This window comes from Pogona vitticeps, chromosome 5 (genome assembly GCF_051106095.1).
Source record: "Pogona vitticeps strain Pit_001003342236 chromosome 5, PviZW2.1, whole genome shotgun sequence".
In the NCBI taxonomy this organism is placed as follows: domain Eukaryota; kingdom Metazoa; phylum Chordata; class Lepidosauria; order Squamata; family Agamidae; genus Pogona; species Pogona vitticeps.
Window position 1 is genome coordinate 39,015,189 of NC_135787.1, and position 144,179 is coordinate 39,159,367.

Here is a 144,179-nt window from a genome sequence, read left to right on the forward strand (position 1 = left end):
ATAATTTTGTTTTTGTTCTGTTCATGTAGCTGTGAATGTGATGACTGTGGATACACTGCTTGAACAACATGTGCTCATTTGAGTGCTCTGTAAGATTTGTGCTTCCTAACAGCTAGTTCAAAATTCATGATTATTGCACTGCTATAGTTATGTGACTGTTATCATTATCTTGCATGTATGTTTATAACACAACAGGCTATGCTATGATTTGAAAACCATGCAGATAATTAGACTCCATTCACTGTTCATGTAAGATGTTACACACCTTTCATTGTGGAGGACTGATGATACAAATGACTGCTTTCAAACTGTATTATTTTTCTAGCAAAAAGAAAGGTCTATTAGCATGGAGAAGAAAAGACTGAGATGTGGTATGATAGACATCTCCAGATTTCTAAAAGGCTGTAACATGGGGGGGGGGGCAAGATTGGCTTCTGCTGCTCCAGAAGACAAGACCTGAATCAATGGATTCAAATTACAAGAAAGAAGATTCCGACTAAGAATTTTGATAACAAGAGCTGTTTAACACAGGAATCAATTACCCCAGAAGTGATGGACTCTCCTTTTTAAAATGTTTTAAACAGAGGTTAGGTGGCCATCTATCAAGCATGATTTAGCTGTGTAATCCAACATTGACAAGGGATTGGACTATAAGAACATTTGGGTTCCTTCCAACTCCACAATTCTGTGATTTAGTGAAGGTATGGATAGTTTTATTATAAATGGTGTCATGCTCAGTTACTTTCTCCGGATATTTCATATTTACGGTTTCTTGAGGTACATTTGACCACCAAAACTATATTGATATAGTAAATTTATCTATCAGCTAAAGGTTAAGCCTTCCCTAAGGTCAATGAAGTTTGAGAAATCTAATTGGCCATACAGCCACTGTCAGTATTATCAAGTCAGTAAGGTTACAGTAAAACAACAATAGAATGCTGGAATAAAAAGCTACTTATTATGTTAACACAAGATTACTAAACTAGATGATGTAGCTGTACTTAAAATACTTGACTGTAACAGGCAAACTATCTACAATTATCTATTTGTTTGGTTGATGTTGACATTAATTTAAAACTTGTGGTAACTTAAGGTGTTATCCCTAGAACTATAATAACATACAGCACATGTAAAGATTTTATTATTGTTACAATCTTTTAGAGGAGCAGGAAATTGGAGATAGTTCTTTGTCTCAGTTTAAATTGTATGGTTGTAATTTTTCAGGTAGGAAATGGATGGACTTGTATGAGGCTCCATAGACTAGACAACAAACTGTGTTATGTTGATATAACATTTGAAGTAATTGAAGTAATTTTTGTAAAACTGGTACTCTTCCATTGTAGAAATGTCCAATCCATTAGAAAATGCAAGCATACAACTTCCTAGAACAACTCATTAACAAAGAAGGGATGTTCTACATGATTTCCACATTTCCTGATTTATACCACTGTTTATAAAGGAAGAGACAAGGTCTTATGCTGTTGTGAGTGGCACAGAATCCTTGTTTTCAAGATAAAAATAGAACAAGCATACTTATACCATGTCCACCTTATATAATTAAAGATAAATGATAATGATGACATACTGAGTAAGGCAACAATAAAAATGGGACAGCAGCCCTGAACTACATACTTTGAATAATTAAATTTAGGGGTAACAATAACCCACCAGTTGTACTAATTCAGTGCACCAAAAAAGTGGTGTTTAAAAGTAACATTGTTTCTTTCACTGCTCACAAAAGGCAAACGTAATGAAAACAATTATGATTTTTAATGAGATACCTCCAGCTTTAGAGATGTTCACTTGACTGATGAGGTCTATTGGAATTCAAAGTGCATTTGCTGCATTCCATAAGCTTATTTCCAGTCATGTGAATCAGCCCTTCCGGCCAGAGAAATTGAGGAGTTTAGATAAAAAATATTTCAAGGAGGGTTCTGGACTGGCTGCCATCATAAAATGGATATAGTTGTAAATAAATTATGTATATGCATATGTACATTTTAAAACACTGACTTTTGCAGTCACAGCAAGGTCTTGCTTTCCTTGTTCAGCCCTTCTTTATGTCCAGAAGTTTGAAGGGCAGCACTTGCATCTCAGTAGCTTCCCATCACATAGTCATTTTTATGGCTTTTGCTCAGGTTCTGTAAGATCATTTCCGTTCTGTAGATGGCTACGAGCAAGTTATTGTGCAGTTGGAAAGGTTAAGCAACTAGCCATGCAGGAAACGGAGCTGCTTAGATTATTTGCCTATTTGTGTGGGTTATTCCCTGCAAAAGATTCTCCATCTCATGACCTACCTCCTGACTTCCCTCAGTCCTGTTAAAAAAGGGCAATAGCCTGTAACACAGCATGAAATAGACTGAGCTCTGTGCTTCAGTACCTGACCTTGGCTACGTGAACAGAGTGAAATAAGCTGTACGGAAATGTGGCAGCATCCACAGATTCAAAGAAGCTGAATCTAGTTAATAAAAATTCACCCACTGGATAGGTAAATTTGGGCACATCTCTGTAAATCAAAGATATTTTTACATTTGTGTGTAACATTCACATGTGGTAAGGTAATGTAGATAGACGATAGGATTGAGAGATAAACGGATTTTGTAAACAAGTCTCATTCCTCCATTGATACTACCTGAGACTAACAATTCAGTTTAACTATATTAAACTAAACCCATTGCCTTAGTTGTGTACTTCTGACCTTGAGTGCAGTTTTCAGGGTGGAGAGAGTAAGAAAATCCCAATGTGGAGCCACTAATCTGGATTGGAAATCTGGCATGGGGATATGGGGCTTTAAATATTCTCTCCCCTGCTGTGATCCAGTCCAAATCAGGATGCCCATGATTTCAACATGCGTTGACAAAAGCCAATCCTATTGGTTTCAGTGGAACCCTATCTAACAATACAAGTTGCAGGCACACAGGGTGCAGAAGTTATAATCTGTTTCAAGACTACAGCACAGGGAATAGGTTAAACACTCCTTACCACTTGTGGGATGTGGTGGCGCTGTGGGTTAAACCGCAAAAGTCTCTGTGCTGCAAGGTCAGAAGACCAGCAGTCCTAAGATCGAATCCACTTGATGGAATGAGCTCCCATCGCTTGTCCCAGCTCCCGCCAACCTAGCAGTTAAAAAGCATCTAAAAATGCAAGTAGATAAACAGGTAACACCTCGGTGGGAAGGTAACGGCATTCCATGTCTAGTTGCGCTGGCCACATGAACACGGAAACTGTCTTCAGACAAACATTGGCTCTATGGCTTGGAAATGGGAATGAGCACCATGCCCTAGAGTTGGACATGACTGGACTAAATGTCAAGGGGAACCTTTACATTTACCTTACCACTCGCATTGTGGTTTTGATCTGGATTCATCCACACTGACAATGTTGGCAGATGAAGAGCTATACTCAAGGCCAGAGGTGTATAGTGGCCTAAATCCAACAGCATGGGAACACACACCATATGGTAGCAAGGTGTTTAAAAAATAAAAAAGCCCACTGCAGCCTGATAAATATTTGAACCATCTTGTGTTCTTAGGCATGAGGGAGGCACCTAGAAAACACGAAGTCAGGGGCCAATGTCAGTCCCCAACACAATATGGAAAATATCAGGACCCAGTATTGCAGGCTCTGGCCACATTAACCCACAATGATAAGCCATAATTTTGGTGAATCTCCCCTTACAGTGAATGAATTGCATGTTGGTCAATTCAACCAGCTCATTCTTCTGGCTCTTGCAAGTGGCTACATTTAAAAGAAAACAAAGAAAATTGGGGGGGGGGGTACCTTATAATGTTCAAGTCCAGTGTTGTGGTTTGTTGATCTTAAAGAAGCCATAATGTAAAAAACTGAGAGCAAATTCTGGTTTATGAGATGTCTTATAGGAAAAGGGTTTATCCACCAGTGATATATGTATCAATGGTGGAACACAGGAATAGTCTAAGTGTATATCCCACTAACAGTTAAAATGTGCTCTCCTTTAATCCTTATGTTCTCCTTCAAGCATAGTATGCCATATCCTAGTAGCCTTACCTGCTACTTGTTGTACATAATCCTGTTAGAAAATAATGAGTGTAACGGCTCTGTGGGTACAGCATTGCACACAATCACTATGTTGTACTTATGCAAACCAGAGATCACCCTGTGGAACGCAATGGGGCTTCCATAGGTACAACAGGGTGATGCATACCCCCTTGTGCAAGTTCCAAAAGGAACAGTGGGCTCTTGCACTTATGGTAAAAATAAGAATTTTATCATTGTTGCTAGTAGTAATTTGTATTCTCTGTGTTTCTCCTAAGCTCCTTTTCTCCTGCCCACCAGCAAGAGCCTCTGATGTGCCCCTTCCTGTCAGGGGTTACCCACTCTATTTCGACCCTCCTCCCCAGCAATACACACACAATTGTCAACGGCTTAAAACATACCATAAATAGTAATTAAGTCTGTTACTCCCACATTTAGCTTGTAATAACATAAACAGATCATTTTTGAGATAAGTGAGTTTTTATTCTCAGCAAACTTAAATTCTTTGACAGACGAAACACATGAAAAATTGGGAATTATTATAAGGCTCAACAAACCAGGATTCCCAAGTTTAAATGTCACGGTAAGCCTTCATTTTCAGGCACAATACTTTTAGCCACTAATGACGGCAGGAGGAGCCAAGCATGAGTACGCCATCTCTGGGCACCAGCACACAGTTCATTCATAGTAAGTCAAGATTCATTAGAACCTTGGTCTATTACTGTGTGTGAAGAAAACCACACAGTATCAAGTGCATGTCCTGTTGAATCTTCTTGACAAGTGATGAGCCACAGCATTTGACTCTGGGGCCAAAGGTGGGATTGCACATATCTCGAAGAGAAATAGTCTTCAGCTTTGCACTCCTCAAACTTCCATCACAAACTCCAATTCCATTGTACACAAAGGTTTGTTGCTACAGAGAAAGCGGGGGGAGGTAATGAAATTGTTTGCCAGAACATCCTGTATAGTTTGAGAACAAATTGGGTGTCAGATTCAGAAAGGTGCTAAAGCACCCATCAGTTGTAATATCGGGTAGCAGAAAAATTGGTGTCACACATACTGGAAGGCCTGCAGCAATGTGGGTGGGTGTTATTCCACAATGTATAGTATCACCAATTAGAGGAAAGGGTCAATAAATATGTGCCAGAAATACACATAACAAATAGAAGAAGTCACAACTAATAATTCAGCCATAAAATACTTCTGGGCTGCAAAAATCCAATGTACTTATTAGGCTCTGGAGAAATGTAGAATCAGTACTATATGATGAAACAGGAAGACAGGCTAGAAACATTATCAGGCAGCAAAAGAAGGAGAAAGAGTTCAGAAGGGTGGCTTTATATTTCAAACGGAAATAAGGCAAGGGAGTAAGTCGGAAGTTATCATTGGTTCACTGATTTGTATTCCCCTCCCCTGCTTTCTTCAAATGAGTCTAACGCAGCATACATGGTTCACCTTCTCCCCAATGTATAATCACATTTACAATAACCCAGAATGGTAGGTCAAGCTGGGTGAAAATGACCTATCTAGGGTCACCCAGTGAGTTCACAGTGCAGTGAGGAGAGCCTGTATCTCCCTAGCAGGCATTCAGCTCTTTAACCTCTACATCACACTGACTTTCTCTCATTCATGGTGTACATTCTAAAGAGATTAGCACTTTCTGCTAAACTTAAAGCAACACCTTGCTTGAAAATAACAGAGGACACATGCTGGCTGAATGTTTCTGGGAATTGTAGTCCTAAAAAAAGTAACTTTTCTCGCTCTTGTTAGAGGTCAACAAGAAGAAATAGCAACTCCCATGTAAAGTAACACAATTGAAAATACAAAGGAAGTTTGGGGGTGGGGGGAGGAATTAAGACAGGTTACTATACAATGTATACTATACAATGAGCCCTCCTGAATTTTTCAATATATACAGCGAACCATTCTTAACATCTACCATCCTAAGCCTTACATGGCTCATTGACCAAGGAAGGAAAAGTGCACACACACACACACCCCTTCAAATAAGACACTCTCCCTTGCTCAGTCCCTAAGCTTCTAGGGCTCTAATCCAGAACTACTCCATGTTCTTCTAATGGGTCTTGCATTGAAAGTCTGAACTCAACATTCATCTGAGCTGCCTTCCTACAGATTCCACATTGCCATTAGGCACAATAGGGGAGCTGTCTCAAGCAGCTAATTCTAGGTATTATGAAAGCCAACAAATCCTTCATTATTATTGTATTTCATTGTACTTTTCAGTGCTAGGAAGGATTTTCCTCTTGAGCTGCCAGAATATCTTGGCTGGCCTTTGGCTAGGCATCTTGAATAGAGTTGGGTATCATTGGGTATCCCTCAAGCAGTGACATGTCTTGAGTCAGCCCTGAATTCCAGACCACTGTCCCTCCTGGAGAAGACCAATGCATGACTCATAGAAAAAGAAGCAGGAAGAACTGTTTACAGCTATGTGTTATAAAAGGCTCTCACTACCTCCATTACTGTTCATTGCTCGCTCGCTCTCGTTCTACTATCATGCGAATAAAATGTATGAAAGAAAGACAGGACAAAAGTTCTCCTGCCATAATTTTACTTCTAAAATCCTTCTATACACTGCAGGCAGTTACATGACAAGCCTTGTCCTTTAATTCTTCATTCAAGCCTTCACAAATTAAGACCTATCTTTGGCAGGATCATGTTTCTGATCTTGACACTATACAACAGGAAATGGATACATTCAGTACACATCTTCCTTTCTTTGGTGTAAAATATTTCATGTTCTTTAGTCAGAACACCAAGACTTCAACATATACATTTCTAATCCCCTGTTCTGCAATTGTTGACTTCATACAGATATTTGAATCTGTACCCATAAAAGTCTTAACTTTTTCACATATTTGAGCGGAAATGTAACAGGGAGTACACTAGATACGAATGAATATCCTCTTCTATTGAAAGTGAACTTTTCTCGTTGAAGGGGGCTAGAAAGAGAGTGAAAGCGAGAGCTATGCAACATCCTCCTCAGTAGGATGCTTTATGAAACTGTTCATGCATGTGGGATTTATGGTCAAGGTCTTTCTGTTCCTCAAAGCTCCCTAAGCAACAAGCACCTTCAGAGAGATATTTTAAAAAAAAAATCTTTGTGAAGAGTGTTTGCAAAAGCCTTTTGTGCCATCTAGTGACCGTTCTTCAGAAAATCTTCAAAATAAGAGCGTAAACAATAGACAGCACTAGTATGGCCCATTGCATGAGAGACTTTTCCACACAGTCATCAGAATGATATCCCATTATTTTTACATCATGAATTTTCGTTAACACACAGTATTTTCACAAGTGATTCCTCAGTGCCAATAGCTTGGTAGCCTCTCTCTGTGCAGTAACTGGAAGACTGCTTTGCTGTGGAGGAACAGTGGTAGTGCTTATAATAACGTAACTAGGTGCCATCAAGTCATTTCTGATTGATGTTCTCTGAAGGACCATATCTCCCCATACAGAATCTTCCCAATCCTTAAGATCCTCAAAGGAAGCCCTACTCTTGGTCTCAATTACATCACAGGCATGTTTGTTGAGGACACAAGAGAAGGCCTCCTCTGTGGCTGCTCCCAGGTTGTGGTATGCTATCACTCAAGAGGTTGAGTTGTGCCCTCTTTCTTTTATCCTTCTACCAACAGCTGAAGATTCACCTCTTCAAGCAAGCTTTTAATAATTATAACTGTGTCCCTCAATGTTGGATTCTAACTGAATATTTTCGAAGCAATGGTGTCCACCTGTCTGATGCAGGTTTGGACATATTTTTGGAAGACATCAAAGGGGTCTGCTTGTCGAGCTCAAAGGGCTCTGTGGCAGGCATGGGACATAGCTAGGCTAGTCCCTATGCTGTGGCAGGAAGTACGGAAAAACAAGTGTTTTCGGTGTGTCCCATTTATAATTTCAGGTAAGCCAACAGCGCATCTGATCTCCCGGCTCTGTGGATCATGCGATTACAGGGCCAGTGGTGGTAAGATTCACTGGGCCACTTCTGGACCAATAGTCATCAATTAAAAATGTCTTGTGGTCTGGGGGTGTGTATTAGCGGCCAGCCAGGTTCCTGCTGTCTTCAAGACCACTGAAACCTTGGGCCAGGGACTTGCCCATTTACTGCTCAAGGGGTATTTGGATACCCCTACCTTTCACCTGTTTCTGCTCTACATCAGGCCCCCTCCATTGCCAATGTTGGCGAATACAATTTGATGTTGATTTAATAAAGTGTGGCCCATATTTAATCCATATCACTGTCTCGCGTCTTTATTCCAGGATTGGGTGGGCAAGGTTTCAGCTGCTGGATGGTCTACTGACCTGGAACAGTGTGGCTGGATGATGCGAGACTGTCCCAGGTCACGTGATTGGTGTTTGCTTGGGGGAGCACAATTATTTAAAGGAGCCCTCCCCCTTGTTTCGCCCTCTTTCCTGTTTTGGGCAAAGCCCTATTTCTAGTGTGATTTTTTTAATGGTCGCTTTTAGGGGCCAGATAGGAATTTTTGACCTTCATCCTAATTGGCCTCTGGGTGGGGGGATTTTTTGCCTATCCCACACTGGAGAAGGGTTGTTGTCATTTTTTGTGGCAATTTTTGGTCACACTGGCAGGTAGTACAGAAAAACAGGTATTTTCGGTGTGTTCCATTTGTAATTTCAGGTAAGCCAACAGCGCATCCGACCTCCCGGCTCTGTGGATCGTGCGATTACAGGGCCAGTGGGGGGAAGATGCACTGGGCCACTTCTGGACCAACAGTCATCAATTAAAGATGTCTTGAGGGCTGGGGCTGTGAATTAGCAGCTGGCCAGATTCCTGCTATCTTCAAGACCGCTGGAACCTGGGGCCGGGGACTCGCCCATTTACTGCTCAAGGGGTATTTGGATACCCCTACCTTTCATCTCTTTCCACACTGCAGTAGGCCCCCTCCTTGGCCAATGTTGGGGGATACAATTTGATGTTGATTTAATAAAGTGTGGCCCATATTTAATCCATATCACTGTCTCGCGTCTTTATTCCAGGATTGGGTGGGCAAGGTTTCAGCTGCTGGATGGTCTACTGACCTGGAACAGTGTGGCTGGATGATGCGAGACTGTCCCAGGTCACGTGATTGGTGTTTGCTTGGGGGAGCACAATTATTTAAAGGAGCCCTCCCCCTTGTTTCGCCCTCTTTCCTGTTTTGGGCAAAGCCCTATTTCTAGTGTGATTTTTTTAATGGTCGCTTTTAGGGGCCAGATAGGAATTTTTGACCTTCATCCTAATTGGCCTCTGGGTGGGGGGATTTTTTGCCTATCCCACACTGGAGAAGGGTTGTTGTCATTTTTTGTGGCAATTTTTGGTCACACTGGCAGGTAGTACAGAAAAACAGGTATTTTCGGTGTGTTCCATTTGTAATTTCAGGTAAGCCAACAGCGCATCCGACCTCCCGGCTCTGTGGATCGTGCGATTACAGGGCCAGTGGGGGGAAGATGCACTGGGCCACTTCTGGACCAACAGTCATCAATTAAAGATGTCTTGAGGGCTGGGGCTGTGAATTAGCAGCTGGCCAGATTCCTGCTATCTTCAAGACCGCTGGAACCTGGGGCCGGGGACTCGCCCATTTACTGCTCAAGGGGTATTTGGATACCCCTACCTTTCATCTCTTTCCACACTGCAGTAGGCCCCCTCCTTGGCCAATGTTGGGGGATACAATTTGATGCCGATTTAATAAAATGTGGCCCATATTTAATCCATATCACTGTCTCGCATCTTTATTCCGGGATTGGGTGGGCAAAATTCCTTTCTAATTAATTGTCCAACGTGTGAGGCTCACAATGCATCAGGGCAGTGGCAGCACTTGCTCTTGCTTGGGACTGTGCCTAAGTAAGCAGAAACAGATACGATAACCAAAGCTCATCTGATTTTATGAGACATACTCTAGTGCAGAATTTTCTAGTCAGACATTTCTCTTTGCAGTTGGCATGCACAGGTCCCAAGGTCTTGCCTCTTCATATTTCATAGTTAGACAGACTTAACAAGACAGATTTTTATTTTCACATAAAAAGACAACTTACTATAGAAGCTGTTAAAATGGAGCTGCCCATAGAAGAAGAAATTTATGTACAAGACTACATTTGAGAAGAAGAGCAAAGGAACAGGAAGACAGAGATACATTCAAGCATCCATAGATCTGCTTTTCAGTTCACCACAGGTGAATGCCACCTGTCCTCTGCCCAACAAGACACCTGGCACCACACAGATCTTGTAACACTTGTTCCTACTGCATTTTTCAAGGATTAAAAACAGTACAGTCCCTTCTAAGCAGCAAGATAGACTCACACTACTTCTTACCTTCTCCCTCTCTTGCACATTTGGAAATTAAAGCCCCAGTGAATCCAAAGCTGGATATTTAGATGGGCCTAGTCATCTTTCCATTTAACTTTTCTACATAGCCCTTAGGATTTACTTTCTCTTTCCTCTCCTCTCTAGTTCTTGTACTGCTTTCTAAGAGACCAGTAAGATAAGGGATCTCCTCCATAACATGTCTTCATTCAGGGAAGCCATCGGTAAGGGCCTCATAACCAGAGTTATGGTTTCTTTCTATGGTATCTCTGAGTGGACTTTCATTAGCCTGCTTCACTCTACTATCATAAATCCCAAATATTTTTACATGTACAAATCAAATAAGGACCTTTTTTATTTCCAGACCTTTTGTACATGCTAGAAGAGAGGTGATTAGTGGCTGCTACAAATTAAATCTGGCTAGAAAGCTAATGATAGTCAGTAATGCCCAGTGTAGTATAGTGCACAGAGTGATGGACTAAGACTCTGGAGACCTGGGTTTGAATCCCTGCTCAACCAAGGAAACTCACTGGGAGACATGGTGGCACTCTTAAAATCAATCCTTAAATATCTCACTTATCTTGAAAGCCGTATTAGGGTTACTATAAGTTGATTCCAACTTGACAGCATATAATATATACAGTAAGCTAAACAAACATTCTTGGACCCCAAATATACTTCAAATGTTGCTTAACTGTACAGAACAATTACCGTACAGACCTTGCATCATCCTAAACATGGTTGGTTTTAAAGGACAATTCTTATGCACCTTTGCCCAAAAGCAAGCTCCACTGTGTTCTCTGCAAATTGGTTTTTGGTAAGGTCACAGAGTGACGTTGGTGGACTCATGGTCCTCCCATACAGCAATGCCTTAGCATGGTTAAGGCTGGAGAGCTGAAGTCCAATAATATCTAGAAGGGCACATCCTATCCATGCCAGTGTATGGAGCTGAAGCCTTAATTTGACAGTCATTGTTTGTCAATGGATTTATGCTGATAGGAACTCTAATCATTTCTGTCCTCTCTGCTACATGTGCCTTTTATATATACCAGCTCCACCCATATTACTACTTTAGGAAAGTATATTGTGACAACGCATTTCAAATGCTACATGATTCCTCCTCCCACATTCATGTGTCCATTAATTAAAGACTGGATTACTACAAGACATAAGTACTTGCTTATTCTCTCCTTAAAGAGTCATCTTCTTTGTTTCACCAATGTGACTCTTTTCCATGAGGAATACAGATAATTTATTAGGCGTTATCTCCCAGAAATTCCCTCTGCCTCCATTATTTAATTACACACTCAGCTCCAAACAACAAATCTGTCTCCTTCTAACTTCTTTGAAATATCATTTAACCCCTCTCTGTCTTAGATCAAGAGAAAGATTACAGCAATTGCATTCAAAAACTTGGTTAATATAGTGGGTCTTGGTTCCTGCTTTTAACATAAATACATACATGCAAGCCATACAAAAAGCAAAATTACAATTCACCCTTGGAAGCTGCAAAAAAAACACAGCCTCTCATTTAAAAAAAAAAGTCCTCATATACAGCTATTGGTGTGAGAAGTAAATTGACCCCTCGAGCAGTTACAGTCCCCTCCCACTCCTGCCTGCCATCTCTTATTGTTTTTCTTCATTTTTAAAAATTCCTCATTGGCACCGGGTTATTAGTTCCCACATAGTAAACAATGGCTTGCAGATTCTGACAAAACAAACTGCCGAGATGATTATTCATCCCTCCACAAGATTGCTCTGAGAGCGGAAGGCTTCGCATTCTGCATTCCATGATACAGTCCCGTGTGTTTTCTCAGCTCAATCAAGTGTGCTACAAACTGTCACAATGGTCTTTGACACCGAGAAAATAAAATTTAGGCTAGAGTGGCAAACCTGAGTTGCATTTTAATAACCTGCTATTTGCATCAGTACTTTCTCAGTTCTTCCTCCGTGTTAATTATTTTAAAGAACTAGATAGGTTCCTCATTCAAAATTTAATCACTTCTCCTGACAGAAGATTTTTATTTATTTATTTTTACAAAACATAGCAAATACCTGTTTAGATAATCATTGGTGAAATATGAAAGATTTATTTCATATAAAAGCAATGAGCCCTGTGGAGAGAGAAAAATACATCTATATTTAGTTGGACTCTTGTTTTGTCTTGTCTTTTGCCTTGCCACTTCTCTTCTGAAGACACGTGAAGAAGAATAAAGTCAGTGTGATAAATTATGATGGAAAGAGTGTCAACATGCAAACCACAAGTGCTTAAGGAAGATTCTGTTCATGTCAGCAACATGCCATTCTGAAAGTTATTTAAAGCTGTGAAACCACCCCCAGCCACCCACCCCAGTATCTACAATCCCAGAGTCATTTCCCTTTGGAAAAGCTGTTTTCAAAAGCTCCAATTAACCTTGATTGAATTCTGCCTTCATAATATCAGGAATTTTAATTGACTAGGAAGGGGATCATAAATCTCTGCTCATAATACAGCTTGGCCATTAGCAAATCCCCTGTTGCCAATGCTAAGTGTCACAGAGAGGGGCTTTATCCCCTCCCTCTTCTGCTTTCAGAACATATATATATATATATTCAGAAGAAATTTCCTCCTGTAGCTGAGGGAAAGAAGGCTACTCCACAAGAAATTTCTACCTACCCACCCACCCCCCAAGGTTATTTAACCACCTGACTTAACAAGAAATGAGTGATGTAGGGATAAAGCTTGGAAAAGTTCCTTTTTTGGACCACCACTCTCAAAGTCTTCCAGCCAGCATAGCCACTGGAATTCTGGGTCATTTATTTAAATAATAATAATCTTTTCCAAGGGGACGTTTCAAAGGAGACTTGTACATGCTAAAGTTTGATCTGCCAGTAAAACTAACAAAAGAACACACACTGTGCATCATTTTTAACTGTGCATTGTTAGATGTCTTTCCCTTTGAAATACATACAAGGCCAGGCTTTCCTTTCCCAGTCACAGTTTGTGAGAATTTTTAAGCACCTGTATTCTGTACTTACACCTAGGGATTGTACCCAAGCACAAAAAGAAAGACTAGTTTGAAGCAGCCCTCAGATCAGCTCCAGGCAAGCACACCACTGTATTCCTAACCAGAATAGTTTCGTCCTTAAGAAAACCTATTTTGATTTTTAATCATATTCTCTTCTTACCTTCATATTCTCTTCTTACCTTAATTTTAATACATCTGACATACGTAAAATAATCCACAAAGGCCAGGATTCCACAATAGCCAGATTGACATACTCCCAGCTGGATTCCAGTGAGATTTAGTCATGTAATTCCTCAAGAATTGAAATTCCTAGCTTTAATTATTTTCTGTAAGAGCAAGACTTTAGGCTTTGCAGTGTTACTGTCTGTGAGTTGACAACAGTTCTCTTGAGGTTGTGTTGCACGCCTGTACAACTATAGTTTTCAAAGCATTCTTTAACTGTTTGCTTAGGTAGCAGAAATAAAAACTTTAGGCCAAAAGACTTGTAGCAGCTCATATCCCTACCCCCACTACTGGGCCTTGTTCTTCTCCCAGCATTTCTGCTGGTCCTCAAACCAGTCAGGTAGGTTGGGGAACCTCTTCTCTGTTTCCCTCCCCAGTCTGCCCCCATGTCCCACCAAGCAGCACCATCACCCAGATGGAGGGAAGAGTGAGAATTTTAAGTTCCCAGTTTATTCACGTCATTAAAACAGAGAAGATTTCTCTTCTACTTGCCCTCACTAAAATAGTAGGCAAGTTATATTTTATGTGTCTGCAAAGAACCATAGTCAGGCTAACATGTGAACCAAGCTGGGGGGGGGGGAGTTCCCCCACCCTCTGGCCCTGCCCTTGGCAATAGTTCAGTCAGCAATGAAAACTCTCCTATTTCCTAGGATTAGAACCAACTGAGTCCAAAATAAAGAATCTTAAACACAAGATTTCCTTACAATTCAAGAATAGCTTGCCTGGAGCATTTGATGATCTCTATCAAGGTACTGGGCATGGATGAAATAAAGGATAGCCATATGATAACAAGATGTTCTTTTTCCTCTTAGGAAGAAAGACTGCTTGGGTAAAACAAAGATCTGATACAGACATACAGATTAACTGCATCTGCACGAACAGTACTCCATGATGTGCTGTTTTAAAAAATACTGTTTTATACTGGCTCAAACATGCATTCATCCAGAGATGATGTCAGTCTCTGCAGATATTCCCTACATACGGCATCAGCTCTCCAGGATTTAAGGCAGGGATCTTTTCTTGGAAGATACTAGGGATTGAAGTGTGGATCTTTCCCATGCAAAGCACTGTTTCCATGACTGAGCTACAAGCCTTCCCCCCAAAAGGAAAGGAAAATATAATTTAGAGCAATAGAACTTGCATCAAAGAAGGCTGTGCACAGAAATATCTTCAGATCATTTGTTTTCCATGTATTTTTCTTAACCATCACCTTTTTAATCCTCAGAACAGCTGGAGAACATCCAATTTAAATTGATGGTGAAAATTAAAGAGATCAAAAAAAGTGCCCACTTCTCTCGAAAGCAAGAACTGAGAAGCAAGAATTTTGCACCAAATAGTGAGGGCATTTATGTCAAGGGCATTATCCCTTATGGCCTAATATACTGTAGTTAGAAGTGAAAGCTGAACAGCTTACATCGGAGGTGGCTCTATAAAACAGGCCATTAGAGTGAAGAGTTTCATGTGTTTTAGAAAATGATCAAATGAATTACCTTTCCTGCCATGCACATATTCCACACTGACAGTCTTAAAAGTGCCCTTAGGTAGAAAGGGAAAGCGACATTCATGATAGGCAGTTTGTGGTTCAGCCAAGCACTTGGGCCCAGAGCTCTTGCAATTTTGTTACTTATTGATTTTGAGAGATTCTTCCTTCATCCAGCCCATCTAATGCCAGTACCCACTGCAAATATCCTTTTTTCCTCTGAATTGGACATTGGCTTCAGTGAAATTGATTTATGCTGCTACTATGTGAGTCTAAGATGGATCTAAGTTTAAATCACCTTCAGTATAAGTATTTCTGTTCAAATGGGCTATAGATTAAGTTGTATATCATATACTGTAATTATTTTTCCTGTAATATTATTAGATGCACATCAAAACACCTTCCAATTCAGTTTTCATTCATTATTTCAATAGGACTTTATTATAGGTGTATTATAGCTTCTTTAACCAAGTAGGTGACACTGTTCTTGTATGTGTGCATGCACATGTACATACATACAATACATACATGCATGAGATGTTTTCCCCATTGCATGTATAGTTGATTCTATGGTTATTGATTACTTGTATTTTAAATCGGATACATCTGTAATCAGGTACATCATTGTAGCACAGTTTATTACTGAATTATCTCATAAGCTCAAAAAATCCATATATGTATTAATAGTATATTTCTGCTTGTTTCATTATCTCTCTGGGTAAAGCACAGTGCACTATATTTGACAGATCACAGATCATCTATAAATACAGTTTTTACAAGTTGTGGGAATGTTAAATATCCCACCTTTAATATGGCTTGTGAAATGCAGAGAAACTAAGAATTCACTTGGAAACCCCTGGTTCTTATCTTTCTGCAATGTTTGTACTAGTTCATGGACATGGGGCATTCACATCTACTTTTACTGGATTACTGAAGAATGGAAGTTCATAATTTCTTTTAAAATACTGAAGTCAATGGAAGCTGACATTTTAATTGGCAGTATTTGAAATTCACAATAAAGTAATGACCCTCTTTGATGGAAATAACCCTTCCATTTCTGCCGTTCATTAATCACATTTAGTGTTGCATCTGATCCATAAACTATGGTTAGTCTTAACTGTGCTTGGGCAAAACAAGTTAGCTTATTTCACGCAAAACATAGTTATGATGACTTATCGTTCGTTGGGTTTAGATGAAAGCACCATATGTGGTTAACTAGAACTTGAACAAACAATTTCCAAAATTCTCTTCATGGCTGTGCCAGAAGAGCAGAAAGTGTTTAGTGAGTAAGTGGAAAGATACATTCATAGGCAAAATCCATTTTTTTTTCTAACTAAAGTTAAACTTTACTTTTACTTTACTTTATTTGGACTCATACCCCACCCCTCTAGACAAAGTCTACTTGGGACGGCTTACAGGAGTAATAAAATACAATAAAATAAAATACAATACATTAAGATACATAATAATAAAACCAACTAACAGATGCATATATAGATTATCAAGATGAGATAATTGAGAAAGAAAGATCAATTAATTGACTGGAGGGAAGGCCTGCCTAAAGAGCCAAGTTTTTAAACCTATTGAAACAAATTGTACTCAGTGAACACTAATGTCCTATTGATTTAAATGGATTTATTCTTCTTTGGGAGAAAATTTGTATTTAGTCTGTTGCCCCTAGTAGAGGGAAGTGTATTTATTTATTTTCAAACTGTCTTATATGACACCATTATATCTGGAAGACGTCCTGCTCATTCTGCTGAGCAGAGCCCTGGACATCTGTCCAAACAGCACCACTGGGAACCAAATTATTTGGCGCCTATTATTTATTGATGCCTGCTGCTGTTATCACCATCTTTCTTTGTTTATTTTAAACGTAGTGGCTGGATAGCTCAGTGGTTTAAATATGCAGCTGTGGAGCCAGAGTTTGGGAGTCTGATTCTGCACTGCGCCTCCTTGTGAGTAGAGCCAGCCTTTGTGACTTTGGGCAAGTTGCACAGTCCCGGGGTGACCCCAAAAGAAGGGAATACAGTAGTAGCCCACTTCTAAGTTTGCTGTACCTGGAAAACCCTGAAAGGGTCACCATAAGTCAGAATTGACTTGACAACACCTTACTGTATTATTTTTACTATATAGTAAACATATAGTAAACATACTATATAGTAAAGTCAGGTTTAGGGGATGGAGACATTACATTGTTAGACAACAAGTCCCAGAAACAAGTCCGTGTTGCTGGAGGGAATTCTGGGAGCTGTAGTTCAAGAAAGCAACCTCTACTGAGGTTCTAGCAGTTTCCTTTTAAAAAGGATGCACCTGTGTCAAAGAGAAAGCACAGTTAACAGAAGAAGATGAATCCAATTTGTCACTTAACACAAAGCATGGACACCTTGGCAGGCTAGAATCACACTAGAATTGATTAGAAATAAAGTTTTGCCCTCCTCCCACCTTCCTATTCCCAATTTGGTGCATTAAAAAAAATCTGATTCATTTTGGATCCTGCTGTAATGCAGAGGACAAATTATACCACAGAGCCTAAAGGGGACATTAAATATAATGTCCCTTCTCAGCCAACAAATGAGTTTTGTCTTGTATAATACAGTTTCATAAACAAGATAAGGGAACATAAGAGAGAGAGAGAGTGAGTGATCAGCAGAGAGCTTGACTGCTATTAAGGAATTATTCCCATGAAAGATATGTTCACAGTTTCAGTCTGTCTTTATTATAGGCATCATGAGGGAGAACAGCAGCTGTGTAAAACTCATGTTTGCCCAATGAAGGTGAGAAAGCCCCAGAGGGAAAGTTTAATACTAAGCAGCACCATTCTATAAATGGTATCACTGTATCAGAATTTTGTTTCCAAGATAATTTTCAAACATCTAATATTTTTGTCCTGCGGCTGTCCCAGTTTGTCTTTAAAAGGAATCAATACTTTCAAAGCATGTGCAAATCGGAGTTGTTTAGAAGTAAAATGGTAGGGTTAACTTTGAATTGCTTTCCTTTACTCAGCCTTCTTGAAAAATAGGATGTAATACCTGTGCCCTCTTGTGAGCAAGGATACCTTTCAATTTAATGTAGGTCTGATTCTGCAGAAAGGAAAGTTGTAAATCACTTATTAAAACACAATTCTCTTTTTTCCTTTTATGTGTTTGTAAATTTCTAACAAGTGGATCAATTCAAAACTATTATAATCCAGAGTCCCTAGTCATTATTTTTATTTCATTTTACCATACCTTGCCTCCTAGATGTTGCTCAAAGAAGTGGCTTCTTTTTATTTTTCCACACCTTGTATGTGCCTCATGATGACCTTGTGATAGAAGCTAGGTTGGGAGCTGAGCATGGATTTGGTGTCTTCTAACCAATATTCACCTTAGCACTTAAATAATAAATCTAAGTCTTTCCATAAGCAACACCTTTATTTTCATGGGCCAACTGAAATATGACACACTACAAAATGGGAAGAATTCGATTAAGTTTAGTCAAAATAAGAAGTAATACTTCAAACACATTGATGAAAAATGTCATGAGTTCAATATGCTCATTGTTATCTAGCCATGCAAGTCAATGATTTTGTAGCTCAAAAAAAGTAACTTTCCCCGTCTCTCATGTGCATTCTTGTGTGTCAGCTCTGGCTTTTTGAAAATACCTCAGGAGGCAAAAAAGGAAGGAAGTCAATTTGAGCCTCACTAAAAATATCACTCAGAGCAACAAATCAGAAGAGGATTAACATTTTGAAAGGAGCAAATGGAACTCCTAATCCCTAATGAAAAGGTAGCTGTAGGACAGCAGCCCTTTGGGTCATCTGTGTTACTGATCCTAAACAGCAGCAGAAGAAAAGCCAGCATCCCCTTCTTTGGCAAGCTATCATGGTGGAACAGAGTGCAAGGCACTACAACCATCAGCTGGAACCCTCAGTTTGACACCTTTGACCCCAGGGAGGCTGGAAGTACTATTTGATGGTCAGACTCAAGCTGCTCACAGTCACTCATACACACACACCTAACACAACTCAGACAAAATATTCAGGCATATTAAATGACCTAATATAGTAAGCAGAGGGTAAATTTTCTTAACAAACTAATGCTTCATGAATGTGTGAACAATTCATCAAAAAGGGTCCTTAAGAAACCACAGCCAACACCCCCCATAGCCTACTTAATTTTTGTCTTTTTTCATCATTACAGAACTTTGAGTCCATATACCCATGCATCTGAAGAACAGAAACAAAATAGATGAAAACCTAAAGAACAATCAGATGAAGCAAGCAGGAATAGGCACTCTGCACAAACATGACACATGTTTATCTTGCCGCATCTGTCTTGTCTATTGCTTAGCAAGGAGCCTTCAACGTACTTTTAGTTCTCTTCATGGAAAAGAAATAGATAGGGCCTGTCAAAAGGTTCATTTTTTGTATTAGGTGGTTGACTCATGTAGGCAGGGAATGAAGTCTTCTGAATTTGTGAAAAGGAATCATTTTTATTAACATTTAACATAGGTGTATCAATCACAACTTCGGTAGGCATCAACGTATCCCACACATTGAACTTTCTATCTATTTGTCCATTCTCATTAACAACATAACTCTGCTTCAAAACAGGGGAGCCGGTCCAAAACGCTCCTTGTCGGTAGGTTTCTGTAAGGGGGCACTCCTTACCGCGCAAATTGTCCCACAACAGGGATGGCGAGCCTAGTCCCCCTCGAGTGGCGGTTTGTTGAATGTCGAGTCCGGGTGAACCACCTTCCTCCAGCGACCACGTCCTTGCGGGAAGACCACCACGGTTCATTCTAAAGTTTCTTGGACCACCACGCCTTCAGGTTTTATTGTCAGATCCGGCAACAGTCCTCCCACTCTCAGGTTAGGGAAATCATCGATTAGGCTTTTTACTCCTCTCGCCTTTTCCTCTTCCTTCCCTCTCTCTTTCTGGCCCGTTACCACTTGAAAATCCCACACACTTTCCTCACCTTTTATGTCCTCCTCCCACACATCCAACCATTGCTCCTCCCCTTTATTCTTCCCTTCTTCAGATAGACACACCTCAGTTTTAACCCCTTCTTGTCTTTCAACCTGCTGTTCCTCACAGGGTCACATCCACAGATTCCCTTCTTCTCAGAAAGAGCTTTCTCCAAAGGGAGAAAATTGGGGTGTTGGGGTGGCAATCATAGTCTTGTATTCAGATCTAGTTTTCTGCAGTTGGGGTGGAGAAAACAGACTTTCTGGACCTTCCTCTGCATGCCCCCCTGTTGGAAGAGAGACCTGCTCCCAATTAGATGGAAGCATCTTCCATTAAGAAACCCTTAAGGATGTACCCAGTTACACAAGAATAATTAATAATTGTGTGCTATAAGTCAATTCTGACTTATGGCAACCTTTTCCAGGGTTTTCTAGGCAGAGAGGACTCCGGTGTGTGGGGGGGCCCTGGGACTGCACCTTTCTCCCAAGAGGCACAGTGGAGAATCAAGCTCCTAGCTTCCACAGCAAGATAACTCATTGAGCTATCCAGCCAGCTACCCAGTTACACGAGGTATGTATGTATTTATTTATTTGTAATCTTGTGAGATATCTCTGACACAGTTTTTCTGTTTATTCTCAAATTGTTTTAAAACGATGCAAACACTCTGTAAAATACAGAGGTCTGAAAACGCAACATCAAGCAAACATGATAAAAAATACAAACGCGAAGGGAAAAGCCACCATGATAGAAAAATGCATAAAGCTAACTCAATAAAAAAAAACACTAAGGAATAAAAATAAAACCGAGGAGCTAAAACTAGCCAAGAAATAATACAAGTGTTAAAGCACTAAAATGTTCTACAGATTAAAATAGCAAGGATTTAAAATGCCTGTGAGAGAGAGAGAAATTAACTTGGCAACAAAAAGAAAACTGTCTCCAGATATACAAAGAAAAAGTATAAGCTATAAAGATAAAAACATAAAATATGAGAATACATACTACTACTACTACTACTACTACTACTACTACTACTACTACTACTACTACTACTACTACTATTACTACTACTACTACTACTACTACAATCATCAGGATAGCTCTCTTTCTTGTTTTCATTTCATTTATTTTCATACAGTAGCCATAGAATAGAACATGCTAACATGAAAATGACATATAGCTTAAACTAAACATGTGTTGTTGGTTTACCACCAAGAAAGACCATAGGGAACCTTATTACCACTGCAGGACTCATTTTCAACCAGCGCTAATTATTCTTGGAATATCAAGCAGTGCTTCCACTTGCAGGAGCTCTAGCCAAATCTGGCAATAAAATTTCGTATGAACTGTTGTCCTGAGTGATGGAACATATGGTTGGTGGCACTTCATTTTAAAAATTCATCAGTCTCAAAGGAACTATAAAACACAATCTCTTTATAGCAAAAGTGCAGCCTCCAAAATATTCCCAAGAGTCAATCTTCTTTTAATACTTGTGGCAACACAAAGGAGACTTAGGACCAAGCTCTCTATTCATATATATATGAATAAATAGATATGTGGGTCAATTTATATATTGCCCTCTAGTTACTGAGCCTTACAGCTTCTTGTTGGACTCACTGGAAAAGTTAAGTGCAGCAGGAAAAGAGAAACATCAAATATGAGATGGATTGATTTCATAAAGGAAGACACAGACTTGGGTTTTCCAGGACTGAGCAGGGCTGACCATTATAAGACATTTTGGAGGTCATTTATTGGGTTGCCATAAGTTGAAGAGGACTTGATCGCACAACAACAAAGTGGTTAGGGTGCTATCTGCATTTCTGGAAGAAACTTCCTGTGTCTTAATGTGAACTGCTGAAAAGGTAAACCCAGCCTAAAACTATACAGCAACCCAAATGGTCTCCCTGCCTTGAAGGTGGTTTTGTGAGTTATTCATTGGCTCCTGAGAAATGTAGTTAGCAAATGACTTTTTTAAAAAATCTTTCTATAAAATAAGCTGGATGTTTCTGAACTTCTTGAATCTTCATTCCATAAATGCATTGATAAAAGAACTAATGTAGATTTGACTTTGAGGTTTTGTATTATCTGTATGTTGATCATGTCAAGCTGGTTGTTTAGGACTTCAAGGAAATTGTTTTCAAAAGAGACCATTTTATTTCTTGGTAAGCACACAAACCTATACTTTTGTATATACATGACCATAGACATCCTATAACCATAGCAGAGTGAATATGTTCTACTGTGAAATGGTGAGGTGAGCCTCCCACAACTATGGGCTAGCACTATCCAGGACACAGAAATTATGAAAAAGGTGAGTGGCAGAGATGTTACCTCGGAAAAAAAGATAAAATATGCCTTTTAGCTCCTCCTACCTCACAAGTTACAAAGTGCAGAACCATCAGTTCATCACATTTTCTGAGGGATTCATTCTCCAATAATTTTGGTGGCTCCCACATTTTCCAGTTAAATACCAGTATTTTGAATATAGCCATGTTTTGTTAACCTTAGTAGTTTTCCTCTTTACATAGGCCTTGGTCACATGAGGGAAATGTTGTCTTATTCTTCCATTATTTTCCATACCGCTGTTGTACTGATTCCTGTTCACATGGTGTATGTACCAGGTTGAACGTCCCGAGAACATATTGTATTGATACATCAATATTTTGGGAAGGGATTTCTGTTTGAGAATAAGTCTTCTGTTTCACTGGCTTCTCCTGTAGAATCACATTGGTCTACTTCCCCCACCATCTCCTCTGCCTTTCACCTTAATCTGCCATTTCCTTTTCTTGCCTGAAAACCACCACCACCCATAACTGTCTCCTCACAATGACTGGTGAAAAGCAGTATGTCAAAACGCTGGTATTGCAGCAATGGCTCAAATTGCTCTGTGACATACTTTTACCAACCTATCGCTGTACAGGCCTCCAATAATAATAATAATAATAATAATAATAATAATAATAATAATAATAATAATAATAATAATAATAATAATAATAATAATAATAATAATAATAATAATAATAATAATAATAACAACAACAATAACAACAACAATAACAACAACAATAACAATAACAATGACAACGACAACGACAACGACGACAACGACAACGACAACGACAACGATAATAATAATAATAATAATAATAATAATAATAATAATAATAATAATAATAATAATAATAATAATAATAATAATAATAATAATAATAATAATAATAATAATAATAATAATAATAATAATAATAATAATAATAAAGTGTAGCCTTTATAATTAAAATTGTAAACCGCCCGGAGAGTGCTTGTAGCGCTATGGGGCGGTATATAAGTCCAATAAATAAATAAATAAATAAATAAATAAATAAATTAATAATAATAATAATAATAATAATAATAATAATAATAATAATAATGTAGTAGTAGTAGTAGTAGTAGTAGTAGTAGTAGTAGTAGTAGTAGTAGTGTGCACTCCACAATAATGATAACCACCTTCCTGGCATTGATTCTGGGGGAAAACAAGGCAGGTCATGCACAAAGGCAATTCCAGTAAGGAATGCACCAATACAAGAGAGGTAGAAAATAACACAACCCTCCCAGGGAGCGGAAAATAAACCGCAGTTACACTGCTAACTGGGAAAATGTTTTGATCTTGATTGTGTGCCATGTGATCAGGAAAAAACAATGACCTAACTGGGGGATAAATAGAGAACATTTCCATCTCGTGACCAGGGTCATAGCAGAGTATCAATGTGAGGCAGGTCTACTTTTATTTTCCTTGGAAGGCAGGCAGGCAGGCAGGCAGGCAGGCAGGAAGGAAGGAAGGAAGGAAGGAAGGAAGGAAGGAAGACAACCAATACACATTATATTTAGTCAGCTTTTCAAACAAACTGAGGTTGATTCTCCTAAATTCCTATGTGTTTTTAAATGCAAGCCAGAAGCAACTACAAAGGGCACCTGTAACAATAAACCGGTGCAAAGGTAGAGAAAACAAAAAGATAGATGTGCCTTCCTTTCAGGTACTGTTGTGTTACAGAAAGCCACCTGCCAGTCACGTTAAGAGTGATTAAAAACATCTTGGCGCCATGAAGTAAACCCTCATTGCTTCAGTTATTACAAAGTAAGAGCTTCGCGGATTGCTGCCTTGCCATGGCAAAGGGGCTTGAGTAATTCAGAGAAGCTATGGGCTATGCCATGCAGGGACACCCAAGACAGACAGATCATAGTGGAGAGTTCTGGCTAAACACGATCCACCTGGAGTAGGAACTGGCGAGCTACTCCAGTATATTTGCCAAGAAAACTCCATGGACAGAAACAAAAGGCTAAAAGATATGATGCTGAAAAATGAGCCCCTCAGGTTGGAAGGCATCCAACAGGTTACTGAGGTCAAGAACAAGTAGCTCCAGAGCTAATGAAGTGGTTGGGTCAAAGCCAAAAGAAAACTCAGCTGAGGACATGCCTGGAAGTGAAAGGAAAGTCTGATGCTGCAAAGAAAAATACTGCAAAGGAACCTGGAATGTAAGATCTATGAACCTTGGGAAGCTTGATGTGGTCAAACAGGACATGGCAAGAATAAACATTGACATCCTGGGCATCAGTGAGCTAAAATGGACAGGAATGATGGATTCAATTAAGACGATTATATCTACTATTGTGGGCAAGAAGCCCGTAGAAGGAATGGAGTAGCCCTCATAGTCAACAAAAGAGTGGGGAAAACTGTACTGGGATATAATCTCAAAAATGAGAGAATGATTTCAATATGAATCCAAGGCAGATCTTTCAACATCACAGTCATCCAAGTTTACGCACCAATCAGCCTCTTCACCAATGCTGAAGAGGCTGAAATTGGCAAATTCTATGAAGACTTACAACACCTTCTAGAACTGACACCAAAGAAAGATGTTCTTCTCATTATAGGGGACTGAAATGCTAAAGCAGAGAGTCAAGACATAAAAGGAATAACCGGTAAGTTTGCCCTTGGAGTTCAAAATGAAGCAGGGCAAAGGCTAATAGAGCTTTCTCAAGAGAACGAGCTGGTCATCACAAACATCCTTTTCCAACAACACAGGAGGCAACTCTACACATGGACATCACCAGATGGGCAATACCGAAATCAGATTGATTATGTTCTCTACAGCCAAAGATGGAGAAGCTCTATACAGTCAGCAAAAACAAGAGACCTGGAGCTGATTGTGTCTCTGATCATCAGCTTCTTACAGCAAAATTCAAACTTAAACTGAAGAAAGTAGGAAAATCCACTGGGCTAGTCAGGTATAAACTAAACCAAATCACTTATGAATGCACAATGGAAGTGAAGAACAGGTTTAAGGAACTAGATTTGGTAGACAAAGTGCTTGAAGAACTATGGATGGAGGTTCGTAACATCGTACAGGAGGCAACAACAAAAAACCATCCCAAAGAATAGGAAATGCAAGAAAGCAAAGTGGCTGTCCAACAAGGCCTTACAAATAGCAGAGAAGAGAAGGGAAACAAAATGCAAGGGAGATAGGGAAAGTTACAGAAAACTGAATGCTGACTTCCAAAGAATAGAAAGGAGAGACAAGAGAGCCTTCTTAAATGAACAGTACAAAGAAACAGAGGAAAATAATAGAAAGGGAAAAACCAGAGATCTGTTCAAGAAAATTGGAGATGTTAAAGGAACATTTTGTGCAACAATGGACATGATAAAGGACAAAAATGGTAGGGACCTAACAGAAGCAGAAGACATCAAGAAGAGGTGGGAAGCATACACAGAGGAATTATACCAGAAAGATCTGGATATCTTGGACAACCCAGATAGTGTGGTTGCTGACCTTGAGCCAGACATCCTGGAGAGTGAAGTCAAGTGGGCCTTAGAAAGCAGGGCTAACAACAAGGCCAGTGGAGGTGATGGTATTCCAGTTGAACTATTTAAAATCTTAAAAGATGCTGCTGCTAAGGTGCTACATTCAATATGCCAGCAAGTTTGAAAAACTCAGCAGTGGCCAGAGGACTGGAAAAGATCAGTTTACATCCCAATCCCAAAGAAGGGCAGCGCCAAAGAATGCTCCAACTACTGTACAATTGCACTCATTTTCCACACTAGCAAGGTTATGCTCAAAATCCTACATGATAAGCTTCAGCAGTATGTGGACTGAGAACACCCAGAAGTACAAGCTGGATTCCTAAGGAGCAGAGGAACTAGAAACCAAATTGCTAACATGCGCTGGATTATGAAGAAAGCCAGAGAATTCCAGAAAAACATCTCCTTCTGCTTCATTGACTATGCAAAAGCCTTTGACTGTGTAGACCACAGCAAACTATGGCAAGTTCCTAAAGAAATGGGAGTGCCTGACCACCTTATCTATCTCCTGAGAAACCTATATGTGGGACAGGAAGCAACAGTTAGAACTGGATATGGAACAACTGATTGGTTCAAAATTGGGAAAGGAGTACGACAAGGCTGTGTATTGTCCCCCAGCTTATTAAACTTATATGCAGAATACATGATGCAAAAAGCCAGACTGGAGGAATCCCAAACCGGAATTAAGATTGCCAGAAGAAACAGCAACAACCTCAGATGTGCAGGTGATACCACTCTGATGGCAGAAAGTGAGGAGGAATTAAGGAACCTCTTAATGAGGATGAAAGAGGGGAGCGCAAAAAATGGTATGAAGCTCAACCATCAACTCCTGTCAAATAGAAGGCGAAGATATGGAGGCAGTGACAGATTTTACCTTCTTGGTCTCCGTGGTCACTGCAGATGGTGACAGCAGCCACGAAATTAAAAGACACCTGCTTCTTGGGAGGAAAGCGATGACAAACCTAGACAGCATCTTAAAAAGCAGAGACATCACCATGCCGACAAAGGTCCACATAGTCAAAGCTATGGTTTTTCCAGTAGCGATGTATGGAAGTGAGAGCTGGACCATAAAGAAGGCTGACTGCCAAAGAATTGATGCTTTTGAATTGTGGTGCTGGAGGAGACTCTTGAGAGTCCCCTGGACTGCAAAGAGAACAACCCTATCCATTTTGAAGGAAATCAACCCTGAGTGCTCACTGGAAGGACATATCCTGAAACTGAGGCTCCAATACTTTGGCCATCTCATGAGAAGAGAAGACTCCCTGGAAAAGATGCTGATGTCGGGAAAGTGTGAAGGCAAGAGGAGAAGGGGACAACGGAGGATGAGATGGGTGGACAGTGTCATCGAAGCTACCAACATGAATTTGACCAAATTCTGGGAGGCGGTGGAAGACAGGAGGGCATGGTGTGCTCTGGTCCATGGGGTCACAAAGAGTCAGACACAATAACTAAACAGCAACAACTACAAGAGCAAAAAATCTGGCTGTGATTCCTTTCAGCAGACACTCTGTGCACAAGCCTTGTGGCTCCAAGAGAAGCCTCAGCTCAGCATTCTTCCCAATTTATATTTTGATCGCATGCTCACCTTAATTAAACAATCCATAGAAATTCCTCACTGTGAGAGTAGGAGGAGCAGATCACAATCAAGAGAAGAGATGGAAATTGTGTCAATATTTTTCACACAGTTAGGCAGCTTTGTTTTGGTCTCAGGCTCTAGAGGAAAAAGATTAAAATACAATCAGTCCCACCACCTGCACACTGCAGACGCGAAAAGAAGATAACCAGCACTGATGTTTTGAAATCCAGCAGTAGACACCTGTCTTATTCAAGATTGCCAAGGGGTTGGGACAAAGAAAGGCTCCCTCTCTTTGTTATTCTTCTTCCCAACAGTCTTCAAAGGGTTTCAATTTACCAAAGCAAAAACTAACATATCTCACAAACTGGAGAGAGGAAAAGACTGCCTCCGTGGGAAGTAATTGAAAATATGTGTGTGGGGGGGAGTTTGCAACCATTACTACTCTTTTTCCAAATAAGGTTCTTTGCTAAGGAGGAAAAAAAACACTCATTCACATAGACATTTCATGTGCAAACAGTGACATCTAGTGATGAAAACCTGAATGTATGGTCAATGAAAAATTAATAAAACGAACACAGCACTGCATGATTCCACATGGCCCCTGATTGTTTCACCAACCAAAGAGCTCACGCTACGTGCCCCTTAGCTGCCACCAGATTTCATCAACAATACCTAATATTAATAATAGATGTCCAGTCCACATGTAATTTTAAAAGAACCAAATAGAAATTATTTATTGATACAGGTGTTGACAGAACAAGCAATGTCGTTAACTCTTAAACAAACATTTTTCTTTATCCACCCTCAGACACCACTCTCCCGCCCAAACTCCAAAACTCTCTCAACTTTCTAATTCTCTCTGTCTCAAAACCCTATCCATGTCTATATTCCTCCTGCTGAGTCTCTTATACCTCGTGACTCCGACCCTCCAGCACTCCCATTGGTCTGTGCAAATAGCCTATGAATATTCATGACCTGGGCAAAACACCACAAGCACTATTAGACAGAATTGAATAATCTTACAAAATACATTTTGAAATTAGAAGTTTTATGCTTAAAACTCTGTGTGCTTTTTTTAAGGGTAAAAATTAGCATGGGCTACAGACCTTGCTTACTCAGGAAAAAAAAATCTTAAAACATATGTATTGGCCTGGATCCAGAGACTGTGCAGATAATCTAACTTCAAGCATAGTCTCTGCTCTGGCACCTGTGACACACAACAAACCACTCTCCCAAACTCAGAGAGCTTTCAAATGCCATTTAATTTCATCTGCCCGGCCCACAAGGTCATCCTAGTCGAGGCTCCTCCAGGTGGCCACCTCAAGGGAGGCTCATAAATTCTCTACAAGAGGTAGGGCCTTCTTTGCAGTGGCTCCAACCTTATGGAACCAGCTTCTGGAGGAGCTCCACCTAGCCCCCTCCCTGTGGACTTTTAAGAAGCAATGAAAGACATTGCTTTCCAAGGAGGCTTTCCACACCAACCCCAGCTGACCACTTTCATCCCCCTTCCCCCCCCTTCCTTTGTTCTCTTCCTTCCATCCACTCTGAGATTAGGTTTTAGGCTTTTGTTATCAGTTTTAATATTTTTATTTTCATTTGTGTTTTCTATTTTATGAGATTGTAACCCACCCAGAGTAGTGCTACGACACTGGGTTAATTAATTAATTAATTTGTGATCTAGCATATTGCATTACTGTTCAAAAAGAATATGGGGTTATTTCTTTGGATCCATTTGATCTAATTCTGTAACTCATTAAAGGTGTGATCAGATGGTTGCAAAGGAATATACCTGACTGCACAAGAAAGTACTGCATCTTGTTTCGCAAGATGAATTTTTCGCAAGACAACATTAACTGCAAAACGAATTAAATTTGTCTTGCGAGACACCACTGTACAACAGTCTTTAAGGTGCCACCACATTTTTGTCTCCTTTTTTTTTGGTTCTTTTATTTTTATTTTTTTAACTTTGTTTTTAACTATAAGGAGGCTACCTTTACAGCTACCTCTTCTACTACTCCAATCTACTAGTTGAGAAAACTCCTCCAAACTGATTGGCTGGCCCTCCCAGTGCCCTAATAAACATGATCACCTCACTTTAGAAAAGGGTGCTCCTTTCATCACGAGATGCTTCCAAATGGACAACTCCTAGCAGCAATTTCTTCTTTCACTTCCCATTTTCTGGCAGAAAAAAACAAAGAAAGAGTGGCAAATTATGAAAGAGCTACAGCTAAAAGAAATAACAGAAACAATAGTCCATAAATGAGGTAGACCAACCACAAAAGCCTCATCTGGAAGTGCTCTTCATCTGAAACTCGAACTATATGAGATCTTTATCACAGTTTTTATAGAGGTGCTCCCTCACCTATGTATCTTACATGTAGTTTGCTTTGTTCTGTAATTGGTCACTGAAAGGTAAAAATGAGATTAGGTTGCAAGTCTAATTGCTAAGGCATGTATCTCTGGGGAAGTTCATTGTAGGAGCAGAAATGGGTTAGGCACAGAGAATATAAATTTGCCCTTAACCTCCTTAATATCTAGTTTGATTCTCAGACTTTCAAAATGTCCAAATGACCGCTTATTTAAACACAATGGGAATTTAGCATTGACTGAGTACCCACCAGGGCCACAGCTCCAAGGTCAGCTCTTTGCCAGGTCATTGCTGGGCGCAGGCAAATGAGTCCACTCTACTTTACTTAATACCTTCACATCTTTAAGGTCCCCCCCCCACTTTTTTTCTTTCATCACGCAACAACTGGGGGTCTATTGTATTCTGAACAGCAGCACCAATGTTTTAGCAAGAAGCCAAAAGAAAATTAAGCTTTGTCCTATTCAGTTGCTTTTTACTGGTGAGTTTTACACAACAGTGCCAGAGTATGTCCTGCATGCTAGCTTTGGCCACCTTGTGGCATTCTTCAGGAATAGATCTTAAGATAAATCCTACTTTAATTTACAATACTTTGGACCCTCTACTTACGGAATTAATCTGTATTGGAACAGTGGCTGCAGGTCTAAAAGTCTGTAGGTCAAGTCTCCATTGACCTACAATGCATTGAAAACCGATTAATCCCATAACCAGGCATTTTTCTTCCATTTTTGTTCCATTTGGGTTTTTTCTGGTCTGTAGGTTGATTCTCTGACTGCAAGTCGAACCTAAATTTTGCGGCCAGAGAAGTCTGTAACTCAAAAAGTCTGTAAGTCGAGCCGTCTGTAAGTCGAGGGTCCACTGTAGTCCATAGAGCTGGCTTTCATAAGTGCCGCTGTGGTTGCACATGAATCTCTTGGAGAAGAAGCAGGAAGAAACTAGAGCCTAAGAACAGCAATCCATATTTCAATAAGTGGCTAGAAAGACAGGAAGGGAAAGACACCTAAGTCTAATGTGGCTTAATTTCTGACTGCCAGCCCCTACTGCTTCAAATTACTGTACTTGTTGTAGTGTTGGTATTCAACTGCCAACACATTCCCATTCTTCATCCTTGAATATAAAGCTTGTGTATTCTTTACTTCATTCTTTCTTAACAAAAACCAGCACTCCAGTTGTTTTCTCTACTTCCAGGAGTAAAAAAGGGGGATTTCTTTGTACCGAGAAGAGTAAAGAGGAAATGACCAATGCTGAAGCAATTGCTCCATCATTTGGCACATCTGCATTAAGTAATATGAAGAGAGAAAGAGAGAGAGCAATGAAGAAGTTCTAACAGATGAAATGTTTTCAGAATGTAATCTGAAATTCTTGTATACATATCACTACCAAATGTGAAGGAAAGGCTTTGAACAATAAACAGAGAAATAAAGTACATAGAAAGGACTAGATATAATCACACATGGGGATTTGATACCTTTAAAGTCAATACCAAAATACAAGATTTTCACACTGTGGTGCTCCTAGGGTATGGTCTCTGCCCTTTCTGCTTTTGTGGTAGATTTTTCTTTGATCTGAACACAAAAAAAAAGGAGAAGGCAGAAATCTTCTTAAAGCAATGTGAAATCCCCACATATCCAAGGGATCAAAAGAAATGGTAACATTTTCCTCTTCTGTGGAGAACCTGGGACCAGATTTTCCCAGCTCTGGATGGACTTAGAGAAATGAAAAGAAAAAGGGCAATGATTGGGATTGTTTCTGAAAAGCCTTTATTATCTTCTTATCTTCAAACAGAAAAAGAAAATAAATGAGACGAAAAAGGCCTGGTCTCTTGGAAAGGCAAAGGATTTTCGGTAGCCCTCAAATGATCTGCCGAGGTCAGTTTTAAAAGTAAGTGAAAAATCATAAATGCAAGTCAGAAAATGAGCGCCTTACTAAGAAAAATCAAAGTATGATATGTGGGTAGGTCTCAGCGGGTGTCTCATGAATCTATTTGAGAACCAGTGGTTTATGCCTAAAATATTTTTCAGTTATCTTCATCCATTCAGCTCTCATGTATAAAATATATTGTCTTCTCCCTCCATTTTGTGAAGTATTAAGCTTCTAAAAAGTAGAGCAAAGGTTAGTCACACTCACCTTAGTTCGAAAGAGTTAAAAGAAAGGCAGGTGAGAAGTGGGTGTGTTAGAGATGTGCAAAATTATACACTGGGTGGGAACAGAGAAGAGCTTCTCCTACTGGATTTTGACAGACAGTTCTAGATAAGTGCCAATGTAATACACAGCTGGTGTGAAAAGCATAAAGTCCAGGCTGGGGATCAGTAGTAGGCATCCTTCAGTCTCGAAAGACTATGGTATCGTGCTCTGTATGGAGGACTTGGAACAGCGTCTAGTGTGGCTGAGGAGGCCAATTCGAGAGTGACAATCCCTTCCACACTGGAGACAAATCCAATCTGTCCCCTGTCCAGCTCCCTGGTTTTGCTTCATTTGTGACTTCCTCTTTGCCTCAGCCTGCTGGACAAGGGTCTCTTCAAATTGGGAGAGGCCGTGATGTACTGCCTGCCTCCAGGCTGAACGATCAGATGTCAGAGTTTCCCATCTGTTGAGGTCTATTCCTAAGGCCTTCAGATCCCGCTTGCAGATATCCTTGTATCGCAGCTGTGGTCTCCCTCTGGGGCAATTTCCCTGCACTAATTCTCCATATAGGAGATCCTTTGGAATCCGACCATCAGCCATTCTCACAACGTGCCCAAGCCAGCGTAGACGTCGCTGTTTCAGTAATGTATGCATGCTGAAAATTCCAGCTCGTTCTAGGACTACTCTATTTGGAACTCTGTCCTGCCAGGTGATACCAAAAATCCGTCGTAGGCAACGCATATGGAAGGTGTTCAGCTTCCTCTCCTGCCGGGCACAAAGGGTCCAGGACTCGCTGCAGTACAGGAGTGTGCTCAGGACACAGGCTCTATAGACCTGGATCTTGGTATGTGTTGTCAGTTTCTTATTGAGCCATACTCTCTTTGTGAGTCTAGAGAACATGGTGGCTGCTTTCCCAATGCGTTTATCCAGCTCGACATCTAGAGAGAGGGTGTCAGAGATGGTTGAGCCAAGGTACACAAAGTCATGAACAACCTCCAATTCTTGTGTGGAGATGGTAATAGAGGGAGGTGAGTCCACACCCTGGCCCATGACTTGTGTTTTCTTCAGGCTGATTGTTAGTCCAAAGTCTTGGCAGGCCTTGCTGAAACGGTTCATGAGTTGTTGGAGGTCTTCAGCAGAGTGGGCAACAATGGCTGCATCATCTGCGAAGAGGAAGTCCCGCATGCATTTCAGTTGGACTTTGGTCTTCACTGAGTCAAAAAATATATCAATGTCCTAATGCCTTTATACTACTCTATGTTGTATTCTCAGGATATCAGGCATGGAGACTCAGGAGTTGTGAGTCACTCTCAAGTCCAACTCAAGTTGCACCAGCGACTTGACTCAGATGCGACTCAGAGGGTTCTGGGGGGACTCATGACTCGGACCCGTTTGAGTTACACTGTTGGGTTCCTATGAGCCCATCACTGTAGCCCTCACCCGCCATGGTCATTGGCCTACCTACCTTCAAAGCAAATAGGTTTGGCTTCCCCTCCAGGAGCCAAGGGCCAGCTGCCTCCCCATAGACACATGCTGGCCAGATAATAGGCTGGCAGAGGCAGACACCCTGAAACAGGAGGAACATTCTAGCATGCACGGAGTCCAAGGGCCTTTCATTGTGATGCTCTAGCCTGCCATATTCGGAGTCCCCCATGCACGGAGTCCAAGGGCAGGTCCTCTGGCCCACTTCTTCCTACATGGGGGAAGGCAACAGGTCCGTGGGTCTTGGAAAGGAAGCTGTGCCTGCTTGCTTGGAAGATGGCAGTGGTGGGTGACAGCCACAGCAGGCAGCGGCAGGTAGGTTGATGGTGGAGGGGGACGTGAGCAGGGGGAGGGGTGGTGGACTCATAGGCCCACTTTCTCTGTGTCTGCCCTGGCCTTATCAGCTGGGTGATACATATACAATCAAAGTCCCAAACTTCAGGAGCAGGACCAAAGACTCAGAGATTCAGACTTGAGACTCAGTCCTGAAGAACTACCCTTGGACTTGGAACTTGGTCCCAAAGACTTACCAACATCCCTGTGGAATATTATGTATAGTTGTAGTCATTGTACTTTCAAAAAAAGAAGACACTGTAGAGCTCAGTGGTCAAAAAAATCCACAGTGCATTAAAACTAGTGTGTCAGTGTGTTTCCATCAAGTGAGTAAAGTGCAACAACTAGTTCTATAGAAGTGATTCCCAGCCTGAGCACTTCAGGTTTTTCTGGACTAGAAACCCTAACCAATTGACAGTGCTTCTGGAAGCTATATCCCAACAATATCAGGAGTAACAGGTGGGAATATCTGATTTATAAATAACTGATGGTTTGGTGGGGCACTTTCAAATGCATTAATTTAGCAGAACACTTCAGAAGCTTTTCCTGAAAGTATAATCTTAACCAAACAAAAACAAAAAACAAAAAAAAAAACCACCCTGCTTGGCTTCCTGAGCCTTACACTCACACAGGCTATATAGGTCACAGCAATCAATTCCTGCCACACACATCACTTGGTGAGGAAGTCCATGAGACATTCATATAACTGAAAGCAACTGGTTTCCCTTCTCCCATGGATAATGTAGTTTGAGAAATGCTTTTGGAATTTCAATGTGGAACAAAAGTAGCTCAGATCTGCATTTGTTTTGCTCCCAATGCAAACTGTAAAAGGATTCTCAAACTCTGTTATACGAAGTCAGCAGTTTGCAGACATGTGAATGCCCCATGTAAGTGATGGATGTAGGAAGAATTACTGTGGCCTATATAGCTTGTAAATGAGTAATGCGAGTTGCTTCCAGGAAAAGCTTCCACAGTGTTCTGCTGAATAAGTACATTTGAAAGTGGTCAAAGGAATCATTGTCTAGGTCACTGGTTCTTAACCTTGGGTTTTGGACTACAACTCCCAGAAGCCTTCACCACCAGCTATGCTGACTGGGGTTTCTGGGAGTTGCAGTTCAAAAGCATCAGAGTAACAAAGATTAAGAACCACTGGTCTAGGTCAATAGTTCCCAACCCAGATGTTCTTGGACTGCAATTCTCAAAAGCCTTCAACACCAGCTGTGCTGGTTGGGGTTGCTGGGAGTCTTCTGCTAGAGAGTTCTAGTGCTGAAGTTCAGGGGAATATGCTGAAAGAGCTCTTTAGCACAGAGTTCTTAGTACAGTATGTCACCAAAATTTATATCACAGTGTTCCAGACAATAGTGTAATGACAGTTAAAAGTTGAATGAAACTACTACGTTTGATGCAAAGAACAGACTCTCATGGTTCCATTTTGAAATATCAAACATTTAATTTGAAATCAAACCTCCTTCATCAGCAGTATCCTTCATCAGCCTAGCATAGTAAGTTGCACTAGAACAGGCTCATTGAATTAGTGTGGATTTGGTGATTCAAATGGGTCTACTTTAATTGTGATTTATTTTAGCATAGTAACTCACAAATAAAGTAGTCATATTTGAGTCAAAAGAACATATGGAAGAGTTGACTCACCAAATCCTCACTGATTCAATGGGCGTACTCTAATGGACAAAAAAAATGCCCTGAAATTTTAAAAAAAACTAGCTCCCCAAATTCTGGTGGATTGCTATCTAGTCCATAGAACTGGTTAAATTAATTAAATGTGCTTGTCAAAGAGAAGGGATCATGAAAAGCTGAGCAAAATTGTAAGGTACAGTGAACAACAAATCAAGCCAAAACCAAACAGAAAATAATAGTATAAGTTGCAGTTGGGTGTCTTTAGGTAAAGGTAAAGGTTCCCCTTTAGCCCAGTCGTGTCTGACTCTAGGGGGCACTGCTCATCCCCCTTTCCAAGCCGTAGAGCCAATGTTTTCTCCGAAGACAATCTTCCGTGGTCACATGGCCAGTGCGACTTAGACACGGAAAGCTGCTACCTTCCCACCGAGGTGGTCCCTATTAATCTACTCGTATTTGCATGCTTTCGAACTGCTAGGTTGGTGGGAGCTGGGACAAGCGACGGGAGCTCACTCTGTCACGTGGATTTGATCTTACGACTGCTTGGTCTTCTGACACTGCAGCACAGGTGTCTGCAGTTTAGCCCGCAGCGCCACCACGTCCCTAGTACTGCTGCAAACAGCCACAATTCAAATGGGGCACTCCTATGTGGCAATACAAGTCAGAAAATTATAGAACAGCTGTTTATGAAGCTTTGAATCAAATGGTTGATGGTGTGATACAGAGCAGTAATGAAACTGTATGCTAGATGTTATTCCAGTAGGCACTTAGCTGGCAAATGACAGCACCTTTTGGTATATCAAGATAGTTAAGTAGAGGTGGGTTTCCAGACAAATAGGCCAAATAAATGTTTTTTTCATATTAGACATAAATCTATTTAAAACACTGTTAAAATAATTACTTCTTTTACACTAACTAGGCACAAGGACGTGTCTCCCAATATTGGGGGGAAATACACAAATCAAATCACCAAATATCATTTTTAAAATAACAAAACCTTGTTCAGTGTACAAAATTTCAACCTTAATGTTAATTAATTAATTAATCACATGCCATCTAGTCAATTCGAAACTACAACAACCCTTTCCAGAGTTCTTAGTTAGAGAATACATAGAAGGATTCTTTGCTTCTAAAATGTCGAAACTAGAACTATTAAGAAACCCTGTTACTTACCAAGTATAATTGCTGCCACATATTTTGGATATATATATGCCCTGTAATCTTTTAACATAGTGACAGGCTGGCTCCATTCATCACGTATATGGAAACATTAAATGTACATCTGTATTGAATATGAAGCACACTTGAATAAGTGTGAAGCAAAGACTTTTAAAAGAAGAAGGAAACTGGAACTAGTGGAATAAAAAAAAATTTCAACTGGTTTCTCTTTACAGCCAAATCTCAACGCATTCTAGAATATAGTGCCATGATGTATGCAGTGCTGAAAATATATTTTGGGGGAGTGAATGGCCCAAATCCTATTGGTGATCCATAGGGCCCCTTCCAGCTGTTCAATTAATGTCACAAATTAAAAGCCAGTGGAAAAATACAATAATGTTTTTTCCAAGATAGTGAGCAAGGGATTAATGTGTATGTAGGTCCTGTTTCTTCTCCCAAACAACTTTAGGTGATGTGCAGTACAGATATCATGCCATATTGAAAATAAGCTTATTTAGAGCTGCCATAGCAAGATACCCTTTTTAACTGGCATATGTCACTCAGAGCAACACTTCCTTTTTCCTAAGCATTGTACCCATGTGAACGCTGATCTACATGGAAAGTCTACATCAAAATTAAACAGAAATCACATAATGCAATATGCAGAAAACTAAAAATAAGAGCCATGATCTTCATTATTTCCCAGCATTGTTTTCACAATGCTTTCTCTGTGTGACTCATTTTTTCAGCTTCCCACTCAGCCTGGAGTTGCACCCTTTTGTTTTTTAGATAGATCTCGCAGGGAGTGAATGGCTGTTTCTTTTTTCCTTCCGGAAACTAAATTGGCACCACTGCTCAACAGATTAGTCATCAAGTGCTGAACATTGCAATGGTAATACCACATGAATAGAATAGTCTAAACTTATGCATGTTTACCCGGAAATTAAGTTCCAGTAAATTCAATGGGATTAATCACTTATTAATATTTGTACTACAGTCTCATTTTACTGCATTGACTTTAAAGGAAAAAAATCTTCTTAAGAGGTTGCAATAAAAGGCCTGGGGAAATTGTATGCAGCCTAGGGGTCACAAGGCTTGTGCATGCACACACTTAGGTAGGAGTATGACCTATTGAATGCAGTGGGGCTCACAAATCAATAGGCTTCTCCCATCGTTTTCCCCTGTGATAGACAGCACTGGCATCTTGGGCTCAGGGTTCAGTTGTGTGCTACCAAGGTAAAAATAACATTGGGAGACTTCAGAGAAAGATTAGAAGAGTCGTGGTTGTACCAGAAACTAAATGTTTGACAGTTAACCAGCTGAGCAATGGTATTGTATTCAAGACTTGAAAATAGCGCTTGACTGTTTTATGCTTTAATGACTACCTGAGACTATTTGGCAGAAGAGTTAATGGATTCTAGCCACACACCAACACAACATAAAAAATATACAACCTTATCCTATCCAACAATCTTACTGCTTTAGCACACTGTGACATGTGTAGGATGAAACTAGCTGGCTGGATGTGAGTTAGGTATCTGGCTGCAGAGTCAGAGGTTAGGAATTTGATCCCCTACTGTGAGTCCCAGAAGAACCAGCCTTTGTATCCTTGGACAAGCCGCATAATGCCAGGATGCCCCCAGAAAAGGGAAAATCCTGAAAAGGATCACTGTTGGATAGCTCAGTGGTTTGTGGTTGGAAATTCGATTCCCCACCATGCCTCCTTGACAGGAGCAGGACTCAATGATCCATAAATCCCATTCCAGTTCTACAGTTCTAAGATTGTTATAGATCATTATTATAAGTCAGAATTGGCTTGCAAGCACATCATGATGATGATGATGATGATGATGATGATGATGATGACGACGACGACGACGACGACGACGATGACGACGACGACACTATACATTCCCCTTCTCTTATAAATGTAAGTGTGGATTTAAACATCAAATACATCTGGATTGGCATCTTCCTTTTTATCTCTCATATTACAAATGAATACTTTGAGTATTGACTAACTAATACTGTATGTATATGAATCCATTTTACAGTTACTGCTTTTTCTCTCTTAATGTGAACTTCACATTTTGGGTAAAATATCTGTGAAGATTCTCAGTCATCCAGGTGTGGTTATCTGGAAGCTGAGTCATGGCAACTGAATGTCTTTCTTGTTAGGTTGAAACATTTCCCTACTCATACAAGTAGCATCTTCAGTCTGAGGAGAGTTGGTAGGAGATCCATGTTATATCCTCTATGTTGGTTTCTCTTCCCCCATGTCTGAACAGACTTCTTAGAAAGACAAAGGACTGGGGGTGAGGGATAATCCTACTTCTGCAGTCCTTCTCCATCCATTGTCATGGGTCATTAATGGTAGTTTCTGGTGTGTGTGGTCCTAATCTTTCTGACAGATGTGTCTGAAAATCTCAAAAGGGGTTTTGGTAAACACCACATACCTGTGCACTTCAAACCTACAAACACACTAAGGCTCATCCACCCAAAAGACCAGACACCAAAACACAACAGGAACAATATAGTATATGCAGTCCAATGCAAACAGGAGTGTTTGAAGCTCTACATTGGAGAAACCAGACAGTCACTAAACAGGAGAATAGCCCAGCACAGGAGGGGCAATGGCGCAGGACCACAATCAGCAGTGTTCCTTCATTTGAAGGCACTCATTCGATGACCAAGATGTACTCATTTTGGACTGAGAAGATACGTGGTTTGAGAGAGGGGTCGGGGAGGCCATACGTGTGGATATGGAAAATCCCTCACGGGGGTGGAAGCCTTAGATACAATCTGTCCCCTATTTATCATGTATTTTAAAATACTTCCCAAGATTGGATGTCCACCTTGACTCCTTAACATTGTCAGGTTTTTTTCATGAGGAAATGGAGGGCATTGTAGTTTCTAATGGCTCAGCATCAGATCCCTTTGTCATTCGAAGTGGAATGAAATAGGGCTGTGTCCTCGCAACGACCCTGTTTGGGATCCTTTTTTGCTGTCATGCTGAAGCATGCCTTTGGAATTGCAACAGAAGGTGTCTATCTCCGGACTTTAATCTCTCTAGATTGAAAGCAAAGACCAAAGTCCAGCTGAAATGCATGTGGGACTTCCTCTTCGCCAATGATGCAGCTGTTGTTGCCCATACTGGTGAAGACCTCCAACAACTCATGAATCGTTTTAGCAAGGCCTGCCGAGACTTTGGATTAACAATCAGCCTGAAAAAAAAGTCATGGCCAGGGCATGGACTCATCTCCCTCTATTAACATCTCTACACAAGAATTGGAGGTTGTTCATGATTTTGTGTACCTTGGCTCAATGATCTCTGACACTCTCTCCCTAGATGTCGAGCTGGATAAAGGCATTGGCAAAGCAGCTACCGTGTTCTCTAGACTCACAAAGACAGTATGGCTTAATAAGAAGCTGACAGCATATACCAAGATCCAGGTCTATAGAGCCTGTGTCCTGAGTACTGGACTCCTGTACTGCAGTAAGTCCTGGACCCTATGTGCATGGTAGGAGAGGAAGATGAACGTGTTCCATATGTGTTGTCTCCTATGCATTTTTGGTATCACGTGGCAGGACAAAGTTCCAAATAGAGTAGTCCTAGAAAAAGCTGGAATGTTTAGCATGTATACATTAGTGAACCAGCAACATCTACGTTGGCTTGGGCATGTCGTGAGAATGGCTGATGGTTGGATAACAAAAGATCTCCTGTATGGAGAATTAGTGCAGGGAAATCACCCCAGAGGGAGACCACAGCTGTGATACTAGGATTATGTGCAAGTGGGATCTGAAGGCTTGAGGAATGGACCTCAACAGATGGGAAACTTTGACATCTGAGTGTTCAGCCTGGAGGCAGACAGTGCATCATGCCCTCTCCCATTTTGATGAGACATTTGTTCAGCAGGCCGAGGCAAAGAGGCAGTCCCGAAACCAGCAAAATCAGGGAGCTCGACAGGGGACAGATTGTGTTTATCTTCAGTGTGAAAGGGATTCTCAGTCTCAAATTGGCCTTCTCAGCCACACTAGGTGCTGTTCGAAGTCCTCTGTTCAGAGCATGTTACCATAGTCTCTCGAGACTGAAGGATGTCTAATCAAGTGAAGTCCCAAGCCTCAAAATCGCTAGTTACAGCTCTAGACTTAACTCTCTATAACTAGAACATACTTGAGTTAAGATTGCTTTGCAAATCCCACTTGAATCTTTCAATTAACTTTTGAAAAAACATGGTGTGGACTACATCTGTTCTTGTGTCTTTTTAGCAATTTAAAAATATGACTGTGCAGTGAACAAGAAGCACTTTTAAACCTCGTAATTTATTAATAAGTGCCAGAGAGTTAAACTGAATAAGCACTTAATAAAGTGAATGATGAGGTACCTGATTGCCGTTCTAGCTTGTGGTTAGTTACATACATTTGGAACACTTTATTTCAACAGACAAAAGATTTGATAAACAAAGATACTGTTCATACAGAGTTCTGTAGAAAAAACAGAGTAACATCTGGTAATCAGCAAATGCAAATAACCAGTGTTCAGATCACAATGATTCTACCCATGTTATTTTCTTGCTTTTCAAATGGGTGTTGGGATTGTCTTGTTTCGAGGGTGGAGGTTTGGTGTTCTTGGGTTTTGTAAACTGCCCAGAGTAGTGGCTCACCAGTAGATGATGATATTGTTGCTATAGTGACGCTAACAGGGCTTGCCAGGAAAGTGAAATACAGTGGTGCCTCAACTTATGAACATCCTGACATAAGACCATTTCAAGTTACAACCAGCTCTGAGCGCATAATTTTGCTTCGACTTGCGGCCGGAGCTTTGAGTGACAACCAGAAAAAGGCAGGGGAAAAAGGCAGAAATTCAAATTGCCAACTTCTGGTAGGCGAAGAGACTGCTTCTTTGTAGCTCTTTCTCCCCAGCGGTTAGAGAGTGTGCGGTCCAAGGAGGCTTCAGAGTGCCTGGGAAGGTAAGGTGCTGCTTTCTACCTTTTAAAAACTGTTCTGGGTGGGTTTTGCAGCGTGGTTTTGGGCTGGGTGGTGGGATTATGTTTCTATGCTGTGCTGGGTCTTGCAGGGTTTGTTTGTTTTTTGGGGTGTTCCCACTTCCAATGGGTCTTGTATGGTTTGCTTGCTTTCTGCTTTGCTTTTTTTGCATTTCCGAAGGGTCTTGCACAGTTTGTTTGCTTTTCCCCTTTCCCCCCCTTAGGCCAGAACGGATTAATCGCGTTTCCAATGGGTCTTGCAGTGTTGGGGTGTGGTTTTTTTGGGGGGTTGGGTTTTTTGGTGATTTTTTTTCTTCGGTCAGAATGGATTAATTGCATTTCAGTGAGAAATGGTGCTTCGACTTCTGACCACTTTGAGTTACGACCGGAGTTCTGGAACCAATTAAGTTTGTAAGTTGAGGCACCACTGTACTCCACTGTTTAACCAGTCCCACTCCCTCTCTGAGTTTCCATGGCAAAGTGGGAATTCAAACCCTGGTTTCTAGAATCCTAGTCCATCACTCTATGCTTTAGCTGTGGATTTCCTGCTGTGTCAGGGGTCAGGGGGTGCACTCTACAAATCTCTGATTCTATGAAAAAACAATTCCCAGATGAGAAATAACAAATGTATAGGTGGCATGTTTACGCTAGAAAGGTACAGACACGCCAGAATATTCAGCCGGCACAGCAACAGATCTTAGAAAGAATACTTTTTTGAAGGGCAGGTCCCAGAACTCCCTACCCAGCACGAGTTTTTCCAAGCTCTGCCCTGCAGGCAAGAATCTGTCTCGCCTCAATAAGTAGCAGAAGCAGACCATTTTTGGTCTGATCGAAAGAATCCTCATAAACTTTTAACTCGTCTGGCTGGGTGGTCAGATGCCTTTTCCGGCCTCGCTTTGAAGCGAGACATGAACTAGACGGAAAGGGCAAGACCCAGCCAGTGTACTCCAGAAAGAGGTGGTTCCCGGCAACGCCCCCACACTAAGAGACCGCGTTCGTTGTGACGTCAGGGAGAGGGCTTTTTGGGAACCCTTAGGTTCAGAACAAAATTGGAATGTACCACGTCCTCTGGAAAGCAGGGGGAGCGTGAGCCAGCATTCAACCCCAAATCTGCTTCTCCTGCTTTCCTTCTCCAGAGGAAGGGCCACGTGTCTGCGCGGCCCTTGATACGCAAGCTTTCTTCTACATGTATCCTTTGTGTGAAAAACTGGAGGGAGGAAAGCGCCTTAGCTCCCGGGCCCTTCCTTCTTCCCCCCCCCCCGCTTGCACTTGGTAGCTGCCGATGGCGTCAGTGCCGGCTGGAGGTGTGTGCTCCGTTTCAAGGGACTGGACCTCCGGCAGCGGCGATTAGCGTATTAAGGAGAGGCGGGAGCGGCGATTATTCTCCTGGGATTCCCTTTCAAACGGGTACCTCCGGCTCTTTCTTCTCCCAAAGGAGCGTTTACTCTGGCTCGGAAAGGCAGACAGCCGCCGGTGTAGCAGGTGCAGAGTAGGCCGGCTTCCATTGGCTCAGGCGGCTTCTCCCCCTTGCCCGGCACCTTCCAGTTGTCTTCTTCCCGGCTTGCCGCAGGTAGCGTTATTATGTATCAGAGTCCCGCTAGGTCCCTGTGTTCGGCCCTCGCTAACCTCTGCTGCCCGCCTTGTTCCGCCACGTCCTCGACCCGGCTGCTCCGGTCCCCTGGTTCGGTGAAGAGAGCCCTCTCCCCGCCAGCCCTCCTGGCCTCCTCCGCCTCGACTGCCGCCGGCCTCCCTACTCGCTGCGGCTGTTCTCCCGCAGCAAGCTCAGGTGCGGCGAGTTCGCCACCAGGTGAGTGCTTGGAACCCTGGGGAGCGAGCGTTCCGCGGATGGAACGTTCAAGTTCGGGCGTTCTAATTGAAACCCTTCACTCTCGCCCAGAAAGGGGAGTGGTGGATTATTGTTAGAGCGGGGAAATGTCAAAGTCTTTCAGTTATATAAACCGCCTTGAGGCTTTTTTAAGGAGAAAGGCCGGCTAAAACTATGTTAAATGAATAGATATGAATTGTCAGTTAAGAAAATGCCCAGCCTGTGGAGTCGAAAGCTATTTTAGAGGTCTAAATAAACGTATCATCCACTGTTGTTTTCAGATTTGGTGTTTATGAATTCCTATTTTATAAGGCTTAAGGGAAATCATTACACAATGCTCCTGTAAAGACTTAATAGTTCTTATTACTGTATTTGTCCTTGGTCGATTTGTTTCACCAAAAAGATATCACGTGCTTTGAAAATCAGGAAGAAATCACTGATCTAGTTTGGCAGCCTTTACTGTATAGCACCCTGATATGGACTGGGATGTGTTGGGTTAAGTGAGTATCAATAATATTCCCACTGTAGTCATTCCTGGCAGACTACAGTTGGTTAGATGAATTTCTGCCCCTTGAAAATTCGAAAAGCCAAAAATGTATTTAAAATAACTGCTAAGATGCAGTTTGACATATATCTACTCAGAAGTAAATCTCACAGAGTTGATTGTGTGAGTGTGTGTGCGTGTTAACAGCCTCAGTATATATATGTAGAAACTTATCTTTTGAAAATCTTAAATTTGGAATACTTTATTATTCCATCCTTCTAAAGTCTGACTCAGAAATGAGAAGCTATTAGTAGTGAAGGCTTCTTGCCTGCAGTTGCTCACCCTCATTGCAGCACAAATAGCAAGGGAACAAATTGTTCTTAGGAATCTTTTTCACTTTTCCCTGAATCACGTAAGAGAAAAGGGCTGAAGCATCTGCCTTGTAATCTTAGCTGCAGAAGAATCCTGTCCATATCCACTGGAATGTCTTTGGAGTCCATGGTTCAAGACTTGTATCTCAAATGTACTTCTTATCTCTTGCCTTTATCTGTCTCCATTATAAATTACTTACGCGATGACTGTATATCATCGTATTGTTATGAGGCCTTGATCACAGCTCAGTGTTAGAGAACATGCTTTGCAGACAGAAGCTATCCAGGTCCACTTCCTGGTATGCCATATAAAGAAGATAAGGAAGGAGCTGTGCCTGACCAATATTGGAGACTGGTCTTGGGAAATGTAAGTTCCTCATTGTGAAACCACAAAAGGGGTAGGAGAGAGACAAGTGACATTTGAACTTCAAGCTCATCATCATCATTTTTTAAAATAAAACAAGCAAGTAGGAAATCCAATAAATAAAAAAATAATTTTTCCCCTCCTGGTGCGCAGCCTTTTCAGAATGGGGGCTATGTTTGATGTCACCTTAATGGTTTGGGATCAGTACTCCAGGTACACACATACCAGCAAACTCTTGTTGGAGGGTATAATCTTCTTTCCCTGCCTTGTCCCAGTGTAGAAAGAGCCATCTGTATGGGGATCTGTGGAGGAAGAAAATGAAAATGTTCTCACTATCTGCCATAGTGATATCCTCATTCAAATTGCTCTTTTCTTGGTGCAGTAAAATTCCCGGGGGGGGGGGGGGGGAGAGATAAGAGACAGTAAAGACAGCAACACAATCTGTTTAGACCAGTGGTTCCCAACCTTGGGTCCCCAGATGTTCTTGAACTACAACTCCCAGAAACCCTGGCCAGCACAGCTAATGGTGAAGGCTTGTGGGAATTTTAATCCAATAACATCTGGAGTCCCAAGGTTGGAAACCACTGGTTTAGACCCATGGCCCAGCACTGTGATGTTATGAATTTCTGTACAGTGATATTATTTGGACGTAATCCCAACTAAGTGTTCAATACCACTTTCTCACATCTCTGTTCCAAGAAGTGAAGCCACAAGAAGTAAGATCCTGAAAATAACCACTTTTTCTTAGAGCTGTGAATCTGGCATGTTTTGATGACTGCATTGTTCTGTTGCAGTGAATTTGATTGACTTTGGATTAATTATGGCATGTGAGATCTGTGGATTCAGGGACCCTGGTCGTGGTCCCCTGTTTGTCCATCCTTGGAACTTCTGTCTTGCTGAAGCACTATGTGCTGAGACAACACTTTCAGGCTTTGAGTAGCACAGGTCAGGAAGACCAATTAAACATTTTAAAGCTGGGGATTGTGTGGGTTATTGATTTCCAAATCACATTCTCTGTGGTGATGCCTGAGAATCCACTGCATGCTTTTTAGGGAGTAAGCCCTGTTCAGCTCACTGGCTTTATGCCTGAGTAAATATGCTGTTTAACCTACAGTGTGTGAAGTGACTCTGTCAGTTGCTAGAGTGGATGAATTCTTGCAGATTCTGTGGATGGATTCTGCAGGTATCAGCAGTCTTCGATTGACGGTCTGTTGCATAAGTATGAATGAGTAACCTGCTGTAAATTACAGTGTGATGACTCAGCAACTTGTCAGACCTGTTGGAGGCAGCCGCACTCTGCACCATGCTGGACAGAAGAAGCTGGTAGACTTTCATACTTCATTTCTGAGGCTCTGCAGGGATCTCACCCCACCCACCTACTCTCCCCAACCATTACAACACCTTGATGGCTCTGACAAGCCAAGTGTAAAGTCGTAACAGTACAATTCTTAAAAGCCTGTTTGATGAAGAGGCAGCAGAATGTGTGAAAAAAGATACACACACCAGTTCCCAACCTGTCATCTTCCCGTTGTGTTGGGCTGCCACTCCCATGATCCCCCAGCCATTGCTAGCTGGAGCATTATGGGACTAGAGTCCAACACAGCTGGAAGACTGAACACTGTGAACCTCTGCCCGAGGCTACAGCTCTTTAAGGTGGAGCAAAGCATCTTTCTTATGGAGTAAGTTGATAAAAGGCTAGGACTGCAAAGGTTCCCATAGGGTGTCTGCCTTTCAGCTATTAGGAGGTGAGCTGGTTTTATGTTCTTAGAAAGAAAGCTGTGCTGTACTTATTGGGGATAGGATACTACATTAGATTCTTTGTTTCAGTGGAGCCCCAGAAGTTTTATCTGACCGGCTAGGACACTGGCCTGCTGTGCAGTGCAGAAAGCAGAATTAATTGCAAGCTATGCAGTTACCTCAGCTCAGGAAAAAAATATAGGATATTGCAAGATCAGCTCAGGGCAATGCAGACATGACACAGTAACTTGGTTGCGCATGAAGATCTTGAGGTGGGGAGAAGGGAAGGAACACCTGTGCATGCAATTGGATGCTTGCTGATGGTTTTGAGAACCCATTCGGCCAATAAAGGTCAATATTGCAAATATTGATTCCAAACACTGCAGAGAAGGGTGGTGACGGGGAATCACAGATTAAAATGACCATGCAATATGTATGTGTTAAGTGGGCTTCAGCTTTTCTGGTGTCCTTTTCTTCTTGGTTTATTTGTGGTTCAGTCTATCCTCCCCTTCTCCAAAGTGTATTATTTAGTGCTGTTCAGGTTCACTTCAAAATTGCAAACAAGCTGAAACAGTTTTGCATCGCAATTACTTATCTCCATAGGCTGTGTCAGTTGTGTCTCAGATACATTTGTATCCTGGAATACATTTTTTAATTCATGGTAAGGAAATTGTATCCCTAGCCTTTCTCTAGATCTGTTTTGTATCCACGTGTTGGTACAGTGCCTCAGATAACAAAGGCAATGATGGCTTGTGTGTTTTTACAAAGGAAAAAGAATGGTTTTGCACCAGGTTTTAATGCTCAGTTGGCTTCCTATATATAGCATTGCCATGAATACTGGACCTGCTTGATTGGCAGATGCACCACTGCATTGTGCAATAAGGGAAACCTGGATTTCTGTTAATCAAGGATGGATCTGAATTGTGTTACGACATAAATGGAGTATTCAGTTGTCGGGATGCTTGATAAGCTGTCTAAATTAATCCATCAATTTCCTTGCTCTTGAATAAAGGCAGTTTGCCATTACTGGCCTTCAGTAATTCAGATTAGGGCTGCCATAGGGATATTCTACCCATCTAGAGCCAACCAGGTGTACTGATTGAAATATCAGGCAAAGTCTTGTGAGTCTTGAGATCGAATCCCTATTCAGCCGTGAAACTCACTGGGCAGGTGACCTTGGACTAGTTACCTTCTCTCAGATTACCTTACAGGGTCATTGTGGTAAAATAGTATTTTAAAATGGTAAAGAGACATCTACAGTTTTTTCAGGTCATTGGAGAAAAGGTAGGATGTGGTTTAAAAAAAAAAAAAGATTTCATACTCATCTAAATCCGGTTGTACCAGGGCATTCCTTGCCTTAGTTCGGTTTGGTTCAGTATTTCTTCACTAGTTCCTTTTAGGGAAAGGAAAGGAATGTGGTGGGGGCAGGGAGGGAGAAGTAAAAGGAGAGACCCACAGTGTAAACAAGTTAGAAATATGTTCCCAGTCTGCTCAAAGGTAGATCACACTCTCTGGAAAGTTTGAAGATAACTTGAAACAAGCATGTTCATCCAAAGTACACATGCCAGTGGTGGGTGTATTGCTTAAATCTTACTTTCTACTCTGCCTTGTGTACAATTGCCATATCAGTTTGGATATGATGACCTCCTAAGAATTTGGCTAGAAGGATGTTTATGAGAGAATCTCTCCTTATTCATGGAAGCAATTAAGGTGGCAAAGCAGGCCAGGTGGTAGCGTAGTTTGTTCAGGCATTTGGATAAGAATTTGTGTCAATATAAAAGTTAGATTTTTTCGGTTTTCGGGGACTCACAATGAGTGAGCAGAAGTGTATTTGTCAAAGGGGGCAGCAACAAACTGAAGCCTGTGTCTGTTCTCTCCCAGTGGGCCAGCATTCAGCTTCTGGAGTAAGGGATGGGTGAAGCCAGCTTTTAAAAAGTACAGTACAATAAATCCATCAACATCTACATTTTAACATCAGAGCTTAGAAATGTTACATTCCTGGACAATAGCTTCCAGAATCCCATATTGCCTGAAGATTGTAGGAATTGTAGTCGGAAAAAAATATTTTTTCCAAGGTCTACTATATAAGGCATGGAATTGCTTTAATAATAGAATCATGAAGTTGGAAGGGGTCCTATAAGGCCATCGGGTCCAATGCCCTGTTCAGTGCAGGAATACAAATCAAAGAATATCGGCCAGGTGGTTGTCTAAATTTCTCTTGAATGTATCCATTGTTGGAACACTCACCACCTCTAGAGGCAATTGGTTCCATTGCCATATTGCTCTAACAGTTAGGGAGTTTTTCCTGTTATTCAACCAAAATCTGGCTTCCTGTAATTTGAGCCCATTGTTGTGTGTCCTGCACTCTGGGATGATCGAGAACAGATCCTGCCCCTTCTCTGTATGACAGCCTTTCAAGTATTTGAAAAATGTTATCATATTATTCCTCTGCCTTCTTTTCTCAAGGCTAAACATGCCCAATACTTTCAGTCATTGCTCAGAAGGCTTGGTTTCCAGCCCCCTGATCCTCCTTGTTGCCCTCCTCTGTACTCCAGTTTGTCAGCATCCTTCTTGAAATGTGGTGTCCAGAAATGATCACACTACTCAAGATGAGGCCAAACCAGTGTTGAATAAAGGGGAACTAGTACCTCATGGGATGTGGAGATTATACTTCTATTAAAAGGTAAAGGTTCCCCTTGACAATTTTTTTTGTCCAGTCGTGTTTGACTCTAGGGGGTGGTGCTCATCCCATTTTTCAAGCCGTAGAGCCAGCGCTTGTCCGAAGACAGTTTCCGTTGTCACGTAGCCAGTGTGACTAGGGAACACCATTTTACCTTCCCACCAAGGCGGTACCTATTTATCTACTCGCATTTGCATGCTTTCGAACTGCTAGGTTGGCGAGGAGCTGGGACAAAGCGACGGGAGCTCACTCCGTCATGTGGATTCGATCTTGTGACTGCTGGTCCTCTGACCCTGCAGCACAGGCTTCTGCGGTTTAGCCCGCAGCGGCACCACATCTATTAATGCAGCCTAAAATAGCATTTGCAATTTTTTTTTTAGCACATCGCACTGTTGGTGATATTCAGCTTGTGATCTACAATGAGTTGAAGATCTTTCTCGCTCATAGTAATGTGTGAGGGCATCCTGGCTTATTGTACATGAGCAGATTCAATGTTAGAATTTTCTAGAGCTGCTAGCTAATTATGACTGGGAATTTTTTTTAAAAGACTCTTCCATTTGTAAAGGTTCCACACAAGCCCAATAGGTGTCACCAGTGAGCTAATGTAACTAGAATAAAATGCTCACATGACATTGGAAGCTGGCAGTTCTGTATGAGATTCACCATTATACTTGTTTACTGCTCACGCGGATGCACTCATCCAGTTTATCAGGTGTGTATTCTAGATGAAATGTCTTCGTTCAGTGCTCTGGGTTTTTTACTTGGTATACTGCAAAGCCGACTTCGTGGAATAGACGGAAGCTTAACAGTCCTGGAAACTTATTTGAGTTTGTACAGATGAGGTATGATGATTCATTTTCATACAGATTTTAACCTGTACCATCTTAACAGTTGGGCAGAAATAAGAGTTACAAAGGAGAGTCATCTCCTGGTGCGGTGGAAAGCAAGGTTTTGAATGAGCAGGTTGTGGACATTTTTAAAGAGGGTGGGATTGTTGTGCTTTTAAAGCCTTAAAAACCTTGTGGGATTTAATTCAAAATGTGCTGCTATTTGGACATTGTTTGTATGTTTGACACTTGGAAACTATCAGAAATAAATTTGTCTTTGTACGAAAATGTAACCACCCCAGCCAGCTTGGCAAGTGAACAGAGTACTGTACATACTTAACTGTAATAGCGGTGCTCAATGTGTTAAAGGCAGCACTTAGCAGCCTGCAGGAGGCTAATTAAACAGTACCCCACAGACTGTTCCGTACAACCTCTAGGGCAGTGAGAGCTTTTTTTTGACAAAGTAGGTGAATCTTTAGCAGTCATGGCACGTTCTGCATTTGCTGGGAAAATGAAATTGTTGAGAAATCGGAAGCAGTACTGCCTGTTTTCAGAGGACAAAGTAAACCACAGGCTCAGACCTGCTCTTAATAATTTGCACAGTCAAAGCTTCCGCCATTCCACACAGCATTTCAGAGATCTGTAGCAATAATAGCTTGTGAGCCAATTTTTTTATTTAAGATCATACAGAAATATTTCCCTTGGTTGCCTTTAATGGGTAAAAGGCAACAGGTGCTGCTGCCGTGGCCTCTTCTTTGCAAAATGCCAGGGGTACACAAACGGACAGGACGTTCGTGACCGCTTTGGCCTTCCTTCGATAGTGGGAAGTAAACTGTGACGTTTGTGTCACTTGGCAGATGTGGGAGATTACATAAGAAGCCAGACTGTGCAATGAGAAGCAGCCCTGTTTGGTTTATTCTGTCGTTTTTTAGTCGCTGCTATTATTGGCATGAAGTTTCATGGTATAGTCTGGTGGAAAATGTCTGGCATGGACTCAGTCACCTTGGGATTTGAGTCAAAATGAAAGGCTTAACAGACAAGTGGAAGAAAGCTGCTGTCCTCGCCACTAGTCGGGTCCTATGTGCCTTAAACTGATTCGTCACAGAAGCTTTCATCATGGAATGCTCTTGTGCCAAAAGTTGTTAAGTATTGGTAAGTGACATTCCATACCAGAGGGAGCCTTCATCTAGAAGATTTAAGAGGAAAATTGCACATAGCCTTCATGACAAAGAAATGGGACCTGTACTTTATCTGCATATATCCCTTTAGGAATGAGTATTGATTTCTCTATTCATAGACTGATGGTTTCTAGTTCAAGAGACATTTACCCTTGTGGGGAACCAGTAAAAATGTGCATTAATTTATATCAAATCCAAGCATGCAGAAACCTTGGACAATATGTACTCTGCACAAATTGTCAATCACACAGCTAAATGACAGCTGGCTGATTGGTTGATAATTACAGTCCTTCCCATTATCTGCTCCCCCCCCCCCTTTGCCCATTCTGAGTTCCTTCCAGTGTGGCTTCAAAACCAAGCAGATTATATCCTTAATTATAAGGGCTGGGTGAGTTTAGAGCCACATTTGGTGATTTGTTGTTGTTGTTGTTGTTGTTGTTGTTGCTTTCAGAGTCTTGCAGCTAACATGGCCAATGGCCTCATCCTGTCCAAGCTGCATAGGAAAGGGGATTTCTCATACTTGGATCAGATGCTGAATGTTTTTCTTTACCTCTTTTGCAGTGTATCCCATGGGCAACAGTACAAGCAGGCTGTATAGCGCGCTTGCAAAGACTTTAAGCAGTGGTGCTTCTTCCAAACATCAAGAGTATCTGGAGCAGACCAATCCTGACCTTTTGGATCCTATAGATCCTAAGGATCTGCTTGAAGAATGCCAGATTGTTCTTCAGAAACGTCCTGCCCGACTCCAGAGAGATTTTGTTGACCTGAGGACCAATTTTGCTGCAAGCCACCGATCCATCAGAGTCATGCAGTGGAACATACTTGCCCAAGGTATGAGCCTTGCCAAGATGCTAATTGGGAAATGGTCATCAAGCCACTGTAGTATCAACTCTGAATTCTGTAAATTGTATCCAATGATGGTCATTCTGCTGACCCACAGTGTCCACTAAAAAATAGGGAGAGAGGCATTTGGAAAATTCCCAATTCTCTTCCCATCATTCCTCCTCTTTCAGAGCCTGGATGATTATACTGGGATATACAGGGAAGGAAAGTTACTAAAAATTCCCATCCAGCAACAAGGATCTTCCGTCAGCTGAGAAGCTGCCATTGTATACATTTTAAGTGTTTTCTTCTTGCTGTGTCTTCTAAATAGTTAAAATGAAGGAGCAAAGGGATAATCAATGCATAATCAATGCATCTGACTTGGATGCTGTAATTGATACAGACCCAGTGGATGTAACTTTGGCCCAGGCTTGTTCTGTTTTAATGGATACTTTTCAGTTGGTGCAGCTTCATGATGTGGGCAAGATTCTTGGAGAGGTGAAAGCCACCTCATGTGTGCTGGACCCTTGCCCTTCTTGGCTCATAAAAGCAGCAGAAGAGGAACAGCCAATTGGGTATGGGGAGTACTAAATGCCTCCTTGCAGCAGGGTAGGACCCCTGCTTGCTTAAAGGAGGCAGTAATAAGGCCACTATTGAAGAAGCCCTCCCTGGATCCCAGTGTACTGGATAACTACTGGCCAGTCTCAAACATCCCATTCCTGGGCAAGGTACTGGAGCATGTAGTGGTTTCTCAGCTCCAGGGATTCCTGGAGGAATTGGATTATTTAGGCCCATTTCAATCTGGTTTCAGGCCTGGTTATGGGACAGAGACAGCTTTGGTCGCCTTGGTGGATGACCTACACCGGGATTTGGAGAGGGGGAGTGTGTCCCTGTTGGTTCTGCTGGATCTCTCAGTGGCTTTTGATACTATTAACCATGGTATCCTTCTGGGATGGGACTCAGAGGCACAGTTTTACAGTGGCTCCAGTCCTTCCTGGAGGGGAGTACTTAGAAGATGGTGCTGGGTGATTCCTGCTTAACACCCTGGCCATTGACCAGCCATTCTGTTTTGTCCTCAGGGTTGTGCTTTGTCACCCATGCTTTTTAACATCTACATGAAACCGCTGGGAGAGGCTGTCCAGAGTTTTGGGGTTCAGTGCCACCAGTATGCAGATGACACCCATCTCTCTCTCCTTTCCACCTAATTCCAGGGAAGCTGTCTTGACTCTAAACCAGTGCTTGGCATCAGTAATGGGCTGGATGAGGGCAAACAAAGTGAAACTTAATCCAGAGAAGACAGGGGTGCGCCTGGTTAGTCAGAAGGCAGATGAGAGAATAGGGATACTACCTGTGCTGGATGGGGTTACACTCCCTCTGAAAACTCAGGTCCGTAGCTTGGGTGTAATCCTGGATTCATCCCTAAGATTGGATGTCCAGGTCTCGGTAGTGGCCAGGAGTGCTAAAGCTGGTGCGCCAGCTGCGCGTTGCTTGAGATGTCAGATCTGGCTACAGTGACACATGCCTTACTTACATCCCAGCTCCCACCAACCTAGCAGTTCGAAAGCATGCAAAATGCGCGTAGATAAATAGGTACCACCATGGTTGAAGGTAATGGTGTTCCGTGTCTAGTCGCGCTGGCTACGTAACCATGGAAGATTGTTTTCGGACAAACACTAGCTCTATGGGTTGGAAACGGAGATGAGCACCACCCCTTAGAGTCAGACATGACTGGACAAATTGTCAAGGGGAACCTTTACCTTTACTTTACTTAACACACTCTATGTGGAACTGCCTTGGAAGACGTTCAGAAACTTCAGCAGGTGCAAAACTCTGCAGCCGGACTACTGACTGGGGACAGCTAGAGGGAGCATATACAGTGGTGCCTCGCATAACGAGCACACCGTTTAACAACGAATTTGCATAGCGATCCGTTTTTTGGGATTGCTAATGCGATCGCATACCGATGCTTTCTATGGCCGAAAATTGCTTTGCGACGATCGGTAAGTGTTTCGCTTACCGATTTTCGCATAGCGATTTTTTAAAAACAGCTGATCGGCGGTTCCAAAATGGCCGCCGGACGCCCAAAATGGCCGCGTACAGCGTTTTCGCGCCCTGCCTTCGCTTACCGAGGGCGCGAAAATGGCGGCCGGATGGGGAAACACCACAGAACGGTGAGTTTTGGGCCCCATTGGGTTTTTCCGTTCCGTATAGCGATGTTTCCCCATAGCGACGGTTAATCCGGAACGGATTAACCTCGCTGTGCGGGGCACCACTGTAACACACCTGTTACAAGAACTATACTGGCTACCAGTCTGTTTCCGAGCCCAATTCAAAGTGCTGCTCATTACCTATAAAGCCCTATACATCTTGGGTCCAGGCTACCTGAAAGACCATATCTCCCTATATGTACCTTCTTGGCAATTAAGATCAGCAGAGGAGGTCCTCCTCTCTGTCCCGATAGGGACACAGGAGAGGGCCTTCTCTGTGGCAGCTCCCACGCTATGGAATGCTCTTCCTTGGGATATCAGGATGGTCCCTTCCCTTTTATCCTTTCAAAAAAAGCTAAAGACCCATCTCTTCAGGCAGGCTCTTAACAATTATAACTGAACCCCATTTCAGCAGAAATTTTAATGTTTTTTGTTTTCAAGTATTAATCTTTTGATTGTATTTTAAGTCATAGCTTAATTTATCTTTTTATATTTAACAGAGTTGAATTCTTGGGGTTGTGGGAGTAGTATATCCAAGTGTTTGTCAAGAATGTTTGGGTAACAAGCAGTGAGCAGTTCTGTGCAGGCACAGAAACCATCCAAAATCGCATCAAACTTACCTTCATTTTCCCCAGCCCCACCCCCAAAGAGGCATATTGCCATTCCAGTCCCCCCCCCCAGTTTTTGACTAGGTCACAGCCCCTCCCCACAATGTTTAAAGACCCATAAATGTCTACCCCACCCCAACTAGAAGTGGACTTCTAAACATGCCTGTTATTTATTTATTTATTTATTTATTTATTTATTTATTTATTTGATTTACACCCCGCCCATCTGGTCTAAAAGACCACTCCATTTGAGATGAGGTAGTAGTTTTGATTTTTGCAGCCTTGGAGGAAACATGGGTGCTCACTCCTGTTGTAGAAACCAGGGAAAGGTAAGAGGTTTCATAATTAGGGAGGAACTCTAAACATTCCAGATTAAATTCTGGGTTCAATTAGCAAAGTATCATACCTGAAATCCTGTGGACACTCAAAGACAACCCCCAAGATAATATCTAAGGAGCATGGCCAATGGGAGTTTTAGTCCCAAAAAGGAACCTTTCCAAGCTGCAGGCTTTCAATTAGTCACTTGCATCTGGACTCTTTAGTACATTTAACTTTACCATGAGGTGAAATGTGTCTTTTCTAGAGAGCTACTGGGTGCATATCAGGCTACTCATTCAATTAAGTTTTACTAGGATTGGAAATCACTGAATCATAGAATAACTGAATTGGAAGGGGCCTATAAGGCCATCAAGTCCAATCCCCTGCTCAATGCAGGAATCCAAATCAAAGCAAATCTGACATGATTGTTCAGTTTTATTTTGAATGCCTCCAGCATTGGAGCACTCACCACCACCCAAGATAACTGATTCCATTGTTGTCCTGCTCTAATAGTTAAGAAGTTTTTTCTGATATTCAGCTTGCATCATTCCTGAAGTAACCCTGTGGGTATCTGTTTTCATTCTAGCTCTTGGAGAAGGGAAGGACAACTTTATTCAGTGTCCTAAGGAAGCTCTACAATGGGAAGAAAGGAAGTGTCTAATTTTAGAAGAAATCCTTGCCTATCAACCAGATATTATGTGCCTTCAGGAGGTGGACCACTACTTTGATACCTTTCATCCATTACTTAGTAGAATGGGTTACCAAGGTACTTTCTTCCCAAAACCATGGTCTCCCTGTTTAGATGTTGAGTGTAACAATGGACCAGATGGCTGCGCCCTTTTCTTCCTTAAAGACAGATTTACTCTCATCAACAGCACCAACATCAGGTTGACTGCCATGAAGCTCAAAACCAACCAAGTGGCTATAGCTCAAATACTGAAATGTAATGAAACTGGCAAACTCTTCTGTGTTGCTGTGACTCATCTGAAAGCTCGCCACGGCTGGGAGAGATTTCGATCTGCCCAAGGGGCTGACCTTCTTGAGAACCTAAAACAGATCACCCAAGAGGCAGAGATTCCTCTCATTGTCTGTGGCGACTTCAATGCTGAGCCTACTGAAGAAGTGTACAAGGAGTTCTCCAACTCCAGTCTGAATCTGAACAGTGTTTATAAACTCCTGAGCAGTGATGGGTTGTCAGAGCCTCCATATACCACGTGGAAGATCCGCCCCTCTGGAGAGTGCCGGCACACACTAGACTATATCTGGTATTCACAACATGCCTTAAAAGTAAATGCTGCTCTCAATCTTCTGACTGAGGAGCAAATTGGACCGAACAGACTGCCATCCTTCAATTACCCTTCAGACCATCTGTCTTTAGTATGTGACTTCACTTTTAATGAAGACCCTGACCGGCTTTTATAGTTAGTTGTGGTTTAGAGAGTTGTGCACGTATTATTTTTTAAAATGTACTGTTTATGCAGCCAGTGGCCTTTTAAAATGGGGCCCTGAAAACTTTGGGGGAAAAGGGGTATTTATGAATGGAGAACTAATGATTTATTTTCACCTGTAACCTCAAAAGATGTTTGTCATTAACACCTAGTAAAAAATTATCTCATGCCAACTTCTTGTTTGTAGTATATTTTATAATTATGTCACTTGGTTAGAAAAATTAACTGTACCCATATTTTCTGTTTGAAAAAGTACTTTGGCAATAAATGCACAGATCATCATGCATTAGTGTAGTTACCCTCTATGCGTATATTATGTGGAGACACTGGGCCAAAGATGCAAAACACACACAGTAGGGTTCCCATTGACGTACATACACATACTGTGTTCAGAGTTGTAGAAATAAATGACCAGTAATTCCGTCATAGGACCCTTTTTGTTCTTGAAATGCAAATGCCTAGCAGACTTAATTAAAACATTTCCAAATGTGACCTGAATTGTATCTCCTAAGTGAATTGAGGAAAAATCGTTCAAACATAGCAAGGTTGTGAAGCTTTGCAATGGATAGATCTTTCAAAACTGTTATTTTCATCAGGCATAAGGGCCTATCCTAGGGTGGGCAAAAGTACAGTCCTCCGGATGTTTGTTAATTGTAGCTCCTAGGAGCCTTCGCTTGGAGCTTGTAGTTCAGCTGGAAGGGTCCAAAGTATCTGCCTTTGGCCTAGCCAGACATAACACTGAAAAGGTGTGATATTAAGTTTTTACCTAAATCGCAAATCACATGAAGTTTCCTAGAATGCCACATCCTGGATTTTATTTGGGGCTCTTCCTATGGTTCTTAACACTTTTAGAGCTTGCAGACATTACCCTTCTGAACTACGATTCTCAGAATGCTTTCTGTGTGGTTCTGAGTTGTCATCCAAAAATGTAACGTATCCAAATTCTGCACTTCCTAAAAAGGATCATGGATCTGTTCTTACATCTGCCTTAACTTGCAGTTATACTGTATAGCTGCATTCCATTCATTTATCTTACTCTTGGTACAAAGTAGACATTGCTACTGTATTGACGTTAATGGTGCAGTTCAACTCTGTCCTAACTGATACTATATTTTTCCCCTCTCACCCCGAATATAAATCAAATAAACACTGAACAGTGGGCAAAATGTATATCCCAACATTAGGTACCTGTTGACTTTTCACTACATTTTCAGTACCATAAGACTTCATGGCTTGCTACAAACTCATTCTACCCTCTTCTGTCTAAAACCAGATTTTCAGGATATTGGAAGAATGAAGCTACACAGCATTGTATCTGGGTGAACACCAGAGGGCATATTAAGACAAAAAAGAGAGAGAGACCAAAGTAAAGTTCATGTCTGTATTTCAGTAAAACCTACTTGAATACACTTTGAAACAAGAGTACAACAAAATAGAATATACTTTAAATGTTGAATATACAAACTATTATAGTTCATTTTGAACACTGTTACTTCCCTCTAACTTCAACTAAAAATGTACAGGCTTTAAAACTACCTGACAAGAGTTCATGCCAAGCGTGACCTTTCGAGTGACAGAGTAGAAGCTGAAACTGAAACATATGCACAGATGTCGAGGCAATGTGGGTGACCCAAGCCTGGTGCAGCAAAAGGCCAAAACAAACACTCTGGCCACTTTGCCCACAATTAAGAAACCAACAGACTTGACTACCATACAAAATATGTTACATGTAATTCTATAACAATACTGAGCTAGGTATAAGATTTTTAAAAAACTGTCTTAATAAAAAAAATGCTTTACACAAACAAGCCATTAGCTTATTTCAAGAAAGATAACTGAAAATCAGTCTAAGGCTTTCATTTTAAAATCTGCTCAAGCTGTATGATACAAAAATCCCTCTAGCTCTTCACCTTCGTTTAGAAGCTCTTTGACCCCTCTCCTTTTAATTCACATTCTAGAATACCAAGTAGCAGAGTTTTTCACGTAGCACCAGTTGAATACTGTGGGTACACAGTAGTAATTGCTGGTATTCACAATAAAAATGCATCGTATTTATCTTTTGTAACAGTGAGCCTCTTCCTACCCACAAATACACATAAAACTGAGAACCCCTCACAGATCCAGCTTAGTGTTCCATGTCTTAGTGTAACTTGAGAAGGCAGTGACCCTCTTCAGCCCCACCTTCAAGTCCCTGGAATTTTTCTTCTTCATCTGCTTAGTCATTTCCCAATTGGCAAGAGGCAAATGTGTCAGTGTGCGGATGTGGTTCAATTCCCACGAAAACATGAGATAGTATTTCATTTCCAGTAAGTTTCTAATATATGTCTAACTATTAACAATTTTTAAAATCTCAGCTTTTGTTGAATTTCTTGATTGTGTCCATTTCCCTGCATCTCTAAACATGTCAGTTTGCTTAATTCCACATTGGTCTGTATAATTAATAGTTCATAGCTGCCTTTTCTTCATTTCTCGCATGTCACTATTCCCTCCGTTTTTACTGTGACTGGGAGGGCAATGGCTGAGGGTGTACTGACAACAACCACATGGGTTACTGTCTTCGTTCCATCTGCTGGCTTCTCTTCTTGCACAAGTTGTAGTGTCTTAACCTCCCGTTCCTGCTTTAAAGCCACTGCTTCGGATTTTACTTCTGGACCTTTTATGACCGCGCTGATAACTCTGGGAGGGGTATGGCTACCTGCCTGCTGGGCAGGCATAGACAGTCTCATCACAGGTGTCCCATGAGCTATAGATACTGGAGTAAGTGCTCTCACAGCCAGGGGTGTTCCAACTATGTTGATGCTTCCTGTCCCAGGCAAGCCAGTTTTTGTTTGCAACTGGCACTGTGCCAATTGCGTGGCAGGGATGGTGATTATTTTTGTAGGCTGCATTGTGATTTTCTCTCCATTTTCAGCAGATGCTGGCATCACGGTAGGGATTGTCTGGATTACTACCTTTGGGGTTGCTGCTGTTGTTGGGCTTGTGCTGGTAATCAAGGGTGACCCTGTATTTACGGACTGCACTGCAACTGTTGATATTTTCTGTCCAAGAGACGTCATCACAACAGGCACTTGCATAGCCACACGCACAGTCCTATCACATATACAAAGATGAATATTACATTATGATCAATTAATACAGAGAAATAATGCAAATAAGTGAATACCACTGGTCTGATCCTATTTTCATAGCAACAATTTTACAAGGGACGGGATTTTTGGATTTTCTAAACAACAAAAACCATAATCCTCCATTCTGGGAGTTCTAGCTACTTTATAGGCATCATAGATTCCCCGAATGTGATGTACCTGGGAGAAAGGCCTAAATTAGAAAGCTTTGAGGCTTAACTATGCCTTCCACTAATTGCCCTATTCCTGCCCCAATGCTAGCTGGGAGCTTTCCTTCTAAGCAGTATACTTGAGTGGCGCTTGGCCTCGCTAAGCCTCAAAACCTTCTGATGTAGGCTTTTTTCTCAGATCCATCACACTCCGGTATCTGCAATATGCCTGTAAAGTAGGCAGAACTTCCAGGATAGAGACCTATGGCATCTGTAGTTCAGAAAATCCAAAAATTCCATCCCTATATTTTACCCTTCCCTATAAATCACTTATCAAAGTTTCAGGATTTAGTTTCTCTGTCTCTCTACTGCTGCTGCTAGAAGAATTACAATAAAGTATCTAAAAAGATTTAAAGTATCTATAAAGATTGCAGGATTAAATTATTTTAACAGTAAGTTTTTTCAGATTTTCAAAGTGTGGAGTAAAGGCAGCCTTTGAAAACTGAAAGGCAGCAAAGCCAAAAGAAAAGCCAGTTTTTGGAAGCCATGAGCCAGTAAACAAACATGTGTTTTTAAAAAACCACGAATATTTAATACATCTCACTTCAAACTCAAATCACTGAACAATTTGGTTTATGGATTCTGTACTTGGAAGAATGCATCAATCTTTAGAATCTCAGTTTAAGTAATCACTTTTAGAAAGAGAGGTACAATTTCATTCAAAAGTGCTACACTGGTTCCTCCAACCCTCAGCTCATCTGATAGGCAAATCATGCAGTGCAAACCTGGGAGCAGTTGTTGCAGGGACAGTGGTAGTGGTGGGAGAACATGATGAGACTTCATGCCCAGATGAGGAGATATTCACCACTCTGGTAACGGGCTTCTCTGCTCTTGCACAGTTCAACTGAGATGCATTTTTTCCAGCACGAGCCGAGGTTGCTGCTTTCAAGAGGTTTTCTGCAGATAATGACACTCGTTCCAATGATTTCTCGTCCGTGGGGATTGATAAATCTTCACTACTACATTCACTTTTGTCATCAATAACCACTATGTTTTTAGGCATTTCCTTAAACTGATACACAAGCCTTTGTCCTTCAACTTTTGCCAAAATTCCTCTTTGATAGTAGTATCTTCAAAAAAAAAACACAAGAAAAATATATTTAACATAAATATAAATCATTGTTTTCCTCTCTTTTTAAGCTTGCATGTTAAGAATAGCATATTTTCCTGCCTTAACATAACACATGCATACCAGACTGTAAAAAACACTGAAAACTAAAATCAGGTTAAGATTTTTAACAATTAATTAGGTTTCTGAAAAGAAAATGTAATTGAAAGCTTAAGATCATTTTATTAAATGAAAATCTCAAGAAAGTTTGCATTATAACTCCCCATTAACTCTTATAATGACATTGGTTTAAAACAAAATTCCTCAAAATTATTTCTTAACATATCTACTCCTCTTTACCTCAGAGCCCTTCCCATTGTTTCATAGTTCATGTCAGGCTTGTTCTTGTGCTTTCCCCATAGTTTGGAAACAGCTTTTGAATCCACAAGTTTAAAGATACCCTTCTCCCGCTGAGTCCACTTGATATATCGGGGACAAGTATTTTTGTCCTGAAGTAGATCTAGAAGGAATTCCCACAAGTAGGTTGTGTTTCCTGCAACAAAAATAAAATTGCATACCACCTGTTTTTTTAAGATTTCCCAACCAAAATATATAGTACCAGATGTATAGACAGATTCACTCTATATATACACAGAGAGAGAGAGAGAGACAGAGAGAGTTGATGCAGTATCACTTCTAAATGACAAAACATACCTGTGGAAACAGGAATCTAGTAGAAAGTAAACATTGCTCATACATGGCAAATCAATAAACTTATATAAACTCTAAAAAGAGAAGTTGTAACCAATTAATAGACTAAAGCAACATGAAGATGTTTCCTCAATGGATTCACAACAGCGTAAGAAATTATTATAGCATTACCTTTGCCTTCTCTTGGCTTCTTCTTTATACCCAGGTCTGGAGCTGCACTGGAAATGGCTGGTGGCACTTGAGTTTTTGGCTTACGCCCAGCTGCACAGAAGGGTTTGAAAAACTGAAATGTGCAGGTAGAAGTAATGCTTCCTAGTTGGAGTTTAGATCAAGTTCAGGTTTTCACCCAAATCTAAATAAATAGTCCATTACCTGATGATACACTAAGATTGTGTCTCAAATCCCAATTTCATTTGTTTCATTTTAAAGAAAATAATCTAATTGTATTCCATGTACTAACACACTATGACTGATTCACTGATATTGCAATTATTCCCCTTATGTAAATGGACTTGATTATGTATGACCTCCATAAATAATAAAAAACCCAACTTTTTTGTTACACCATTGGTGTAATGTCATTCATGTAACATTCAACAGTAAGTTGCTGCAGGTTAAGAAGTCAGTGTAGGCATTTCCTATTGCACACTGAGTAAATACAACGGCTGTGTGACAGGAAGCACGTGTGTTAATATCTTGAAGCACTTTGCTGCAAAGTTATGCCAATGACATTACACTGGTGAGTACAATGGATAAGATTCCTATAACACAAAATTCCTTCCATAGAATTGAGAGTGCAGAAACACACGTCTGATGTTGTTTAGCCTAAGGGAAAAGCATTGCTACGTCCCATTTTCATAGAACACTCATGGTAAACTGGGAATCTCAACTCCAACTGCAACAAATACCCCATGCATCACTTCAAAATAAATCCATGTGTCACTTCTAAATAAAGAGATCTAAACTCTGTATTTAGGTCAGTATAATATTCAAGTCAAAACATACCAGAATCATTACGGCAGGAAGTTTATTGTTTTTATAACCCTCCTTTTTAAAAAAGCACTTTATTGCTCAAAATCTAGAAATGATACATTCACAACTCAGCTATCCTAATTTTTTATTAAGTCAAATAAGTCAAAATACTAGTTTATATAGATAACATATATTTCTTTATACCATTTTTCTAGCAGCATGCTGAGCCTTGCAAATCATTTTTTTTACTTTTTTTGTTGTTACTTTCTCCAACCACTTTTTTCAATACCTTTCTTTTTTTTCATTGGTTCATGGATTTCTGGAGAAGCTGGTACAGGGGAGGTATCCATTGGTTCAGATTCCTCAGTTGACACCTCCACTACTGTTTCTGTAATCACATCTGGCCTCATTGCAGCATGGATGAATTCTGGAGTTGACACACATGGTGGGACAAAAACTTCCACTAGAAGAAGCAAACAAAGACTTTTTAACACCCACTGGACACAATCCAGTATGTTTTGCACTGCAAAGAAGTACTTTCTGGAAATGTAACAAAGATAAGTTTTAACCCAACAAAAAGCAACACCATTTCTAAAACCTTCTGCTTTATATGCATCTCTAACATATTCACACATATCATAATGCATGGGGAAATATAGTCTTTATGGTAATATAACACATCTGATTCAATAATTTGCTTCCAGAAACTGAATATTACATGTGAATTTAGAAAAGGGTTGAAATGGTGCCAGTGGTAAATTTTACTGCCCTGAACCCCATACGCACAGCTGCAGTAAAAAAATATATGCTACTGAAATTAAGTGATGCAGAACTAGGGACAACCCTCCACATTTTTATGAGCTTTTAAATCAAGGTGCACACAGAGCATGCACCTCATTTTACATAATATTTGCATTTCTGGAAGACTTCCAAAATTGCAACTACACTTTAAAATCAAGTGTTTCTATATGGCACTTTCCAAGTGGCACTTTCAATGGACCTCTGTTTACAATAAATTTAGCCTTCCTGTCACTGCACCACTGAACATCACCAACAAACTTAGCCATGGGGCAGCAGCCAGAAAATCAGGCAACAGAGCAGATCCTGCGCCAATAGTCCTGGTACAGTGGGGTCTCTACTTAAGAACGTCCCTACTTAAGAACAATCCAACTTAAGAACAGCTCCATTTGCTAAATTTTGCTTCTACTTGAGAACAGAAATCCAAGATAAGAACAGGAAAAAAAAACCTTTCCTGCTCTTTTTGTAACCTTAGGTCATCTTAGGTTAAAAAAAAATTCTTCCCCTAGTGGTAGAGTACGTATTAACCAGCTTTGCATTAGTTCCTACGAACGCACCTCTACATAACAAAAAAACAGCCAGAATGGATTAATTGGTTTTCAGTCCATTCCTATGGGAAATTTTGCTTCAATTTAAGAACGTTTCAACTTAAGAACACCATTCCAAAACGGATTAAGTTCTTAAGTAGAGGTTCCACTGTAGTTTCTATGGATGGAAAAGAGCAGATACGGATTAAATGGTTTTCAATGCATTCCTATGGGAAATGCAGATTCAACATAAGAACTTTTCAACTTGAGAACCACCTTCCAATACGGATTAAGTTCTTAAGTAGAGACCCCACTGTATAGCCCATGTGTTGGCCATCTGTTTTAGGTAAACCAAGGAAAGAAAATTTTGCATCAAAGGGCAGAAGATAAATATAGTATCTTCAATAAATCTGGATGACTGAAAGAGTAAATAGGATGAAAATTAAAGACAAGTTACCTGAAATTATTTCATCTTCCCTATAGATCTGAAAAGATTTTATATACCATAATGTTCACACTCAGCAAGACTATTGTGACACCTCACAGTTCTACACAACTAGAACAAATTCACGAATGTTCATAAAAATGAAGTTGTGAGATGGGTAAGCAGCACATTGCAACCTACTAAAGTAATCCACAACTGATCTGCATGTTACCTTTCTGTCGCATAAACTCCTTATAAATTAGGTTTGCTATGGGAAAACTAATGGAGGTGACTTTTTTTCATGTTTGTTCCACACAACAATATAATTTATTTTGTGCAGAGTACATAACATTGCCAAACATCTATCTGAACTATTGACATACCAGGTGTCCTTGCATCTCTTAAGCAGGTTGGAGATTCCATATGAAGCAAGGCTTCTGCTGCTTCAATTGTCTTATCTGAACAGTGCACATTGCTGCCATGAACAGATGCTTCCACTGCCGAAGAAAATAAAAATAAATCTATCACACAAATGCATGTGGTTGACTGGTATTCTGAACCAGTTGTCATATATGGCCAAATGCATACACACCAAAGTCACAAATTGAACATTATTATGAAAAATGTTTTTGAAAACAACATAATATGTATTTTAGGTAAGAATTCAACGCTTTTCTTTTTACAGCCTTATATTCCATGGCAGAAGCACTTCAGATTTGATCAGGTTAGAAGAATGTGCAGGAAAATAAATTTACACTAGTACTAGATACCTTTATAAATAGCTCAAATAGCAAATATATTTGATTGACTAAAACAATAATCACCAAATTTTAAAAGACAGAACAAAGAACAAGTAATTGGCAGTCAGAGAAAACAGCCCACATTGTGCACTGTGGAGGATTCTCATCTACTAACACAGTTTCTTTCCCACTAGCCATTTCTCTCCCTATTTATAATACAAACACCCAGGATGTGGTAAGCCAAGTACTAAACACAGATCCAAGATTCAGTTTATCATTCTGTTCTATCCATTATCAGGAAACATACCTGATGAAAACTGTCTGGGAAATAATTCAATGGACAAGAATCAAGAGCGGGAAAAGAGATAGTGGCCACTTTTGATGGTCCAGTGGTATGCAAGGTATTGCTCGATAGTCACTCAATGTTATACTGTACATGATGGTATATGAGGCTACAAAATGAGATCAGGGGACTGGCTATGTAAAAGGTTGGGGGAAAACTGGAAATTTATAATAAAAAAAAACTTTTTCCATGGTTTCAAAACTTCTCTGCTATGAAGAAACTTCAGCCTATCCTTTTGAGTCTTTATGACTTAGCACTGAACTGTCTGTTAAACATATTAGTACATTCCTAATCACATTGCTTAATCTCATTCTCTTTAATCATAATTTCAAAGGAAAAGAAGCAAACATATTCATCAGGATGAATATTCAACCCAGAACTTCTGTACCTGCTTAACAATTACCCCATATAACGACAAATCCGCTTCACGACTCGTGGCGCAGTGGTTAAACTACTGTACTGCAGCCAAAACTGTGCTCACGACCTGGGGTTCAATCCCAAGTGGCAGCTCAAGGTTGATTCAGCTTTCTATCCTTCCAAGGTCAGTAAAATGAGTACCGGGGGGCCTCCATAATTAACTTGTAAACTGCCCAGAGAGTGCTTGAAGTGCTATGGGGCGGTATATAAGCAGCACACTTTGCTTTTGCGATCGCAATTGTGATCGCAAAACAATTGTTTTAAATGGTTTTTTTTCTCTTTGTTTTCTCTTTGCTTCGGGAACCGATTCTTTGCATTACGACGATCAAAACAGCTGATAGTCGGGTTTTCAAAATGGCTGCTGGGTGCTCAAAACGGCTCCCCGCTGTGTTTTTGGATGGATTCCTCACTCTACAGACACTGAAAATGACCGCCCCTATGGAGGATCTTCGCTGGAAGGTGAGTTTTCAGTCCACTGAAACGCTTTGAATGGTTTTCAATGCATTTCAATTGTCTTTTTTATATTGCTTTACGATGTTTTCGCTCTACAGAGATTTCGCTGGAATGAATTAACGTCGTTAAGCGAGGCACCACTGTATAGCATGTGGAGGAACTGTAGTAGAAAAAGAGGATACCATGTGGAGGAACTGTAGTAGAAAAAGAGGAAAAGCCCAGTGAGCCGTCCCCTCAACTAGAGATGCCCCAGCAGAAAAGAGCTATAGGAACGAAAAGGGTAATGGAGAAGGAAGAACTGAATATAGAAAAAGAGAAGGGAATGGAATCAAAGGAGAAAGAGGGACAGATCAAGATATGCCTGGTTGAGGAGGGAGATAGGAGAGGAGGAGCTAATCTGGCCAGTATGGGAAGAGGATACAGTATAGGGGAATCGGGTGGGAAGAGAGAGGACTGTGTGCCAATGATGGGAGAAAGAGGGGGAAAGGGAGAAAGAGAGTAAAGGGGAAGAAGAATTAGAATATGAGAGAACAAAGGGATTGCTAGAAGACTTCCCTAACTTAAAAGTGGGTGGATTATTGCCTGATCCGGATGCTCCAAAAGGAAAGGGGGCATCTACAGATTCTTTGGAATGGACAATTATGGTTTATCCACGGGGACAAGGTCGCTAGAAGAAGGTGATCCGGCCGGACTCTTCTTTCAACCATCCACCACCGGAGGGAGATTGGGCCAGACACCCATGTTGTGGCATGATCTGCGCGATTCAGAGTATGCCAATGAACCCCTCAATGAACCTTGTCAGTTTTGGGACAGAGTTGTTGTCCTCACGTTATGGGTATTTACTTGACATTGGTTGTTTTGAACCTGTAGAAGTTATTATATATTCACCTAATACTAAATCGAATAAATCTGTTGACGTTCAAAAAAAGACTCAGTTGTTATTTCCCCCCAAAAAGGAGAAACTGCTTCAGATCTTTAATGAACTCAATCACAATGGCGCCCAACGTTGGGCAGTTCCAATGGCGGAAAATAATGAAATGTCGAGATTACAACAGACAATAGAAAGACAAGAAAGTCTGCTAGAAACCTTGACAGAACAACAAACTTTATTGATGAAATGAATTTTAAAACAAGAGAAGAAGACAGAAGGAGAGAAAGGACAGAGATGGGTCACCCAAAGAACATGTGGGTGGCGGGCCCTGCACCTATTAGGGTACAAAATATGGGATCTACTGATGATCCAAAAGCATATCTACATACCTTTGAGATAGTAGCAGTTGCAGCTGGTTGGTCTAAAGAGAAATGGACTTTGATCTTAACTCCTTGCCTCACGGGGATATTACAAGAGGTGGTAGACACCTTGTCTCCAGAAGAAAGTGCCCAGTATGAAATAGTGAAGACAGCAATTCTACACACCCTCAATCTGACTGAAAAAGCAAATAGAAAGAGGTTCTGGAAATTAAAGATGAAACTTTGAGTACATCCACGTCCGCTAACGCAAAGGATGAAAGCTAATTTAATACGATGGTTACAGTCCGAGGAAAAATCTAAGCAACAACTATTAGAAATACTCGTTATGGAACAATTGGTCACGACACTGGGAGGTAACCTGCGAAATTGGGTGCAAAAGAATCATCCCAAGATCCTAAAAGAAGCAATCCACCTAGTGGAGGATTTCTGCAATGCAAAGGATTATGGAAATAGCTCCTCTTCCTTTACAGAGAAAAACAGCAGACAGGAGAAGATGGAGGCAAACAGTTTCCAGGGTGTGGTGCCATAAGGAGTTTTCAACCCTAGTGTATCTGAGAAGGGAAGAGGATGTGGATTTGAGAGCATGGGACCGAAACCAGTGAGACCCATAACCTTTGACCACTGCCTATTTGAGAACAGAAGAGGCTGGAAAGGGAAAGGAGATGGGAGACCTGTTTGCTTGGAATGCGGTGTAGAAGGCCATCTCCGGCGTGAATGCCCAGGGACATATTGTTCCTGGGTAGGACAGAACTAGACAACCATGCAGGTCTAAGGCTCTGAACAGAATGGATGGGAGGTGATAGTGTGGGTGAATGGGGAGAAGAAAAAAGCATTGGTAGACACGGGGTGTGGTAAGACTCTTGTACAGAGTCTAAAGGGAGCAATGTTAAAAGAAAGTATGTATGTCAAATGCATTCATGGGGATTCAAAATCATATGGTACGGCCTGGGCCAATATAGAGATAGGAGAACACAGAAGGCTAAATGTAGGAGTTTTACCAGGGTTAACCAGAGATATGTTATTAGGACGTGATTGGGTGGGGCCCCACAAACTATTACAACTGAGAGAAGGCCTACAGGGAGAATGTGAAGAGCACAGAGACAACAATGACTTTTTTGAGAATACTTAGTGAGAACAAACTCACCTGTGGCAGCAGGATGATTCTACTTTACAAGAAGTCTTGAGAGAGGCCCAACAGGGGGGAACAATTGTAAAAGGCAGCTTCGGTTTCGAAATGCAAGAAGGTTTGTTGTATCATGTAGATAAAGAGGGAGGTAGACAGTTGGTAATTCCTCAAAAATAGAGAAAAACACTGTAACAGTTGGCCCAGGATGTACCCATGGCCAGCCATTTGTCCACTCATAAGATGATGCCTCGCATAGTACAACGATTTTGGTGGCGCAGAGTAAGCAAGGAGGTGGAAGAATATTGCTGGACTTGTAAGGAATGCCAGGTAACGCAGATTAAACCTAGGCCTGGAGCCCCTTTAATTCCTTTGCCATTGGTAGATCCTCCCTTTGAGAGAATAGGGATAGATATTGTAGGCCTTTTGATTAGGTCAGCAGGGGGCCATACTCAAATTCTGGTTTTAGTAGATTATACCACCCGATATCCAGAAGCCATCCCTTTGAGATCTACTACTACCAAAGTTTTGGCTAGGGAGCTGATGCAAGTGTTCTCAAGATTAGGTTTCCCTAAAGAAGTCTTGACGGACCTAGGTACTAATTTCATGAGTCAGACCTTTAAAGAATTATGGCGGTTATTAGAAGTTAAGCTTGTCCATACCGCGGTGTATCACCCACAGACCAATTGGTTAGTGGAAAGGTTTAATAAGACATTGAAAGTGATGCTGAGGAAGCTAGAGAAACCACGTACAGTGGTGCCTCGCATAGCGAGGCTAATCCGTTCCGGATTAACCCTCGCTATGGGAAACATCGCTGTGTGGAAATAAAAAAGCCTATGGCTTGAAAACTCACCGTTGTGCAAAGTTCTTCCATAGCGCCGCCATTTTCGCGCCCTCGGTAAGCGAGAGCAGGGCGCGAAAATGTGGCGGGGACCTTCCGGCCGCCATTTTGGAACCGCCAATCAGCTGTTCTCCCCCGCTTCGTTATGCGATATTCGCTAAGCGAATTGCTTAGCGAATATCACAATGCAAAAAACCTCCATAGGGGCCATCGCTGAGCGAATGCTCCAGCGACAGCCCAGAGCCCCTCGTTAAGCGATTTAATCGCTCTACGGGGCACTCGTTATGCGAGGCACCACTGTAGATGGCACTTATTAGTGGTCCCTCGACAGGACTCTCAGCTTTTGAAATGATGTACGGATGGAATCTGAGAGAGATTCTAGATTTGGTAAAGAAGAAATGGGAGAGCGGAAAAGACAATGCTCAGATAGTGGTACAACAAGTGATTGAGATGAGAGATCACCTGAATAAAGTAGCGAAAGTGGCTAGAACGCAATTCTGAAAGGTACAACAAGGACAAAAAAGAAGGTATGGCCTAAAAGTGAGTCCGAGGAAGTCCAATGTACGGCAAAAGGTGTTACTTTTACTACCAGCTGAGAATGCCAAACTTTTCGCAAGGTGGCAAGGACCCTACGAAATAACCAGATGTATAGGACAAGTACACTATGAGATAAACATGCCAGATATGAAGAAAAAAGTGGGAAAATTTCATGTGAATTTATTAAAGGAGTGGAAAGAACGGGAGGTATGTTGGGGAGAAGTAGAAAAGGATGATCTAGGTCCAGAAGCCTTAGTCTGTTTACAAGTTGTGCAGGAGCTATCCCTAGGGGAGGAATTAAGTGTGGACCAAGTCAGAAGTATAGAAGATAAATTTAAAGATGTTTTCTCTAATAGACCTGGTCTAACCACAAAGGTTGAACATCAGATCAATACATTGCCTCAAGTTGTGTTAGGTCGGGAGGAAGGAATTGGCCTCAACATCTTAAGGAAATAATTAATCAAGAAGTAGAATAAATGTTGGCATTAGGTGTTATAGAACCATCCCATAGGCCAATGGAGGCCAAACTTTTTTGGCTCGAGTGCCCAAAATGAGGGAGTGGGGAAGAAACCAGTGACTGCCGTGCCACCCGGAAGACCAGAACCGAAACAGGAAGTGGCAGTTTCAGGGGGAATCATGGGACAGGCAGGAAGTTAAAGGGGGAATCATGGGGACGGACAAGAAGTTAAATGACCCAGAACAGGAAGAGAAAGGGGGAGTCCCAGCTGTGGCACGCATGCCATAGGTTCGCCATCACTGCTATAGCCCATGAAGGAGTTACCCGGTAGTAGTTCCCAAACCAGATGGAAGTGTAAGGTTGTGCATTGACTTTAGGAAGTTGAATGAAATATCTAAGTTTGATACTTATCCCATGCCTAAGATACAGTAGAAGATTTGCTGGAAGGAAGGGCAGAATTCTTGTCGTCTCAGGATGCGACAAAAGGCTATTGGCAGATCCCTTTAAACTCAAGCGATAAGGAGAAGACTGCTTTTGTCACACCCAAAGGATTATTCCATTTTACCTGTATGCCATTCGGGTTACATGGAGCAGCTGCTACCTCCCAGAGGTTAATGGATCAAGTCTTACAACCTGTGAAGGCGTTCGCTGCTGCTTATATTGATGATTTTTAATTTCTAGTAATAGCTGGAAGGAACACATGGAACATTTTGATAAGGTATTGACCAAGTTGAGAAGAGCGGGGCTTAAGATGAATCCTTCCAAATGTAAGATACCAAAGAGAGGGGTGAGATTTTTGGGATTTCAGGTAGAACAAGGAGAAATTCAACCAGTGCAAGATAAGGTAGAAAAAACATCAGATTGGCCAATGCCTAAGAATAAGAAAGAAATTCAACAATTTTTAAGACTGGTGGGTTATTATCATGCCTAACTTTATGGAAGTTGCAAGAGGCAGAGGATCCAGAATGTCTTTGTTTTTGCATCATTCTATTTTTATTGTACTGTACCTTACTATTAACTTCTCTAGGGCCACTGTTTGAAGGCCAATATTGAAAAGCTTTAAATAAACAAAAGAGCTGAATAGCTGATTTTAAATGTCTATCTTCCTGTCTGAGTCTGGTGATGGGCAACACTTTCCCACCTTCTTTTCTTTGGTTCCAGCTCTCTTTCATCTTCTGCTACCTCCACATCTTGTTTCCAAGCTTTTCCTCTATGCTGTTTAATTCCAATCTGGACAATGACCTTCCCAGCTGGAAATGCCTTAGTTAGATGAAAATGATCATTCCAAAACTTCTAAAATTCACTTTTTATGTAAATATAACTGATGTTTCCTGGTTAGAAGTCAAGTACTTAACTGCTTAAACAATCTTTAATCTTCTGATATCCCTAGTTAATGCTTAACCTAACTTCAGAGAGAGGAATAATTTTTCACTGTGCAATGAATAATTTCCCTGTAGTAAGGAACTTTTCTATTCAGAGATTTCAATGCTATTCTGCAAGTAGCAACAGCTTCTTCCATATTTCTAAAATTCAAGTACTGTACTGTACATGCTATTCTTTGATCTTTGCTTTCTCCAAAGGAGTGGTGGCTCATGACTACTAATTTTGAAATTTTCAATAAAATTTATGTTAGATCCTAATATTATTTTTGTAGTAGACTGTTACCTAGAAAATACACTAGCAGGGGCAGGATAATTTTGAAATAGTTATTGTGATTTCATACACAGTTCACCTCCAAATCTGCGCATACATATACCTATACAAACATGCACATATACTTTATACACAGGGCAATTTCTTTCTTCCTTCCTTGTGGCAATTTTTAAAGCTAGACTATTAGCCCCTTGCTATATATAATCCATACACAGGAAGGTGTATACACATACACTCTCATTCTCAATCTCTCTCCCTCTCTCTCCAGCAGCTCTTTCCATTTATGGAAATCTACTCAAAGCTAAACCATTCCAGCTGGACTGCCAGCATCTAAATCTATCTTTAGAATAAACAGGATCACCTATCTGTAGTGCCAGGAAGTTAATAAGGATTCAACTGGTGCTTCTTTACAGGAACTTAAAATGAGTTATCCTGATACTTGAATAATCCAAATTAAACAGAAGACAAATAATACATTTTGAAAAAGCCTTTTTAAAAAAAGGAAGAAACCTAGCTCACAGTTATGGATGGCTTCTTGACATGCAATAATTTGAAGACTGGACAAATACAGCAATCCACTTTTCCAAACTGGCTTAGTTATGAGAACAGCTGCTTGTATGACTCAGATGATAGCAATATTGTAAGGCAAAACTTTGGAAGGGTTAACACAATGTACTTAACCATTACAATCACATTTTTAAACTCACGGAATAGCATAAGAGACAGACAGCAGCCCAGGAGTGCATATCTTCATCACCAGAGGATGTCATGTCTTACAGGAAACTTAACCCTAAAGAGCCTCAGCCTGGCCATGGACTTACATGGAGCAAGTCTTCCAAATGAAACCCCTGCAATAATTACAAAATATTCTAGCAAGAGGAATGAATAAGAGACGCTTCTGTTTACCTGGAACTAGTCAGAAACAAATGAGATAATACATATGTTCTTGAGGTTCAACTTTTTTCTGCAAGACATGACATTCTCTGGAGATAAAGATCTGCACCCCTGGGCTGCTGTCCATCTCATATTTTCCTAACTGAAAATGTCATTGTTGAATAACCTAATTAACACCTAATTATATAAAGCTGCCTTCTACTAGTGTAAACTGTCCTGAGATGTTCAGATGGGTTTTGATGAGTGTATTTTTATTTGAGTTTTTAACCAATGACAGGGTTTATTTATTTTACTGTACAGTGGTGCCTCACATAGCGAGGTTAATCCATTCCAGATTAACCCTCGCTATGGGAAACATCGCTGTGCGGAAATAAAAAAGCCATAGAAACGCATTGAACTTTGTTCAATGCGTTCCAATGGCTTGAAAACTCACAGTTGTGCGAAGTTCTTCCATAGCGCCACCATTTTCATGCCCTCGGTAAGCGAGGGCAGGGCGCAAAAATGCGGCGGGGACCTTCCGGTGGCCATTTTGGAACCACCGATCAGCTGTTCTCCCCCGCTTCGTTATGCGATATTCGCTAAGTGAATCGCTTAGCGAATATCGCAATGCGAAAAACCTCCATAGGGGCCACTGCTGAGCGAATGCTCCAGCGATGGCCCAGAGCCCCTCGTTAAGCGATTTAATCGCTCTACGGGGCGCTCGTTATGCGAGGCACCACTGTACTTATATATTTTATAGTATTTTATTCTATGATTTCATTGTATACTGTATTGTGAACCACTCAGAGAGTGGCAAAACTAATTGAGTGGTACAGAAATGGAAATAATCAGAAATAAATAAATGTCCAACATTCAGCACCTTTAGACCTAGACCAAGAGTTAACATCAGTTTGTGTATGAATAATAACTGAGCCTATATTTATTCCAATATTTTAGGAATGAAACAGAACCTGAAGAACATATTATGGACTACACTTCCAGATACTGAACCTTTTAGATAGCTATAAGATTATATTTAGGCAGCAGCCAAAAAAACCACTTGGTGATAGTTCAGTGAGAAACAAGTCTAAAAGTTTGTGACTTGCTCAAAGTCACCCAGTAGGTTCACAGCAGGCAAACTATGAACTTCTAGGTTTATAGCTTAAGCTTTTATCAGCTATGTTCCACTAACTCTCATTATTTTAGCTTTTAAGTTTAATAATCTCCAGCAATGGGTAAATAATTCCAAATTACTTGTGAAAAGAAACCTAATACCTCACTGTGGCAGCAATGTGTTTTATCGAATTGGCAACAAAGTAACTTAAAAGTTCTAAGAGGAAATAGAAGCCATTAAAACCTGTGATTTTTCCCCTCATCTATGGAAAAGACAATACCCATAAAGAATCAAAAACGGAGTAATTCAGTCAAGCGGAGCGCAGCTTCAGTACAAGACAATGCTATCATCATTTCAAGCCTCCACTAATATTCCTGTTAATAGAGCTCCAATTGTTCCAAGATTTCATGGAAACAACAATAAAGCTAAACTCCCAAACAAATCTTACAACACACTTTTAAATAAATCCCTATACAAGCAATGTTATGTCTGCGATAGGATAGAATCCATAGTCTGTCGTCCTTCTGGTTACTACCGAATCCTAAGCTATTATTCTCCCCACATATAATATGCACTGCACACACCTGTGCAATGTACCATATTTTCCATGTATAAGACACTACTTTTTCATAAAATCGTTAGACTAAAAATTGAGAGTCGTCTTATACACGGAGGTAAGCTGAGAAGAAAACTGCGCAGTTGCAAAACTGTCCATGTCTCTGCAAACCAGTCTGCCTCCAGTCAACGAGCGAAACTGCCAATAGCCTGTTTCTGCAAACAGGCTTCCTCCAATCACGAACTTTATGTAAATACCGTCAGCTGAAGCAGAGGAGAGTGTGTAGGAAGTGTTTGAATGCAACAGTGACTGGTAATGTTGGAGCATTCTGAGCCCATAAAGATCAGAAAATTAAAAATAAATATTAAAATAAAAAGGTAAAGGTAAAGGTTCCCCTTGACAATTTTTGTCCAGTCGTGTTCGACTCTAGGGGGCGGTGCTCATCCCCATTTCCAAGCCATAGAGACAGCGTTTGTCCGAAGACAATCTTCCGTGGTCACATGGCCAGTGCGACTTAGACACAGAACGCTGTTACCTTCCCACCGAAGTGGTCCCTATTTATCTACTTGCATTTGTATGCTTTCGAACCGCTAGGTTGGCGGGAGCTGGGACAAGCAACGGGAGCTCACTCCATCGCGTGGATTCGATCTTACGACTGCTTGGTCTTCTGACCCTGCAACACAGGCTTCTGCGGCTTAGCCCACAGCGCCACCACGTCCCTTGTAAATATTAAAGTACTGATATGTAAATGTTGCCTAATTAATAAATACAAATGTATTCCTTAATAATGTTTAAAATACTGATTTCTGAATTTTAGGTTAGGAAATTGGGGGGCCTCTTATACATGGGGCATCTTATACACGGAAAAATACGGTAGGTACCTTATAATAAAACTTTGGTACATTCATAGCCTAATGCCACCTATCTTACCAAGGCAGTTACTGCATATTGACACAAACTCCCTAAAGTCAAGCAGTTTCCACTCTGTCATCAGAGCTCTTGTCAATACCTTTATGAACCACTAATTGTGATATTGCATCATTTAAGGACAATGTATCTAGCCAACTGATTGACAAAGGATCCATTACTACAGTGATCCCCAAACTTGGGTCTCCAGATGCTCTTGGACTTCAGCTCCTAGAAATCCTGGGCAGCAGAGGTGGTGGGGAAGTCTTCTGGGAGTATTAGTCCAAGAACATCTGGAGGTCCAAGGTTGGGAACCACTGCATTACTACATAGCAGAGTTACAAATACAGTGGTGCCCCGCATAGTGACGATAATCCGTGCAGCCAAAATCATCGCTATGTGGATTCGTCGCTAAGCGAAATAAAAAAAACCCATAGGAATGCATTAAAACCTGTTTAATGCGTTCCTATGGGCAAAAAACTCACCTTTATGCGAAAATCCTCCATTTTCGCTTCCTGGTAAGCAAGGAATCCAGGCGAAAACACAGCGGGCAGCCATTTTACCATCTTCTCCCCTCCAGCGCCCTCACCCTCCCTGCCTCACAGCTGATCGGCGCTGGTCTCTGAAGCTTCCCCAGGCTTGCCCAGCAGGTAAACAGGCAGTGGAAATGCACTGGGGAAGCCTCCGAAACCTGCGCTTTGCTGGGGTGGGGGTGTGGCAGGGGCAGGCCCGCACCCACCCCCCCATAGCCCCGCTCGCACACCCCCATGGCAAAGCGGGGCTTTCAGAGGTGCATTTTCACTGCTGAAAAAGCCCCAGGAGGCTTCTGAAAGTGGCACTTTGCCAGGGTTGAGGTGGGTGGGGGTGTGGCAGGGGTAGGCCCGCCCCCCGCGCCGCTTTCAGAAGCCTTCTGGGGCTTTTTCAGCAGTGAAAATGCACCTCTGAAAGCCCTGCTTTGCCATGGGGGCGCAAGGGGGGCACTAGGGGTGGCGGGGGGGTGGCGGGCCTGCCTCTGCCACCCCCCTACCCACCCCCACCCGGCAAAGTGCAGGTTTCAGAGGCTTCCCCAGTGCATTTCCACTGCTTGTTTACCTGCTGGGCAAACCTGGGGAAGCTTCTAAGATCAGCGTCGATCAGCTGTGAGGTGGGGAGGGGGAGGGACTGGAGCGGAGAAGATGGCTCCAGGCTCTTTTCTGGGACGGATTCCTCGCAAGAAGATCACGTGCCCCACCGATCAGCTGTGCGAAAATGGGGCGTTTGCAATGATCGCTTCCCCCATCGCGTGGCCCCGCCGATCAGCTGTGTGAAAATTTGGCATTTGCGATGATGGGGGGGATGCCATCATTGCAAAGCGATTTTTCCCCATAGGGAACATCGCAATGCGATCGCAAAACCAATCACAAAATCTTCATCGCTATGCGGATTCGTCATTAAACGGGGCGCCCATTAAGCAAGGCACCACTGTATATAATTTTAAAGCAGTGATTCCAAACCTTGGGGCCCGAGACATTTTTGGACTAAAACCCCCAGAAGCCTTCACCACTAACTGCGCAGGCTCACTTTATCCCTCATGTTCCATCAATCATAACTAAACAGTGTTACGGGGATAAAGAAAAGCAGCTGTCACTTCTTTGCCAGTAACGCCCACGCTCTCAAAGAATGATGCAAGAGATGAGAAAGGATGTGCATATTTGGAGACGTGCGGGTATACGCATGGTCTGTACCTTGTTTGGAGAACTGGGTTGTTGCACTGGTCCCACAGCTGCCTAGCTCTAACCATAAAACAGCAACCAGACTCCTGACTTCCATCTAAGAGACAAGCCTGAAAAAAACTCATCTTGCCAATAACTGCTGGACTTAAGCACAACTTTCCTGGCAAAATACATCTTGCCATGTACTTTTAGACTTATAGCTTTAAACTTTAAGTGCTTCACACTGGTAGAAACCTGTGGTGTTTTAATTCACTAAAGCTTGTTTATTGTATCATGATTTTTCAGTGATCTATAACGGTGTTTTTTGCATGTGCACACTTTGCTCCCCAGCAGATGGCACCACTCCCTATTCCCAGCATTTCACACATGTCCAAAGGCAAGGCAATGTTTCTACACAGTTCACAACTCACATACAGGAGCATCTGTGTTAACTATTTTACAAAAGAAAGGGCTGAGAACAGAAGAAAGAATGGTCACTTAAAAAACACAAGTGAGGAAGTGTGAAACATAGAAAATGTAACCTAACACAATAGCTCAATAGTGCTGACCTAGAAACTAGGCAACAAACACAGAACTTCTGGTATGAGTAAAGACTCTGCTTTACTTGTGCATACAATCAACATATACCCTTTTGATGTTGAAAAATTCAAGAACTACATTTAAGGTGATTACAATATACAGTAGAACAAGCTAATTAATCTTATGGCGGGTGTGTGTGCTCAGGAATATATAAATCAAGGAAAAAGCCCTGAACTTAAGTCGTGCACCAGCCACACACCGCTAAATGGGAATAGAGCACAAAAAGGCAATTTTGCTGAACCCCCTGGCTTGTCCGCCAAGGTTATGGCTGTGTTCCTAAATAAACATCACTGCCTATGTTTCTCAACACAAATCCAGTGTGCATTCTTCTAAGGGTTTACATGCAGTGGTGCCCCACAAGACGATGTTAATCTGTTCCATTGAAATCACTGTTTAGCGAAAATATAATCTTGCGAAAAGCGTTTCCCCATGGGAATGAATTGAAATCCATTTAATGCATTCCAACAGGGAAAATAGTCGTCGTTGTGCAAAGATCGCCCCTAGGGAAGCCAGTTTGCAAAGCACAGATCAGCTGTTTAAATCGCTGTCTTGCGAAGCATCGGTCCAGAAAACACCTGTTTTGCGAAGATCGCCCATAGGGAAGCCATTTTGCGAAGCCACTGATCAGCTGTTTAAATCATCATCTTGCGAAGCATCGTCCCGGGGTGGGGGGGGAACCGTCTTGCAAAGCACGCACCGAAACATTGTATAGCGAAGGTCGCCCATAGGAAAAACTGTTTTGTGAAGCACAATGGCAATCACAAAACCTCATCGTCATGCAGATTCGTCGTTTTGCAGGGTAATCATCCTGTGAGGTACCATTGTATACTGGTCTAATACTTGGTGTGTTTATGGAGTTACAAATCTGAACAAACAGGGAATAGATCTGGAATTTGATATTTGCAACCACAGTATCAAATTCCTAACGTACACTTCAAAGCAAACAAAAAATTACAAGTATAATTAAACAAAATGATTTAAAATCCAAATTGTCGAACAGTTACCTGGCTGGCTTCCCCCTCCCCTCTAAACACAGAAAACAAATGCTATTTCTGTCCCACAGCACTTGCCTCCACCCATAACCTACACCTCCAGGTTCACTATCTGGTTTTCTCCAACAATATGTAGGCCTTCCTTTCTGTATAAGATCTTCACCCAGGCATTATTTCTTCACGATCCCTGATCTCAACTATTTACCTTTCCCCCTACTCTATTTCCTTTATTTTTTTCTTTGAAAGTCCACAAATTCTCTAATTTTCTTTCAGACATGCTTCTGACTCTTTATAACAAAATACAGTGGTGCCTCGCATAGCGAGGTTAATCCGTTCTGGATTAACCTTCGCTATAGCGAAACATCACTAAACGGAATTTAAAAAGCCATAGAAACGCATTGAACTTCGTTCAATGCGTTCCTATGGCTTGAAAACTTACCGTTAAGCGATGTTTCTTCACAGCGCCGCCATTTTCACGCCCTCGGTAAGCGAGGGCAGGGCGCGAAAATGCGGCGCGGACCTTCCGGCGGCCATTTTGGAACCGCCGATCAGCTGTTCTCCCCGGCTTCGTTGTGCGAAAATCGCTAAGCGAATCGCTTAGCGATCATCGCACAGCGAAAAAACCCAATAGGGGCCATCGCTGAGCGAATGCTCCAGCGATGGCCCAGAGTGCCTCGTTAAGCGATTTCATCGCTCAGCGAGGCACTCGTTAAGCGAGGCACCACTGTATACATCTTTTTACAGCAAGTTAATTTCCTGACTAAGTGCAACTTTACTACTGTATTTCCTTCAATGTAACTGCATAATTCTGAACACTCCACCCTTTCCTATACCAGTTACAGAAGGCTTTTCCCACCTAGTGCTTTCCAGACATGGTGAAATACAACTCATATTCCTCAAGATGGTGAGGGTTGTAGGGAGCAGGGTGAAGAGGAAGGCTCAATTACGGTGTTTCCAAATACGGGTGTGCCACTCAGATGTTTTGGATTTCAATTCTCAAAATTCTCCAAAAACTTCCCAGGCAGAATTCTGAGAGCTCCAGTCCACAGACCCACACCTTTAAACACCTATATTTCCATCACATGGAGAATGACCTAGCCCTCCAAGCATTCCTGCTGCAATGCTTCCTAAGAGCTATAGTTTTCTGAGAGATACCCTTTATGGAGCCTAAGGAGCAGTGAAACTATGAGACCCAGGAAGCACTGTGGCAGAAAAGGAAGGCAGCTTCAGAGGACTAAGCCATACTCCTGGTGAACTATAATTCCTGGAGGTGTGAGTCGGTGGACTGGAACTTCTGGAATTCTGGCTGCAGAATTACTGGAGAATTCCGAGAGTAGGATTCCAAACAATCTGAATGGCACATCCCTATTTCTAAATATTTCATGGAATCACCAATGACTACATGAATTTATAACAACTAGCAGGAAAAGCAAAGTAGTAAGTATTTATTATATAAACATAACATTGTCTATGGAACAGCTACAATAATGGGGGCAGAAGATACAAAAAATATATATACAAAGCAACAAAGACCCTATCTTTGAGGGGGGAAATACTGGAAAAGTCAGCATTCAACCTGTTTGAATAAAGAAAAAGGGGAAAAAAGCAGCAAAAAGATTGTATCATTCTGCCAAGAACCAAAGCAGCAGAGAAATACTGTAAAGCAGTGGTTCTTAACCTTTTTGAAAGAAACGCCCCCTTGAGCCATTGAGGAAGTTATCATCGCCCCCCCTCCCCGCGGTGATGATTGATTGATTGATTGATTTAAGACACTTAAATCCAATGACCCATGAAAACAAAATTCAATTCCAAGAAAATGAAATACCCCCCAAAAGTATCACTTAATGATTTAGTTGCAAGCGAATTTTAAGACGCAAAAAGAAATATAAAAAGGGCATAAAAACAAACCACAATGCAGGAACTAAAAATTTCAAGATGAAAACTCTGAAACTAAATTAAGATTGGAGGAAAATATATATTCATGCACATTGGAAAAAGGCTGCAGCCATCTTCACAGGTTTGGCTTGCTCCAGCGCCCCCCTACCACCCCCTTCTGCTCCAGCGCCCCCACACCGCCCCTTTTTGTTCTACCTCCCCGCTGAAAAATGAAATCACCCCCTGGGGGGCATTATCGCCCACGTTAAGAACCACTGCTGTAAAGGCACACCAATAGGGCAGGAAGAAACACAGGCTAAATAAAAACAACTGGTTTGCTGCATACATGCCATACTTCTGAATGCTATCCTGTTTCCCCGAAAATAAGACCTAACCTGAAAATAAGCCCTAGTATGATTTTTCACGATGCTCATAATATAAGCCCTACCCCAAATATAAGCCTCAGTTAAGTGAAACCCCACCCTCCACCAAGGACTCATTGTGCAGCAACCAGAAGAAGATGACATCATTGTATCTGAATAAATGTAGATTGTTGTACATGAAAAAAATAAAACATCCCCTGAAAACAAGCCCTGATGCATTTTTGGAGCAAAAATTAATATAAGACCCTGTCTTATTTTCCGGGAAACACAGCAGAGTTGTCAAGAAACTCTACCTTGGAAAATGTTCTTCTCAGCAGGGTGGACAAAAATCAGTGATTTCTTTAAAAACCAAATTGATTTAAATCACAATTTAAAATTTAAAAATGTGGGTTTCTATTTAAATTGTCAAGAAATCAGATTTCTCTTTATTTAAAATGTGATTTAAATCAAAAACACTCTGCTTTTCAGCCTCCAAATTCATCCCCTTCCTGACAAAAGTTTGAGGGAAGTACTTCATCACTTAAAGGACCAGGACCAGTAAATTTGCCTCAGTGGATTTGTGTTCTGATGTGCTTCCAGTATTACTTATTCAGAAAAGGATCTACAAGAATTATTGGTAAAGTATAATTAGCCTCCTAGGATGTGTTTTTTCCAAGACTAAACTTCCTTACTGTACAGTATACCCATGTCAATGGGCACATACGCATATACATAAGACATTCTACTATGCAACATGTAACAATTCAGCAGAAATACTCCAGTTTTTGGCTTTTTAAAAAAGTTTCCAGTTCTTGCATTTTAAAAAAAGTCTTCTATTTCATGGAACTCCAGGTGGCATTCACAGGGTTTCCAAGCCAACCTTCCATTGCTCTACATACAAGATACGGCCCTGTTTCCTTTTCAGCATAGTTGCAATTGCATGTGTCCTGAGACTGTTCCTTTAAGATAGCATGAAAAGATATCTCTGTGCAGCTATCCTCACTTAAACATCTTTGCTTTAATCCCAGAAACATCAATTTGATAAATCAGTACCAAATTTGCAGTACAAAATTACCATTTTCTCTAGGTATCTGTAGTTGCCCTGGTGCTATCCTCTTATACTATCTGAAAGGAACAGAAAAGTGCTATTATTTCAATAAAGTTGCTCATTTAAATATCATGATCTTGCAAAAACCAGGCAGGTTATAATGTACTTTTCCTACATGTACTGATTTATATACAGTACAGTGGTGCCTCGACTTACGACCATAATCAGTTCCAGAAGATGGACGTAACTCGAAATGGTTGTAAGTCGAAGCACCATTTCCCATTGAAATGCATTGGAATGCAATTAATCCGTTCCAGGGAAAAAATAACCAAATAATAATACAGTAATTATAAAGCACACAGCAAGCCCGGTTGGAAGGCGCTGGGGCTTTAAAAAAAAGAAAAACCAAAAATAAACAGCAAAGCTAGCTCTGTCGCTGGGGCTTTTAAAAAAAAAACACCAAAAATAAAGCACACAGCAAGCTCCGTCGCTGGGACTTAAAAAAAAAAAACCAAAAATAGACAGCAAAGCAAGTCCCGAAGGTGCTGGGGCAGCAAAAAAATCACCAAAAAACAAAACAACACAGCATAGAAACATACCCCCCCAGCCCAAAACCATACTGCAAAACCCACCAAGAACAGTTTTTAAAAAGCAGAAAACAGCACCTTACCTTACCAGGCAGCTTCCTCCAATTGCACACTCTCTAACTGCTGGGGCAAAAGAGCTACAAAGCAGCAGCCTCTTTGCCACCTACAGTTAGCAATTTGAATTTCCCGCCTTTCCCCCCCTGCCTTTTTTTGTTCTTAAGTGGAAGCTCCAGCCGCAAGTCGAAGCAAAATTTTGCAGCCGGAGCTGGCCATAACTCAAAATGGTTGTATTCATTTCAGTACAACTGATTTGCACTCAAAAAGTTTGAGATGCCGTAGTACATATTAATAAATGTGGGCAGTTTCTCACAGCACCAATTTACTTTTCCAATGTTTTGCACCTTCTGTTTGAGAGGTATACCACATTTCTGCACAGCCAGTCTCATTTGTATTTCTTTGGTTCAATGCTAGTAACTTTGCTTTGAAAAATCAATGACAAACCTACAGTGTAAGATTATCTTTCTCTCTAGGTGACATGCTGTCATCTTTTCCAGACAAGAAATGTGCAGAAGTAAATCAGTTTTGGAGGCAACTGTCAATTAACCAATATAAAAAGAATTAAGTAGACATGTTCTAGATAAGTGGTATATAAATCTAAGAAATAAATAAAATATGGACATCTGCCTCACAAGCAGAGTACTCGTAGTTGTGTCAGATATGAATAGAGAATCCAGCAGAGACAAATAAAACCATGCACTCACATACCCCAAAGAACAGTCTGTGCATCCCTCCAACTCAAATGCATCTCAAGCCTTCAACTAAAACTGCACCCTGCTGAGATGAATACCTCCTAAAGCTAGATATGCAGGAGAGCTACAGTGGTACCGCATGTTTACTGGAAAATCATGATGCACGAATAAATTCTTATGTTGATATAACAAAAAATAATTGCTATTCAAAATTTCAGCCCTGACAATTGAAAAAAGAATTAAACGTAATTGGGCATTAAAGGAAGGATATTTACGTATCCATCAGATCTGCCAACACTAGGTTTTCTTAATACCACCAGGAGAAATTTTAAAATGTGCACATTTAGAAAGCAATGCAGCATACTGGTGAGTGAACAGCTATACATGGAAACACTCATAAAATGCCACCCTAGACTTTTTGTGAAGCCTGTACAGTATAAGAAAAACAGCAATATTTGGTACTGGCCATCATTATGACCTCTAAGACAAAATAGGAGCATATGGGAACGAGATATGCAAGAGTCTCATTACCTATAAGGAAACACAGGCACTCTAGGAAGAAGTTCACTGCCCCGTACAGGACATTTATGGAAGCCGTGCGTCCAACACCCTTCTCTTCTCTTCCTCTTTTCCCTCACTTCGCCCCTACCAGCCCCGCCCTCGCTTCCGTATTTACAATCCTTCCTCTTCCCTCCAATTCGGTGCCTGCATTGTCAGCGCCACAGAAAGCTGCCTCTCAATCTCCTGCTTCCTGCTATTGGGCGAAAGGAGTCTAGCCCCGCCCAATGAACACCGCAGCGTTCAGATTTCGAACATCCTTTGCAGTTGATTGGTCGGGGAGCGCCGTCACTCCCTCCCCCCCCCGCCCCGCGTACTCAGGCTCCTGAGGGAGCTCGGCGCTTCCGCTATGGGGAGGGGAGGGGGGGAGAGAGAGAGAAAGGGGAAAACGGGCTCCATGTCCTTACTGGACGCGGCCACCGCGGTTCACTCCCACAACAGCACCTGGCTCAGTGGTCCCCCTGCCTGTCTTCCTTGCCCCCCAAGCTCTTGTTCCCTATGACTCCGGGCTGCTTCCACCGCCTCCCCACCGCAGAACAAAGTTTAGAGGAAAAAGAACTCCCTCTTAAAGGGGGACCCTGAGCCCACTTGCAGCCCCTCCGCCACCCTCCCACCCATCCCCGGAGGCAGCTCTGTGCAAGAAAGAATAAGACCAGAAAGTGCCAAAGAAGAGGGTTCTGCCCGGAAGGCGCTCAAAAGAAGCCGCTCTTCGGACAGCGTGGCGTGGCGTCGCGGCAGGCGGGCGCGCAAGCATCGCAAGCGCCACTCGCTTCCTGGTTGAACTCCTTCAAAAGGAGGAGCGGCGACGCAGACGCTCCTCCAACGGCGCGAGTATGAACGCACAGGCAGGCACCCGCATGCATTCCACGGAAGAGCCCTGCGGGGGCTCGAAGGCTTTTTGCACGGGCGCCGCGCGGTCGGGTTGCTAACGCGCCCAGAACGCACGCCAAGGTGATCACTTCCTGGATTCGACCTCCCTCCATTACTCGGGCGCCAGCGCCACCCCCGAGAAGAGAGCAGCGCACGCCTCCCTCCCTCCACCGAGCCTCCCCTTCGCGTTCCCCTCGCGCTCTCTTTTCCCGGCCGCCGCCGCCATCTCGCGGTCTCCGCTTACCGGCGCGGATGAGCAGATCGAGCTGATTCGTGGGGCCCTCATGCAGGGAAGTCGCCATGTTTATGCCGCTGGAGCGAGCAGTAAGAGCGGCGGCGGCGGCTTCGCATTGACCCGCAGGGGCTCCCTAGCGCTCGGCCGCGCGCACGCGGCGCCCCGCTCGTCACAGCGCACGCTTCTGCGCCTGCGCTTCTCCCACGAAAACCCACACAAGAGACGGAACGAAAATGCAGCCTCGGCCGGTCCCGCTGCACGCTCGTTCCCGCTCCCGGGCAGCCACGCAGAAGGCGGCGCTCGCTGGCTGGCTGGCTGGCTTCCCTCCCTCTTTCGCGTGTAGCGGTGACGGCGGAGAAGCGCTTCCTCCTCGAGCAGGGCGCCCGCGATCCTTCCGCCGCTCGCCTCGGAGACAGGAAGTGCCGGGCGCTCGCTCACTCGCCTGCCCGCCCGCCCTCCTTTCCTTTATCTTTCTCGCCTGCTACGCGCGGGTCGGCGGCAGGCAAGGAGGAGACGACAGGCTGGGGCGAGAGGCAGGTCGCACGCCGGTGCCGGTGCTGGCGCTGGCCAGGAGAGGTTCACCTGCTCCTCCTCGCACTTCCCTTTCGCGTGTTCCCCTCGTTTTCAGTCTGTCCGAGAATCATCACAGCTTCTTTCTTTGCTTTCAGCGCCGCCGCCAAACTTGGCTTTCCTTCCTTCCTCCCTCCCTCCTTCCGTGCGGAGCGCAGCCTCCTCGCTGCAGCGAAACCGTTTCACCCGCTTCGCAGCTCTCGGGTAGCTGGGCTGCTCTCTGTGGAAGTCACCAAGGAAGGGCCCTTTGTCTCAGCCTCAGGCAGGAGTGCGATCTTGCCCCGTTCGTTGTCCGGTGCCGCTCAGAGGAAAGGGGTCTTCTGGCCTAGAAGTTCAGGCATGGATTGCCACAGGTTTTCGCGTAACATTTTGGGCTGCTCGGGATATGTAAAGTCCTGTGAATTAAGCAATTTCTGCTCTTATCACAACTACTGTATTACATAACACTGTCACTACACTCAACAGCAGCAATTCTTAACATCTCTACCTTGAGCCCCACAAGGCTTGCCTAGGCCAAGTTTAACTTTTTAACAGCAGTCCATTACTCACGAGTCCATATGGATACAAAAATTAATCACCACAGTCATTAAGTATCAGTACATAATCAAATTAGAAGAATGTACATTTATCTGCAAATGTAGATTCTCCATAATTACACGTTCAGCAAGGTTTCATGCTCCTCTAGTGTCTTACACTTAGTTGTTCCACAGCACCATAGCTGGTCAGAATCAAAGCCAAAGGACATTTTTGTTAGATTAAACCTGGCTTCAGTGAGTCCAGGATGCTGCCAGTTAGTAAGTAGAGCTGGTTAAAGGGAAAACAAAAATTCTTGTTACAACCACCTCGCTGGCTACAAGCCTGTTTCCAAGCACATTGTAAAGTACCTATTTTGACCTAAATGACTTGGGTCCAGGCTAGCTGTATCAATATACAAGCCACTCCAGGTTTAAAAACCTTTAATGTGAGGCCACTCAGTCCCACCATCCTCACAAGCAGACTTTGTGCTGACACAAAGAGTTCAGGTTTTTAGTAGCTGCTATCAGGCTGTGGAATTGCTTTCCATTGGAGGTCAGGCTGGCTCCCTCTCTGCTGTCCTGCCAGCAGGCAGAGACCTTACTTTTTAGGTAGGTTTAGTTCAATAAATTGCTACTTGGGAAAAGATTCTAATCGGGGTGGACGCGGATGATCATCTCCTCTCAGGTCAAAATAAGTGAAGGCATACCAACGGATAAGCACTTTCTGATTAAGCACAATTCATGCAGAGCTTTGATATTTTAATGTGTTTTTAAATTGTTTTAAATAGATTTTATTTATTAGCTTTAAGGAGCTTTAATATTTAATTGCTTTAATGTTGCAATTTATTGTATTAAGTTTATTTAAATATGGGTTTTAAAGCCTTTGTATGCTGCCTTGAGTCCCTCTATTGGGACAGAAGTAGAATATTTATTTATTAATTAAACCTATGGTTCTTCCAGCTCAGCATTCTTGTTACAGTTCACAAGCAGAGCAATAAGGTACTTTTTACTCCTTGTTATGTGTTCCTACAATTGAATTGTTTCAGTGGAGAAGCTATCTGTATATTGCACATAAAAGTAAGAAGCAAAGGGAAGTTTACCAACCACCTGGCACTTGCAGGTATCCTACACACAGAAGGATATTAGATCAATGAGATTATTCATGAGTAAAATTACATACAGTGACAGATCTACAGTGGTACCTCGATTTACGAACTTAATCCGTATTGGAACAGCGTTCGTACATCGAAAAGTTCATAAGTCGAGGCAAACTTTTCCATAGGAATGCATTGAAAACCATTTAATCTGTACCGTCTGTTTTTTGTTCTTAAGTAGAGGCGCTGTTCTTAAGTCGAAGCATTAGTTCCCATAGGAACTAATGCAAAGCTGGTTAATCCGTACTCTACCACTAGGTGGAGAATTTTTATTATTATTTTTCTTCTTTTGACCTAAGATGAACTTAGGTCAAAAAAAAGGGCAGGAAAGGTTTGTTTTTTTCATTTGTAAGTCGAGACTCTGTTCGCAAGTCAAAACAACATTTTGCGACCGGAGCTGTTCATAACTTGAAATGTTTGCAAGTGGAGACGTTCGTAAGTTAAGGTACCACTGTATCAAACTTGGGATGTCCCCCCAGACATGTTCTGATGGGTATTTCACCATGATGCATGTTTACGGATCAACAGTGCTCAGAATGAGATGATCAGCCATACTCCTTATTTTGGGGCAAATATCTTTTCACTTTTCCTTTCCGTTAAAGTAAGTAGTCACACAGACCACAGTGAATGTGAATGGATGTCATGCAGGCTGTTTGGAAACTTTCTTGCACATAAAACTCTGCTTGAAATACTCAGGTTCTACTTGTAAGTAAAAGAAGGTCAATATTCTTGAGCTACTATAAGCATAGTATATTCAGATCAGATGCTTAGTTGAGCTATTATAACTAAAAGCTGTTAACAAAAAAAAATCATACAGATTTAATATAATTAAAATTACTTTTCAAATTCAGCCACAGGTAGAGTCCAACTATAGGTAAATTTTTATTTATTTATTTATTTATTTATTTATTTGATTTATATCCCACCCATCTGGTAAATTCTACCACTCTGGGCGGCTAAAGGTATAGGTAAAGGTATAGGTAAAGACTGCAAACAAGGGAATATTTAACTGAAAGTATGTCGTACTGAATTCAGTGGGACTTAATTTTTTAAATAAACATGCATGGGCTGAAAAGATATATCGATATTACAGCTCGCAGTACTGTTGCCAGCTCTCATTTATTAGGTTAAATCAGAAGTGTGCAATACCCACAAAACATACAAAAAGTTTATTTATTAATGCACCATTCATTTAAGGTGCTTAATGCCAAGGCCCACTACAAGAATAACTAAAGCTCCTTTATATGACTGACTAAAGTAGCATTTGAATAATAACAAGCTATTTGTTGTTATATGCTGTCAAGTTTGAACTGATCTGCAGTGACCCTAATAGGGTTTTCAAGGTAAATGAAGTATTTGAGGAGTGTTTTTACCAGTTCTGCCCCCAAGTGGGTTTCCATGGTAGAGTTCAGAAGTCAAACCCTGGTCTCCTCAATCCTACCACCCTGGGTACCCACTGATACACAATATATCACGTTAGAAGTTTATGCATGATTATTCTATTGTGTGTTATCAAAAAATTACTGTATTTTTCAATGTATAAGAAAATCCAATGTATAAGACGACCCCCCTTTTCTAACCCCAAATTAGAAAACTTGATCCCTGTTTTTCCCTTCCTCTTGCTAAGCCCCAGAGCTTAGCAAAAGGAAGGGGGAAAGCAGGGATCAAAGGGCTCCCTTTAACCGCTGCTTTTCCTTGCCTTTTGCGCAGCCACAGGGCTTAGCAAAAAGGGAAGGCTCCCTTTGGGTAAAGGCTGAACAATCGCAGCCCTTTGATCCTGAAGCCCTTTCATAGGTGCTTTTTCCACTGCCTAAGCCCCATGGGGTTTAAGAAGTGGGTAACCCAGCCATATGCAGCCCTTTGATCCTGAAGCTGCGACCATGCAGCCCTTTCACAGCTGCGTTATCCACTTCCTAAGCCCCACAGGGCTTTAGAAGTGGGTAAAGCAGCCATGAAAGGGCTTCAGAATCAAAGGGCTGTGATCGTGCAGCCCTTTCACAGCTGCTTTACCGGAGGGGAGCCTTCCCTTCCTTTTTGCTAAGCCTGGTGGCTTCGCAAAAGGCAGGGAAAAGTGGCTGCCTTCCATGTATAAAACAACCCTCAATTTTTTGTCTAATTAATTAAGGAAAATGTTGTTTTAAAAAAGGAAAATATGGTAACTGCATTTAAATGTACAAAATCTATTCAAATGACCACAAAAATAAAACTGAAGACTAATACATTCTATTCTGGAATGAGCTATCATGGACTGCAACTCACTCCATCACATGCCTCAGTTGTAGTTTATGGGCATACTTGGGTGGATGAGGAGTTGCAGATTATGGAAGAAGAAGAAATTAAAATTTTAAGAAATTAAAATGCAAGAGGTACAGACAATGGCTCTTAAGAAACAATAGTCGAGTGATAACAGATCCTTACATAGAGGCAATGAATACATATAGTTTAGTAAGTCTTCACAGGTTTTTGTTACCACCCAATTACTGTTTGTTAACGGCAATTGTTAAGATAATCATTACTTTGTATTTCTTGTACTTCAACTCCCTCTGACCCTCATTGTTTTACAGTCTGCTGTCAGATCCTGAGTATAACAATTTTCTAAATGAAATTACACTTCATGCTCCCAATAACGTATAAATGAAATTACACTTCATGCTCCCAATAACGTATACTGTAGCATGCAAAAGTATGTGTCATAATAATATTTGTTAGTTTTTAAGGAGCCACAATACTTTGCTGCTTTCCATATTATAGAGTAACAAGGCTACCCTCTTGATAAACATCTTTTTGTCATTAAGTATCTGGCATATCTGTTTTCAAAGTTCTACTTTCTCTTTACAATGTTTTGCTCTACAATTAAATCTGACAGAATGGTACACAAATTATTAGAATGGTCTCAACTTTTTCTCTACCCCCTCCTCCCAACTCCAGACTAAAAAATTGGAAATGAATGTGAGCAAGACCTTGTATGCACACAGTGATTTTTTCACTCCTCTGCTTTTCCTAAATACAGTACAGAATAAAGTGCTTTTGAAACAGTAACTTCAAAAGTACCTTATGATTTGATACTGAACATCATGGGAAGATAATTAGTTTAACCTAACTACAGTGGTGCCTCGCACAGCGAGGTTAATCCGTTCCGGATTAACCCTCGCTGTGTGAAACATCGCTGTACGGAAGTAAAAAAGCCATTGAAACACATTAAACTACGTTTAATGCGTTCCAATCGGCACGTTTACTTACCGTACAGCGATGCCGGCAGCCATTTTCGCGCCCTCCCCTTGCAGAATGAGGGCGCGAAAATGGCTGCGATCAGGTGTTCCGCGGCTTCAAAATGGCCGCCGGAACAGCCGAAAGGCGCCAGGGCGCAGCGTTTTTGCGCCCTTGGTAAGCAAGGGGAGGGCGCGAAAATGCTGCCAGAAGCCCCGAAATGGCTGCGCGCAGCGTTTTCGTGCCCTCCCCTTGTTTACCAAGGTTGTGAAAACACTGCGCCCCAGCCCCTTTCGGCTGTTCCGGCGGCCATTTTGATTGTCGGGTCACAAAGCGAAGGTCGGTAAGCGAGCAGCTTACCAACCTTCGCTCTGCAATTTCCCGCCTATACGGACACCGTTTTGCGATCGCATTTGCGATCGCAAAAACGGCCTCGTAGAGCGAATTCATCGCTCTACGAGGCGCCCGTTCTGCGAGGCACCACTGTACTTAGTCTTAGAGATACCCACAGTCAGCAAGATATGTACTGCATAGTTATATATGCCTACTGAAAAGTGTAGTTTTAGATCAAAAGTGAGACTGAGATAAAATCAAGCCTAAACTATTTCGGGAAGCAAAAATGTTAAAACTGAGGCTATTCTATTTTGGGCACATCATGAGAAGGCAAAATTCTCTGGAAAAGACAATGCTGGGGAAGGTAGAAGGCAGGAGGAAATGAGGAAGACCAAATATGAGATGGACTGACGCCCTAAAGAAATTCACAGGCTTGAGGCTACAAGAGCTGAGCAGGGCTATTTAGGACAGAATATTTTGGAGATGGCTCATTCATCACCATAAGGCAGAGACAACTTGATGGCACATAACAACTCAGAAGCATGTTCCATTGAATCCACTAGGTCACTGTGGCCCCCAACCTTTTTGGGACCGCGGACCGGTTTGGGGGTGTGAGCTCCATGCACAGGGGGGTGGGGGCACCCCACACTTGCAGATGGGCATGCTGTGCTCACGGGGGTTTTGTGCTCACGGGGGGTGTTGTCCTCACGGGTTGTGTGACACGCCCACCATGCATGCTTGCAGGGGGCAGAGATCCGTCTCCATGGCCCAGCTCCAGGAAGCCCATGGACCAGCACCAGGTCCCAGGCTGGGGGTTGGGGACCCCTGCACTATGACCTACTTACTGTGCAGTCACATATGGTGAACTATCTAAAATATTGTACCATCAATATTTGGAACTAATAGCCACCCTAATAGGGCTTTCAAAGTAAGTGAAATATTTAAGGAGTGGTTTTACCAGTTCCACACCCCCACTGAGCTTCCACAGCTAAGCAGGGATTCAAACACAGCCTCCTGAGTCCTAGTCCATCACTCTATGCAGTGCACCACACTGGGTATCTGTCTGTCTGCTCATGAACATATACCCATGTTTCTCAAAATACCTGTTTCATTAATTCCATTAGTCACTAGCAAGTATGGTATTTATAATTTGTTTATTTATAAGCACCCTTAATATAATCTTCAAGATTTAAAAACAGTTTGATCAATAGCTTAATTGCTAGAGGAGACCCAATGATTCAATGAGATTTACATACATGTTCACATGCCATTAAGCCACTGATTCAGTGGGTCTGCTATTAGCTGTGATAACAGCCTTAATGTTTACTGCAAAGGCAACAAATAATTTAAATAGAATATAAAAGCATTTTTGTTTTTAACAGGGAGGTGAAAATCCAGAAAAACTATCCTAAATTTATCTTCACATGACTGACATACAAATGAAAGTCTGAAGTGACTACAATATTTGTTTTCCATAATAGTAGTTTAAGGAGTAATCTCATAATCTGAAAAAGAAAACAAAACTTGTTTTAGAATGTACAAATTGGAACGTTTTACTAAAAGGGATTGGGTTTTTTTCTCTCTAGCCTAGATTTTCTCCCCACCAATTAAAATAGTATTACTCATTTTGGTATAATAACATTACAAAGAAGTCATACATACCAATAGTTTTCTGGAGGCAAATCATGAAGGCATTCCTGTTTACATCTTTTTCTTGAAGTTCTTCTACCTCCCTGTGGCAATAATATTTTGAAAATTAAAAGGAGACTTTGCCTGTGCCACAGGGAGGATTTCTGATGTGATGTCAAAAACATAGAAAAATTCAAAATTATTTAATAGTATCAGCTTATCTTTAAAAAAAATTCTCCCATGATGTCTTTGTTCTGAAAATATCAAATTGACACTAATTATGGTACAACTAATCAAAACTCAAATAGATGGAAAATCATATATCAGCCATCTGATTAAGGAACATTTTTCAAAATACTGTAAATAAATCTGATGACTAGTTTTATTTCGTCTTATGAAGTTTCAACCCTAACTTAGACAGTTATATGGAAAGTTCAATTAATATGATGTATCATTCTACAAAAACACTCTTCATGAAAAGGTTTCGTGAGATGGATCCAAAGTGTGAGCCTTTGAAGAGGCCCACTATGAAGAGGTCACTGGACACTCCAGCTGGAGGAAAGGAGGCAGCAATTTTTAAGATTTTTTAAGATTTAAGACACTGTCCCATCACCTTCCACACTGTTTCAGAGTATCTCCCAGCTTTTCAGAGGCTGAAAGGGCGAGGACAGTGCTGACAAAAATCACCATTCCTCATCCTTATGTGCTAGTGGCCCATAAATGGAATTCCATTCAGCGGAAGTTTGAATATAATCCACCGAATCATTTTGAGAAGAGAAAGATGCACATTCTTCTCTCAATCATAGCTACAAAATAGTTCAAATAAAAAACAGTTTGCTGTATAAATAAAAGGCTGACTTACTGTGTACACAGAAAAATAGTTTAATTTTACTTATGCCACAACCATAGGAGTCAAATGTGCATAATAAATTCACAAGAAAAAAGGTCATTCAAAACCACAGAAATTGAAGAAATTAAACAAAGAATGGAAGTTAAGGATCAGAAACTTATTTTTTCTGGAATATGTTTTTTTTGTGTGTGTGTGTTTTTCTATCATCTGTATGAGGAGGAGGATGAAGAAAAGAAACGCTAAATCAAGGTCAAGGAAAATTATGAAAAAGTACTAGATACAGAACTCCTATGCAGGGTAGATTTGATTTAAATTCAATTTAAACCACATTTTGAATTTTTAAAAAATCAGATATTTGGATGATTTAGACAAAAAAAAATTTTTTTTATTTCAATCATGATTTAAATTGATCTTTTTTTAAAAAAAATCATTGATTCTATCCACCTTGGTCCTATGTCTTTGAAGTATTCTCTGGCTTTGGGGCCTCTAAAGTTCTATCCATATTGTTTAATACAATTGTAAATGCTAAAGACTTCCCAAACCAAGATTCCTATGTTTGTCAATTCCACTTTACAAGACAATAGATTGCTTCCAAATGGGGCTTTTATTGTGCAATGTTCCTGCCTCCTTCATAGAACTGTCCAGGACATCCAGATGTTACAATTTCCCATTTGTAACCCTCCTATGCTTTCCTATTCTTCTTCCATCTTTTCTTCTCACCATAAAAATACTTTAAGGAGGGAAAGATGGATTGGTTGCACAATGTATTTTGACTGATAGCACTGAGAGCCATCCATCTGGAAGCACTTCAGAACGCAAAACGTAAGTTACAAAATCATAGTGGAAGGGGAACTGGCATACAGAATATCCACTTTCGTTGAAATATTAGCCTAATACCAGTATCAAAATAAAATCTCTTCATTTTTCTCACACTTTAAAGATTGTTTTTTAATGGCTGACATAATATTTACTGTCAATATTCTAAGAGCAACAATTCACAGGGAAATCTTTAAAATAGGCAGTATTATAAGACATTTCTTCAGGAAGTTTATTTTAAAATGTGTATCAGAAAATATTACTTTTAGAAAGTGTACTGTAGAAAGAGACATTTGCTCCCACTCAATGGTACTTCTAATGTTTGAAAAACATTCCTCCCTCATGCTTGTATGATTACTTTTAATTCTTTTCTCTTTATATTATAAATAACCTGTGTTATGACAGAGAAGGGTTCTACTTGGAAAACCAAAATGTCATGTTCTTGAATCCTAATCATAGAGTCAGAATGAATAAAGTACTAATGCAGGACTTTATTTTCCAGAACTGGCAATATCATTAACTTTTCAGATAGCAAAATATTGATAGCAAGTTTTCTCCAACAGTAAGCTCTAACTACAGCATACTAAAAACCTGTCTAAAATGTGCAGTATAAGCAACTCAGCTGAATGAAGACTTTATATTAAATGCAGAAAGACCTTCCAGACAAGCACTATTGATCATGGCTGGGTGTCACAGATTAGGGGCAAGTTACTAGGCCATAAGCATTACCCTTTAGCTTATACTATTTTATCAATGGATCACTTACTACACAACCAACGAGGAGAGAAAAAAGAGAATAAATTATAGGATCTAAATCCAATTGCTAGTCCCAAACATAGTAGAAGTCATGAATCAATGGGATTTACAAGACCAATGTTACTCAGGATTCAGTAACTGATTTAAGCAGTCTGCATTTTAGTTGGGATTCACAATTGGGTTTAAGCCTTGGCAGTTTTACTCTGTTATCTTAGAGCAAATCAAGACCTTTAAAGTACAGATTTACAGCCTCACTGTGTTTACATCATAACTTCTGTGATCTAGACACACCTCTTGAACTAGAATCATAAGGTAGAAACAAGTCCCTCCAAACTGTAAGGTGAGCATTCTGCCACATCAGGAAAAGGGAACATGTGTTTTTACAAATTTTTTGAACTGCAGCTCCCATCATTTACCCCCATTGGCTATTCTGTCTAGGACTGAAGGAGTTAAAGTCCAACAAGCATTTGAAGAAATTCACTATCCCTGTTCTATATGAAATATATTCATAGCCAACAATCAGATTAAAAATCTCTTGTTAAAACAGTTATTGGCCATATGTCAGTATGTTTAATTATCAATAAAATTACAGTGGTGCCTCGCACAATGATGTTAATTGGTTCCAAAAAAAAAAAAACGTTCTGTGAAAACATCATTCTGTGAAACACCATTTCCCATAGGAATGCATTGAAAACTGGTTAATCCGTTCCAATTGGAACGGATTGCCGTCCTTGAGCGAAAATCCCCATAGGAAACATCGTTGTGTGAAACAATGTATCCCCCATTCAAATGCATTGAAGCCGACTCAATGCATTTGAATGGCATTCCGATGTCCGTTTTCGCTCCTGTAAAAGTGCCTTAAACTGTTTGAAACCTGTTTTAAATGCTTGGCATCGATAGTCCAGCTTGTGAAACGTATGCAAACTTAATTTGGTGTTGTTCTGAGTTTTCGTTAATTTTCGGTGAATTTTTTTATTCTCCATTGAAAGCCATTGAACGGACCGTCCAATGCTTCTCAATGAGAGAGAAAAAAATTCACCAAAAATTAACGAAGACTCAGAACAACACCAAATTAAGTTTGCATACGTTTCACAAGCTGGACTATCGATGCCAAGCATTTAAAACAGGTTTCAAACAGTTTAAGGCACTTTTAAATGAGTGAAAAGAGACATCACTGTGCAAAAATTCCCCATAGGAAACATTGTTGTGTGAGGCGGCAAATTTTTCAGAAAAAGCCATTGTTGTGTGAATTTATCGTTGTGTGAGGCACTCGTCGTGCGAGGCACCACTGTATTGGTTACATATTTCAAAATTTCAATCACGATGCCTTGAGGAGTCTGAAAGAAACAGTTCTTGAGTAGCCTTGCTTTGTGAAATTTTAGGTTACCATTCACTGTAAAAGAAAATATTTCATATTTTCATTCAGTGACACTTGGGAATAAAAAGAATTCCTACTACAACAATATATCAAAGTGATTTAAAAATAAAGAATAGTCAGTATTGAAATAACATCCACATTTAAATACATATTGATACCGATTTCAGCTATGCCCTGTCAGTTCTCTAATAATGAGAAAAGAAACAACAAAAAATCTCATGCTAAGATGCAAAATGTCTACTAGTGTGGAATACAAACTATGAGAAAATACCTGTAAGCTTCTTCAGGCTTTATGCAACAAAGGAAATGGCACATTTGGTCAAGGTCTACTGCAGAAAGTTCTTTTAACATTCTCAGGTGCTGCTTCCCTCCACTCACCCCCCTTTACTAGCTGTTCCCATTAAACGGAAGGAAGAAAAAACTGTGCAATTAAAATTTAAGTGAAGTACACCATAGCAAAGTTACTATGTTGTAAAGTCTACCTGGTTTCACAGTTTCCGTCTCAACTTCTTGTTCTTCTGCAACATCTTGTAGCAGGTAAGTTTCATCATCATAAACAAAGATCTGTGCAGCATATCCTTGTTCTATCCTGGCACTTGGTACTGGCTCTACAATCACTGCTGGATATTCAGAGACTGGCTCATTCTCCTGTAGGACATCATGGGGGGGGGATGTTAATATTTCCCCATTTATTTTCACAATCCCTTCTCCCCCCCCTTGTACATTTATGTTTAATATGCAAGCACTACCACACATAATGAACAAGCAGCATCCCATTTTCATAAACCTGGTATTTGCCAAGGTATATAACTGAAAAATTAGAACTTAAATTAAGGACACAATCCAATTACCACTGATTTCAGTATGACAGGAAAATATATGCCCATAATTTGAGCCTTTCAGTACTGCTTATTGAATGTTTGCCAGATATTTGCCATTACAAACTTAGTTTGGAGAACAGGCCAGTGCAGGAACTATACGTTGTCCTGTCGTGTTCTAAATATAAGTTATTTTAGAAAGCAAACATTAAAATCTTCTCAATAAGCACATAGAATCTGAGACACAGATTTCCCCCAGACAAAATTTTGACTTACTAGGTATCACAGAGTTCTTCACTTTCTGTCTGCCAAAGCTAAGTCTCTCCCTTACAACATGCTCCCCTAGTATCTACAATCAATATTTACAAAGACTGCTTTAAAAAACAGGTTGTACGTCATTTTCTGACCTTGCCTTGAATTTCTCCTCCATTGCTGTCAAACTCCAGACCTGAACCGCCACTGTCAACTACTGCTGATGTCATTGTGCATTCCCTGGAAGGCTTACAAGGCTGACAGCAAAGTTTGTAGATCTTCTCAGCAACCAAAAGCTTGAAATACAGTAGAATATTCCCAAAATTCAACTTCTCTAATATTGTACTGGGAACAGAAGTTCTGAAAAAGAACATAAATAAAAAGCGCTTGTATATTCAGTAGTTCAATATGTGCTACTGGTGCCAGAAATGTATGCAACTGAACATGGGGTACTGGTTAGTATTAATGACAACAATAAGTGTTACTTTTTGTACACTGAATGTGACTGATTTACTATCATATGATAAATTTTGTTCTTAATAAATGGAGGGCTCATTCCCTTGTAATTAGACTAACTAGAGCTGTGAGCCTTTCGCAGATGTGTAAAGTCAAAAGTAAACTAAAGAGGTAGAAAAACAGAAATTGTTTGGTATCCCTGCTGCACTTGATGAACAGAAGCAATGTGGATCAAGCCATGCACACTGTAAAGCTGAATAAACACATAGATTGCTTCATAGAGGTTCCATATTTTTTACATTTTGGTACCAGACTTAAAATTGTGAAATTCTAAGCACAAGTAAGTGTAAGACAAGAACAAAGGGGGAACAAAGAAGATTTCACCAACAAACCTTTCTCACTAAAATTGCATCAGCAGCAGAAGGCAGCTTTTCTCTGCATATTAAGGTCTCAGGAAAAGGAAAAAGTAAGTGTAAAGAGGATATCAAAGGATACGCTTGTTCTGAATCCAAATTATTTCCCTGTTTGTTTAATTGACTGAAAACTATATCCTGCTGCCTAAAACAACTAAGGAGAAGACAGTGACCAAGAGAAAGCCAGGGAGTCTTACTAGCCCAGTTCAATACATGTGCTTCTTGCATGAATCAAATAATGGTGAGTTCTGCAACACAATTCTCACAGTACTACACCCAAGGGCCATGCTTGTGCACACCCTTCTGCTGCCACATATATTGTCCAGTAGCATGCAGTGCATATACACAACCCTTGCCTGAGGAGATGTGGAGAAGCCTTTCTGATCTATTGCTATTTTTTTCCAAAGATTAAAAACAATCTTGACCATTGGTAGAGACCTTCTCCTATCCTTCATCTCCCACTTAGCCATACTCAGTGTCCCTTAAGGCAGTGGTCCCCAACCTTGGGCCTCCAGATGTTCTTGGACTTCAACTCCCAGAAATCCTGGCCAGCAGAGGTGGTGGTGAAGGCTTCTGGGAGCTGTAGTCTAAGAACATCTGGAGGCCAAAGGTTGGGGACCACTGCCTTAAGGTAGCCAATTAGTTTTTTAAAAAGCAATTGGCTTGGAGATGCATTTATATATAACTACTTAAACTCATTACATTACATTATATTAAAGACAGATTACAACAATTTTCAGAAACCTTTGAAAGGGCAGCCAACTTAATGGGTTGCTGCGGAAAAAAACAGTCTTACAACACCTTAAAGACTAATATGTTTTGTTGACTATAGTACACTTCAAATATACAGTACCTGAGGAAGTGAGGTGCATTTCATGAGCGGTTATGTGAAATAAACTAATTATTAGGAAATTAAACAATTTCATAAACCCCCAGATTTCCCTGCTCTTCCATCCACATTTTGATTTTCCTAGATTTTGATCTACACTATATCATCCAATAATATTATTCTCAGGTGCACCTATATAATTTTTGTCTTTTTATCTTGCTTTTATGTAGCTTGTTAACAAAGAGTCTTGTGGCTTTTTTAAAAATAACACATTATCATGACATAAGCTTTCATAGATTATAGTCCACTTCAGTAATGCATGACTTGTTCAGAACTTCAAAGTTGTACAGTACGTTGTGAATGAATAGCTAAACGTAGTTGGGGTGGGACTCTAGACCAGTGGTTAGAGAACAGGGGTCAATTACCCCAAATGGAGTAAAAATGAAAATCCTGGGGTTAATGAGGACGCGACCCTAACCCCTTCCTTCCTCCTCCTCTTCTGCTCAGAGGCGGGTCCCTGGCTGCCCCTTCCTGCCCCCTTTTCTGGCCCAGCTGCAACCGAGCCACGGTGGATGGCGGCCAGTGACGGGCCCCAATCGGCAGTGTACGGCAGCCAAGGTGGCGGTGGTGGGGCCAGCCATGGTGGAGGGCAAGGCCAGGGCACCCCGGCCAGGGGAAGTCTCTCCTTCCAGTGCCCGGAGAAGTGGATCATAGCGGAGGGGAGTGGCCAGGCTCAACCTCCTGGCTCTGGGACGCCGCCCCATGCCCCATCCGAGCCCATCAGGCGGCAGCAGCGCTCGCCCAGCCGCATGGCTTCCTTCGGCAGTGCCTCCATGGCCGGGCCTGGCAGAGCCTCTCGCCCTCCATGTGGCAGCTGTCATAGCACTTCAACGGGGAGGCCCGCCAGAGCCCTGACACCAAGGCCCGACGTGGCCGCCCTGGCGAGCAGCCGTTGCTGCCGGAGCGGTAGGCAGTGTCGCGCACCCCCAGTGGGTGAGCCACTTGCTGCTCTTCAACGGCTGCCCAGGAGCCACCCACTGGTGGAGAAAGTGATCCACCCCCGCAGTGCCAAGGACTGAGCGCAGCCTCGCCAGGCAGAGGAGGAGAAGGTGGTGGTGGTGCTCAACTGGCCGCACGTGACCGAGATCCTTTCAAATCAAGGGGGTATTGTCGGCGTATATAAATTTTTTAGGGGGTAAAAGGTAAAAAAGTTCCCTGACCCCTGCTCTAGACAGTGATGTCACTAGGAACCAAAACACAGATGTATTCACTCTGACAATTATATTTAGATATCTGATTTGCTTCCTCTAGAATGGCATTATTTTAACTAATTTTTAATATAGTTTTACTGCACTAGGACTGTTCATTCTATAGGCAGCATCCTTTTAAACAACTACATAGGCCCTTTTAATAAATTAAATAATGTAACAGGAAAGTTATTAAACCTTAAACAATCACTTAATTTCACCTACTCTTCTAAAATTCTCTGATTGGGGACACATAATAATAACACCATTTGTTCACATATCTCAGAATTGTTACAAGCTTCTAAATACAATCTTTCCTTGTGAAATCAAACATCAACTATAATGCATTTTAAAGGAAATACAAAAGAAGTTGCATATACTTGTACCATTTTTCAATTACAGTAACTCATAAGACAGGAGCTTTAATACAGATCAGGAAATCTACAGCTTAACTGAAACACAACACTGCTTCACAAGGAGCCTTAAGGGGACTGGAAAAAGAATGGGGTGGTGTTCTACTCCTGCCCTTGACTGGACCAGGAATACAAGAGAGTGACCTTTCAGTAGGCCTGTGGTTGCCAACTTTGGGTAACCCAGGTGGGTCTTGGACTGCCAGAAATCCCAACCAGCACAGCTGGTAATGAAGGCTTCTGGAAATTACAGTCCAGGAACACTTGGGTTACCCAAGAATAGGAACCACAACTTCTAGGCTATGTGCTTTTGAGGAGAAATGCATAGCTCTAGGACTTTCAACTCCTTTTTTTTTACCAATTGTTTTCAAAAGGGGGCGCATTTAGGCTGACATAAGAGGCAAATACTGAGATACATGGATTTCATAGAGGGCCTCCTATATTTCCCCATATAACTGAAGGCTTGGGTCTAACACCTGCTTTCCAAAGCAAATCTAATAGCAAAGCATCAGAGTTACTATTACTCATATTAGCATTTGCTTTTGCAGCCAGAGAAAAGAAAGGATCAAAGGAAAAATTATATGACAATAGCAGAAAGCTACTCTTTTTAGCAATGTGTCAAAGTTGTGGTGGCGCTGTGGGTTAAACCGCAGAAGCCTCTGTGCTGCAAGGTCAGAAGACCTGCAGTCGTAAGATAGAATTCACACAACGGAGTGAGCCCCCATCGCTTGTCCCAGCTCCCACCAACCTAGTGGTTCGAAAGCATGTAAATGCAAGTAGATAAATGGGTACCACCACGGTGGGAAGGTAATGGTGTTCCGTGTCTAGTCACACTGGCCACGTGACCACGGAAGATTGTCCTTGGACAAACACTAGCTCTATGGGTTGGAAACGGAGATGGGCACTGCCCCCTAGAGTCGCACACGACTGGACAAAATTGTCAAGGGGAACCTTTACCTTTACCTTACAAAGTTTAGTTGTAAATATCAAGGCTTCCTCATTTTCCCTCACCATTACGGCAACAGCAGATATTTATTTTGTGTTTTGTGAAAAATATACTATATTTAGCTTTCAGCATAGCATCTACTATCATGCCAGGAAGATTTTCTACCATTAAACATTCCACTAAAGATTTCACTGCTTGCAACTATCAGAGAATACTCATATGAGGCTTTATTTGATTCTTCCACTTGGTGTGTGATCTTGGCCAAAGCCAACAGAGACATCCAATGACAAAACTGCTTCAGTCAGCAAAATTAGCAGGGTGGTGTTCTTCTCTCCCCACACTACCCCTGAATCCACAGTCCTCCATAGCTAGTTCTGGGATAGCACCAGCATCTGCAGACAAGAAGTGAGAGGAAGAGTTCCATTGTGCTACACCACTAGTTCCTGGCCCTCAGATTTAATTCCATCTTCACTTAAACGAAAACTGCCATTTTATCTTTACTGCATCCATCCCAACTAAGGAACCTGGTATGCACCACACAAAACAATGAACAGATCTCTTAAGGTGCAATCAGTTTTTATATTTTCAGAAACGGAGACCTGTCATTGATTCTTTATCCCAGTATATACTGTTAGGTGCAACCTATTACCTACAAATCCACCTAGGATTAGTTCCATATGCAATCTCTCTCTTAGGGCTAGGGCTAACTATTTATATCTCATTCCGACCACCTGACTTAATTTTTGGACCATTCTGTCTCCCCTCCTCCATGCCTTATTTTTTTGTGTCACCTGTTCTGATTAAGAGCTGGTGAACTCAAATCCCTGCATTACTGTGATATTTGGGTCGGTCCTTAATAAAGGTATTACCGAATTGTAGGTTTTGGAAGACACCCTCCTTTCTAATGAATCTTGTCCCTCAAGTCCTCCAGAAACTGTAGAAAATGCAAGAGTGGTCTCCTTTCTGTAACTACATTGCCCAGAAGCATTCCTATGCCAAAAGGAACAAACTCCAAGTGAAGTCTGTGCATCACAGCATAACAGAGGATATGGAAGCAGCCTCCCTGAAGAATATGTGAGTACACATTTGGGTGTCCCCTGAGCAACAAGAGAACCTGTCCACTGATCCTTCTACTCCAGAAGTACCACTGTATTGCTTCTGACAAGAAGGGGGGAAGGGAAACTGAGTGATTTGTATGACAAGCCAGTCCCCACTTGAGGGCTTTTCTGAAGCTTGCCTGATAAGGAAAAAAAGGTGTCATTTGTTTCTTGGAAAGGGACTAGCAGTGTTTTTAAAACTCATTTCCTAAAAGCAACTCAGGACAAGCATGCAGATGGGAAACAATGTTACAAAACATTGTTATTTAGTCACGGCTGTTAGGCTTTAGTCCAGGGGTCTCAAACTCAATTTACCTGGGGGCCGCTAGAGGCAGAGTTTGGGTGAGGCTGGGCCGCATCAGTTTTTTTTTAAAAAAACCTCACAGAATCGCCTTGCCAAAGGAGAAAAGCCCCCATCGGTACCTGTGAACGGGGTGCCTCTCCACAGGTGCGCGCACGCACGCACACACGCACGCATACGAGCGCACACACACTCACGGAGGTCTGGCAACCTTCCTCTGAGGTCCCCCCTCAAAAAAGGCACACTCAGCCCAGCCTCACCCAAACTCTGCCTCTAGCGGCCCCCAGGTAAATTGAGTTTGAAACCCCTGACATAATTATTTTTATTATGTTCTCACAAGTATCTCTGCATTTTTTTCCCACTATAACAAATTTGGGGAATTTTTACTGCTTGGATTCATTTCCCTTGTATACTACAAAGGAAAGTGTTAAACTGTTTTAACCAAATAAATAAAAGGAGAAACAATAAATTTCTTGCCCTTAGTTAAAGGTAAATGTTCCCCTTGACATTTAGTCCAGTCGTGTCCGACTCTAGGGTGCGGTGCTCATCCCCGTCTCCAAGCCGTAGAGTCAGCGTTTGGCCGTAGACAGTTTCCATGGTCACGTGACCAGCATGACTAGACGAGGAACGCCATTACCTTCCCACCATGGTGGTACCTATTTATCTACCTGCATTTACATGCTTTCGAACTGCTAGGTTGGCAGGAGTTCTTGCCCTTAGTTCTCACTATAAAATTAAATTAAAAGGTATACAACTGAAATAATAGAGGTGAATGGCAAGAATGAGCACCAGATGAACCCAGGATTTAAGTAAGTTTGCCCCAAACAGAGGCCAGGTAGCTTTGTATATACCTATGATAAAACAATAAAGGTGAGAAGAAGTTGAACTCCGCTACAGGTCCTCCAACCCACCTACTGCTTTCAGATTTTGAAGACCTCTACCCTTGGATCCATCCTCCAATCTTCAGATTCAACTAATCCCAGAGATGAATGGATGTCAGGATAGGATGACAAACTTCATGGTAAATTAATTTCCACTAAGCAAGAGTAGCTATATACACACTCAGAACTTCAAAGTTACTTTCTGGAGTACAACTAATTCAAAGAGCTTGGGAAAGTTTATTTTGGACTACAATTAACAGAATTCAACAGCCTGGGAATAAGCTAACTGGAGGATGCTGGAAATTAATAATCTAAAATCAACTTTTCAAAGTTGTGTGTGTGTACACACCACTACCACCTAACACCTTAGTCACTACAAAACAGATATCAAAGGCAAGGCTTCCTCCCACTCCCAACTCTGTGTACTTGGAGCTTTAGGAAATTTTTTGTAAGTTGACTGTGCACAGTTAAGAACAGTTTCTCCCACAGTTACCAAAACAATCTTTCTCAGATTTTCTTTCCAAATCAAATCAAATCAAATCAAACAAAATTAAGATTCAGTCCTCAAGCAAGCTTTCTTCCTATATACTGTACAAGCTATATGTTTTTTCTCCCCTCTTGCCAGAAAAGAACTGCCATAAAGGAATTCCTCCAAGCATTAAAACAAAATTGAAAGTAAAGCAGCAATAACAGCAATCTGCCCAATCCATGCATAAATATACTACCTGACTAGTTAGAGTAACTGATAAGTCAATTTTCCATACTACTTAATTAAAGAAGCCCTGAAAATCTTTTCTTCACACTTCAGATCCTGCCACTTTCCTCATTATTTTATTATAGCTACACAAAAGTGTGGTTATCGTATTGTGTAGCAGAGCAAATCAGCATTCTACAAGGCAATTTTAAAAACGAGGGCAGACCAAACAACAAATTATAACTTTTAAACTAGAATTTGAATTTGGCACAGGTTGCTCTTGCTCCGAGACAAATTTGGGGAAATTTGGACAAAGGGTTTTTAAATTATGAGTTTTAAAAAGTACAGTTGTCTTCACCTCTGTTCAGAAACAATGACTCCAGGTTTAAATTAGATCACAGAAATTGAAAACACTAATCTCGCTTAACTTGAAAAAGAATGGTTGGCCACACAGACTTTTTTATTTGGAAAGAATCCACGCTGCAGGGGTTGACATATTGATGTTCAAAAAAAGCCTTTCAAAATAAAAAAAACAGCACTTTGTTAAAAACTGAGCATGTGTAGTACAAGCTAGCAAGCAGAAACTTTGCAAAAGAAACATTATACTGTACACATTCGTGGGGGGGGGGAGGAAGTATCCCCAAGCCATCTGCTAAATGGCACTTTCCTGAGGAACCCACTTTGTAGGTGTATAACTTGGGTATCTGAAACCCAATCTTCACCAAAACTGGAAGGATTGCAAAGGAGAGTCAGTAGATGACTAGATTTTGGCGTCTCTATGTCCTGGGGGGCTATTTGTGGGGGTATAACTCAGACATCTCAAACTCAAACTTCACCTAATTTGGAAGGCTTGTACACAAGAGTCAGGGGAAACTTCCCTGCAAATATGGTGTCTCTAGGTACTTAGGGAGGCATTTTATAGGGGTTTTAAATTAAAAAAATAAACTGATGAATTGATCTATCAATTTGTTAGAAAAAAATCATAAATTTGTAATTCATGATTCATCAGCATTGACAAATCATGAATCAAAATGAATAGCAATTTTTCTGATCCATGCCCATCTCTACTCAAATGCTTTGAGTTTGGATGAGAATTGATGAAAAAAGGAGTCAAGTTCTGGGAATTTCCAGTTTCTTGTCTCTTCATGGATGGTAGTGAGCACAAAATGATATCCTGTAGATCATTATTTACTTATTACTTTGATTTATATACAGTGGGGTCTCTACTTAAGAACTTAATCCGTATTGGAAGGTGGTTCTCAAGTTGAAAAGTTCTTATGTTGAATCTGCATTTCCCATAGGAATGCATTGAAAACCATTTAATCCGTATCTGCTCTTTTCCGTCCATAGAAACTACAGTGGAACCTCTACTTAAGAACTTAATCTATTTTGGAATGGTGTTCTTAAGTTGAAACGTTCTTAAGTTGAAGCAAAATTTCCCATAGGAATGGACTGAAAACCAATTAATCCGTTCTGGCTGTTTTTTTGTTATGTAGAGGTGTGTTCGTACATTGAAGCATTAGTTCCCACAGGAACTAATGCAAAGCTGGTTAATACGTACTCTACCACTAGGGGGAGAATTTTTTTTTTAACCTAAGATGACCTAAGGTTAAAAAAAGAGCTGGCAAGGTTTTTTTTCCTGTTCTTATCTTGGATTTCTGCTCTCAAGAAGAAGCAAAATTTAGCAAATGGAGCTGTTCTTAAGTTGGATTGTTCTTAAGTAGAGACGTTCTTAAGTAGAGACCCCACTGTACTGTCCCATTAGTGCTGAAGCACTATTCTGGGCAGCTTACAGACAGTTAAAACTACACAGAAGTTAATATTGCATAAATAACAAAAACATGGTCACCTTGACTGCTCCCCTTAATGTTGTCAACATTCAGGCTGCCCTTTGTTATGTGACACATGCCTTAGTTACATCCCAGATGGATTACTGTAACACAGTCTACATGGGGCTGCCTATGCACAGTGTTAGGATTCGAGATGGGACATTTGTATACAAATACAAATATCCCCCCACAGGTGCAGATAACGAGGGTCCAGCCCCCTGGGACCAGACCGACCACTCACAATTCCACCACTGCTGCAAACTTCACGGTGCCTTCATTTCACTCCGTTGCTCACAATGGATTAGCCATTCCTGGCAGAAGGCAGGCTGACGAGCCTCTCTGCCAGGTCGCAGAGTGGCTAATCCATCACAAGCAACAGAGAGATAGGAAGGCACCGTGGAGCTTGCAGCAGCGGTAGAATCATGAGTGGTCAGTCTGACCCCATGGGGCCGGATCCTTGTTATCTGCACCTGTGGGGGGATATTTATATACGAATACCCCCCCATCTCCAGTCAGGATACTTCAGTGTGTCCAAAATGCACCAGCCAGATTGCTAACTGGCGTTTGACACAGGTATCACACTGTTACACCAGCTCTACTGGCTTCTGATACAGGCAGAATTTAAAATGATGGTTCTAACCAATAAAGGTTCAAGCTATCTCAAGAACTGCACCTTTCTTATGAGCCTGCTTGAGTGTTAAAATCATCAGAAGCTTTCCTCTCAGTCCTGCCACCTTCACAGGTGTGTTTGATGGAGACACAGGAGAGGGTCTTTTCTGTTGCTGCTCCCAGACTTTGGAATTCCCTTCCACAGAAGGCTTGACTGGGCCCATTTTTACCAATCTTCTGCAACCAGACAAAGACTTTTCTCTTCAGACAAGCTTTCCCTGAGTGAAAAGCTGCTGATTTGGGTTTCTAAAATATATTGTTGTACCTTACTGCATTGAAACTGTTTTGATGTTGCTTATGTTTTTGGTATACAGTGGTGCCTCGCTTGACGATTACCTCATTAGACGAGGAAATTGCTTGACAATAAATTTTTTGCGATCGCTTTTGCGATCACAAAATGATGTTTTAATAGGCAAAAATCGCTTAACGACGATCTGTTCTCTGCTTCGGGAACCGATTTTTCGCTTAACAACGATCTTTACAGCTGATCGTCAGGTCTTCAAAATGGCCGCCCGCTGTTTAAAATGGCTCCCCACTGTGTTTTACGACGGATTCCTCACTTTACAGGCACCGAAAATGGCCGCCTTATGGAGGATCTTCGCTGGACACTGAGGTATTTTGCCCACTGAAACGCACCGAACCATTTTTCAGTGCATTTCAATGGGCTTTTTCATTTCGTTTGACGAGGATTTCGTTTAACAGCGATTTGAATGGAATGAATTATCCTCTTCAAGCAAGGCACCACTGTAGTATTTATTGATCCTTTTAGTATTGTATACTCATTGTTATTAATTTAAATACTGTCCTTTAACTCAGTGATCCCCAACCTTGGGCCTCCAGAGGTTCTTGGACTACGACTTCCAGAAGCCTTCACCACCACCTCTGCTGGCCAGGATTTCTGGGAGTTGAAGTCCAATAACATCTGGAGGCCCAAGGTTGGGGACCACTGCTTTAACTGATACTGTATAAGCTGCCTTGGGTCTTTTTTAAGGAGAAAGTTGGGATAAATATATTTTAATTAATAAATAAAATATGAAAAGTTTGGCATCCTTTTTCCTGCTGGCAATACCATTACCTCGCATTTAAAATGGTATACCACATTCATAGACACCATAGTGTTTTCTCTAGGCAGGTATCAGATTTGCACAGTCAGCAGAATGCACTGAAGTGTGTTCCTAACTTAAGACTGAGCAGTGTAGTTCCCTCATCTTCCCATGGTTGACCACTGGGAACAGCACATAGGCAGTCATCACGCAACTGTGGTTACTCTCTGAGTTGGAGACAGTAACACGTTGCTTCTTATTTTGCCAATGCTGACTTCTACCAGCCAGTGCTGCCTGTCTACTACTTGAAATAGCAAGTGGTGTCAGCAGACGGCTTCCAAACATAGCTAATAAGGATAAATACTAGTAAAAGTAATAATAACAAGGCAACATGGTGATTCCTATTCTTATCCTTACCAGTTTAGTCCATGTAATGCACATTTTCAAGTATCACAAGCGAGAAGCAAATTTAACAAGGATTTAAGGAGATACTCAAGAGAAAATTAAACAACCATCTGTCAGATATATTTTGATTTGGATTCCTGCAGAGGGTTGGATTCAATGACCTCATAGGTCGCTTCCAGCTCCATTATTCTATGATTCTATTATTAATCTTGAAAGCAAAATATTACTTTTTTGCTCTTGGCTATTCCTAACTTCACACATACAGTACACTGATTTCATCTAACCTGATGGAGAGTAACTAGGAAACTTATCTTTCATTTCGATCAATATCTGAATGAAAATGGCAATCTTTTGTAGAAACTTTCCTATAGATCTTACTATTATCCCTGTACCTCTCTGTCTGTTCTGTACTCATTCCAATGTGCTTTATGTGTGTCTTTTTTCTTATGTTTCTAGCTTAATTAAAAAATTGAAAGAGAAAACGTCAATGCTGCAGCTGCTGTTAAGAACACAAATTATATGTTGAGGATAAGTAGTGTTGGGAGAAGATATGGGTCCAAATCCCCATTTGACCATGAAACTCACTAGGTGACTTTCAACCAGTCATATTATCTTTTCCCATTCCAAGGCACATTCAGCTGTTCTTCAGTGTGGAAGAAAAATACATTCTGCGAGTCTACAATGTACAGGAAAAAATGTTAGCTTTATGACTACCAAAATTTGCCTACTCTGGAGTGCATTCCAGATGACTTGGACAACACTTCCCAACATTTATGACTATTAAGCATGCTGACTGGTATTGATGTGACTTGTACTCCAAAACTTTCAAAAAGCAACATGCTTAAGAAGGCCTACACATTTAGTCCTTTTAGTTCTACAGTACAGTTATGACTGTCTCTGATCTTAAAGCTTCATATTTTAAGACAAGCATCACTTGTTATACACTACAGGTCACAGCTGAGGCAGCAACTTTACAAAAACCCTCCCATAACCTTAACTCATGTGGATTTTGAACCATATGCAGTACATTCCTTTCTTTGTTTATTTCCAAGTTCCTGGGACTTCAATTAATTTATTTGTTAAAAACACTTGTTAGCTCCCTTTTTCACAGCTGCATAAAACAAATAAAACAGATTCAACAAAACAACAATACCCAGGAAAGAATGTTAAAAGGAACCAGCCAAAGGCCAAATGGAAGATATGCATCCCTTTCTCCACCAAAAATCAAATAAAAGAGGGGGAAGATTGGGGCCCCAGGCAAAACAGCCCTGCTTCTCACTGTAGTACTTCACATTTTCCATTGAGCTGGAACTCAGAGGAAAGACTTTAGCTGGAATAACAGAAAATAAGAATCACTCCCTGAAATATACAAGACCCAGTCCATGTCAAGGAGCTACCACTTTGGACCAAATCCAGTTATACTAACAGCCGGTGCAGTAAAATAAGCTGAGCATGTTGGTGGCATCTCACGGACATTAGACATGAAGTAGCATTATGAGCGAGATGAAATTTTCAAGGCACCTTCAAATTACAACTGCACAGACTACCTGTGTAACATCTACACTAGTTGCTTGGATTTCAGATCAATTTCATCTATCAGATCACCCTACATAGTTTCTTGGCACTGCTTCAAAACATAAACAGTAGTGTAGAGATTTTTTTTGTAACTGAAATACAGAGCTCGGTGTTAGCATACTGGGGGCACAGCACCTTAACGCTGCAAATTATTTCCACCAGAATTTTCAAATTGTTACTGGCACTGATCCATTTGGAACTTAACCAAATTTTTAGAGGCCCTAATAACCATTCTTTGCATCCTGTTACTGCAGACTAAAAGGATTAGTAAGCAAGACTAGCTATTCCATATTGAAAATTGAAGCCAGTATATGGATTCTTGAGAAGGGGGAAATGGCCAGAATCTATCTTAAAAAGAGACAATGGAACATCACCTAGCTCCAGAGATTTATTCTACATTACCACCAAAAGAAATCAAACAGAAACACTACAAGAAACTATTATGCACAGTGTCAGAAAGATATGACCAGTGGCAAATGTAGAGATAATTTCTCAAATAACAACCATTACAGATAAGCAATCTCTGTCTATCTGCCTCCCCTTCATTGCTACAGTTAGTAATCCCTTCATTAATGGCAAGAATCCTACTGGGGATTTACACCAGCATAAGTGTAACTACATGAATTTCACTCATTGTAATGCTCCAAGTCACACAACAAGCACATGTCCAGAAATGCAAGTGGCAACATAGGTGCAAAACGTTTATGGTGCCACTGGAGGAGGCAGAGAGACACCGCAACAGCAGACCCCGACAGAAACCCTCATATTGGGGGGAGAAGCAGAGTTGGGAATGGAACCAGAAGACACAGGAAGAAAGAGCCCATGTTGTGTGACAGAGGAGGAAGACAGAAGAGAAAAGAAAAACACTGGCCACCTTCAGAAACTCATTGTTTATAGGGTGTGGATGTGTGGGAGTTGCCATTACTAGTAAACTTAAGGAAGCCAGGGATTGTTGGACAGAAGAATATTTACCCCTTCTGTACTTGCCAGAATCGGAGAACCTGTGGGACGAACTGGGAGGAAAGAGGAGATGCTAAATCCCCGAAAGAATGCAGTTAACTCTTCCTGGAACCCCTCTGCTACTCCATTGGAAGAGGAAAGGAAAGTTAAATAATGATTTCCTATAAATAGGTTGGAAACAAGTTGAAAGTAAATATTAGTTTAAACCAAGAACCCGTATCTGGTTTATCTGTGGATGGAACTCAAAAAAGGGGGGCAGAGATTAACCCTCACACACTTAAGCCAGCGAAAATCCCCAATATTAAATGCATTCAAGTAATAAGAAATAAAATTCCAAGTAAACGTTTGGAAGAACATCCTGACAACACGAGTTGTCAAGCAATGGAATGGATTGTCTCAGAGTAGTGGACATTCTTTTGTGGAGATTTTAAAATAAAGGTTTGTGACCATATGTCAGGGATGCTTTAGTTTTCCTTTTTTAATAGGAGGTTGAAATCCATGATGTTTGCAGTCCCTTCTAGCTCTAAAATGCTATGATTCTGCTAAAAGCTAGTCTTGCAGTGCCTCTGATATACACTTCACATGAACTGGAGTTAAAAGTACAGCAACACAAATATTATAGTAAGGACCTTTTTTAAAAAAGGTCAGAGCAGCCTTCTAATGAGTCAGCCTCTGGCCACAGCCAATTCATAGACCCAAACATATTTTAATAAATAGTAATAATGTGACATCAAGTCAATTCTGACTTATGGTAACTTTTCTAGGTATAGAATATACAGACGTGATTTACCATTCCTTTCTTCCATCCAAAACAAAAAAGTGCAACTGGATGCCTGAGACAGTAGCAGCTGCAGAAAGACCTCATTGTGCTCTATATCACCATTTGAAGGGGACTTTATGGTGTGTTCAATCAGATTTGGTCAAAGTCTTTGGATACTGTCAGGTATCTAAAGTAGGCACTAATGAGTCTCTGATCACCATGAAGGGGAAAGAACTCAACTATACACTGATTAGCCACAAAATTAAAACCACCTGCCTAATATTATGTAGGTCCCTCTCATGTTGCCAAAACAGCTCTGATGTGTCAAGGCATGGAATCCACAAGACCTCTGAATGTGTCCTGTGGTATCTGGCACCAAGACATTAGTAGTAGATCCTTTAAGTCCTGCAAGCTGTGAGGTGGGGCCTCCATGGATCAGATCTATTGTTCTAGCACATCCCATAGATGTTCAATAGGATTGAGATATGGGTAATTTGGAGGCCAAGGCAACACTTTGAACTCTTTGTCATATTCGTCAAAAAATTCCTGAACAATTTTTGCAGTGTGGCAGGGTGCATTATCCTACTAAATGAGGCCACTGCCATCAGGGAACACTATTGCCATGAAGTGGTGTACTTGGTCTGCAACAATCTCTAAGTAGATAGTACATGCCAAAGTAACATCTACATGGATGCCAAGACCCAAAGTTTCCCAGCAGAACATTGCCCAGAGTATAACACTGCCTGCACCAGCCTGCCTTCTTCCCATAGTGCTTCCTGCTGTCATCTTTTCCTGAGGTAAATGACATACATGCTTCAAGCTATCCATCTGATATAAAAGAAAACATGATTCATCAGACCAGGCAACCTTCTTCCATTGCTCCATGGTCCAGTTAATACTTATATCCCCACTGTTGGTGCTTTCAGCGGTGAACAGGAATCATCGTAGACACTCTGACCAATCGGCGGCTATGCAGCCTCATATGCAGCAAACTGTGATGTACTATGTGTTCTGATATCTTTATATCATGGCCAGCATTAAGGTTTTCAGCAATCTGAGCTACAATAGCTCTTTTGTGTGATCAGGCCAGATGGTTTAGCCTTCATCTTCGATGCAATGAGCTTTGGGTGCCCACAACCCTAACACTGATTCACCAGTTGTCTTTCCTTGCACCACTTTTGGTAGGTGCTAACCACTGAAGCCCAGAAGACTTGCCATTTTAGAGATGCTCTGACCCAGCTGACTAGCCATCACTATTTGGCCCTTGTCAAAGTTACTCAGATCTTTTTTCTTGCCCATATTTCCTGCTTCCAACACATGAAATTCACGAACTGACTGTTCACTTGCAGCCTAATACATCTGAACCCTTGACAGCTGCTATTGTAACAATATAATCAATGTCATTCACATCACCTGTCACTGGTTTTAATGTGGCTAATTAGTGTAAGTTATGCATAATGTATGTCATACCCTGCCGTTATTTACTTCTGTAACTAACTACAGTACTGTACTACTGTAACATACTACTTATCTAACAGTACTGTAGTATGCTGATCCCTTCACTCCAAAAAAATTCCAAAATTTCAAAATTCCAAAAAAGCAGCAATTATGAACTATGCAGTCACTAGTCACATTTCAATGGCTTTTTACCCTGAGAACAACTATCCAATAAACCATTACACAGTTAACAAAGAGGGAGAGGTTGGAGAAGAAGAGTGACAAGAAGATTCATTTAAAAATCCATTGAAATCCCATTTAATCTACACCCATTCGATCCACAAAATAAAGAAAATTTTTCTTTTAGGACAATACATTTTTTATCTTATTACTAAGTCAATTCGCTTTTATATAAGCATAATAGCAAGTTAACTTTTATGAACACTTAATATGAAAATGATTTTATACAAATCAGCCACAATGCCCCCTATAAGCACAGTATCAACATAAATTTACTACATATATAATTAACATATGCACAAGATTGCATTACTTGGTTTCTTCAGCTATCAAGATACAAGTTAAGGAATCTTTATGATCTTCTATTTCTCATTCCTAAAGGAAGTCTACTAAAAGAAAGAACTACACATTTGACAGTCACAGGCAGTCCTCATTTTCATTTGGCCATTACAGAAAAAAAAAGGGGGGGGAAGCAAGTTATAAACACCTTAATGTCTTATGTCACAGGTTAGGATTAAAGGTGAATCTTGCATCTGATAAAGCTAAAAAATACTACCACAAATGTACAAAGTAATACAAGCTTTACTGCAAGCTAGTTGGAGTTAAAAAGGGCAGCTAAAAGGTGATTAGCCAGGTTAGGCTGATCACAGCAACTATGAAGGTTTTCAGCAATTGACGTGTAAGGCAATAGACATCAACCATAATTTTACACATTTATAAATAATATACTGTGGTAGAGATGCAAGATCAAAATGTACAGGTAATTGCCACAAACTATACTTCTTTTAATAATCAACCAGAACATGTTTCCATATTTATACAAACAATGTTGTGAAATACAGTACTGTACAAACTTAGATACACACAGTTCCCTCCAAGCATTCAATACTATCATGTAGATCAATGTCACTGTTAAGGCTTCCAGCTTAATACCATGAGAATACTGTATCTGCATAATTGAGCTATCAGGCATTTTCATATACCTCTTGCATTGCTTAGTTTCTCTTAAAAGACATAATTATTTTTGAAACTAAAGTCCACTTTGTCATAAACCTAACTGAAATTACTTTTTTTCTGCCTCTTCTGAAAATAGTCCCAGACTGAACTATTTCATTATGACCTTGGCCTGGCCTTTTGCATTTCACTTCAACAATACATGGATGTTATCATGTACTTCCATGAAACAAACTCAACAGTTCATGACAGCTAAAGAGGCCTGTAACCACGTGTGATGTGAAACTCCCTTACCCTTCCAGAAAAGAGCACTCCACAATTCGTTTCATCAGTTTTGTCAGTTAGACAAAATGGGAACCCCCATTCAGATGCCATAACAAAAACATAAAGGAAATGCATGGAGGGGGGAGGGCAGTGTATGGACAGCCGCTCAGTTCATAATTAAACTGAACTGATAAGAAAACCCATATCCAACAGCAAAGAAAGCCTGTCAGGACTTATTTGCAAGTTGCAACACTCCTCCCTAAAATCCAGTCACGTGCACAGGCCAGTGATCCACATCCGTTCTTAAGTAGACATGGAAAATATTTGTAAGCTACAACGGCGTTGTTGGCTTTTGTTTTGTTTCGCTGCGTGTTTTTTTTTTTTAGGTGTGTGGGGGGGGGGGGAACATGAGGGGGAAGGCTCCGTCTTTCACAGCCAAGATGGAACGCGGTCTGATAACCGAAGCAGTCTGTAACTGACGCTCTACCGAGGCCGTACCCTATGCAAGTCTCCTTCCCAAAAGGAATATCTATCTATCTATACAGAGAGAGAGAGAGGAAACTGAAAGTAAAGGCTCGCGGGGGAGGGCAAGGAAGCAAGTTCACTCAACTCATTTGACAGACGAGGGAGTGAAGTGGCTTCACTTCCCGGCAGCGACGGTGGCCTCGCTTACCCCATTTACACCTCCCTTCTCTTTGCAGGATCATCACAAAGCCAAGCTAGCACTGATAATTTGGGGGGGGGAGGGAAGCGCTTGGGAGACTTGCTGACAGATCCCCTGGGCTTTGCAGGCAATCCCTTCTGACGTGCTCTTCCCCCCATACGTTAAGATACGGGGGGAAGAGACGCTTCGGTCGCTGATACTCTCGCTTTCCACCCTGAGAAAAAAAAACCTGACAGACCAGCCTTCGCCTGCTTAAAACACAAAGTACAGTATCTTCTTAGATGGCGTTCTTTACCCATTTCCCCGAGCAGGCACACACACACACACATATTGCACAACCGTTTCACCAGAAAGGGAGGGAAATGAGAGTTATTTGGACTCAGGGGACTTTCCAGGGCCAGTTCCGTGCTCGGTCCCTCTTCTCTGACCAGGGACGGCGTCCATAACCCTCGCTCACATAACACACACACACTTATATAAACCGATGGAGAGACGAGGTCAGGATGGGGAGAAGGGCAGGGTCTTCCTTCTCACCCCACACCGAGAGGGTGCCCCTAATCCCAACGGAACTTTCTCCTCTGCCCGCCCAGTATTTTTTTGCCTCAGATAACAGTTTTTCAAGATCAAGGGCTCCAAAAAGAACAAAAACCCATGTATGGAGAGAAAAACATGAGCGGGGTGGGAAGATGGGCGATAAACAGGTTTCCTTTCGCCCTCCTCGATCTCCAGGGAGAGTCGGGGGGGGGGGGGCGCCCGCCCCATCCGCTCTACTGCACGGGAGGAAAAACAAGAGGCTACGGAGGGCTCGTCCCTCTCTGCCTCGGCGGCCGCGACCGTCACCGAGGCCGGGTTCAAGCCGCTGCCACGGGCCATAAAAGCTCTCAGCACGAAACGGGCCAGGGGAACAAGCCATACCTCCCCCTCCGACCCACACACACATCGCCCCGCTTCTCCCCCTACCTTGTTTATGTGTCAAAGGGAAGCGTCACGTCGTCGCTCGCTCTCTCTCTCAGGCCGAGGACCAGCGGCGGGAGGAAAACAGCCGGCAGCAGCGGCGGCAGCCCAGCAGAGGGAGAGAGAACGAGGGGAGGGAGCTTGGATGGCGGAGGCGGCCGGGGGGGGGGGGGAGAAAGAGAGAGAGAGAGAGGCGGGGAGCGGAGGGTGTGGGGGCTCCTCGCTAGCAGGGGCAGCCGCCCAACGCCGGGGGGCGGGGGGAAAGAAGAGGTTCACGAAAGCGGGGGGGGGCAGAGGGAGAGAGAGAGAGAACAGGGCCCGCGCGGTAGCCCTGCGTGGCTGACTGGTCGCCCTCCCTTCCCTGCTGGCCTCAGTCAGTCAGTCAGCCGGTCGGTGCTCGTTCGCCCAAAGGCCGCCAGGCAAGAGTGCGCGAGCCCGGCCCTCCGTCTCCGCTTCTGCACATGCTCGCGCCGCTGAAGCGCCTTCGCTTAGTAGGCATGTGCGCAAAGGAGGCTCGCACATGCCCATTCGGAGCTATAACAGTTAACTGTCATGGTTACTACTACGACTCCTACGTCTACCTATTATTATTGTTGCTGTCGCTGTTGTTGTTGTTGTTGTTGTTGTTGTTGTTATTGCTCCTAGGCCTCCGTTGCCGCCTCAGTCGCAGACCCGGCTGGTTTTATTATATGTCAGGGAGGAAGCCTTAAGAAATGGGCAGTTTGTATCGGGTGCTGCAGTAAAGCCACGGCTGACACGGTCAAAGCCCTGGGGCTGTAATTAGCAGGGATTTCCAGAGGTGGCCACATTAGTCCGGAGGAAAAACAACACGGCCTTGGATTTTTTCCCCATACAGCACGGATTTTGTGAAGTCCCCATGTGGTAATTTAAAATATAGTGGAGGTTAAATGGCCAATTAAGGCCCATTAACTTTGCAGAAAGCCCTCCTGGTGGAAATGAAAAGTGCTAGAATTGGTTTGCTGATATGAATGAGCCGCCTGACTCTGTTTATCCATCCACCCCAGGAAGGGTGGGTGTGAGGATTGTCATGACGAGTCCCTACACTTCAAAATTCACCACTAAAAAGAGTTTACAGTGTATATCTTTCTATAGGTGTAGATTTAAAATCAACACCTTATGTTGTGTACATTATTTGTGTAGTTGGGTAGGCAGAATAGAGCTCCCTGGGTGTTGGTGAACTGCAACTCCCATCAGCACAGGAATGTGGACAGATGCTGACATGCCAGATAACATTATGAGGATTGCATTTTGCCCACCAGTGCTCTAGGGATAAAGTTGTGAAGGTGAGGGAGATAGAAAATAAAAAAAGAAGGAAGTTTGGGAAGCACTATGGTTGTTGCACAGGGTTGCCTTTTTTCTTTCTTGGCAAATCTTAGCCTCTGCTTTTATATCTTTATATATTTTGTAATCTGTTATGACACCCTTACATGGTTTGTAAAATAAAATTTAACACCAGCAGGCTAGGCAGCAATTCAACAGGCACAGGGAACTCCTTGTGTTCTTTAAATAATCTAGAGCAAAGGTGCAGTAGAGGAAAAAATTTTCACCTGTCACAGAAGGAATATGAGTTTTGGATAGAGGCCATTTGTCACTTGGAGGTGGAGTACTATATATTATACAATACAAGGAACTATTGTATAAGACTTATTAGTAGAACTGCTCCTTTTCATACATGTTGATGGCAAGTATTTCATCACTGAGGGTTGGAGTAGATGACTTGTGGAACCCTTCCAGCTCTACAATTCTGTGATTCATTTTTTGGTATTCAGCTTGGTGATAAAGCACTATAGCTTGTTATGTTTGTGTGTGTGTGTTTTTAAATACCCTATCAAGATAAGAGAAGGAGACAAGCTCTATTCCAAATGCCAGCACCCTATTTTGTAACATGTGAAACAAGGCATGATATATCTTCAGACTTTCCCAAAGTTCAGATTACCAAAGAATTTTGGGACACAAGGTAGTGGCCAGTGTCAGAAAGCTGCATCACCAGAGGTCATGGGTCTTCCAGCAGGACAATGACCCAAAACACACTTCAAAAAGTACAGTACTCAGAAAAGGCTACGAAAAAAGTGCTGGAGAGTTCTGAAATGGCCAGCAATGAGTCCAGATCTGAATCCCATAGAACACCTGTGGAGAGATCTCAAAACAGCAGTTGGGAGAAGGCATCCTTCAAATCTGAAGGCCCTGGAGCAGTTTGCAAAAGAAGAGTGGTCAAAAATTCCAGTAGAGAGGTGTAAGAAACTCATTCATGATTACAGGAAGCGATTGATTTCAGTTCTTTTTTTCCAAAGGGAGTGCTACCAAATATTAAGGGTGCCAATAATTTTGGCCAGAGCATTTTTGGGCTTTCTCTCTGGGATTGTATCAGATTTGACTTTTCTTCTCTGGGTTTTTTTGTGTTGCTCCAATGCAAACCAAAGAAATTAACATGTGAATACCAAAACATTTGCAATGGCAACAATTTTCTGAGAGAACAGTTGCATTTTCTGACAGAATTGCAAGGGTTCCAATATTTTTGGTCATGACTGTATATTTTATTCTAATTGTAAATAATTTCAGTCACTGATAAATCTGATGCGTAGTCATTGATACATGCAAATGTATTTGTATATGGTTTGTATACTTTCAGATTTTTTTCCTTTTATGTTTGATTCTGACAGCCATCAGTTAGACTATCCATTCCATTGTATTTTTGTGTTATTGGATTGCATTCATATTCTTTTAAAAGTTTGGGGCAAAATCCAGGGTTGTTATTTTTCGCCCTGGCTCTTCACAATAACCCAATGAAAATGGCTGGGCTATGGTCACTAGCCCAAGATCACTGGAAAAAAACAGTGGCAGAGATTTGAACCCAAGTCACTTCAGTTTTAGACTAAATCTCTAACCTAGGAGTAAGCATATTAAGCCCTTCAGATATTATTGGACTGTAACTCTTATCAGCCCTAGCCGGCATAGCTCATGGGAAAGATGAAGGGAGTTGCAGTCCAACAGCACATTGAGCTTTGCATGTTCTCTATCCTCTGCACTACACTAAGCCAGCTATTTCCATATTATATTACTGAACTTCAGGAACAGAATCATATGTGTTTCAATTCGGGTTGCAGCTTTGTTTTGTGACTTAGAAGATTTAAAGATGATATGATCAGGGTACTGTTTCAGAGCAATGCCCTGGAAGCCCTGATTGCCAGTTCAACTGGTGCCTATAACCTTACGTGTTAAAAAGCTGCTTTTTGACCTGTCTATAAACTGTCGTGAATGTTATAATTCACCAGTCCCGTTGTTTACAGTTTACACTGACAGGGATAATGTGCTAAGGCTGCTGATCTCATTTCAAGAATACTTGTGTGTGCTCATCCACAAAAGAAACAAAATCCACAATCTGCAGCTGGGCAATATCTTTATGGTATTAGGATCAACTATAAATTCACAAAATATGCAAGCTTTTGAGTTCTCCAGAATTCTAGATCAGGCTAAATGCTAGGATGGAAATAGGAAAAAAGGCCAGTTGGATAATATGGAAATCCAAAAAGGAAGAAGAAAGCTATGTGCATTAAGCCTTGAAAATCTGTAACTAAACAGTTCCTAGTTTCCATTTTGAGACTGAATATGTGTAGTTGATCCTAATAAAAGTATTACTCACCTGTGAATTCTAGGTGCTCATGTGTGCCTGTTTCCTAAAGAGTTAGTTTCTTTTCTTTGTCTTTGTGCTGTAGAACTGTGCTATTGCTAGGTTAAATCCATTACTTATCCCTTCTTGTTAAAATATGTATGTGGGTTCCCAAGCCCTCCACAAGCAAGGAGACATCAAAGGGGCCTGTGGAACTGGTCATCTCCATGCAGGGCAACAGCCAATATAGTAAACTGAGAATTTTATTCAGGAATTACATACAGGGGTTAAGATTTTCTTCACTGACTTGTTCTTTCCTGTTCTTCCCAGATCCTTGTTTTCTTGAACAGGATGATTCAACTGCCATGCCAGTTTCAAAGTCTCTGAGTGGTTCTCTTCAACCCCAGTCCTTCAGCCTCCTTGCTCTTTCTCACATTCTTCTTTGGCACAGAGGTCTCACTTGAACTTTTTGAATTGTCATTCCCACTGTCAGCACCGGAGTTGCATAGACGTCAGGGTTGGAGCAGATGGGATTTGGCTAGGTACTACCTGAGCAGACCCAGTTTGCCCCACCATAGGCTCAATGTCTTCCTTGTTTAAGAGTCCTCTTGTCCAATTGCAGTGGCCTGCTAAGTGCTGGAACTCAAGGAAGGACAGTCTGGGGTGAGATTTGTATAGCCATAATATGAAAGGACCTTAAGGCACCATACTGTAGATCTTCAAACTGCTCCAAAAGATCATATGTCTTCCTTCTTTTCTTCTTCTCCAATCTCCTCTTCCTTGCCTTTCCACCTTTTATATTGCCCATTATCCTCAAAGGTTCTGTAGCTTCCCCATCTCCAGGAACTTCTGAGCTCTGGACAGCTGCTTATGAAGCCCCCAGTCAGAGCTTCTCCTGTCTCATGTAGTGCTCTGGGAAAGGATGCCACACATAGCCCTCTTTTAAACTGCTACTTGAAGGCGTTGTGTTCTCTTACTCAAGGGATTAAACAGATCCCAACCTCTGGTGTAAAATAAGATGTTTGTTACATTTTCACCACTTGAATTCATCTTAATTGTCACCAGTTCCATTCCTTTTTTGCCTGTCAAGAGCAGAAGGGAATAGATTAAAAGGAAGAGGAGGGGGCCTATTATTTATTTGTTTGTTTGTTTGTTTGTTTGTTTATTTATTTATTTATTTATTTATTTATTTATTTATTTATTTATTTAATATGCACCCACTCTACCCAGAGGTCTCTGGGCGGCTTACAATAATTATGCAGAATGACGCAGATAACTCAGGCAGCAAGTACAAAGGAATGGGGTATAGTCAAGGGCCATGTGTCACATGGCCTGCTACTCCAAAATTATTCTGCTGTTTTCTGATGTAGCAAAGGATGCCATTTCATTGTCTGTGGTGAGGTTCAATTGCCAATCTAGTTGGCTTTTTTAAAATGAAAAATTAAATAGATGGCATTGTATTGTCTTTTGCTGCAGGATGCAAAATATCTCTGGCTGCACCTATTAAATATTCAGTTCTTGATACTTTCATGGCACAAAATATGTATTGCACCTCCACTGAAGTGACTTGGCCATGCAGGATATGAGGTCACAGTATGATGTAAAATCTCCCAATGGTGATGGAGGGTTTGTGTTGCTGACATCTGATTCATGTTTGGTAATGGCCAGGAAGGAAAACTGATGTCTTGGTTTTGAGAAACATGGAGCAGACTTGGTAAGTGTTCCTTTAATTTGTCTCATGGTATTGGATAAACCTCTCAACTTCAAGGATGGCTTAGGCTCAGACTGGTGCTCATTGGTAGAGATGTGCTATGTCTCTTTGTTGTGGGTACGTGGTCTTGGTGTTGAACAGTTACAGTCAGTTCCAAAGGAGCAAAGCTGGGTGTTGCAAAGCTGATGGCTTTGAAACAGAACAATGTTTCAATTTTACTGCAGTTGGCCTAAATATCATCTTTGATACCGACTTTGGTCGTTATTGCAATATGGTAGGCTTCTCCTTATGGGCTGTCAATAATTAATGGCACAGAAACAGAATGAGTGCTATCCCCAGAATGGATCTTGCACTCCTTGTGGTGTTCCAATGTGGGAGATTTTTACACCATTGAAGGAGTAGTATGGTTGACATATTTATTTATTTATTTATTTATTTATTTATTTATTTATTTATTCATTCATTCATTCATTCATTCATTCATTCATTCATTCATTCATTCATTCATTCATTTTCCGGCTTTTGCCCTGCCTGTCTAGATTCAGTGAATCTACTCTATGACAATGGGAGACATTCAGCACCAGTGGGGCATATACCAAACAAGGTCATCTACATTTGGTACAAGAGCACTGCATGCATGATTTTTTTTCATGCTGGGGACTGTGAGAAGGAGTTGGGACATTTTGATCTCAGTGATCATGAAACTGGGTCCAACTTTGCCCCATAGTGATAGGTGTCATAAGTCATCATTGGCAAGTACATGGGCATACCAAAGGGCTTCTCCCTTTAGTCGTCTGAAAATGATGGCAGTGGTGGATAATGCCACCGTGGCCCAAGAAAGAACTGCAGCATGGGACTGTAGTAGACAATAGGAGCTAGTGGTATGGTGAGACTTGGAAGTCTTTTTCTAAGGAAGGGGTGATGCCTTCTGAACCATTGAAGTAGTGGTGGTGGACGAGGAACAGTGAGATCATGAACAACCTCAGCCCATTCTCTGAACTGGTCACGGTTGTCAGTTTGTTCAGGACTTTCATGTAGAAATGGAAGTTTCTGTAGTACCTCCCGAGTGACATGACTCCAGTCAGGTGAATAGCTAAAGTGAGGAAGTGAGGTGTTGATCTCTAGATACATCCCTCTCCTCATCAGATCCAGATTCAAGGCAAATGAAGACGCCCAGTTCTTTGTCAAGGTATGTTGAGGAAGATAATTCCTGGAGTTCTTTAGGTGCCTTTTGTTTAAGTTTGAGCTTATCCTTCTTAGCAGTTTGGGATGAGTTAGGTTTGTTCTTAGCTACAGAGGAGGTCTCTATGTTGAAGCTGACTTGGGGGCAGAGGTACTGTAGTTCTTGATGTTGAGGGTGAATCTTCAACACCAGGAACGGTATGCTGTACTATCTTGGGATGGGGGTTTGTCCTGCAGCCTCTGTAGATCTAGTTGTGACTAAATCAATTCCATGAGTATTTGGCTCTTTGGGGGCATTTAACAGATAGAAATGGGCAGCTCTGTTATCTCTTTAGAGATTGTGTCAACCACACAAAGCAACGGCTCCAAAATATAATATTTAAATCTTGATAGGTGGTTCTTAATGGCCAATTTAGTAAACTTTATGCAGATTTGGCAAAATTGAGTTAGATGTTCTAAACAGTAGAAATACTTGGAGTGCCTTTCTATAAGAGGAATTTTATTGGCGCAGATAGCACACCTTTAAAATTAGCCCATTGGGGTCATAAAAGGACTGGAAGGCCTGACAGCAATTTTTAAAGGGGGAGGATTAAACTCTCTTTTTTCTTTCTTTCTTATATCAAATACTGAAGGCAACAGGAGCCGCAAGTAGTGGATGAAGGGAACTTACGATTCACACAGGATGGGTGGAGCATGCACATTGTGGAGTGTTCATCTAACAAACTTTTTGAAGCTGGGAATGTTGCAAGAAGTTTCATGCAGCTGTAGAAGGAATCCATATGTATGATTCATAGAGACCACGAAGAAGAACCAAATTCTCAGGCCAGTTTAGTACTGCTCTTTGTCCACACATATTATTTCCTCATTCAGATTAAATGGTCATATCATGAGAGGGCAGATTGCTTAGTTGTTATTGTGATTCAAGTATGCAAAGAGCTCTTCATTAAATTAGGACCATGGAGTTTACTGAGCTCATTTTGAGCTATTTTAACCCTTAAAATGAAAATGTAAGAAAAACGGGACGCAAGCAATAGTGATGTTTCATTAAATATGTTGACTTCAGAGGCTTCTGCAAAAAAATGTTGTGACATAGGTTGCAGGAGAATTAATGAGAGTATACAACACATTTCTAAGGGATCTCTTTTAAGGTGTGATGAGTTGAGGGTAGAAAAAAACACATTTATTTTGAAGTAACACTACTGATTGTTGTATGAAGAGGAGGATTCCAGGAACAATGAACCTTAGTCATCAAAAACAGCTCTGTTGAGACCTTTCCTTCTTGTTCTCCATAGTAATTAAACAGTTCTCAAGGTTTACACTGCTTAATCTTATTAAACAAATCCTACTTTTATCCATGGTGAGTAGGAGAGAACAAAATTTGGTGAATTGTTTCTGAAGCAGCATCAACATGCATCATATGCATGCCAGGTTTTTATCTGTGTTTTAAATAGATTTTTGAACAAAAATACTTCAGATTCAAAATCCTGATTTGCATTATTTCCTAATAAACTAATTACAAAACATTTAAGTTGTAACTCTCAGGAGATTATTAGAAAAGTGCTACTGGACTGTACATCTGCTTTAAGATTTATTTACTCAAGCACTGTTTCCCACTGAAAGTCAAAAACACACATTAAGCATTTCTGCTAACCTTGTTTAAGATCAGGTCTGTTACTTATTTGAAGGATCTCTACAGAAACTTCCACCAATTTTTAAGTTTCTGTCTTAGTGCCCTCTTCTGTTTGTTACATGCCATCACTCTGAATGCACCAGAGTTTTCTTTGACAAAAATGATAAAGCATGTAGGGATCGGAACAAAATGTTTCTTTTTCTATCCTTAGAGCTGAGCTGCCAATGGTAAAAGTTGGCCAGAACAAATTGATGAACAAATTCATTTATTCAGTTTATGTTGACCGCACCTTTCTCCCTATAGAGAGACAATCCATAAACAATACCCATCTCCTAGTCTCTGCTGCCTACTCCATTGCTCTTGTAAGCCTTTCCCTGGTTCTTGAACTCTGCCAGTTTGGCTTCTTTCTTGGCATATGCTTTTTTCTTTACTGTTTGTTGCACATGTGTATCACTTTTCTTCCAGTGAGTTCAAGGGAATTTTGGCTTGCCTTTTTTTGAGCTACCATTTTGCCTTGCTCCTTGGTCAGCCCAGACATCTGACAAGAAAAGTTGTAATGCTATATAAAGATGTGTATTTTCCTCCTCACTCTGAGATGAGCTCTGAATCCCCAGAATTATGCAAAATTGCTTTCTGCAAACCCAAGTATAATGATATTAGTGCCCCTGTGTGTAGAGAAACACCATTGATCAATTTCATAATAGAGGCAGCAAGAGAGCATTGGAAGCAACGGTCTCCCTCTCTGGGAATCTTAAGGAAGTGCCAAATCTTCTGGTTAAGAGTACATTGTAATGGTCCCCAACTGTGCTCTACCTGTAAGTTTCTAAGTAAACTAGACATTACAGGAATCCCACACATTGGTGAAACTAGCCAGTAATTTCCCAAATAAATAAGCCTGTGAAGGTCATTTATTTTATAAATAAATGGAATTAGCAGTTCTATTGAGTAAACAGAATTATGAATTTTAAAGTTCATTGAGATTTCTTCTGAAGAAGATGCGCACAGCTCCGTGAGCTATGTCCAATATTAATCACTAGTTCTACAGACCCACTGAAAAAACTGGAACTTTGTAAGTGGTGACTAATAGGCCTCAATTCTTTTCAGTGGATCTACTCAAGGTGGGACAAACACAGGATTTAGCCCAAGTAAACCTTTTGGATGTATCAAACAGGAATGTACCAAATTGTGAGCAGGAAAAAGTAAAATAATAATAATAATGGAAACTCACTCGGTAGTGACAATGGTAAACTACTCCTTAGTCATCTCTCATACCTTGAGGGTAGCCATAAGTTAGAAGCAATTTGACAGCATGTAACAACAATAGGTATACCAAACTCTGCAAAAACTTCAATTGATACCATTACGTTAAAACTATGACATAGAGGGATTGCAAAATATACATACTACTTTCCATCTTAATTGCAAACAGTATTTGTGTTTTGGGTGAGCACATGACTTTTCCATAGAAACATCAAAGGTAATGTTTTTAGCGATATCTGAGCCTAGATTATAAGTGGGACGTATGTTAAAGCCACAGCAGTGTCTACAGGCATTTGTGGTGCATCTGGCTTACACTGTACTGCTGTTGTTTCAACCTGGAGTTAAAACTTAGTGGTCCAGGACATCTGGCTTTTCTGTGCATGTGGTATCAATTAGGAGAACTCAGATATCAATAATAAAAACAAAAAGGTTATATTAATATTTCTGTTGAGATTAATTCTTGTAACAGAGCATCTGGCCGCCTCTGAAAGCAGAAGGGATGACTGCAGCATTATTAGTGGGGGGGGGGGGGTTTGCACATGTTTGCTCATTGGAAATTAAAAGTGCATCTACACTATAGCAATTTGATATTACTTTAATGATCAAGATTTCACCCTACGGAATCCTGGGATTTGATATTTGCCAGCTGAATAGCTCAGTGTGATAGGTATCTGACTGCAAAGCCATAGGTTGGGAGTTCATCTCCTCACTGTGCGTCTGAGAAGAGTCAGCCCGTATGGCCTTGGGCAAGCTGCACAGTCCAAGGTGCTCCAGGAAGAAGGGAATGGCAAACCACTTCTGAATACTCTTTACCTAGAGTATTGAAAAGGGTTGCCATAAGTCAGAATTGACTTGACAGCATATGATTATTAAAGTACCATATTTTTTCATGTATAACACCCCCCAATATATAAGACAACCCCCCCCCCCCAATTTTGACCCTGGACAGTCAATGGGCAGCCATGAGGGGTGGCTGAGTGCAGCTGCTCCTTCGTCTCCACCTCCTCCTGCTGCTGCCGCCTCTGCCTAATCGCCTCCTCCAACGCCACTCGCAGGTCTCACCTCTAGCACACGTCGCCGCAAATGTGTCTGAGGGTGTCTGCACCCTTTTCTTTTAAAAATTTATATGCAGATTGGTACTCTTAGACCTCCTCCTTTCTTCTGAGGCTACATCTTGTTTCTCAGTTTTAATCAAAGAGGCAGATTTGTACACATGGAACCGGCTCTAAATTGTATTTATTTATATTATTTATATCCCACCTATCTGGTCGGTTAAGACCACTCTAGGCGGCTTCACAATAAAACTGAGTAAACCTTCCTTCTCCATTTTTCTCAGGAAATGAACAATGGCTTGAATCCTGTTGAGGTGTTCCTTGTTACTGTGATTCTTGGCGATCATGTACTCACACATTGGTTTAGGGTGTGTATGCACATCCCCTGAGAATTACAGCTAGGACTCTTTATTTACCAGCAAGGAATGGGCTGAAACTTAGAACCTGCCTTACATTTTTTTTTTGGCCAAAAAAAAACCTTAGTCTTTGTTTGTTACTACTCTCCACTTCTCTTTAGCAATTGCAAGCTCAGCACTAGGTTGCTGCAGTCTGTCAAGAAAATACCAAATTATCTTTCTTGATTGTTTTGTTCTGTGGAGGAAATTCACTCTGGTGGGAAGGATGGATTTACTGTAGATTTCAGTTAAGGAACTGCTGGATAGCTTGATGGTTTAGGCATCTGGTTGCAGAGCCAGAGGTAGAAGTTCAATTCCCCACTATGCCTCCCTGCCAAGGGCTGGACTTGATGATCCATTCCAGCTCTGCAGTTCTAAGGTTATATTATTAATTATAGATGAAATGTGATAAGAGTCAGATACAACCAGGTATCTCCTACTTTCTCATTTTATTTGCCCTTGGGGGGGCAGACTCAGTGACTCTGTATCCCCTAAGACTCTCCACAACCTCACCCAAATAGAAAGTTAATTTGTTATTTGTCCTATTGGGGGAGGGGAGAATTTATAAAAACTTATTTCTCTACTCAGAAGCTTCATTGTGTTTGATGAGGCGACTCCCAGGAAAATGGATTAAGATTGCAGCCTCAATATCGGATAGCAGGAGAGGCACCTTACTCATGGTGCCTAAGGATGTATGTAAATGTCTTACATTTCTCTGTGCACCCATTCTGTAGTAGCTGGCAAGTCTTCAATCTCCCCATCCTTTAGTTAAAAGATGTCATAAGGGAAGTCTCCCGCTATTACTATTTTCTGTTCAGGAAGGGTGGACAACCAGGAAAGCTGCAGAGTGGTGAAGAGAACGGGAAGAAGAAAAATGCACTTCTCCCTTCAGCAATGCTGGGATTAAGGGCACCAGAGCCCCGTGTAATTCAAAATCCGTATATAACTCTTATGCTCCCCCAAAACATGACTACAAAGCATAAATTCACGAACATATCCACATAGACAACAGTTCTCTCTATCGGGGTTCTTTTCCATAGCGCTGACAAGCCTTTCCATACAGTACCATGTGTAATGAGCCTTAAAAGTCCTTATGACCCCCTGTCCTAGAGACTGAATTAGAGATGTTGTGTTTGGGGGCAAGTAGACTATTTTGACACCTCCAGTGTTGAACTCATGAGCATCTGGATAGCTGGGGGCATGGTATTTATGAATTTTGCTGAATATTGATTGATTATCATATTAATTTATTTATTTATTGAAAAAGAGAGGTTACTGTGGCATTCACGCTCGTGCCCCTTGCCTGACCGTCCAGACACAGAGCACATGAAGGCAAACTACTACTCCTTTTTACCCCGCTGCCACCAGTTGATCACAGAATCAACATTAATTATAGAAGGATGAAGATGCAGGTCCAAACTTCACTGTCTTTTAAATAAAACGTCTTTATTGATTACAGATGTTATTATTAATCATAGGTAACTTCTATTATCATCAGTCGAAACTTTCTATTTGTTATTACAGTTTTTATTCACTTTTCACTCTGATCACCTCAGATCTCCCAAACACCACACTCTAGCACCTTCTCCACTCTCTCACTCTCCCTGACTGACTCACAGTTCCCACCCGTCCTCCCCTCTGTCCGTCACCCCACCTCATTGGTGGAGGGACATCACAACATGATTGAAGAAAGTACTGCTCATCAAAAGGATGCATCAGCCTTGGCCCTCAGGTCCAGTCTGTAGTGGGCAGCAAATGTAGATGGCACGGACCATGTAGCAGCTTTGCAAATGTCCGGGAGGGAAACTCCACGAAGAAAAGCTGCAGTCGTGGCAGTAACTCTGGTCAAGTGAGTTTTGATTCCAGCAGGCAAAGGTTGCTTAGCAATTTGATGGGCTAGTTTAATAGTTGAGGCCAGCTACCTGGAAATTGTTTGCGAGGATACATGGGAAACCCTATGAGGGAGATGTGGCAAAATGAAGAGTCTTTTAGATTTTCTGCAAGAAGACGTTCTGAATAGATAGAAGGCAAGAGCTCTCTTGACATCAAGTAAGTGTAGCGAGCGTTCCAGGTCCATTGTAGGGGACAGAAAAAAAGGGAGGATAATAGGTTGTGATAGATGAAATGTTGAGACAACCTTAGGTAGGAATGACACATTTGGGAATAAGGTAATTTTGTTGGGATGGAATTGTACAAAAGGGGGATCAATTCTCAGGGCTCTGTGAGCAGACGTAATAGCAATGAGAAACAATGTTTTGAATGAAAAAAGGTATTCAGATGTATTAGCGAGTGATTCGAAGGAAGGACGGGAGAGGCAGTGTAGGACCAAAGAGAGAGAGAGAGACCATTATGGAGGTGGTGAAGGAGCTGAAGGTCTCATGTTGGCGACACCTTTCAAACATTGTTTGAGTTTTGGGTGCAAAAAAAGCATGGTAGCTTCTGTATCTTGTGGTTGGTAAGCTATGATTGCAGACAGGTAGACTTTCAACGTGGAATGGGACCGTTGTTTGTGTAATAAGTAGGAAAGAAATTGTAAGACAGTTTGTAAATTGGTTAGGTAAACTGGTAAATTATATTGATTAGCAAATCTGGCGAAAGTAGACCATTTATACGAATATAGTTTGATCGTGGAAGGCTTGCAAGCATGAGCTAAAATTTCATTCACTGAGGCAAGATTCTCCAGGCTGTAAGATTGAGAGTTCGTACATCTGGGTGATGGGTTTGACCCTGGTGTTGCGAGAGCAGGTGTGGGATTGGAGGGAGGTGAAGATAGTCGCTGCTCCTGGATTTTAGCAGTGTGAACCAAGGTTGTTTTGGGCACCATGGAGCAATGAGGATTGCATTGGTGTGGTCTAGTCTGATCTTGGATATGGCTTGGAGGAGGAGAGGGATGGGAGGGAACATGTATATGAGGCTTCTGGATCAGTTGGCCATTAGGGCATCTCCCTGAGATCCGCATCCTATTCCGGCTCTTGAATAGAACGTGTCGCATTTGGTATTGCTGTGGTTGGCAAAAGTATCGATGTCGGGAGATCCCCAGCGGTTGCAAAGATTGTGACAGACTGTGTCTAGTGACCACTTGTGCATTTTGGTTTGTAAACGACTGAGTTTGTCTGCTACTGTATTGTCGTGTGTGGCTATATAAACCACCATGGGAAAGATATGACATTCCAGACACCATTCCCAGATCTGAACCGTCAGGTAAAGAAGTAGAAGGGAGTCGGTGCTTCCCTGCTTGTTTAGGTAAAACAATGCGCTTGTGTTATCTGTCGTGATTTGTACAATATTGTTGGTTACAAGTGGTTCAGAGGCTCTGAGCACTTTGAAAATAGCCAAAAGTTCTAGATTGTGAAGCGTCTTTTCTGTGTGTGACCATGTGTCGTGAATTTGTAGATTGTTGCAGTGTGCACCCCATCCGGTGATGCTTGCGTCTGTCGTGATTTGTATCATGGGTTGCAGAGGGCAGAAAGAGTGACCCATGAGTAGATTGGTTGGGTTGTCCCACCAGCAAAGTTAGGAAGAGAGTTCTGGTGTTACCCTGAGAAGTTTTGATTGGGGGTCTCTCATGGGATCAAAGAGGGTGAGAAACCACGACTGTGGAGGGATCAGAGTTTTAGCCTGGCATGAAGAATTGTTGACGATTACTGGCATTAATAAATCTATTGTCACTTTGAAATTTCATTTCAAGTACTGTATCACGCTTGCATCGACTGACACTGGAGGCCCAGACCCACAATATTATACTTGTATATAAAGCTGTAGCTGTTTCCATTCATGTGTCTTTAAAAAGTGGATTGTAATCTGACAAATCTCTCTTGAAATGAATCAGTTGGTTCTTAAATAGCCACAATATCTTTATTTTTTGTTTTGCTTTTTGTTATGCAAGCTGAAACTAACTAACTCAATTGCCTTTTTGAAAACTGTTATGGTTGAACTATGAAGACGTTCCTCTCTGCTGAGTTAATATCAGGTTATGTGATGTACAGGATACTACGTCTGAAGGGAAATGGAAATGGTAGATTCCCGTGAATGTGCCCTAGGGGAGATACTGTGATCTTCCAAAAAGCATATTGCTAGAAGGATGAAAACTGCACATCCTTTTCAAGTTTAGCTATGCTTTGATAAATGGCTTTGTTAGAGGGTAAAAAGTCTTTGGGGGCCAGATAAAAGACTGGTCTTTAATGCACTTAATACAAGCGGAAGCATGTGGACTTAATGTATCCCATACTCAGGAGAAGGAATATTCAAAATAATCCCTTACAGGGTCTCCTAGGTGTACAGTACTCAGAAGTAGATTTCCTTCTTCTGAGGGTGTCATGGGACTGTGCATCTTGTCCAAGGCTGCACAGGATGGCTTTTCTCTTGGGAAGCACAGTGGAGTTGTAGAAAGAGCTGTAAGAAAAATTCAGGTGGTAGGAAGGCCAACATGTTGAATGCTGTGGTGGCACCATTTTTAAATATCATTCTGTGGTTTTACCCAGAAATGAGCTGTATAGTTCACTGGCTGCACCAGGGTTATTCATTTGTAACCAATAAAGATGTGGCTAACTTTCCCCAACAATTACATCGTTGTGTATTTTTCTCAGAGTACACATGACTCAGCATGATGCTTGCACTCTAAATGAATGTTTGCAATGGGGAGGAGCGTTGACAGATGTGTGGTGCCACTAACGTACTGTTATCCCCTCACTCCTTTTTGGCATGCTGGCATTGCACGCATGTAATACATATAAGTTTGCAAATAGCCAAGGATCCCTGATGCCAGGTGGGAATGGGCAATGATGAGCACTTAGGGTTTTAATGGTGCCTCACACAAATAGTATCACATTTGTTCCTCCTCCTGCATCACCTCCTCACCTGGGAACCTAGGGAAACAAGCAATTTCCTGAGATTTCAGCTGGTGCCATGTGATCTGACAAACCTACTTAAGGTTATAACTGTAAGTGATATGCAAAAAGACAATGCCCATTTTAGAGCAACTCTTACATTGGCCCACAAAGAACAGTTTAATACTGAGAAGTACTATCATTGCTTTAACTGTAAGATTTAATGCGCAACATTATACTTAAGGATGACTCCAACAATTAGTAATAATTCTCCAGAAAATGCCAAATTATGGACTACATCACACAAGTGAACCTCTGTCTGGGCAAATACGACTACCCCCTTCTGTCTTATCTCTGCATCCTCCATCCTCCCAGAGGAGCTCCCAACTCTCCAGAGCAAATATGGAGAGGCTCCAAAAGGCAGGAGCAGGAGGAATCTGTGGCAGATGGACAGCAATACAAATCACTTATGTAATTGAATATATTTTATGAAATATCCATGAAAATGAAGTGTCAATATAATTATCTATTAAAAATCTGATTTTAAATAGTTAAACTAGAGGAATTTTACAAGTTTATTACATACCACCTAACATTTATATGACACAAATGTTAAGGCAGCAGTTTCAGCTTATGATTTCTATACTTTCTGGAACGTGAATTTGGAAAGCCTTTACTCTCAAAGCTAGAATGCACAGTTCAGAGGCAAAGTTGCAGCAGGAATTGGGACAGAGCACAATGTGGGACAGAGTAACAGTTGATGACGCAGCAATAGTTGGCTTCTGATCTTTTGTTTAGCCTAACCTATTGTTTACAGCGGAGCAAGCCTCTGCTTTGCAGTTGGCCAGACAAAATGACATTTAAGTAGGTCTACCAGACTGCAACAATCCTATATATATATTTACTCAAATGAGTCCTGTCTTAGGTGTAGACACAGCTGCAACCTTAAATAACCACAATATAACATTGTATATGTCTTTTCACACATGTGGTGCCAAATTTAAACTTGCCTTCTTATAGACAAAAGTAAAGGGATTTTAGGGAATATTTCAAAAGGCTATACTTTTCCCAACCTATGTGTTCAATTTAAAAGTCTTGTGACTTTCATCAAAATTTTTGATTGGCAAATTATTTTTTATATACTGTATTTAGACAAGGGTTAGGTCTGTAAGTTTATGTGAGGAAGTGTTTGTTCTCCCAAAACATGTACAGTGAACTTTTTACACCACCAAGGTCTCTGAAACTGTGTTGAGAAAATTCTCTGAATGGGACTATTCATTTCACTAAGAACTGTGTCTTCCATATAACAAACTATTTTATTAGTTAACCCAGCCATCAAGATATTGTTCCCCTTAATACTGAATGTCATGTTCAAATATTTCTGAAGAGGCTTCTTTCTAAACACTATGAAGCTAAAATAATAGCAGATGGCTAACATAACAAAATTGGAATGTGCCTAAAGCCACAGGACCAGCAGCACAAACAAAAGCTGGAGTCCAATATAATTTCCTTCACATACTAAACAAAATTGGTGCTACTCAATAATTTAAACACAAGAGTGCTTCTTTTACTGTTTTCAGCCCCAATGATAGCGATCCACAGTTCTTTGTTAAAACATATCTTGAAAACTTTTATTTTCAAATCTAAGTGCTTAATCATCTGCACAGCTTACAATATTTTCATTTCTTAAACTCAAAGAAAGGGGCTTCCTCTGTTTTAGGACAGATGGAAAGCTGTTACGCCTTGGAGCTTACTGAGTCAGGGAGCAGCAGACAAGAGAAAAAAACAGACAAGAGAAAGGCTTACAAACATATTCCCATGTTGGCTGGGGAATCCTGGAGATGTAACCCAGAAAAGGAAGCTCTGGACAAAGAGCATGGCTGTTCCATAGCAGTGCTCACTAAATTTCTGCACTAGAGTAACAAACTTTTTGTATCTTGTTCTCTTAGCTATTCGAATGTTTCACAGGGAAACATACTGGCACAACATATAAAATGGTAGAAAGGATAGCTGTCCATCTGGGTGCTAGTTGGGGAAGAAACACACAAGAAAATAAAATCAATGAAACCATTTACTACATTACCCAAGACTGAACCTTACTGCAGTAATATGTAGACCAGAAGTTTTTGTGCCAAATTATACAACACAGACAATCAGTTATAAGTTTCTTAAGTGCTGATTGAGTATGATTATAACAGCAGATATATGGCTATGATTTCTTACCTCCTAGTTTGTTTTATTAGTGGAGATATCAGTGTTGTCTTAAATTTGTAAGCTTGAATTCTCTGACATGAAAATCTACCTGAATAACTTTTTTTAAAAAACTATTATAAACTCAGCTCTTACAGTTATACAGTTTATCACGGGAGTACACCTCCTCACATTTCATAATTATTTTAGTATATCTTTTTCATGTGACAATACTGAAGAAAAGACACTTGGATACAATGTAAAGCAATGAGTATACAGCTTGTATAACAGTGTAAATGTGCTGTCCCCTCTAAATAATGCAAAATACAGCCATTAATGTCCAAATAGGGCACAAAGGTCAATATTTTGTGTGGCCACCATTATTTTCCAGCACTGCCTTAACTCTCTCGGGCATAAAGTTCACCAGAGCTTCACAGGATGCCACTGGAGTCCTCTCTCACTCCTCCATGACGACATGACACAGCTGGTGGATGTTAGAGACCTTGCGCACCTCCACCTTCCATTTCAGTATGCCTCACAAATGCTCAATAGGGTTTAGGTCTGGAGATATGCTTGGGCAGTCCATCACCTTTACCTTCAGCTTCTTTAGCAAGGCAGTGGTTGTTTTGGAGGGGTGTTTGGGGTCATTATAATGTTGGAATACTGCCCTGCAGCCCAGCCTCTGAAGGGAGGGGATCATTCTCTCCTTCAGTATGTCACAGCTTTCCAAATTCACGTTCCAGAAACTTTTTACAGTGAAGGACACACCAGATATTTTCAAAGTTTTTGAGGGCTGAAGGAAGAGGAATGTGTCTATGCATGGCCACACACCCACACATGGCCACCACCCACAAGCACACCCTGCCCCCCCACCTGCACGGAGGCCCGCACTCCCTGCCTACCCCTCACCCATGTGTACACATGCCCGCACAGATGCCTGCCCCCATACACACAGGCATGCCCCTCACCGGCCGCCGCGCTCACCCCCACCCACCCATCCACCCACCTGTCATCTGGCCCCTCGGCTGCCTGGAAACCTACCCACCTGCACCCCACCCACCTGCACAAATGAACACACACTCCTGCCCGCCCCCTGCATGCAGATGCCCCCTGCATGTGCACACTCACACACCCCACCTGCACACACGCATACACGCAGCCGCACGTACGTCCCCTTCCTGCACCACACGTGCATGCACATGAGCTGAAGGCAATGGGCCAGACAAAATTGCAACATGGGCCAGATGTGGCCCACGGGCTGTAGTTTGGAGACCCCTACTGTAAACAGTAGCAGCACCAGCAAATTATGACAACTTGTAGGCATTTCAAAGAGACACAATGTAGTAGTAATGGGAGATTTCAATTATCCTGATAGCTGTTGGCAGGAAAATTCTGTCAAATATGGCCCTTCCAAAAAAATTCCTGGCTTTGCGGCTAATAATTTTCTCCTACAAAAAGTGGAGAAAGAAACTTTGTTAAAACGCACAAACTTTGGCAAAAGAAATGTAAGAAGATGATACGGAAGGCAAAGAAAAACTTTGAGGAACATATGGCCAGCCATATAAAGGGGAATAATAAAAGCTTTTTAAGTATGTTAGAAGCAGGAAATCTGCCAGAGAAGCAGCTGGACCTCTGGATGGTGAGGGAGTGAAGGAGAGGGTAAAGGGGGACTTGGAAGTTGCAGAGAAATTAAATGAGTTCTTTGCATCTGTCTTCATGACAGAAGACCATGGGCAGATTCCACTGCCTGAACGGCATCTCCTGACTAATTAATTAAATCTGATACAGTGGTGCCCCGCATGATGACGACCCCGCTAAATGACAAATCCGCAGGACGATGACTTGTTGCAATCGCTATAGCGATTCGCAAAACAGTCATTTCAATGGGGGATTTTCGCTTCACGACAATTAGGTCCCTGCTTTGCGAACCATTTGTTCACAAGACAAAATGGCTGCCCTGTCTTTTCCGGACCCATGCTTCACAAGGCAGCCATTTTAACAGCTGATCAGTGCTCGGAAAATGGCTTCCCCTATGGACGATCTTCGCTGAACGACAAGGTAATTTCCCCATTGGAACACATTAAATGGATTTCAATGCATTCCAATGGGGAATTGTTTTTCGCATGATGAAGATTTTGCTTAACAGCAATTTCAGGGGAATGGATTATCGTCGTCATGCGGGGCACCAATGTACAGGTTAAAAGAGAGGATATTTTATTGATAAATTTAAGATTGATAAGTCACCAGGCCCAGATGGCATCCACCCAAGCATTATTAAGGAACTGAGGAATGAAGTTGCTGACCTCTTAAATTATACAACTTGTCCCTTAAAACAGCCACAGTGCCAGACTAGAGGATAGGACACGTCAGACCAATCTTTAAAAAGGGAAGGGGGAGGGGGAACCTGGGAAACTACAGACCAGTTAGCCTAACATCTGTTCCATGGAAGATGGTGGAGAGCCTCATCCAAGATAAGATCTTAAAACACATAGAAGAACAAGCCTTGCTGAGGGAAAATCAGCATGGCTTCTGTAAGGGTAAGTCTTGCCTCACAAACCTTTTAGAATTCATACAAAAGGTCAAAAGGCATGTGGATGAGGGCAAACCAGTGCATATTGTCTATCTGGATTTTCAGAAGGCGTTTGATGCGGTCCCTCACCAAAGGCTGCTGAGAAAACTAAACAGTAAACTTCTCTTCCTCCCACAATCCATTCTGTAATGGGTTTGAAACATTAAAGTCTTGTGGAACTGACAGCAAGGGCACCCCAATCACTCCAGATGCCCTTGGAGTAGACCTGTCAAATCCTGCTCCTGAGTATTCCCAAGCACTGGGGGTCTCGGGTGTTGTTGTTTCTGAGGGTTGTTGCCATCTAGCTCTCTCTCTTCTTTCCTTGCCCAGCCAGACTCTCTCCTCCCTGATCTTCCTTGCCCAATTTTGAGCCTCTTTCTCATCCCACATGGTGGCGCTGCGGGTTAAACCGCAGAAGCCTCTGTGCTGTAAGGTCTGTAGCTCTTCAGCTGCAATATCGAATCCACGCGATGGATTGAGCGCCCGTCGCTTGTCCCAGCTCCCACCAACCTAGAGGTTCAAAAGCATGCAAATGTGAGTAGATAAATAGGGACCACCTCGGTGGGAAGGTAACAGCGTTCTGTGTCTAAGTCGCACTAGGCTATGTGACCACGGAAGATTGTCTTTGGACAAATGCTGGCTCTATGGCTTGGAAACAGGGATGAGCACCACCCCCTAAAGTCGAACACGACTGGACAAAAATTGACAAGGGAAACCTTTACCTTTACCTCTCATCTCAATAAGAAGGCCTAAGTGACACTACCTTTCTCCATCTTCCCTCAGCCTCTTCTCTGGGCACCATGAGCCATTCCAATGTTTTTGTCCAGGGATCTTCTAACCAGATCCATTCCCATCCCAGGGGAAGGATCTTATTATATTTACATGATTTGTCTTCCCCCACTTCCACCAACCTTTTTCTTCTTCTCCCTTCCCTCTTCTTCTCCTCTCCTCTCCTCCTCCTTTCTTTTCCACCTTTTCCAACTGAGTTTCTGGCTCTGGTTTTCTGTCACTCATTCCGTTCTGGACCAGCCATCTGTTCTCCTAGACCAGTGGTGGTGAACCTTTTTGGGCTCGTGTGCCCAAACTGGGGGAAAAAAGGAAAAAAAGAACGGGATGGTGTGCTGCGGCGGTGGCGGAACCAGAAGTGGTGGCAGAAGGGGGAACCCCAGGCACAGAGGTGCCTCGAGACCCCACTCTGGATCCGCAGCTAGCACCAGCTGCTCCGGATCCTGACACACCGCCTGTCCGGGCACCAGCACCGCGGTTGCAGGCATCTGCTCAGGTTTGGCTGTGGGGGGGGAGAGTAGCAATCTGGCGACTTATGGCTTGCGTGCTGGCAGAAAGGGCTCTGTGTGCCAGCTGTGGCATGTGTGTCATTAGGTTCACCATCGCTGTCCTAGACCTTTCAACTTCTCTATCTGTTCTACTACTTTCTCCACCATCATCACTAGCAGTTTTCCTTTGTTGCTTGGCTCTCACTCCTCTGTTGAAGGGGTTGTTTTCCTCTCAGTCTCAGGGATCTTGGGCTTGGGCTCACCACTTGCTTTATGGATGAGGGACGGCGCTCTGGCAAGGATGTTGTCTACCCTGTCATCCTTCTCACAAGCTGCTGCAAAGATTGAAAGCTGTTTTATTTTGCAACAAATATTAAATCAAAGCAGGTGTATTTCTTTCTGAAATAGCCACATGTGTATTTTTTTCCCAAGCTACACAGATGATTCAAATTTTATCTTTTAAATTCAATTTTTTGAATTTATTCAACAGCTTGGTTTGGAAAGGTGGAATTACATTTAAGTAGTTACAGTCTAATAAATTAGAAATTTTACACACCACAATTGATATATTTAATTTGTGCAAGCTTGAGCATTTTAACTATCAAATTCATATTCTAACATCTTACAGTTTTTATTTTTATTGCTTTAAGGCGCCAAAAATAGCCAACCATGATTTATCCACTTGCTATACACATGGAAGTTGTAGTATTCACAAAACCTCTCATAGGTCCAGTAGTACCTCAGTTTGCAAAATGGATCCGTTCTACGCGATGTTACATAGTACGGAAATTTTGCAAACTGAAACGCCAATTGTGCTATGAAAGGGGTGGTGCTATAGGGACAATGCACCCTGGGAAAACCCTTTCGTAGAAACGTAAGAAATCCATTATTTCTTATGGATTTCAGTTCATAAACCAAAAATTACGTACACTGAGGCATCCACAAACCGAGGTATTACTGTAGTTTTATTCTCACTCCATGATCCATGTATCTTTATTGCATATGCCATTTCCAATTCTGAGATAAACAGGAAGCCCTTATGATATTGGGGCTTTTAGAAAAAATGGGAGGGGTCACAGTACAATGGCAGAACACTGTTTGCATATAAAGAGATGGAAGTCAGCCTTTAACATGCCTACTGTGTTTCTCTGAAAATAAGACAGGGTCTTATATTAATTTTTGCTCCAAAAATGCATTAGCGCTTATTTTCAGGGGATTTTTTTGTTCACGTACAACAATCTACATTTATTCAAATACATCTTCTGGTGGCTGCACAATGCTGCACAATGGTGCAATGCGGGGTTTCACTTAACTGGGACTTATTTTGGGGGTAGGGCTTATATTATGAGCATCTTGAAAAATCATGCTAGGTCTTATTTTCAGGTTAGGTCTTATTTTCGGGGAAACAGGGTAGTTATGGTCATTTCAGTTCCTATGGCTTGAAAACTTTTCCCAACATCCTGAACCATTACAATGACAAAGTTCAACCTACCAACAATCTTTCTCAATATAACACAATGCTTTATATTAATTATGCTGACAATGTGAATAGCTTTTTAATTCCTCACAAAGGTAAAAGATTCTAAATAGACTGAAGAAATCAAATATTTTAAGTGAATTCTAATATCAAATAAATATTTAAAATAATTATTCTGCAAGAACCTGTTTTAAAATTTATTTGCATGTTTGTGTGCACTTCCTTTTTTTCATCTTAACAACTCTGAAGCCTTTTTTAGTAAAAATTTTCTGATCATAGTACTTCAAAAGTGTTGAAGGGGAAGCAGTAATTGATACAACAAATATGCCAAATGTTAAAAACATTTGATCCTAAAAGTTATATTAAGTCTCAAAACAAACATAGAAATGCTACTTTCTTTTCAAAATTGCTACTAGATCAAATATTTTTCATTCAAACACTCCAGGCAATGTAGAACTGAATTCATGTTGCAATGCAACTAACATGACTGAACAGGCATATGGTACTGTGAGGCCCCATTACCATAACAGGTGAAGAAAAGGCCTTGGTCCTTACAAATTAAGGTTTTACAATCCTGTAGCCATTATTTGTGATCACAAGAATGCTTCATGTTACTAGATTCTTCCATTACCTATCAGAGATAACAATTCCAAAGCAAAGATTTATCCATAGCCTTTCTTGCTAGATCACAGAAGCTAAGAATATTTTTAATGACTTGATTCGGATAGTTTTTTAGAGCTTATCATAATTTAAATATTACTTAAACTCTGAAAATCCTCCTCTCTCCATGTTTATAAGGTACACAAAAATAAAACCTGATATGTTGTGAAATATTACTAAGGAAAATGTTTGTTGCTGCTGTGGAATATTATCAATTGCATAGAATCATAGAGTTGGAAGGGGCTTATAAGGCAACCCCCTGCTCAATGTAGGAATCCAAATCAAAGCAGATCACGCAGATAGTTGTCCAGTTTTCTGTTGAATGCCTCCAGCATTGGAGCTCTCATCACCTTCTGAGGTAATTGGTTCCATGTTCCAGTTCTTAAAGAGAGTCAATGGGACTTGGCAAAAGAAAGCCATTAATATCTTTGAACAGTAATAGTCTTAGTGATCTCAAAGGTTGTGCATTTAGCATGGAAATGGGATAACACCTTCAATTGTATTTTATTGATAATGCATAATTTAAGTATCATCAGTTATTTCTTCTGAGCAAAATGAAAAGTCCATTGCAACAGCAATCAAAACTCCTTCCCAGATACATGTTCAAGAATTAGCCCTCTTGCATACCATAGAGATGAAATCTCAAGAGCATTTAAATTAAAATTTAATTAAGTTTTAAAATACTTTGTTATCAAGAGCATAGTGCTATTATGTTCTCTTTACAGTGTTATTAATCTTGAGTTTGGCCTGTTTCTGCATTTGAAACAGCACCTTGTTCTTCTTCTTGTGCCCCAGAAGATGCCTCATCAATCGGTGAGTCTTCTTCCTTCTTCACTTCAGTAGATTCTGTGTGTGCTTTATCCGGCACTTGAGTGTCATCAGTACTTACTGTTTCGGCCTCTTCTCCAACTGCATCGTTTGCCTCTCCACTTTCTTCAGCAACAGCTTCTTTTGCATTTATTTCATCATTTTCTAAAGCATCATTCAATATAACAGAGAAATCATGAAGCACAGGCATGCAATGTGAAAAATGTTAGGCAACTATTCCCATTCTTTTTCAATGTTACATTCAAATGCATATTTCCTAAAAAAACAACTAACCTGTTGCCATGTCAATATAATGAAATCTGTAACTCAAAGCTAAGTAGTAATGTGAAACACATTACAGTGGTGCCTCGCTTAACAACGATAATCGGTTCCAGGAAAATTGCTGTTAAGCGAAAACATCGTAAAGCGAAATTAAAAACCCCATTGAAACGCACTGAAACCCGTTCAATGCGTTCCAATGGGGTAAAAACTCACTGTCCAGCGAAGATCCTCCATACGGCGGCCATTTTCACTGCCTGTATGGCGAGGAATCCGTCCCTAAGCACAGCGGGGAGCCATTTTAAGCACCCGGCGGCCATTTTGAAAACCTGACAATCAGCTGGTTTTGATCATTGTAAAGCAAAAATCGGTTCCCAAAGCAGGGAACCGATCGTTAAACGAAATCCCCCCATTTAGACCATTGTTTTGCGATCGCAATTGCGATCGCAAAAAGATCATCGTAAAGTGGATTCGTCGTAATGCGGGGCAATCATAAAGCGAGGCACCACTGTACAAATAATGAAATGGATATATGCTATACATGAACTGAAACATATTAACATACAATAATAGTTGCAGCCATTAAAAATAACTCTGGAAGCAGACTTAAATCTTATTTTTGTACTCTCATTATTGAAGTCAGTTTTAGTAGGTTATTATGCTGAAGTACTATTGTGTAGCAATAACACCTTACTAAAAAGTTGTAAATTAAGGGGAGTAGTAGATGGTGCATGTGACCCACAATTTAAAAGAAGAAAACGCTTAATGGCTGATTAAGGAGTGCCTCTCACAATCCACAGTGTGAAAATCAGCTTGCTTTGTTTTATGACTGGTCGTTGAGACTTGTAGTCTCACTATTATGCCTGAAAAAGGTGGACTTGTCCACAAAAGGTCATACTAAAATATAACAGTTACTATTTAGGGTGCCACATTTTCGTCTTCTTTATTTCTTATTTTATTTTGGTTTTGTCTGATAAAAGACTAAAACAGCAACCTCTTCTGAAACTACAACCGAACAAAAAATCCTTTCCCTATCAGCTATACAGTATCACAGAGAAACTTGTTTCCATGCAGTTCTCCTGTGATACAAGGGTTTTTCTATTCCCTTTACTGGAATAGTTTTCTTTCACTGTCTATCTACATTGATTTGTCCTTTCCATACCAGTACATGAGATAATTTTTACATTTAACTGCTATCCAAACAATAACCGCACGTATTAAATTACAATACGGTGAGTATTGTTTTTGAGCCCAGCTGTCACTCTATTCATGAAAAGTTATTACTGCATATCATTTTGTAAGAAGTATTTCAGTCTGTATGCAGTAACGCATACTAAAGTCTAAAATCTAGGGATACATTTTCTAACAGGATGAAAAACATTCTGGATAAAAAGCATGCAAGTGATGGTGACACAATAGAACAGGCCCACAGTACGATACGGATGATGCAGCGTTGCACAAGCTTTGTTAGCTGACAGACAACAAGCTGGCAGACAGAAGGGAAAAGAAATTTGTGGAAGAAGGACATGCAGAAGTGAGGAATACGAACCAAGGAAAAGAGACACCGTCAGGTTGAACAACACCCCATTCTCAAAAATTCCTATGTATTCTTTGTATTTTCACAAATGAACTAGACTTCCAAGCATTGACAAGTCTGTTTTGGAAACTTGATATTACACTCGTTTGAAACAATGAAAAAGCAAGAGCAATAATTTCCTAATTTTTTCACTGCTATAGAGACTTTATGCTGTAGTTTTAATAAAAACATATTATAAATAATGGTCCTGCTGCCTATTTAAACATTTTTGCTTGCTTATATAACACTAAAGCTCAAGCCATAATATCTGACTGTGTCTTTCCAAGGAATACAATAGATTTGCAGCAAACCTATTTAATATAAACAACAGATCGACAAACAAGATGATTCAGTACTTTTTATTGGACAGTCAGTTACAAGTGCATCAACTCAAAACAGCCAGTGTCTTAAGAGTGCAGAGTTATCTTTTAGAAGATGCATTTAAGTAGTGGTATGTAATTATGTGGGAGCAATCTCACATGTATTCTATAATAGATGATTCTCTCAAGTTTGGCTGTGTGAAGTATATAATGATGGCCTGTCCTTTTAAAAAATTATTTCCTCAAGTTTGCAAGAGATTTCCTCTCTTATTCTGAAAGTATAAAAACAGAGCAATATAACAATTAGCAGAATTTAAATAAAACCTTTCCACCACAAGAAAGATTAAGACAGCAAAGGAAACCAGAAGCAAGTTGAATAGAAGGGAAGGGAAGGAAAGGGGAATTACACAAACTCACATAGAAAATTGTAAAAAGTAACTATTCTAAAAACTAGACAGTTAAGAAAAACTATAAACACTATATTCACATTTTAACAGTGATGTCTACTGAGATTTAAATACTTCTCCACCCCGCACCCGCCAAAGGGTCTTTTTACAAACAATGGAAATAGACTTGGATGTACCACTGAAACTATTCTCAGCAGAGTTGCAACCAATCTTGAACTCTTGAGAATACATGCCTATTACATTCACACATAACATTTTAAAAGATGCACTTAGACCATTATGGCCTAAATTCAACATAGACTTAGGTTTCAGTGGGCTTAAACATGCCTTTGGTTTGGGGCTATACTTTTACAGTCATGTATGAAAGAGCTAAACATCTGCCTGTTGAATGCTGAATTTTTTCTAACTTCCTTTTAGAACAACAGTAAAATATAAAATAAAAAATTATTAAGATCCAGCACATTTTTCAAATAACTATGTCAATTTTAGAAGTTTCAAAATGAATTTAGTGATTGGGCTTGGATTATGAGGAAATCTGTATTTACAAGACCTCAGCAGTTGTACCTAAATTTGAAATCAATGGAAACTGAAAGCCCAAGCTTGCCTGTTTTCACTGGAAAATTAAATCCGACAGGACTT

At 41.3% G+C, this 144,179-nt stretch overlaps 3 protein-coding genes across 13 annotated transcripts in view; 1 reads left to right on the forward strand and 2 right to left on the reverse strand.

The window, feature by feature from the left end:
- Positions 1-42,624: 42,624 nt before the first annotated feature.
- Positions 42,625-56,519, forward strand: NOCT (nocturnin). Of its 5 annotated transcripts, none has more exons than XM_020783083.3 (3): positions 42,625-43,284; positions 51,505-51,774; positions 55,485-56,519. In XM_020783083.3, the coding sequence occupies exons 1-3, from the start codon at positions 43,059-43,061 to the stop codon at positions 56,318-56,320; spliced, it is 1,332 nt and encodes a 443-aa protein (XP_020638742.2). In that variant the 5' UTR covers positions 42,625-43,058; the 3' UTR covers positions 56,321-56,519. The 5 variants fall into 5 exon arrangements, with proteins under 5 accessions (XP_020638742.2, XP_020638744.1, XP_020638745.1 ...); XM_020783085.3 differs by having other exon boundaries at positions 42,800-43,047; XM_020783086.3 differs by lacking the exon at positions 42,625-43,284 and adding an exon at positions 48,670-49,780.
- A 1,194-nt stretch (positions 56,520-57,713) lies between these two features.
- On the reverse strand, positions 57,714-116,441 carry ELF2 (E74 like ETS transcription factor 2). Of its 6 annotated transcripts, none has more exons than XM_020783079.3 (9): positions 116,304-116,441; positions 97,430-97,629; positions 96,682-96,847; positions 64,544-64,657; positions 62,701-62,874; positions 61,611-61,700; positions 61,089-61,281; positions 60,406-60,750; positions 57,714-59,436 (listed from the first exon to the last, which is right to left on the reverse strand). In XM_020783079.3, the coding sequence occupies exons 2-9, from the start codon at positions 97,445-97,447 to the stop codon at positions 58,809-58,811; spliced, it is 1,728 nt and encodes a 575-aa protein (XP_020638738.1). In that variant the 5' UTR covers positions 97,448-97,629; positions 116,304-116,441; the 3' UTR covers positions 57,714-58,808. The 6 variants fall into 6 exon arrangements, with proteins under 6 accessions (XP_020638738.1, XP_020638736.1, XP_020638741.1 ...); XM_020783077.3 differs by having other exon boundaries at positions 97,425-97,629; XM_020783082.3 differs by lacking the exons at positions 97,430-97,629; positions 116,304-116,441 and adding an exon at positions 92,433-92,503 and having other exon boundaries at positions 96,682-96,820.
- Positions 116,442-138,464: 22,023 nt separating this feature from the next.
- The window catches only part of LOC144589620 (uncharacterized), a 17,336-nt gene continuing 11,621 nt past the window's right edge, over positions 138,465-144,179 (reverse strand). Inside the window, exon 4 of one of the 2 annotated variants that reach the window (XM_078394717.1) lies at positions 138,465-141,123. In XM_078394717.1, coding sequence (XP_078250843.1) covers positions 140,882-141,123 — 242 coding nt within the window. In that variant the 3' untranslated portion in view covers positions 138,465-140,881. Of the gene's footprint in view, positions 141,124-143,157; positions 143,406-144,179 lie in introns of those variants that run through there. The other variant, XM_078394718.1, reaches the window with a different exon arrangement.

Excerpts from the sequence above, each read along its gene's own strand:
- NOCT (XM_020783083.3), top strand. The coding sequence starts at position 43,059 with ATGTATCAGAGTCCCGCTAGGTCCCTGTGTTCGGCCCTCGCTAACCTC. Across the intron at positions 43,285-51,504 it reads TGCGGCGAGTTCGCCACCAG|TGTATCCCATGGGCAACAGT; the intron begins GTGAGTGCTTGG and ends CCTCTTTTGCAG. Across the intron at positions 51,775-55,484 it reads GTGGAACATACTTGCCCAAG|CTCTTGGAGAAGGGAAGGAC; the intron begins GTATGAGCCTTG and ends TTTTCATTCTAG.
- ELF2 (XM_020783077.3), bottom strand. The coding sequence starts at position 97,499 with ATGACATCAGCAGTAGTTGACAGTGGCGGTTCAGGTCTGGAGTTTGAC. Across the intron at positions 64,658-96,681 it reads GACGGAAACTGTGAAACCAG|TGGAAGCATCTGTTCATGGC; the intron begins GTAGACTTTACA and ends TTTCTTCGGCAG. Across the intron at positions 59,437-60,405 it reads CCTGCAACAACTGCTCCCAG|GACTGTGCGTGTGGCTATGC; the intron begins GTTTGCACTGCA and ends TATATGTGATAG.